Genomic DNA, 143,040 nt, shown 5'->3' with positions numbered 1-143,040 from the left:
CAGGTCCCTGTTGCTCATGCCCCGGGCAGAAGTTGCTTTTCTGAGTGATTTGTCATAGGGTGGCACAATGCAGTGTCTCACCCTGAAGGGAAATTGGCATACTCATCCTTCTTTGTAGGAAAGTGAATTAATGCATCTCTTTGGGAGGGTAATTTAGTGCTGTCTACCGGCTCTTAAAATGCACTTAGCATTCCAATTACGAGCGATGTCTTTTCTGAAAATGATCCCGGGTTTACGTCAAGACAGACATGCACAGTGGCAGTAGCCTGCACACCACCAACTGAGCAGCGTTCCGTCACAGGATGCGGAGAGTCTCATGGGACCCCAACCTTTACTAGGAAGCCGTGGGCAGTGGAAGGCTGCTGAGAGAGGGGAGTCACTGTCTCCCGTGTGGGATAGACAGACAGTGGCACAGCCATGCTCACACCCAAGGCCCTGGTTACAAAACCAAGCCAGGCCTTTCTCCAAAATGTCAAGGCATGAACATGGAGGAGGATTTGTTGAGAGGAAAAAGAGGGTGGGAAAGAGTGGGAGGGAGAAAAAAGAGAATGGGAGTGAGCGTGAACAGAATGAAATTAATGAAGGATTTCTTAAAAAGAGGAGTGCACCAGGGCGGACTTTTCAGTGTGACGGGAAACAGAGAAAAGCTGGGAGCAGCCTTCGTGTCCATCCGTAAGGGAGCTCTAACACGATCAAATGCTGGAATACCGCGCAGCCATTCACAGTGTAAGGAAGTGACTTAGAGTCGTGTCTGGGATATATTATAAAATGAAAACAAATCCAGGAGGTGGTGGTGCACAGCTTTGATCCCAGCACTGGGGAGGCAGAAGCAGGCAGATCTCTGTGAGTTCAAGGTCAGCCTGGTCTGTAGAGCGAGATCCAGGAAATAAAATGAAAAAAGTCAAGCCATAGATAAATGTTCTATATGATTACATTTTAGTTCAAAAATGCATATCTATTCACTCATGGTCGTGTCTGCAAACATCTTTAAAAGTAGAGAAAAAATCTTCTCAATAATTAATAGCATTTCCTTAGGGGGAATAGGGCTTTCAAATTGAAGGGTAAGATTTTTCCCTTCTTTATTATAAATTTTCTTTACAATTATGATAGTGTGGGTTATTTCATGACTTTTAAGATTTTAATTTTAGGGCTGGAGAGATGGCTCAGTGGTTAGGAGCTCTTGTTGCTCTTATAGAGGACCTGGGTTTGTTTTCCAGTTCTTAATGGTGGCTCACAGCATCTGTAACTGCCATTCCATGTGATCCATCACCTTCTTCTGACCTCTGACCTCTGCAGGCACTGCATGCATGTGACACACATACATACATGTGGGCAAAACATTCATACACATAAAATAAAAATTATTTTTCAAAAATTCTATTTTAAAAGAAAGTGTGTGTGTGTGTGTGTGTGTGTGTTTTCTCCAAGACCACGGGAGCAGGCCAGGAGGCAAGAACCTCTGGTTACATACAGGGAAGTTATTGTAGGGACGTTCTCTGCACACAGCCAATCTGTCACATGGGGGGGGGGGGAGTTCCAGGCTGGCATGCAGCGGAAATAAGAAGGAAGTTCCCATGCCCACCCAGCTGGAGACTCACCTTCCAGACACTGGTACTGGACCCACAGGTAGCTGCTCCTGGTTGGGCACAGATCTCCAAAGTAGGTCCCATCTGCTGCTACCTGGCATGCCTGCAGCCCCTGGCACTGGCCTGGGAGACATCCACGTTGCACAGAGATGGGAAGGGTGTTGGAGACAAGAGGACACAAACTCAGCAAAGCATCACAGATGTGTTACTCAGTTACCCACCACATGACCACCCAATGCCCGTGGCCACCTCCAGGCCCTGGGCTAGAGCTAAGAGGACAGGAAAGCCACCTGTGTTTTCTCTAAGCTGTGACATATTTAAATGTCTGTGTGGTTGTTTAGCCAGCAAGACACACTACCCACCCGCCCCCAGTCTCCAGAAACTATCCTGGGCAGGGATTCCTCCTTTCTTCACTATTTGAACCATGGGGTTCAAAGCAGCCAAGGGGGTGTGATTCTCTGCTCTACAGCTTGTAGAAACAGAAGTAGAGAGTGATGGTCCCATAAGCCAAGGACACCAAGGAATACCAGAAAACAGCTACAGCTACAGGAGGCTGGGAAGGCTTCTCTCTCACGGCTTTCAGAGGGGCATGGTATCTTGATCTTGGGTTCTGACCTCCATAATTGTTAGAGAATAAATGTCTGTTACTTGACACCCCCCATTTGAGGTCTCAGTTTTGACATGTCTGCGACACTGCTCTCCCTCTTCTTTCCCCACGTGGGGCCCTTCCTCTCTTATGCTCTCCTTCAGCCTTATGTACCTCAGGACACAGAGTGGTCCGAGGCCGAAATGTCACAGCATCCTGAACTCCCACCAGTGAGCAACACCACCAGGCTGGCTTCTGTGTCTTGACTCTCTCCAGTTCTCAAATACCACTGTGCTGCCTGCATGCCCCACCTAGGTTTTAGATAATCAGCGTCACTGTGTCTTCTAGCACACACTGACACTCACAGCGGCTTGGGGTGGCTTTAAAACCAGCTTCCAGGTTCCCCCTGCCCAACAGCCTCCATCCATTCCTAGCTGGGGGGGGGGGCGGGGGGGGCAGAGGTCCTGGCTCTTTGGATGGATCTCCTGTCTCCCTGTGTGCTGGAAACATACCACACATTCTGAAGTTCCCTGTACCACCAAATTCCTTCTTCCTGTAGGACTCCCCACACTCCCTTCCCACTTCCCCAGCCGCCCACCTGTGCTTTTCCGGGTAGCCTCTTACCTCTCACCTGCTCTGGGGAGTCAGCCAGTCAATAGGCCCTTGTTCTCGCCCACATGTCTCCTCACCCGACTCTGTTGCACATTACAACCAATCTCATTTCCCAGACTCCCTAGTCCAAGCACATGTGGAGGACACATGTTCCTCTCCAGCTGCTCAAACAGTGCCTCAAAACAACACAGGCTCTTGTGTCTCCGTTCTAAAGGTCAGAAAGCTGGGTGGGCTGGACTGGGCTGCTTTCCCTTCTTGGGGCTCTGGGAAAGACTACAGCCAATACCATTCCTGAGGCAGAGTGCAGTCCTCAGATGCTCACAGTTTCTTTCATCCTTGAATGAGGCCTTTCCAAGCCACCACAGCGCATGTGCCCTGCTCCTACCTGGAACCTCACTGGCTTCTCCCTCCAATCCCCTCCCTACCCTCCCCCGCTCCCCGGCTCCCCCCCCACCTCCCCGCCCCGCTCTCTTCTGTTTCCATCCAGAGATAAAGGGGCTTGTGTGTTTACACTGTTCTCAACTGGACAGTCCTGGAGGACCTCTCCATCCTCAAGTCAGGTGACTGGTGACCTTAAGCACATCTGCAAAGTCCCTGTGTCTCATGGGTGGCTTTCTGAACCCTGGCACATCACACCCACTGTTCTGGGGATTAGGGAGATGTAAGAAGCAGTCTGGTTTCTCAGAACTTCCAGGACTTTGGAAAACAGCTCCCTGGATTAAAACCCTCTGTTGAATGACCTAACATGATTGATTGATTGATTGATTGATTGATGATTGATTGATTTCCTCCTCTCCCTTTCCTTCTTTCTCTTCCCTTTTCTCCCCCTCCACTCCCTTCCCCTCCTCTCCCTCCCTCCTCTCATCCTTCCTTCCTTTCTTTCTATGCTTTTCTTTTTTTGAGACAGGGTCTTACTAGGAAGACCTTAACTGGACCAGAACTCTCTGTGTAGAAGCAGGCTGGCCTTGAACTCAGAGAGATCCACCTGCCTCTCTACCTTCCAAGAGCTGAGGTTAAAGGGGTGCACTACCACATCTGACTGATTAATGTTATTTGAAGGGGGATGGGTGGAGTTTCACTTTGCTGTTTAGGTTGACCTTAATCTTTGACCTCAAACAATCCTCTTGTCTCCACTTCCTGAGTTGCTGGGACAGTTGGTAGAGGCCACAGCATCCGACTCAAAACTTAAGTCTTGGTTCTTTGAATTGTGACTTGTGAGGTGGAGGAGGGGGACTGTGGAAGATGTTTCTGATCATTAAACCTAAGGTCTCCCACACGCTAGGCTGGCAGTCTGCACTGAGCATGCCCCTAGCTCTCGGCATAATTCCCAATGAGGCCTAGTTGGTGATGTCCCTCTGTCTGGTTACATACTCCTATGAGCACCCATAGCCCCAGACGGTAGTCTGTAAAGGCCTGGGGACTAGTTTAAATGTTCTGTGCACTGCTGGGTCTTCCACACACGGCTGGCCCGTGGTGGATATGAAGCACATTTTACATGAGTCAATGCATAGTGCCTTTTGCTCCCTTGCAGGGCAGCATTTATCTGCCTCCCTGCTGGACTCTGAGCTCTTTGAAAGCAGGCAGTTTGATTCATCCTATCTCTACAGAGCCCAGGGTAGTGCACAGCACTATTGGTCCTCAATAAATGTTTATTGGCCACTGGATGATTGAGTGATCGGGCACTTAAATACAATCAGATGTTGGGGCCCTGCTAGGTTCTCTCACCCTCCCCAGTGGGGTCCAAGTCTCCCTTCCAATGTGCTCTCTGGGGTGTGGTGGCCATGTTTCCACAACTTACAGCTGAACCTTTGGGGAAGCAGCCTGACTAGCTCGTGTACTGTGGGGAGGAAGCCTCCCTCAGCCTGTCCAGCTGGGCCCCTTCCATCTTGGAGGACACAGCCCAGGAGCGCTGGAACTCAGAAGAGAGTTGTTGAGAACTACAACTGATTTCAGTATTTTTTCTCACGTGGACAACACGGTGGATATGTAGGGGAAAGAGGGGTGGAGCCAAGGGGAATTCCGAGGGAGAAGAGACACGATCTCCCCAGAAGGAGGAGGCTCTGGGAGAACTCTGCACCCCACAATCATTTGTCTTTGGTTAGACAAATGGTCTTTGTTAGAGACAAAGGTCTCTAACAGGTCTTTGGTTAGAGACAAAGCCTCAGAGGAGAAATGCTAGCAGGCAAACCTGGAGAGGGTGAGCCCGTGGCTCCAGGGCTCCCAGGCTGGCCACGCGTTCATGTGTCCTCATTAGCTGAGGAGTTAAGACCACCTGCCTTCCCAGGTCTCTGGTGTCTGGACAGTGGTCACTGACAACAGATTCCCTGACCTCCTGGATAAAGGAAGGGTCTGCAGACCTCACAAGGAAACCTGGGGAAGCCCTAGGAAGCCCCGAAACTGAGTCCCTTGATGGAGCAAGTACGGATCAGAGGAGATTTCATCTGATTTGGGACAGGGAAGGGGGAAGCCCTAGAGAAACTGTCACATACACAGGAGATGGCATCAGAAATGTCTGCTCTAAGGACTGGGGAGATGACCCAGTCAGCAAAGTGCCCACTGTGCCAACACAAAGAGCCTAGTTCAGCCCCCAGAACTCACATAAAAAAGCAGCGTGTAGTGGTACAAATTTATAATCCTGACACTAGGGACGTGGAGACAGGCAGGTCCCTGGGGGTCACTGGCTAGCCAGCCTGGTCTAACCTAGTGTAAGTAAGCTCCAGTCCAGTGAGATACCCTGTCTCAAGAGAAACAAGGTAGATGAACCCAGAGAAATGACACCTAAGGTCATCCTCTGACCTACACACACGGGGTAGGGGTGGGGCAAGGAGAAGAGGAAGAGTTGTATAAAAGACAAACTAAATAAACTAGAACAACACAAACCAAGAGAGAGCACACATCTCGAAAAACAAAACAATGTTAAGCATAATGCTGCAAAAAGCTAACAGTTAAAAAAAAAAACATGCTGCAGAATGACACATAGAAGACAACGTTGTTTACATAACCAAGATGCCACAGGCTTAGGGATGCGCAGGAAGGAGGCAGGACTGAAGACCAGGCGTATGATTAGTAAACACCGAATTCCCAACAGCAACAGGCCCGGGAGGCCGTGTGAGAGCCCTATGCTGAATTCTTTATGACTAAATCTTCAGCTAATCCTACAATGTCACATGGTTTTAAGATCTGACAAAGGTGGGCAGTGGCTCCCTGGGAGCCTCTCACAGCATTCTTTACTCTTTGCTTGTTTACTTGCTTGAGACAGGGTCTCATGTAGCCCAGGCTGGCACCAAACTTGCTAGGTAGCTAAGGGATGACCTTGAATTCCCAATCCTCTTTCCTTGATATCCCAACTGCAAGGATTACAGGCATAAACCACACAATGTAGCTCTCTTTACTCTTGCCTGCGGGTTTGAAATGTTTCATAATTTCAAAAATTGGGTTAACTAAGTTGATATTCTCTACACCCAGGAAGGGTAGGGGATCAGAAGCCTTCCTGCCCCAGGAACTGGGTTTGATGACCATGGTGGGCCTGCCTCAATGTCCTGTTCAAGAGCTTGGCGCTGTGGACAGAGACTGGCTGGCTTCCCCAATATAGAGGAGGCCCAGGCCATAGCTGAAGAATATCAGAATCTTTCAGGACCCTATGATGTGTCTAGAAGACCAGCAACCTCTGCTTCAGGGAGAGCTGTGGAGCACTGGGGTCCTACCTGCCACCTCATCCTTGACGCGGACCCAGCCACATTCCCCTTCCAGATCTGAGGGAGGCCAGATGCCCTGGGTACAAAAATAGGGGGTCTGGCGCCCGTAGAAAGCCTCCTGGACCTGGATGACCTCTCCCGAGCCACAGTGCATGGTGGCGTTGTGGCCCTCACAGGCCAGGCTGCGGCCGACCCCTGCAACAAAGGGAAAGTGACAACTTAGGAATACACAGCTGGGTAAGTGCTGAGCCAGGACTGTGAGATACAAGGACAGGGTGGGAGTGGGGCCAGCTGGAGAGGAGGGGAGATTTGGAGAGATAGAGAGAATGGTCCAGGCAGAGACGGGGGGGGGGGGGGGGGGGCAGGGGGCAGAGAGACCCAGAGATGGAAAGGGAGAAAGTCCCAAACAAACAAGGTGGTGACAGAGGAGGTCTAACAGACAAGTCACCTGAAAAGGAGGACGAGAGATTCAGAGAGGCAACACTGAAGAGAGGGGAAAGACAGACACACAGAGAGACACAAGGGAGAGAATGAGTTAGGAGGACGAAGGGCCACACGAAACTTAGAGAGATGGGGGTCGATAGAGAGAGAAGGGTAGAGAGCTGGGGATGAAGGGGGAAGAGGAAGGCAGGCGGGAAGGGAGGAAAGCAGACCGGCAGGGAGAAAGGGAGGGACAGGGAGAGGGCCCCGCAGGACCAGCTCACCAAACTCGCAGATGAAGGCAAAGGCCCGGGTGCAGTCCCCCAAGGCAGCCCACTGAGACGCAGGGCCACTCGTGATGTAGCCACAGGTCCCCGGGGCGGGTGTGACCTGCCCTCCGTGCCAGTTGCTATAGTTCACATTTGTAGTGTCCAGCCAGGTCCCAGAGCCTGGATCGGAAACAAATGCAGCAGGGCTTGGAAGGCGTCCCCCCTCATCCTTACGTGAAGGGCTTGCCCTAACTCAACGCCTAGTATGCCATTGGTGCTCAATCAATGCTTCTCTTTCATACACCAGAGAATGGGTGTGTCCTCATTATTAGTTTCAAACACTCAGACATAACTAGACACCCATAATGAAAGCCTGTAAAAGTTGCTGCTACCTAGGCGTGGCAAAATGCAGAGCCCAGAGCGTGCCATGATGTTCACAGGTAGATGACTCCTGAGCAGGGTGTCTGCAGATGTGTCTGGGCATGGGTTGAGTTCACACAGAGTGGTTTGCATTGCTTCAGAAGCTTCTAGAGCCTTGAGAAGATGGCTAGAACTATTCGGGTGTGAGACTCGGCAACCTTCCGGGGAAGGTTTCCCCTCAGAATGAACAGAGGCACATCTGTATCTCCCTTAGGCTCCCTGGGCTTCTGCCATGCCCCAGAGAGCATGGACCCCAGAACAAGAGGAGTACAAGCATGTTTTTAGACCGTCTCTCTGCTAGTGACTGTACATGAATTATTTTACCCGATCCATCCAACAGCTAAAGAGGAGGGTCTCCTTACCATGAAAATTAGGACATGTTCATTTGCCCCAGGGAGTTCTGGGTCAGAAGCAGCGGTAAGAATTTTTAGCATAAGCTTCGCATCAGACAAGGCTATGCGACACCTACCTCCCACAGTCTCATTGGGGGCCGAGGTTCCTGTGAGTCCAATCCACCAGTCTCGGTCCTGGGTAATATGCTTCTGCAGGAGCTGCTGGGTGTCTTCATCTCGAATGAAGACCAGATGGCCTCCGTGCCCTTCACACCAGCTCTGGGCACCGTGGAAGGTGTGCCCCAGTGGCACGAACTCGTAGCAGGTGTCTCTGAAGAACACTTGGCTCCTTAAGCAGAGGCGGCTTCCTTCTAACTTGGCCCCAGCAGCCCCAGTGCTTAGGGCAAGCCCCAGGAGCATCACACCTGCCATGCTCATCCTAGGACCACGGCCGGGGCTGCAGAATGGAGCGCGTTCCTCACGCCTTCATATTCTGCCATCCCCACAAGCATCATCCATCTTCCCGTCCCTCTCTGCACCAAATAATAACTCTCTTTTGTTTATGAGACAAAAGACTCAGGGATGAATGTGTCTGGCTTCACACAACTCTGTTCAATGCCTGTTTGGAAAACCAATTCATATTTGAATTTTTTTCCAGAGAAAGATAAAGTTGCTATGATGCATATTTGATAGATTATTTTTACCATTCTTTTTTTTTTTTGCCATTACCTGAGTGCCCAGAAAAGGCACCAGCATGTGGGGGGGGGGGTATGTGATAAAACTGGCATGAAATTTAGTTATGGGATGACACACATACAGAGTGGTACCCATGTGCAATCCCATTGTGAGGAATGACATCTGTGCCCAGATGATAAGTGTCTTCCCCTGATGTGGCTAGAAGCTGATGGGACAAACAGGTCTCCTTCTGACTCACCATGTTATCACTTACACCTCCTGAAGGATAAAACATCCCTACAAAATTTATTTCATATCATCATATAACCTTTTGTTCAAAACTCAGACCTACCCATCCTCACCCATCACCTAAACCATCTGGTGAGCGTCCAGGATCTGTAGCTAAAATTTGAATGTCTTATCTTTGAACACAAGGCTCTGTTTAGTCTGGCCTCTGACAATATTTCAGTCCTTCCTGTCTACCTACTAAGCCTCTACGAATTAATTCAAGACTGCTTCCCAAGGCTGGGGAGATGCCTTGGGGGGTAAGAGCAGAAACACACAAGCCTGAGTTTGATCCCCAGAACCACCGTAATAATCCAGAGGTGGCACTGTGCATATTTAATCCCAGCGCTCCTACAGCAAGATGGGAGGTAGGGACAGGTCAAGAGCAGTGTGTGTTCATAACTGCCAAGCTCTCTCTGCTGCCCCAGCTTTCCTTAAAAAAGACATTTGTTACACCTCCGCTCCCTCCCTGCCTCCTCTGTCTCTCTCTCTCTGTCCCCTCTGTCTCTCTCTCCCTCTGTCTCTGTCTCTCTGTCTCCCTCTGTCTCTGTCTCTCTGTCTCTCTGTCTCTGTCTCTCTGCCTCTCTGTCTCTGTCTCTCTCTGTCTCTCTGTCTCTCTGTCTCTGTCTCTGTCTCTCTCTGTGGTTTCCACCTTTACATGGTTTCAAGGGATCAAACTCAAGCCATCAGGCTTGAGCAGAGAACAGCTTAAACAAGTAGCTCTCTCCTACCACGTGGGCCTTTACTCACTGAACCATTTCTCCAACCTCCCACCCTCTCACAGAACTTGGAGCTCACTGGCTAGACTGGCTGGGCAGTGACCACCCACCCCCGCCCCCAGAAATCCTCCTGTCTCCACCTTCCCAGTGCTGGGTTTAACAGACACACATCTCTACCCTTAGCCCTAACATGGTTTGGGGGAATAGACCTCAGGTCCTCATGCTTCTGTGGCAAGTACTTTACCAACTGAGGTGTCTCCCCAGCCGCAATGTAACTATTGCCTTTCATCTCCATTCTCCCTGCCCCACCCCCTGGCAACTACAAACCTACATTTCTGCCGCAAGATTTGCCCGTTCTCAACATTTCATACAAATAGAATCTTCCAGTTCGTCACGTGCTGTCTGGCTTCTCTCACTGAGTGTCACGCTCTCTGGGCTCACCCATGTCGTAGTGTGTACACATGGGCACCTCCACCATTTTGACACTGTCACATGACTCTGCAGTCTACAACGTTCACACTCAGGTGGGGATGTAGAAGGTGTGCTTGCCTAGAAAGTAGAAGGCCCTGAGTTCCATCTCCAATACTGTAAAAACAGAAGCAAAAAAAAAAAAAATTCACACTAAGGAACTTTCTAAGTGTGTCACAAAAATATTGCAAAAAGAAAAATCATACAATACTTTAAGCAACATTATATTGCTTTAGATTTATGGTTTTTTTTTTTTGGGTTTTTTTTTTTTTTTTTTTTTTTTTTTGGTTTTTCGAGACAGGGTTTCTCTGTGTAGCTTTGCGCCTTTCCTGGAACTCACTTGGTAGCCCAGGCTGGCCTCGAACTCACAGAGATCCGCCTGGCTCTGCCTCCCGAGTGCTGGGATTAAAGGTGTGCGCCACCACCACCCGGCTTAGATTTATGTATTTTTAATTTTATATTTATTTATTATTTACTTTGTGTGCATGTATGTGCACATTCATGTGCCACAGCTTGAGTGTGGTGGTCAGGGGATAACTTTGGGGAGCTGGTTCTCTCCTTCAATGATGTGAGTCCTGGGGGCGGTGTTGAATTCAGGTTGTCAGGCATGGTGGCAATCCTTATACTGAACCATCTTCCTGGCCCTAAATTTAGTAGTAGTGGTGGTGGTAGTGGTGGTGGTGGTGGTGGTGGTGGTGGTGGTAGTGGTAGTGGTGGGGGGTGCCCAGGCCACCACACATGTGGGGGGTCGAAGGACAACTTTGTGTGTTGGACAACCTTTCCATGTGTTCCAGGGATCAAACTCAGGTCATCAGGCTTGAGCAGCAAGCTCCTTTATCTACTGAACCATCTTGCTGGTCCCAAAGCTTATGGTTCTATGCTGGGCCACATTCATAGCCATCCTCGGTAGCACACAGCCCAGGCCGCTGCTTGGATACACCTCATCCTGCTCTCCTTTTTAAGTCTCTGCAAGCCTGACAGGGATAGACCTCACTGGCTGCATCTTAAGGTAGAGGAGCTTCAGGCTCCACTTCTCTGTGCATTTCCTGGAGACAGCGTCTCTTTAACATCACCTATCCTGTGACCAGCTCTTTGGAGGGTTCAGTGGATGTCCACTTGGCCCCAGCTGTCAGTTTCTGGGGCTGGTCCTTGCCCTCCACCCCCATTCCTACAAACCTCACAGAGTCCTAGGAGCGGCGCTGCCCGATAGAGGAGGGACAGAGACGGGAACCAGGCAGCATGTGGTGTTACTGTGTGACTCAGAGGCTGGAATTCAGACTGGGCAGAACTGGCCTGTTATCTGCAGAGGCCAAACTTCTGGTGACTTCCATCAGCAAACTATGTGAAAGGCTGCACGCAATGATAGTGTATCTCCTGGGGAAAGGCTTAGTTTATACTTCTAATGAGATGTGCTTGGGGACTTCAGAGGGCACGTGAAAATCTGCAGGCTAAATTCCATCTTCAAATTCTTTGAATTCTGATAGTGTAGGCTATCAGCCTCGGGGTTCATCTTGGCGGGTTTATCAGCTTTCAATGTCTCTTAGCCTCTGTGTCCGTGAGGCCCACATGTCTGGTAAAACCAGCACACAACTGGCCTCATGTGAGCGTATTTCTAGTGACCCCGTCAGCCATCTGAGCCTGTAGGTGGACTCAGCTACATGAAAAAAGAAAGATAGCACGTTTGCTTTAAATGGAGCGTTTGGGTCCATAAGGAGAACTCTAAAGAGGCATTGGGGAGATGACTTCATGGGTGGAATGCTTTGTCAACAAATGTGAGGGCTGAGCTTGGTCCCTAGCACCTAGGTAAAAAAGATAGGCATGGTGCTATGTGACTATAATCCCAGCCCTGGAGAAATAGAAACAGACACCTGGGACTCACTGGCCAGCCAGACTAGACTATTTTTGTGAGCTCCAAGTCAGTGAGAAAACTCTAACCTGGTCTAAAAAGGAAAAAAAAAAAAAAAAAAGGTGGGCAACATCAAAGTTGTCCTCTGGCTTCCATATACATGTACATGAGCATACACAAACACACAAAAAGAACCATTATAATATGTGCACTCCATGGCCCAGTATTTCATTCCCCTGAAGCCAACACAGGTGAGGATTTATTGCAAGCAGTCTATGCAGGAGGAGACCCAGAAACCACCGGCAGACCCTCCACAGACAACTGTTTATTGTTTGTAGAATCTCTCAGATTCTTCATCACCCTAAGATGTTGCCTCACAGGAAGGAGGGGGGAGGGGTCCATGGACATGTTCTCTGGAGGACAGGTGCTACCCAGACACTAGTGTGTGTGTCCTACATCGTGCTCTGCATTTCCATCCAGCATAGTCTGCAAGTCTTCTCTGTGTTGTTAAAGATCATGGTCACGGTTGTTGCCATGGTGATGCCCAAGCCTCTCTTCTCTTGCTTGTATGTATGGGGTTCTTGTTCAGCTGTTTGTTGTTTGGCTTTGCGGTCCAGAAAACACTACCACAAACATCTTGAATGAACCCTTTCACCTGGGAAGATGAATCTCTCAGGCACTGTACAGGGCTCTGTCGGATCGCATCCTTATGGAGGGCTTCTGCAGAAAAGCACTGGATTCTTGACCTCCCTCCTCATGTGTGACAGAATGGAAGGACCAGAAGTGAGCATCTCTCAGGAGAGCACATGATCAGTCAGAGTTAGCAGACAGTTACCATGTGTGATGGTTAATAGTGTCAGTTTGACAAGTTCTAGAATCTCCCAGGAGACAAAACTCTGGGTGTGTCTGGGAGAGATTATCTAGATTAGGTTGATTGACAGGGGGAAGACCCACCTTAAATGTGGGCAGCACTATCCCACGGGCTGGGGTCCCGGACCAAATACAGAGGAGAAAGTGAGCTGGGCGCCGCATGCACCTCTCCCTGCTTCCTGACTGTAGATGCCAAGTCACCAGCAGCCTCATGCCCCTGCAGGCATGACTTCCCCACCAGGGTGGTCTGCACCTTCAAACTGTGAGCTGAAAGGAACACTTCCTTTCCTTAGATATTTTTTGTCAGGTACTTCATCACTGCCATGGGGAAGGGAACTGATAACTTGACTCCCTCCAGACTCACGTGAGGCACACTCATGCGCACCTCCGGAGCCTAACAATGTATCCTTGCTATCTTCTTCTTCTTCTTCTTCCTCCTTCTCCTCTTCTCCTTCTTTTGTTTTGTTTTGTTTTTCGAGACAGGGTTTCTCTGTGTAGTTTTGGTGCCTGTCCTGGATCTTGCTCTATAGACCAGGCTGGCCTCGAACTCACAGAGATCTGCCTGGCTGTGCCTCCCGAGTGCTGGGATTAAAGGCGTGGGCCACCACTGCCCGGCCCTTGCCATCTTCTTGCCATTCATTGTTATTTACAGTGTCTTACAGACAGCAACCTCTAAAGGCCATTTATAATGCCACAGTGCCCGCTCCGTCATCATTTTTGTTACTACTGATAATCACTTGCCCTGATTCACTTCCTCAGCCCACTGCTGGGCTCTCCTGGGCTCTCCTCTAAAGAAATCTTTTGTCTTTGGGGACAACTTCTGGCAGGGAGCGGAGTGACGTATTCACACAGGCATACTGCCAGACCTGGGACACTGGGACCACCTAGCTAGAACGCCCCTGTGATTCTCGCCGTGAACTCAATGCTCCATTTAAACCAATTAACTCCACACTGCAGCTGTGCCACCAACCCCACTTAAAGACTCCCTTGGCAGATTGGTCCTAGGAAGCATGCTTCCCAGCTGGGCAGTGTTTGGGGTGTCCTCCTGTTTTCTTTGATTCAATATTTGGGAACCATCTCTGAAGAGCAACTGGTACCAACCTCAGTCATTGGGATAGTGAGTGGAATTCTCTTGATTATTTTTAACATTAAAAAAAAGTATCTTTATTTTGTATGTATGAGTGTTTTGCTTACATTTGTGTCTGTGTGTCACACAAGAGCCTGGTGCCTGCAAATGCCAAAAGAGAGCATCAGATTCCCTCAAACTGGAGTTACAGGTAGTAATGAGCTACCATGTGAGTTCTGGGAACAGAATGTGCTCTTAACTGCTGAGTCATCTCTCCAGTCTACATTGTGTGTGTGTGTGTGTGTGTGTGTGTGTGTGTGTGTGTGTGTGTGTGTGTTATAGCACATATGTTGATGTCAGAACACAGCTTACAGGAGTTGTTTATCTCTCCTAGAGATCAAGCTCAGGCCATTGGGTTTGGTGGTTGAGTCATCTCATTGGCCCTCTTGTGTTTTTTTTTAACACCCCTGTGTAGATGAGCCCTCTAGGCTTGCTAGCGTGTGTTTGCTGGCAGATTTCACAGGATAACCTGGACTTTGAAAGACCAATCATACAGAAGGAGACAGTGGTTGGGTGTGGTGAGGACTTCTTGTAATTCAAGTGCCAAGGACACCAGAGACAGGCGGATCTCTGGCTCTCACTGGCCAGCAAGCCTAGCAAAATTGGCAAGTTTCAAACCAGAGAAATGCCATCTTCCAAAAAAAAGAAAGTGGTCAGCACCTAAGGAACGACACCCAAGATTTCCTCTGGCCTTTACCTGTACACACATGTGTGCAGACACACACACACACACACACACACACACACACAAAAAAAAAAAAAAAAACAGAAAGAGAGAGAGAGAGAGAGAGAGAGAGAGAGAGAGAGAGAGAGAGAGAATGTGACAGAGGTAAAGGTTGGCAACAGGGGACGAGCTGATAGGAGAGGTCAGAAACAATCTCTCGGGACCAAAGTCATGCTCCTCGTCAGTAGCCCAGCATCCACATAAACTACAGCCACCCCAGTCACCCTCCACAGAGTGATCTATCACACACTGCCCCACCCCAGCCTTTGGACATGCTGTTTCCTCCACCAAGGCTGTCTCTTCAATGCTTATGTGCCCACGCTTTCTCCAGGACGGCTCCAACACTGCCCTCTTCCCCCAGGCCTGCTCAGGTCTCACAAGAGCTGACTGACTCCTTCTTCCTTCCCTCATGGCACCATGATCTTCTTCCATCTTGGCAGGATTCAAAGGTATCAGCAAGCTTTCAAAGAGGGCAGGAGAGAGAACTCAGTAGAAGCTAAAGGCTTCTGGCTGTGGGGGTAAGTCTACCATCGCCTTCACCCATTTTGATGTTGGCTCTGCTTCCTCACTGTGGTGGGTTGAACTGCGTCCCCCAGAAAGATCTGCTGTATTGTCGCTCCATGGCACTTTCGAGTGTGGCATCATTTGGAACCAGCTTTGGGATGGAATCAGCTGAGATGAGGCTGCATGGGGGTAGAACGGGCCCCAGTATATTTTCACCTATTGGTGAAACTTGGTCATAGAGACGTGGAGGAAAGAATGCCACATGGCCATGATTGGCATTGATTGAGGCAGAGATTGGAGCACTGCATTTATACACCAAGGAGCACCAAGATCGCAGGTACGTGGTAGAAGCTGGGAGACACAGAAGGAACAATCAACAGAACCCCCCAAAAGATCATAGCCCTGACCCCTGATCTCCAACTGTGGCCTCCAGAGTGGAAGATCAGTTCCTGTGTTTAAGCTGACCAGTCTGTGGTGTTCTGTACAGGACACCCAAGGACCCACGTAGAGTGGCCACAGCACTATGAGCTACATGTGTCTGTTCACTGAGTATCTGTTGAACACCTACTGTGTGCCACACAAACACCATTCTCCTTCCATAAGGGCAACTGCCGCCTCTGTGGGGACTTTGCCTTTCACCTTTAAACCTGAAAACCAAGATATGGACATTATCTGCCCAGCTTATCGCCCTGGCTAATTAGCAGCACCACCTAGAACTTAACTTAATTGGAAAACTGCAAAGTAATTTAGATATGATAACACTATCTCTAACAAGGAGACAGTCACTGGAGATGGGCAAGGACTTCTAGCAAGAGATACAGAGTTGCAAAATAAGACTGTTGGTTTGTTTTTTTTATAACACAGTTTGTATTTTTTGCTGATTTCAACTTTTACTTCGTGTGTGTGCACACCGTGTGTGTGTGTGTGTGTGTGTGTGTGTGTGTGTGTGTGTGTGTGTGTCTGGTGTTATCGTTGCTGTAGCTGTTGTACAGGACTATCCTCTGATCCCAACTGCCACAATCTTCAGGATGGGCCTGCTCCCAAAAAGGTGATCACAGCTGGGCTCGTCGACTCTCGATGTCCCTTCTTGGAAGCAGAGGACAAGGAGGGTTGTGAGACCCTCAGCTGAGTATCCAGCCACCCCTCCCAACAAGCTGTATGTAATCATGCCCTAACTGCTCAAGGCCTCGAGGTCTCTGAGAGAGGCAAAAGGATGCAGGTGGGCATTAGGGGAGGGAGCACCATCATCCTGGGGACAGACCTTCCAGGGTGGCCACTTTAAGGTCACCCACCCTCCTGTCTGTAACTGTCACCCCTCACCCAATGTTCAACCTGATAATCTCATTGGTTCCCCAGAGTGAACGTGGGTGGATCGGCTCCTGGGTTTGCCATTGTGGGCATCTCCCCCATGGAAGGAATTTTAGCAATATGTATGTGCTTATGTATGAGTGAGTACACGCATGTACAGGCCAGAAGTCAATCTTGGGTGATGTTCCACTTGATTTTTGAGACAGGGTCTCTTTAGCCTGGAGTTTACCAACTAGGCTAGTCTGGGTTGCCAGTGAGTCTCAGGGATCTCCCTGTCTCTGCCCCTCCAGCTGTCCTGGAACTCACTCTGTAGACCAGGCTGGCCTTGAACTCACACAGATCTGCCTGCCTCTGCCTCCCTAGTGCTGAGATTAAGTGTGTGCACCACCACTGGCCGGCTTCATACCCAGTTTTTTAATGTGAGTTCTTAGCATTGAATTAGATCCTAATGATTACATGACCAGCCCTTTGCTGTGAGCCATCTCCCCAGCCTGCCATGTTTACTTGTTAACCTCATGAATCTATCACACACACACACACACACACACACACACACACACACACACACACGTGAGTGCGCACGTACATACACCCCACCCCTCCCACTGCTCCCATGTTCAAACTCTCTACCCCAACACAGAGTATGAACCCCATCCACATGCACAAGTCAGCAAGCCTCATAAAGCACTGGCTATGAGGGGATGAGATGTGATGTATGCAGAGTGCAGACACCAGGTCACTGAATGTGAATCTCCTTCCATTAGCCCCAGGGCTCAAGTTTCCCTTCCAAAGGGAGTTGGTGGAAGCTGCTGGCTACCCCTGTGAATACCTGACCCTTCCAGGGCAAACTGGGACTTTGTACACGCCAAGCCATCCCTCTTGCAGAGGCAGATCCCAGTGAGACATCTCTGTCTGTCCCCAAGGCTGTGGAGGAAGCCCAAGCGATCCCCAACTGCTGGGATTTTCTGTCCTCCGAGCATAACTGCCATTACCATCTTAGAGCAGCTGTGTCTACCTGCAAGCAGCCCTCAGCAAGGTCAGGCCTGTGGTCATTCCTTCACAGAGGGAGAGGTTGGGGTGTCATTAGACACCCCCCCTTGAGGTTGCAGGCACTTCCTCCCTCCTGCACCCTCTTACCAAGTACCTGTAATTCTTTTCTAGCTGCATGTGATCTCAGGTGGTGCAGTAGTATTCAGAAGGTAGAAGATTAGCTGTAGTACGGAGCCTGTCCAAGCATCTTGGGGGAAGCTGTCATCCATGCTTTACAGAGAGCTCTTTGGTGATGTATGTAGTTGGGGCTCATGCACACTTCTAAAATCATGGACTCACCAAGCTAGAATCACATGGTCCTTTCTGGGTTGAATGGACATTTGTTCATGACTCTCAGGAAATGTTTTTATATTATTTTATATTATGTTTGTGTGTGTGTGTGTGTGTGTGTGTGTGCGCATGCGTGCCAAAGGTCACATGCAGAGTCAGAAGACAACTTCAGGGAGTCAGTTCTCTCCTATCGTGTGGGTCCCAGAGATTGACCTCAGACTTGGTGGCAAGTGCCTTTACAACACTGAGTCATTGCCGGCCCACATATCTCATGCATAAGTTAAGACATTGCACCAAGCAACCTACGGGAGGTCCTGGCATGAGACGCTCTGTGCAATGCGTCTTCCTCTCTGTTCTTCTTATTTCCCTTTTAGCAACTCCAGCCTTTACACCTTTGACCTGTTGACAATTCTCCTCTCCCTTCTCCTCCCTTCCTTTCCTGTCAGCCATTCTCTCCTGCTACAGCCCCACAGGAAGCAACACACCTCTCATGGTCAGAGTCCCCTGTGTGGGGGCTGTGCTAGGGGACACCTGAGATAGCCCAGCTCTTCCTCTATTAAGACCTCCCTCCTCATCTCCTCCAGTGGACTGCACCTAATCAATCACCCTGCAGGTCTCAGCTCCGTCGCTGGTCCTTGCGGAGGCCCGCTGTGTTGGTCCCTGTCCTCACCATGCACTTACAGGCTTGCGGATTTCCCACTCCTTTCCTTTGCCTGCAGTGTGGAAGCACTCTCGCTGGACAGGAGTGGCCCGTACTCATGGAACTAATGAATAAGTGACTGAATGTGTGGGCCAATGCGCACTCTGTCATTCTCGGCCTTAGACATTGTATCCCCTACACTACGGGTTAGTCATAATTGCCTCTGCCCCCTTAATCACATGTAAATGTTATCTTAATAGCTCTTCGGTTAGCTCAGCACTACCAACAGAACTTTCTGGAAATATTCTGTTACCGTCCAATGGGTGGCTCCAGATCCCTTGAAACATGGTTGGTATGAATCAGGAAGTGACTTTTTAATTTAATTCCATTATGAGTCCTTCTTCCTCTTTGAGAGAGTTTCATGTAGTCCAGACTGAACCAAAATTCTCTATGGAACTAAGGCTGACCAAGAACATTTACCTCCTGCCTCCCCTTCCCCAGTGGTGGGATTACAGACATACACCATCACACTCAGTTTATGTGGTGCTGGAACTCAAACCCAGGGGTTCACACACACGCACACACATGCTGGGCAAGCACTGGGCCTGGGAACATCCCCATCCCTAACTGCAATTCATCTATATTCAAATTGAACGGCCACACTTGGCGACTGGCTGTCACCTGAGTGCCTGCACTGGACATTGTCCTCCCAACTTAGATCCCATCGCCTATGACACAAATTCCTACAAACCCTGTCCGGTCCAGTCCTAGCCACTTCCTCTCTCATCCCAGAGGGAGCAGAGACTCAAGTTCAGACAGTTAAGCTACCATGGTTCAATGCCAGCTGCTGAGAGTACCCACCTCATGGGTCTGTCAGGCCAGGGCAAGCCACTACCCCTACGGCTCCCCTGAAGAACTGACTCATAGAGAGTGCTCAGTGGGTGATGGCCACTGCTGTAAAGTGGGGACAAAAAAAAGAGCATGGCCGTGTTTGCATTTGCACAACGTGCTGCTAACATGGGAACTGGCTTCCATGCTTTGCAGGGTAAACTGAGGTCTCAAGAAACCAAAGTTTTTTTTTTTATTTATTTACTTGTGTACTTACTTTTTTATTCGTTTGTTGTGTGGGAGGGTATACACGCACAGTGCCCATATGGAGGCTGGGGAACAATATGTGGGAGTCAGTTCTCTTTTTCCACCATGTGGGTCCTGGAGATTGAACCCAGGTCATCACGCTTGGTGGCAAGGGCCTTTACGCACGGAGCAGTCTTGCCCTCCCAGGGCCACAATTATTAAAGCTCAGGCTGGGAGCTTCAAACCCATGTCTTCTATCTCTTAACAAAAAGCTTTTTCTTCTCACCCAATAGTGTCATTTTTCCCCCTGAGCCCCTGGTGTATCCCAGATACCTGTACAAAGATGTAACTTTCACAGTGTGGAATAAATAATTCTGGCATGGATACATGCATGTGTTTGGATATGACAGCAGCACAAACAGATAGGTTATCAAGGGACTTACTAAAAATTTCTCTCTTCGAAGAGAAGAGAGAAAAGATAATGGGCTTTGGGATTCTGATATTATTGCACTCTACTTCAGAGCTAGGGAAAAGGAGGTTCAGAGAGAATAACGTGACCAGGCCCGCTGACAGTCCAGCCCAGTGTCAGTCAAGTGCTCGAGCTCTTCCTGCCGATGGGCTCCTCAGCTCCGGCTGTGCGCAGTAGAGTCATCTGGAGACATTACTAGAACACTGGCCCCTGGCTCCGCTGAGATTCTGAGTCAGAGGGTCTGGAGCCCAGCCCAGTACCAGCACTTTGCAAGCTCTCAATAGGCAATGGCGACATGCAGCCAGGGGAGGAAGCACAGCCTGTTCTAGAACTCTCTGAAATCCTGAACAGTGACTCTCAGCTCAGCCCCCACCCTCCTCCACAGCTGGGTATGTGAAGGCAGGCACCATGGGCCCCTCTCTTTCTCCCTTTCCCCAAACCGTGTGTGTGTGTGTGTGTGTGTGTGTGTGTGTCTGTCTGTCTGTCTGTCTGTCTGCCTGTCTGTATCTGTGTCTGTGTGTGTTTGCAGGTGAGTGGGTGTGCATTCACATGCCATCACGTGTGTAGGCCAGAGGACAGTTTTGGCAATTGCCTTCTCAGGTACTGTCTACTTTATTTATTTATTTTTGAAACACGGTCTCTCCTTAGCCTGGAACTCACCAAGGAGGCTAAACTGGTTGGCCCACAGCTAGGGAGCCGCCTGCCTCCACCTCTGTAGCACCGGGATTATACACAGGCATAATATAATACATACTCAGGTAACGTGAGTTCTGGGGATTGAACTCAAGGTCGGCCTCACCTTTGCAGTCAAATACTTTACTGACCAAGCCACCTCCCCAAGCCCAAATCATCTTTATTTTAGAATTCTATTTAATTACATAAAATTCTATTTAATTACATAAAACATAGAAATTGTACACATGTGCAATGTCCCGTGAGGCTTAGGAGATCTCTCCACGTGTTGTGCAGTGTGGAACCCAGCTTGATCCTAGCCTTCTGAGGGCATCACTCTGAGCAGCAGGAATCAAGACTTCAATTCCCACCCAGTGCTCTGAAAAATTCAATGTAGGTTTTAGGCAATGGCATCATATCAGGGTATGTGAACGTCAGGGACACCCTAGAGCCAAAGACAGTCATGGCTTCTGCCTCTTGACAGCCCAAGTTGAATTGAAGGGTTTCAGCTGGACTGGCTGTCCAGCAAGCCCCAAAGATCCTCCTGTCTCCGTTCCCCAGTGCTGGGATTTATGTGGGTGCTTCAGGGGAACTCAGGTCCTCATGCCTGCACAACAAGCCGTGTCCCCAGCCCCTGAAGTTGTTCGGTGTTTTAATTATTCTTTGGTTCCTGATAAAAGCCTTTTCTTCCCTATCTTTGTTTTTTAAATAAGTATGTGACACATTTTTTGTGCCCTTTCTCCAAAAAGAAAACCAATCAAGTGTCCATTCATATGATTTTTAAGAGAAGTAACTAGGCCCTTGGTTAAACACACACACACACACACACACACACACACACACACACACACTGCACTTGTGTTTGGAGAAGGTGAAGATGTCACCAACCCACACCATGCAACAGTGTGGTCAATGCATTTGATGGTCCCCTAGTTTGAAGAGCCTTGGCTGATCCTAATTATCTCCCTGCTCTACCCATAATCACATCCAGTTCTCAGGATGGGCTAGCTCAGGCAACTGAACTCAGCAGAATGCACAGAACCCTCTCTGTCCACTTAAAGCAGAGTCTTCCTTGGTTAAGCTAAAAGTGAAAGCAGAGAGGAAGAGTTGGAAAAACACTAACAGGATTAAAGATTAGCAGTAACACATGGCTTGGGAACTGACCTTTGACCAAACGTTGTATAAATTACCCAGCAGCTTCCGGCAGCAGGCAGAAACACTGACCTGCAGAGAAGGAGGCAGAGAAGAGAGGGAGTGCGGAGGGACAGATGTAAAGGAACAGAGGGCAGGAAGACAGGAGCACACAGGGCATCATGTCCACTCCAGTAACATCCTCCTCACTGCCATGCCCCAGTTCCATGGAGATGATATTTGGCAGGAATAAGAAAGAACAGCTGGAGCCAGTATCAGCCAGAGTGACAGGTGAGACTTCTGGGTTTAGATGGGCATCTTTTTTTAAACTTCTGGGTTTAGATGGGCATCTTTTTTAGACTTCTGGGTTTAGATGGGCATCTTTTTTTTCTGTATTATAAGCTGCTTTTGGAAGCCTGGAAACCCATTTAGGGGGACAAGATAAGCCAAGATCCCAAAATCATCTCTGTGGTAAACTGGGTGTGTTTGCACAGGGTAACTCAGTTTCTGGGGAGAAAGCCGTTCCTTCTCAATGTCTCCAAAAGGGTACCAGGAGTGCTCTGATAGCCACAGTGCAAGCGGGGAGACCAGAGGACAGCTTACAGGAGTGGGGGTCTTTCCACCATGTGGGTCCCAGAAACTGAAGGCAGGTGTCAGGCTTGGATGCAAGTGTCTTTAACCTGCTATGACATTTTGTTGGCCCTCAGGTGGCATTTTCTAACTGAAGAATTGCCTTAGACGTTGATGGAAACCTTCCCAGCTTTTTTGTGTATGTTCTGTGATTATCATGGTAATATTCAATGTATCTACATTAAATTGTATACAACATTTAGGTGAATATTTAAATACAAAAGACAAATTTAAAGTATCATTATCTGAGTGTATTTCCATCAAGTTTTTAAGCTTTTATTATCTTAAATCATGTGTATATGTCTGTATCTGTGTTTGGGTATGTAAATATGAGTACAGGTATCTGGGAAAACCAGAGGTGTTAGATCCCCTGGAGCTGGAGTTACAGGTGGTTATGAGCTACAGTGGGCACTTGGAATCAAACTCGGGTCCTCTGGAACTGGAAGAGCAGTGTGTGTTCCTAACCACTGCACCATCTTTCCAAAGATCCTCTCAAATTTTCATAAGTCAGATGTCTTAGTCGGGACTACTAATGCTGTGATGAAACACCATGACCAAACCAAGGTGGAGAGGAAAGGGTGTATTTGGCTTACACTTCCACATCACAGTTCGTCTCGGAGGAAGCAGACCAGGAGCTCAAACAGGGCAGGAACCTGGAGGCAGGAGCTGATGCAGAGGCCGTGGAGGTGGCCATGGAGAGGCCGTGTGGCTTCCTGGCTTGCTCCCCATGGCTTGCTCTTCATGGACAGTGAAAGGAGAGAGATGACCCCTGAAAGTTGTCCTCTGAACTCCACACACACTGAGGACAAAAGTCAGCCTTGGATGTCATTCTCAAGATGCCATCCGCTTCGGTTTTTTTTTTTTTTTTTTTTTTTTTTGAAACAAGATCTCTCCCTGGCTGGAGCTTGCCCGTTTGGCTAGACTGGCTGAGGAGTCTCAGGGATCTACCGTCTCCACCTCCCCAGCCCTGGGGTCACAAGGACGTGCCATCATGCCTGGGTTTTTTATATGGATTCTGGGAGCCAAGCTCAGCACCTCCTGCCTGCGTGGTGAGCACTTTTGGAGCCACCCCCTAGCTTCTAGAGTGTTCTTCCATGCCTTAATGAGGCAAATGTGCTTCCTCAAGACTGTAGGGCAGCATTGGGCTCCAGCGCTGCCCCTAGCGAAGTGTGTTTGGAGCATCTGTTCTTTCATCTCCTTAATGGACCGTGAGCAACTTCAGGCTGGGGATGGCATCTATTCTTCTTGGTCATCCTCAATGTTAGCAAACTACCAGCCCTGCTGCACCATTTCTAGAGAGGACCGTGGAGTAAATGGACAGACAGTGAGTAGTAGTAAACTCTAGGCACTCAGTTTCTTCCCAAAGGCCCCCCTCCCCTCTCCCTCCCCCCCTTTTTTTTTTTAGTTTTTCAGTTTGGTCGTGGAATCTGGCAACTAAACAGTTTATCTTTTAACAGGCACGATTCCAGCATGGCTGCAGGGGACCCTGCTTCGAAATGGGCCTGGGATGCACACAGTGGGGGACAGCAAATACAACCATTGGTTTGATGGCCTGGCCCTTCTCCACAGCTTCTCCATCAGAGATGGTGAGACCCCGGCATGAGTTTGCTGTTGCCATGGTAACAAATACAAGGCAGACTCCAGGGCCTGAAACAACAGGAGTTTATTCTCTTTCCATGTGGGGGAGGAGGTGTCAGAAGTCTGAAATTGATCACACTGGGGGTAATGTCTAAGTATTGGCAGGGTTTCTTTCCTTCTGGAAGCTCTGGGGAGAACCCATTGCCTTGCTTCGCAAGATTTCAGATGCTACCTGTGCCCTTGGCTTGTGGCCCCATCCCTGTCTCATAGCATCTTGCATGTTTTTTCAACCTCTCTGTCTCTTCTCTTTCTTCTCCTCCCCCTCCCCTCTCCTTCCCACCCTCTCCTCCTCTTTTCTCCTCCACCTGTTGCTCTCTCTCACTCTCTCCATTCATCAGTACAACCTCGTTGACCATCCCCCCCTCCCCGTCTCCCTCTTTCAAGGACTCTATAATGCCATTATACCCAGCCAGCTAACCCTAATGCTTTAACAGAGTAAGACCCACCAAATCCCTTCCATCCCACTGGTACTGCAGGGGCTCGGATGCAGGCTGATCTTGGGGAGAGCATCACCCAGCCTACTGCCAACACCTCTGGGAAGATGCCCAAGGATCTCTGTCATTTTGTCTTATGATCGAATCTGCCATGGGATGAACAATGACAGGGAAGGTGACAGGCTGGGAATTCAGACATGCCTCTGATCCAAACAGGAGGAGGGCAGACTGAGAAAAAGTCAGCTGAGCACAGTGCTTGCCCTAACCGTCATGGCCATGTGTCCTGGGTCCCCTCCTATCAGGGCCTCCCACATCTACCACCCAACCCTCCAAGTGTCTTCAGATTGCCACCCAGGCCTCTCATCTCCTCTGAAGCCTTCAGTCACCACCCAGCCCCGCCATTGTGTAACAGTAGAGGTAGAAACACAGGATGTCAGCGTCCCCTCCCCCCCCCCAGTTCAGATAATGGCATGTGCGGAGAAATTGGGGTCAGGGGGTAAAAAAGGAAATGCAGGTTGTTGTCCATTTTGTTTTGTGCATTTTATGGCGGGACTTTCATTCTTTAGATTTTTGTTCCTTTTATTTTAGTTCTCAGGTAGGCATGTATCAGATGTTGAACCTATCCCCATATCCCTCTATACGCTCTTTTTCTCCCCCTCTCTCTTATCCCATTTGTTCCCCTAGACAGTTTCACTTCTACATCATATATATATATATATATATATATATATATATATATATATGTAATTTTATGTGACTATATCTAGGAGCCACAAACAAGAGAAAACAGACAATATTTATCTTCCTGAGTCTGACGCAATTCTCTTAATACAATAATCCCACCTCCATCTGTCTTCCTGAAAATGACCCAACTTCATTCTCTACAGTTGAAAGAAAGTTGAATTGTATACACATACCGTATTTTCTTTACCCATTCCTCTGTTGTCAGACACCTAGGCAGGCTCCATAATAGCTATTGTGAATGGAGGTGCAGTAAACATGGTGTGCAGGTGTCCCCTGGATGTGTCGCCTTAGAGTCCTTTGGGTAAATACCAGGAGTGGTAATAACTTCATGTGATAGATCTAGTTTTAGTTTAGTGTTGTGGGTTTTTTTTTTTAAGATTTATCTTTAATTATGTGTATGCTACTGCATCTGTGTGTGGGTATGTGCATGTGAATGCAGTACCCTAGGAGTCCAGGAGAGGTCGGTGGATCACCTCCAGCTGGAGTTAGAGGTGGTTGGGAGCCACCCAATGTGGGTGCCGGGAAGTGAACTCAGGTCCTCTGTAAGAACAGAAAGCACTCTTAACTATGGATCCACCTCTCCAGCCCTTATTTTTAGTTTTTGAGAAACCACCAACCAACTTCTAAAGTGGTTGGACTAGTTTTCATTCCCACAGGCATGGATCCTGGCCGGGACTTGATTCCACGACCACCATGCTCACTGGGGCGAGATGCAGTCTCAGTGTAGCTTTGAATTTTATTCCTCTGATGGTTAGTGAGGTTGGACATCTTTTCATATGATTACTGGCATTTCATGTTGGTATTTCATGCTTTGCAAACCGTCTGATCATTTTATTAGCCCACTTATTTCTCTAAGGAAGTGTGGGGCACAATGGGCATGCGGTGCACACCTTTAATCTCAGCACTTGGGAGACAGAAGCAGGAGAATCTCTGTGAGTTCGAGGCTGGCTTGGTCTTATGGAGCAAGTTCCAGGACAGCCAGGCCTACATAGTGACACCTTGTCTCAAAAAAAAAAAAAAAAGAAAAAAAAAAGAAAGAAAGAAAGAAAGAAAGAAAGAAAGAAAGAAAGAAAGAAAGAGAAAGAAAGAGGAGCTGGAGAGATGACTCAGTAGTTAAGAGCACTTGTTACTCTGCCTAGAGACTGAGTTCAGTTCCCAGCACCCACGTGATGGTTCCGGTCATCCATAATGCCTGTTCCAAAGGACCTGATGCCCTCTCATCATGGAAGCTGCATGAGTGTGTGTCACATACATACATGCCTGCAAACACTCCCACACATAAATAAATGTTTTAAAAAGTGAACAGGCAAACAAAAGATCTGTGGTCTTCACCAGAGACCAACAGAAGTTAATGCTTTAAAAAACGACAAAGGCCAAGCATGGTGATGCACACCATTAATCCCAATGCTTGGAGAGGCAAGGGCAGGCAGATCACTTTAAGTTCGAGGCCAGCCTGGTCTACAGAGTGAGACCCTGTCTCAAAAAAAATTAATTAAATTAAATTAAAAATAAAAATAAAATCCATCAAAGACTGGGTAAAAGAGAAGGAGCAGAGAAGAGGAAAGTTGGAGAAGGGGAGAGAATAGGTTCCTTTGTCTAAATCTAATAGGACTTCAAAATAGAAAGTTTTGTTTAAAATAGTGACGGTGAGTGATGTCAGGTCTCTGTCAGCAGAGAGACTGTTTTTAGGAGATAAAGTCATCCCACTAGGATTTGAGTAATCGTTTGCACATGCATGTGTGAGAGTGTGTGTGGTATGTGCATGGGGGTTTGTATTGTGTGCATGTGTGTGTGGTGTGTGTCAGGGTGTATGGGTACACACAAGTGTGTATAGTGTGTGTGTGCATATGTGTATGTGTGGTGCATGTTGGGGGGTGTAGGAGTACACATGTATGTGCGATGTGTGTTGGGGTGTGTGTGTAGACACACAGTATTGTGGTGTGTGTCAGGATATGTGGTATACCCAGTGTGTGTGGTGTATATTGGAGTGTATGAGTGCACACAAGTGTGTATGGTGTGTGTGTCAAAGTACGTGGGTGTGTACACATGTGTGTGAGCACATGTTGCGGAATGTGCGTGTGCGTGTGTGTGTGTGTGTGTGTGTGTGTGTGTGTTTGTGTGTTGAAGTAGGTGGGTGTACACAAGTGTGTGTGGTGTGTGTCAGAGTGGGTGGGTACACATGTGTGTTTGGCTTATGATGTATATGTAGATACACACCCTCATGCCTACCTTAATCACAAAACTATCAGACTTGACTCAGTTCTTAAAGACACTAGGCAGGAGATTGCTGTTTACTGTGTCCCTTCAGACGAGGTGCCGCTGACTGGGGGCTCGGGAGAGCAGGGTAGGCAGTGGCTGATGACTTTAATCTCACACTCCAGTCCAGCGTTAGCCTTGAGCATTTCCAGAGCTACTTTCTCTCCGGGCCTCCAGTACTCTGGGATCCCACAGCTCCCTGTTTATAGGAAATGGGTGGCCTGGCCCGAGAGTTTACATTTCAAGTGAAAAGAATTCACCTTTCAAGCCAAGCGCTGGGGCCCAAAGGCCCTTAGCCAGGGCGTGTGGAGGGTGGGCATCCAGATAGAGTGACCAAAGAAGGACAGGCTGGCTCTAAAGTGGGTCTTTGTGCCGTGCGGCGCTCAGCTGAAGACCAACACCAGGCTCACCCACCAGGCAAGCTTCCAGCTTTAAATATCAAGAGTTTTCCTTGACCATCCAGAATTTCAGCAGCCAACACACGTGTGTAAGTCACTTTTATCATATCAATGAATACCTGACGGAAGAACTTACAGCGGAAGGAAGGATTCCTGTTGGACTCACAGTTCATCGAGGAAAGACTGATGGCAGGAGAGAGAGGCACACCGCCATGCTGCTTCCACGGGCTCAGGACCCCACCCAGCCCACAGGGTGGTCCTACCCACATTCAGAATGGCTCTCTCTCCTCCATCAAGCCTCTCCAGAGACAGCCTCTAAGATCTGTCCAGAGGCGTGTCTCTGAAGTGATTCTGAAATTGATGGTGAAGGTGAACCATCAGCACATGTATGCTGTGTTCCCTGCAGCCAGATGCCTCACAGCATCTCATGGACTGCGGACTCTAGGAGCTGGGAGAGCGCTACCTGAAATCGGCTACAATCTCAGGATGGCTAGTGTTGGTAACATGGCCATCATTTCCCCTTAGGTGGAGAACGGATGTGGTTTTCATTGAAATGTATACACAGTCCCTTGGAGAAAGATAAAAATACACCCCAGAAGGAAAAGCCATTGGTGCTGTTAGAAGTCATTGGAGGGATTATCAGGGAGAGGGCTTGTCGGTGTGTGGGTGTTAGGCCTCGTATCCCCTTTCTTAACTGAGACGTCACCTGTATGAGATGGTCCATTCATGAAATGTCACCCAGCTGCGCGTTTTGAGTGTATTTTTAGTAGAGTCAAACTGGCTGTATGGCTGTGTTAAGACCCTGCCTAAGAGGGGCCGTTTCTATGTGCATTACCAGCCTAGGAATCCATTGACTACTCACTAGTTGTACAACTTAAGACATTGAACCTCTCTACATGTCAGTTTTATTGGGTGAGAATGGACCTGTGGTCACATTTGTACTTTATGTGCTAAGAAATTTTACATTCAAAGTGTTATAACTTCTCTGATGTTGCTGTTGCTTGGCAACTAACAGAAATGTTAGTTTCTGTTTATTCAGGACATTTCTTTTTATATTGATTTATTTGTGTGTATGTGTGTGTCAACACAAGTGCATGCATGCGCCAAGGACACGGGGGTGGGGGGCGGTCAGTTCTCTCCTTCCACCATGTGGGTTCTGGGGATCCACTGGAGCCTGGGACACCTACAGGGATCACACCTCTAAAGAAAACTGACTCTGCTTTCAGCCAACAGCTGCCAGTAGCTCTTCAGCTGGGAGTGGGGGCGGGGGGGGGGGGGGGGAGGGGAGGGGGGGTTGTGAGGTCATCTCTGTGCATGTTGACTGGCTTGACACCATGCAGGCTAGCATAGCTGTGGAGTCTGTGAGTGCCCAGTTCTACTGAGTCCAGAAGTCCCTGTTTCAGCTCTGTCCTCCCTAGCCTCTGGCTCCTAAACTCTTTCTGCTGACTCTTCCTTAATGTTCCCCAAGTCTTGAGGGGAAAGGGTGTAGTATAGCTGTCCCACTTATAGCTGAACAAGGAGATACTGCTTCTAGGCAGGGAGCTAGTGGTTCTGGGTCCTGATGATAGGCCTGGGGAAGTTCCGACCCTCCGTGGATACACAGAATTGAGTGTTATGTCACTCCCCTACCCCCACGCAACAGATACAAAGTATTTCTCCGGGAGGCTGAGATTGCTGACACTGGCTTCTGAAGGTAGGTCCCCCAGCCGTGAATGAGGCCTCAGGGGTCAGCACAGCCTTCCCAACCACTGCTCCAAATCTGTGTCTTCCGCAGACAAACACCAGCGTGGTGGAAGTCATTGCCAATGGCTAGGCCGGACTGGCCAAGGTGCCTGGGTGTTCCTGAGCTTCACTCAGTTCCCTCGTGTGGAAATGGGGTGTAGACAGGCACACTTACCATCTTCTTATGAGTCTCCAGTGAGGCTCTACGTGGTGTGAGCTGGAGATACAGCTGTTGGTAGAGTGCTCCCCTAGCATACACAGAGTCCTGGGTTTGATTCCTGGCACCACATAAACCTGGCGTGGCAGCATGTGCTTGTCATCCTAGCACTTGAGAGAGAGAGGCAGGAGGATCAGGAGTTCAAGGTCATCCTTGGCAATAGTAAGCTCAAGGTCTGCCTGGGCTACATAAGACATCCCCACACCACACACACACACACACACACACACACACTACAACACCTCCACATTTTTTAATGCATGTAAATGAACTTATGTTCCAAACTCTCTCTTTACTGTAGTACACACTTGCGTGGAAGAGGCCTGTCTGGGTGACAAACCTCCCTCCAGCCCCCAGGAGAGCTCTTAGAATGGCTGACACCAATTTCAAAGCCCCGGAAGGTGCCAGGTTGACCAGCGTCTGCTTCTTCCGTTTCAGGGGAGGTCTTCTACAGGAGCAAATACTTGCAGAGCGACACCTACTGCACCAACATCGAGGCCAACAGAATCGTGGTGTCCGAGTTCGGAACGATGGCCTACCCAGACCCCTGCAAAAACATCTTCTCCAAGTAATGTCCCCTTCTGAGTCTCAGCAAATGTCGTGCTTTGTTGATGTCTTTGGTGGTCAAAACAGCCCATATTTTCTCCTCTAGTAGTTTTCCTCAGGGTAGATGAACTCCGTGTGGCTGGCCTGTGACTGTGGACGCTGTGTGATTCGTGATCACTGGAGGCCAAGGGCAGCTGACAAATTGTCAGATGTTCTCCTGCCCGGCCTGTGGGAGAGTGCTGGGACCTTATCAATCAAAATTACAAATGTGTGTTCCCTTTGGTCTAGAGATACACTTGCTTGTGTCTGCAATGACAAACGGGCAAAGTTATTCCTGGCTGCGTCATTTGTTATGATACAAGCTGCAAACAACCCAAATGTCATTGCCAGAAGTCTAGTTGATCACACGACAGTAAAAAGGCATACGAAAATGCCCCAGTGAAGTGAGGCTGCTGGCTATGCTGTACAAAAACATTCTACGAGGCATTAAGTTAAAAGGTGGTTTGTTTGTTTGTTTGTTTGTTTGTTTGTTTGTTTAGGTCAGGGCAGGGCTGAGGAGATGGCTAGTGGATGAGAGCACTTGTTGAGAAAAAGCATGAAGTCTTGACTTCAAATCCCCAGAACTGCTAAGTACAGTCACAAGCATGCCTGTAACCCTAGCACAGTGTGAGAAGGAGACAGATAGATTGCAGGGGTTTGCAGAGTGCCAGCCGAACTCCAGCTCTAAAGGGAGACCTTGCCTCAAGAGAGTATGGGAGAAACTGAGACTCAGGACACCTGATGTCTCCCTCTGGCCCACTGTGCACACATATGGGTGCATGTACCTGCACACACAAATGTGCATGAACTGCACACATACTGCAAACACATTTTTTTTTAAGCAAGGTTCATCAATGTGTTCTCTGTTCAGGAAGAAAAAAGAAAGATGTCTAGGTGTATTTTTGCTTCCATAGGGCATAAAGCGATCAGCTGTGGGAAGCTGACAAATGAGGGGATGGGGAGATTTTTCTGGGACACACCTGAAGCCATTTGGGTTATGAAGCAGATGCGTGTGTTACACACTCAAAGATTAAATCTTTGGCTAGAGTCAGACACACTTCAGACAGAGAGCTGTGGAAAGATTCGGGGTGGATTGGCCAAAGATAGGAAGGCTGCTTCTGCTTTTCCAGGGCTGACATCATCCGTCCCTAGAACAGGGCGAGTCGCCCTTGCAGATGGGCTGAGCTGGGGAGGCGTCAACAGAGAAAAGGGAGTGGGCTGGAAGGACTTTAAATCCACACCTGGAGCGGAATCCCTGCAGTTACCTCCTCGGTCGGTAGACGGAGCACCACTCGACACTTGCGTCCAATGTTGCCAGTTGTGCCGATAAACCGCCTTGGATTCTCTTTCCTCCTGTTTGCAGTTTGGCAAAATGAACCATGAGTCTTAACTAACATGAGTTTGTTTTCTTTTTTGCCAAAACTAATTCCAGGACTGAGGATGTAGCTCAGTTAGTAGAGTGTTTACACAAAGCCCTGGGTTCAATCCCAGCACAAGCTTAAACCAGATGTGATGGACCAATGCTCCATGTCTGGACAGAGTCTCTCTCTGAAGACAGAGCTAGCTAAGCAGGCGAGTCCCCAGGAATCCTCTTGTCTCCACTTCACACAGCTCTTGGGTTACAGGCATGTGTGTGACCACGCCTAGCCAAGCGGTGGCAGCAGGATGGTCAGAAGTTCAAGGACATCCTTGGGCACATAGTGAGTTTGAGGCTAGCCTGGGACAAATGAACCCTTGTTTCAAAAGAAAAACAATTAAAAAAAAAAAAAACAAGTAACTTCTTGGCAAATTTGAGATACTCAGTGAGGACTCAGGTTCTGCCAAAGCAGAGATTCACTGTTTTGCTAGGTCTGGGGTGGGTATTATGGCTACCTGTTTGATATCTGTATGGCTGCTTAAAGTGGTTGGGAGCCTATCAGCTCCTGCTGGCTCTAGGTGAAGAGCACCCTGCACTTTTGACACTCAGGAGGAATGTCACGTGGCCACATTGCCCCAGCACCTCACTTGCTGGCTGAGTCCAGGTTGTGGAATGTGTGGGGAACCTGATACCTGAGTCCTCCAGATTCCTCGGGTGACCCCTTGAGACCCACAGTCTTTTCTCCATCGCTGAAGCAGAACGTGTTAAACGGTGAAAAGGTGAGTCGCAGAGAGCAGGACTACCCAGGCACAGCCACTAACACAACCCCCTTTCCTCACAGAGCTTTCTCCTACTTGTCCCACACCATCCCCGATTTCACGGACAACTGCCTGATCAATATCATGAAGTGTGGAGATGACTTCTACGCCACCACAGAGACCAACTACATCAGGAAAATCAACCCCCAGACTCTCGAGACCCTGGAGAAGGTATCACAGGCTTACAGTCAGCATCCATTTCTGACCCAGAAAGGAGCCCACTCCTCACTTCCAGGGGGAACATGCATGATGGGGGTCCCAAAGATGATCCTCCACCTACTGACACTCTAGCCATCTTATTGAATAAACTCTATGATGTCCACGCAGTGAAATCTCCTCAGGATGCCTTTCTCATGTGTCCCCATGGGGCTGGAGAGATGGCTCAGTGGTTAAAAGCATGTACTGCTCTTATAGATAATCTGAGTTCAGTTCTCAGCACCCAGGTAGGGTGGATCACAACCATTTGTAGCTCCAACTTGAGGGGAATTGGATGCCCCCTTCTGGCCTGCATGGGTACTGCACTCATATGTATGCATATACACACATGCACACACCACACACAGAATTTAAAAATAAATCTTTAGAACATATCCCCATCCCTAAAGTGGTGCAGACAAACTGGCTTAAAATAACAGAGACTTGCTGTCTTGCATTTATGGAGGCCACAATTCTAAATCAAGGTGTCAGTAGGGCCAGGCTCTGACAGTTTGTAGAGGAGTATCCTTCCTGTGTTTCCCAGCTGGACTTATCACCAATCCTCAATGTTCCTCAGCTCATAGACTCATCACTTTAGTCCCCATCTCCTGGGTCCCGTGGTATTATTCCCTTTGTGTCTGTGTGCTCCAATTCCCACGTTCTATGAGCACACAAGTCATGAGGTCACATGCTCTCTTATGGTATGACATCATCTTGTGATTACACATTCAAATACGCTACTGCTAAGTGAGGTCCCATTCACAGCACTGGGGTTAGGACTTCCTCCTGTAAGTTTGGAAGGCAACTCAGAACCATAGTTCTTAGGACCCAGAGGTTCTACCCACAGTGACCTGCAGAGGGAGGTATTACTCAGAGAGCAAGGGCACCAGAGACAGAACCGCTTCCTGGGAAGCACTGGGCCAATGTTCTCGTGAAAATCAATAGACCCTGTTTCAGTTTGCTCCAGCTGATTCTCAAAGCCACAATGTTGTCATAAGGCATTTGAACGATCTGCTAAATTGAACACTTTTCTTAGCTGGGAAATTACGTCCAGTTCCGTGTAAACTAGGTGGCAAGGGCCCAACTGAGGCATGCTGGGAAATACCCAAAGGGCCAGAGTCCTGCCTACCGCTTGGCTGGCTGTGTTATCCTGGAGAAGAAGGGCAAACAGCTAGTCCCTGGCCATCCTGTTGTTCTTCGTCTGTGGTCTGTTCTGAGCAGGGTTCATAGTTCAACTTGTTAGTAGAATTCATGATTTTTAGTAAATGGTTTTATAGCCTCTGTTTCCAGAGTAGCACCATGAGAGGCCTGGAGAGCTAGCTGCCTCTCTTCCTCTGTGGGCTCCAGCAGGGGTGAATTTAAATGACTTAATGAGATCAGCACAGAGCAGTGGCTGAAACGGGAAGATGACAATCTACCTGCCCTGATCATTGTTTGGAGCCTTCTGTCATGAGGATTATGACCTGTCACTGTGCTGAGGATCCTGACAAGACCAGAATATGGGATGGGAACTACAGGCACTCACAGACACACACAGACACACACACACACACACACACACACACACACACACACACACACACACACGCAAGCCTGCTCACTAGCTTCCCTCAACTGATCAGTTGCAGAAGCACCTCCTAATGCAAGGTCACATCAGGTCATGAGAGCAGACATCTCTTTTTTTGTTGTTTTGTTGTTGTTTTTTTTTTTTCAGATAGGGTTTCATCATGTAGCCTTGGTCATCCTAGAACTATCACTTCAGACCAGACTGGCCTAGAACTCACAGAGATCTGCCTGCCTTGACTGCTGGAATTAAAGGTGTGCGCCACCACCACCACCATCACCTGGCTAAGACATCTCTTTCAAGGCAAATTATGCCTTTATTTCCAATCAGGAGATATGCAGGAGATCCACCTTTCTAGACCTAGGCTCAGTTGGTTGCTCATGGGATTCCATCTTCTCTTCTTCTGAAAATGGAGTAAGTGGCTATTGTATTTTACAGGTCGATTACCGGAAGTATGTGGCTGTAAACCTGGCAACCTCACACCCTCATTATGATGCAGCTGGAAATGTTCTTAACATGGGCACATCCATTGTGGACAAAGGACGGACAAAATATGTAATATTCAAGATCCCTGCCGCAGCACCAGGTAGGTGGCCCTGAGAGTCTAACAAATCAAAGACAGTTGAGTGACCCTTGCTGATGAGCTCCGATTTCTGTCTGTGACACACTGCTCAGTGCAGAACTTTCCTTCACAGATTATTCAGATGACCTTAAATTCAGTTTTGTCATTCAGGCAAATCCAAAAGTTCTTTTGGGAAGAGCTCAGTTTCCTCCTTTAACATGAAAGAGACATTTCTGAGGTTATTTCAGATAAAGGAAATCCTGTCACTATTTTTAACCTCTTGGTTTTTAGGCTCCAATTCATGAGTTCACTATTTAATTTTCCACATACCCATCCATTCACCTATTTATCCATCCATCTACCCATTCATCTACTCACCTACCCACTCAATCACCCATCCATCCATCCATCTATCCAACTATTCGTTTATCCATCCATCTATTTATTCATCCACCCACTCATCTATCCATTCATCTACTCACCTGTCACTCAACCATCCATTTACCCATCTATGCACCTACCAACTAAACCATCCATCCATCTTTCCATTTATCCACTTCTGTGTACTCAATCATTCTATCTATCCATCCATCAATTTAGCATATTCTAACTTTTTCTCTAGGTATGAACTAGTCATTTTTCAAAGTCTCTTGACAAACTTTTATATGCCAAGATCATGCCACCCCCTCCAACCTGCAGCCAGGCTCCCAGGGCTGTTGGAGTGCTTAGCCCTGCTGGGATCCACTCCAGATCCACACCCTGTTCCCGGGGCCTTCTGGACCTCCTCCTCCTCTGAGGGCCGGGTCCTGGAGCAAAGCCCAAGCCAGTGATTGCATGTTCCTGAGGGGGAAGAGGGTGAGGCTCCCAACCTACGTTTGTCTAGGACCCTCCTGGTTGCCGCACCCAGCCAATGAGGCCTTAAAGGGTGTTTGACCTGACCTTCTGGCCTAGGCAAGGAGTTTCTATCTGTGACCCTGAAAGTCACTGCCTGCTCCCTACCCCTGCAGTTTGTAGAAAACTATCAGGCTGTGCCAGAGCTGGAAACACAGCACCGGCCCCCACCCATGGTCAAAGGGTGGCCTGAATATTACTAAATGAAACTGAAGTTGCTTGGGCTGGTGAAGGATGTGTGATCCAGTCCAGCATTCTAGAGTGTCAGCTGGGGTCTTCTGGGCATTTTTATTTGCTACCTCATATGACAGGGGACCATGAGGCTCAGCAGATTAGGTGACAGTGACATGGTGTTGGTCACATAGCTTCCAGGAGCCCAGCCATCATGCAAGAGGCAGTCTCGACTTCCTGCTGGTGCAGGGGCATTCCTGCTCTCCACCCCAGAGCAGGGCCTTTCGTCTGTGTTCTTCCTTGTTGGAGAAAACTAGCCCACAACCTCGCAGCATCACCTCCCACCAGTCAGCTGTTTACAGTGTGCACAGGTGGCCGCAGAGAGGTGGGGACATTGACAGGGATCTCGTTAGAAATCAGCCCCAGGACTGGGTGGGGAAGCCTTGTGCCCAAGGCTGATTCATGCTCACAAAGAACTCAAAAAAACAGAACACACACACGGCAATGGCCTTCAGTGCCATGAGAACTGACATTGTGAACTGTGAACTTGTGAACTGCAGTTAGAACAGGGGGTGGGCATGGACCTTCCCACCCCTGCCCCATGCCTCATTTTTTTTGTTGTTGTTGTTTTGTTTTTTGCTTTTCTGGGTGTATTTCTCCCTAGTAACATAGAAAGTCAAGGCTATGATTTGGATCATAGACCATTCACCTCATTTGCCCATGTGTGAAACGGGCATGGTACAGTTTTGCTTAATTGGCATAGTACATGTAAAAGTCCCTCATCGTTGGATGGAGGCACGGCCCTGTCAGTAGAACGCTAGCCTTGCAAGTGTGAGGATTTGAGTTTGGTCCCCAGAGCCTGGGTAGAAAGCCAGATGTAGTGACACACACCTGTCATCTTAGCACTTAGAGGCAGAGATGGGTGAATTCCTAGGGCTCCCTGGTCTAATGTGTGGGCTCCAGGTCCTAGTGAGAATCCCTGTCGGGAAAAGCAAGGAGGACATGCCTCAGAAGGAATGACAGACAGCTCAGGTCGTCCTCTGGGCCTGTGCATGCGCACATACCTGCCTCACCTCTAATGGGTAGTTAGTTAGTCCTCTGCTGTGTGTTTTGTTATGGGTAGTGTTAGAACAATGGATAGAAATCCCGTGGAACACGTTGTGTGTGCTGGTTCCCCACAAAACACAGGGGCTTAAGCCTGGGAAGTTCACATGCCCCTGGGAGACTTGGTAGACATGCAGCCTGGGGCCTTGCCCCAGGAACACGTTAAACTCTGCATTTAATCACCATCCCAAGATTCACAGGTACGTTCAAACAGGAGAAACACGGCTCCGCAGCAGGGCTCAGCAGCTTCTATTTCTGCCAAATGACCATAAGGAACTAAATAAAGTCCTGAGAACCACCTCCCTGGTGTCAGTCACAGAGGCTCAGCTGGGCTACTGTCCCTGGAAGCAGAAACAGTCAGCCGTCACAGAAGGCAGTGGGTGTGGCCGTGTTCCACGGGAAGACTGTATTTGTAAAAGCTGCGGGAGGCTTAGTGTAGTTCCCCAGGCTGGAGTAGGGACTGTTGGATCCCCAAGGTCTCCCTGGGTGAGGTAGTGGTTTTTCAGGCTGGAGACCCAGAGTTCACTCTGGCAAGTGGGCTCTAGGGTGAGTCCAGTCCTGGTACCTGGTCTTGTGGGCTCTTCATCAAAGGTTCTCCTGAGGACACGGTTGGAGTGTAGGTGATTGTGCTGTCCTGCTACGTTCTCGGGTTTGCTCTTCTCCAGGCACCAAGAAGAAAGGGAAGAGCCCCTTGAAGCACATGGAAGTATTCTGCTCCATCCCCGCTCGCTCGCTCCTCTCCCCAGCTACTATCACAGCTTTGGCGTCACAGAGAACTATGTGATATTTCTGGAGCAGCCTTTTAAGTTGGACATCCTCAAGATGGCCACCGCATATGTGCGGGGGGTGAGCTGGGCTTCCTGCATGTCATTCTACGGGGAGGACAAGGTGAGACCTTCCTGTCTATCTACCCCACGCCAGGATCACTGAGGAGGCCACCCTGAGGGATGCTTGCAGAACATGAGCTGCCATTTAGTGTCTCCGCGGGCAGCTGCCACCGTCTGGAGCGTTCCAGGGCTGGGATGGGTTCATTAAAGTGGTCCTGAGTTAGAACATCCCTACTTCTAAATGCAGACTGTCCTGGGAACAGGATGTGATCTTGGGCAAACAAACTTCCCCCCACCCCAAACCATCTCCACATGCACAGCCGCTATAGGACCAAGACCTCATCCATAGCTAGGGCCCACACAGCCTCTGTCATCCATTCAGCACCTCACCTCTGCTCTTGTCATGCAATGTTGGTGTAGTGAGTCAGGGTATCAGTGAGCTTAGATATCAGGATAACCCTGGGTTCCACAGATGTGGAAACATCTCCTTCAGTGAGAGACACATGAGTGTTCCATGCATGTGTACATACATGAGTGTGTGCACGCATGAATGGATAAGTGTGTATATATATATATGTATATGTACTTATGTATGTATTTATTTGCTGTTGCTACTCTTGACAAATGTCCAGTAATTCTCAGTGTTATCTGTTCAAATAACACACTAGTATAGAAAGCCGAATATAAAATCCCTTTCCTGGGCTAGAAATGTAGTTCAGCTGGTAGAGTGCTTGCCTGGCATACATGAAGCCCTGGGTTCAATTCCCAGTACTGTATGAATTGGGCATGGTGGTGCATGCCTGTAATCCCAGCGCTCAGAGGAAGTGGAGACAAGAGGATTGGGAGTTTAGGGTCATCCTCAGCTACACAGCATGTTCAAGGCTAGCTTGGGCTACATGAGGCCTTGTTTCGAAATTATATATTTTTTAAAATCCCCTTCCCACCAGACTCCCCACCACCGTCCCTCCTCCTCCTCTCCCTTCCTGCTCCCCATCTGGAGAAAGTCGCCCTTCTTCCTTGACTGTCCACACTGGAGCTTTCCGGACACTCACACCCATATTTACAGGTGCAAATATGGCGGCTAGCCACCCCCTCTAAGGCCCATCCTCTGCCTCCTCAGGAGGAGAATGAGGTAGATGAGGTCCACCGCTGCTTAAACCGTCTAGCAGCTTCTCATATTTCTCAGAATAGCATTCAAGGGCTCCATTCACCAGACCTCAGTCCCCTTCTACACCCTGCTAAGGGCCTCTGCGTCTTCTGTTTCTCCTGGAATAAGATGGCTTCCTCCCTCACTGGTCTAGCTCCCGAAGCCTTCTTTCCTGAGCTTACAGGCAGGAAATCCCACACTGGCTTCCTCTAGTTCCCACCAAAACTGCATTTTTCTTGAGCATGCCCTTCATGTGTTACAGATTTTATGTTTCTTGTGGGTTCCACCTCACTCATCTACACAGTTGTTGAGAGGACTGGCTTTTTGTCTCTCTGGTTCCCAAAGAAGTGCCAGGTACTCAGAAGGGTTTCTGTATTTGTAGCATGAATGAACAGGACAGAGAAGCCAGCTCAAGTTGAATACACCCTACGGCATCTCCAGAGACACCAGGGCTCTCCTACTGCCAGGAGCTTGGAGACCTGTAAGCCTGAAATCTGTGGCTCTGGGGAGGCCCTGGGCTAGAGGGTCCCAGGCTCTACAAGTGAGTTGAGAGTAAACACTTTTATTAAAAAAAAAAACAAAAACAAAAAACCAAGTGTCTGGCCTGGGGTTAGGGTCACAGGGAAGACAATGCCAAACCAGTCACCCCCATGCTCACCTGTCCACCCTGACACTCCCCACCCCATGATGTCAGAGCTCTCCTCTGGCCTCTGGGAGAGGGAAGAAAACAACTAGCCCAAAGAAGCCACCCCCTCCTTCAGGAAGGAAGTTAAGCCAGAGCTGCCAAAAGAGGAGAGAGAGAGAGAGAGAGAGAGAGACAGAGAGAGAGACAGAGACAGAGACAGAGACAGAGAGACAGAGACAGAGAGAGACAGAGAGAGACAGAGAGAGACAGAGAGACAGAGAGAGACAGAGGGGGGTTGTATCAGACAGCTGACCTGTAGAGCTAGCTAATTACCCCCCCCCCCCGGGTGATTCCGGCCTGGGGTACACAGCCAGGCCACCTGGGGCAGATGCAGCCCCCTAGCCAGACATGGGTCCACTCCACTGCAGCCCTGAGGACAGGTGGAGTGGGTGTGACCAGCAGCCCTGGGAAGTGGACTGTGCACTGCCCCATGCCGTGCAGGAGAGGGGACTGAAGAGAGGAGTTTGAGGACTCTAACCTCCGATGGAGCCAGCACATAGCAGGTCCGCCCTGCACCCCTACAGGTTCCACCAGCAGGATTATTCCCAGGGAGTGTGTCTGTCATTAGAACCACAGCAGGGCACTCTTGGGACCCTCCTCGAAGGCTGCCCAGGGACCTTGGTGGTAGAGCTGCCCTCCTGTGGCCTGGATGTCACAGAAATGCCACAGGGCAGTTTCATTCACTGAAGGCTCTTACCTGCCGGTCAGTTCAGCAGGATTTTTTTGTTTTCTTTTAATTTTTACTTATTTGTGTATGTGTTTGCCTGTGTGTTCCTCTGTGTGTGTGTGTGTGTGTGTGTGTGTGTGTGTGTGTGTGTGTGTGTGTGATACTTTAGGATGCCACCTACCTTGTTTTTTGAAACAGTGTCTCACTGGCCTGTGGCTTGCTAATTAAGCCAGAAAACACCATGGATCCTCCTGTCTCTGCTCCCGCCCCAAGCACTGGGATTATAGGTGTGCACCACCACTCCTGGCTTCTACACGTGTGTGCTGGGGCTCACACTCACATCCTCAGGCTTGTACAGCTAGCTCTTTACCAACTGAACCATCTCCCCTGCCCCTTGTCTTAACTTTTATTAACCAATAGTCATCATATAAAGTGATGGATTTATACTGATATTTTCACTCAACAGTATCATGTACTTGGACTGTGTTCATCCCTTGTTCACTTTCTACTTTCATTCACATACACAAAATATATATATGTGGAAAATAAAACTTCATCTATGTATGGACAGCTTGGCTGATTTCATAATTTGGCCATTGTGAATAGCACTTCCTGGCATTTTGAGGTGGGTACAGAGCTCAGAATGGAGAAAGGGATATCCACATGGCCACAAGCGAGGGCAGGCCTGGGTGTTGTGGCGTCACCGTATAGCAGAGAGTGAGCTGACCACTGGGTGGGTGTCTTCTTTCAGACTTACATTCATATCATTGACCAGAGGACCAGAAAGCCTGTGCCAACCAAGTTCTACACGGACCCCATGGTGGTCTTCCATCATGTCAACGCCTATGAGGAGGACGGCTGTGTCCTGTTTGACGTCATCGCCTACGAGGACAGCAGCCTCTATCAGCTCTTCTACCTGGCCAACCTGAACCAGAACTTTGCGGAGAATTGCAAGATGACCTCAGTGCCCACCCTCAGGAGGTTTGCTGTGCCCCTCCATGTGGACAAGGTAGTGTGTTCTCTGTTTTCTGGACAGCCCTGAATCTGGGCCAAAATTTTCCTTGGCACTGAATTTCCAAATGAACTGAGCTTTGGTTTTGTTGTTGTTGTTTTGGTGTTATTTTTTCTTTGCTTTGCCTTGAAGTACAAAGGATAGAACCCAGGGCCTCACACATAACAGACAAATTCTTCTTGGGCAATACATTCCTGCCCCAGCCTTGAACTATTCTTTGAAAAAAAATTTTTTTCATTGTTTTTCTAAAAGCAGGTATGTTCTGTAGAAACTTTAGAAAATATAAGTAAGAAAAAAGGAAAGTCCTTTTCAACCTGGCTGGGAGTGGTAACATAGGCCAGCGCTGGGGAGGTTGAGGTCAGCCTTGACTACATAGCCAGACCTTGTCTCAAACAAACGAATAATCCTCATTAAACCCATCATGCAAGATGGTCACTGTGGATGCATTTGTGTTGACTCCAGTCTCTTTGGATACATATTACATATGTGTATAGATACATACACACATGTATATGTATATTTTAACTGCATCTTTTTAACAGTTTTATTGAGAGATAATCCACACACTACAGACTTCATCCATTTATTCAATTCATTGCCCTTTGTTATAGTCAGAGTGGAGCATTCATCCCCATCCTCAGTTTTGAACATTTCCCACCCTTACAGAAATCCCATACCCTTGACCCCTTGGCCACCATCTCCCAGAAACTTTCCCCTGACCCCAGACAACCATGGATCTCCTCCCAGCCTTCAAGGCATTGCCTGTCCAAACACATTATGCTGGCAGACTGTGACAGCACCCGGCCAGGCACCACTGGCTTCTCTCACTCAGCAGTGTTTTCTGCTTTGCCCATATGGCGGTGTGTATCCGCACTTCGTTTTCTCTCGTGGCCAAGTGTGTGTGTGCTATCTTGCCTTCTGCCTTTTATATTAATTATATACTGGGGCACCTCTATGCTCTCATCTTAAATATTCAGCTAATGGTCCAGGGCAGGGATCCATCATTGCCAGCTTGCATGATTTCCCTGCTGATGAACTATTGTTCTTAACACGGTGCCTGACCCCCAGGACAGGAGTCCTCCTCAATCAGGGTGATGCTGTCACGGCTCTGAGCAGAAGGAAGCTTCTGGCCCCAGAACTCACTGACTTCATGATATAATTAATTTAAATGGAACCAAATTGAACTCAATTAAAATGTGGCGGCTCCCGTTTACTAAAGGAGAGCTGTGTGCCAGGTGCTTGGCTGTGCGTTTTATCTCTTTGTTTATTTGACATCACTTAATGACCAAAACAATTTATGGGAAAGGTTGAAAGCCTCGATTTACAGTTGAAAAAACTGAGAATCAAAGAGATAAAGGAATATGTCCCAGGCCACAGTGCAAGGTTGGAACCTGGACCAGTAGTCACTAAAGGTGTCTCTGTAACTGCGAAGAGACAGGAATTCAGTTGTTCGGCCCGCAGGCCTTACACCTGGAGAACAGTTCTCCACAACCCAGGGAGCCTTTTCCCACCCTCACCTCTGGGTTTCTGTAGTACAGGGATTCAGCCCAACTTCTGTTCATGGGGCAGAAGAGTGATGGTTTGTCCTCAGGTTTGTGTGTCTCCAAATTCTGGTTCTTTCCTCTCTAACACTTTGCTCTGTGTGTCTCTGCCGTAGCTGGTGCCACATCTCACATAACTCTGCTTTCACATCCATTTTTGTTGTTGTTTTAATCAACTCCCTGGTAATTAAGCCATGTGAAAGGGAACATGTCACTCCCCAGGGAAAGCAGCACTGTTTGCTGTAAAGTGGAGAGGAGCATGCAAATGAGATCTGAGAGTCCGGAGGAGGTCTGTAGTTCCAGCTAGGGCTGCCTCCTCCCAAGGCCTGACTTGGGAAAATAAATTTAGGGTTGGGAGTTGTCCTAGCTAAGGTTTCTATTGCTTCGATGAAAAATCAAGTTGAAGATGAAAGTTTTTTTGTTTTTGTTTTTTGGGGTTTTTTTTACTACACTTCCACATCATAGTCCATCATTGAAGGAAGTCAGGACAGGAACTCAAACAGGGCAGGAACCTGGAGGCAGAAGCTGATGCAGAGGCTGTGGAGGGGTGCTGCTTACTGGTTTGCTCCTCATGGCTTGCTCAGCCTACTTTCTTACAGAACCCAGGACCACTTTATAGAGCCCAGGGATGGCACCACCCACCATGGGCTGGGCCCTCCCCCACTAATCACTGATTAAGAAAATGCCTTACAGCCAGGTCTTATGGAGGCATTTTCTCAGTTGAGGTTCCCTCCTTTCAGATCGCTCTAATTTGTGTCAAGCTGACACAAACCTAGCCAGGACAGGGGTGTTAGTCAGGGGTAGAAAGAATGCTTATACAGTGAGGCTCTGAGTTTGATCCCAGCTATGACATTGGACAAGAAAGAAAGGAGCCGCCGGGCGGTGGTGGCGCACGCCTTTAATCCCAGCACTCGGGAGGCAGAGCCAGGTGGATCTCTATGAGTTCGAGGCCAGCCTGGGCTACCAAGTGAGTTCCAGGAAAAGGCACAAAGCTACACAGAGAAACCCTGCCTCGAAAAACCAAAAAAAAAAAAAAAAGGAGCCAAACAGCCGGGCATGGAGGCACATGCCTATAACCCCAGCACTCGGGAGACTAAGGCAGGAGGGTTGCAAGGTCAAGCCTAGGTTAGTAGACTAACTGGTGAGACCTTCTTAAAAGATTTTTTTGTTGTTGTTTTAATTGGGAAAAAAAGGAAGGAAGTAGGCAAGTAGGACTCATGGTGCTGGTCTGTAATCCCAGCTACTCAGGGGGCTGAGGCGGGAAAATCTGAAGTTTTAAGGCCAAACTTGGGCAGCTCAGTGAGACCCTGCCTCAAAATAAAAATAAATCTAAAAATCAGGACAGAAGTTTAGTATAGTTCAACGACAGTATGCTTGCCCAGCACACATGAGGCCCTAGGTTCAATTGTTTCACAGTTCTACTAAAATGTAGCAGAGGCACTTAAAAGTATCAGAAGGCATTAACTTCCCACCCTCATGATAAGGGCTATTTGAGTGGCCAATGGCACTTCATAAAATTACCCCAGCCCTGGCCTCTGCACCCTTCATACTGGGAAAGCCACAACACAACATTGAGGACTGTCTTCTGGTCCAGGAAGAACAGGGTGTCACAGAGCACACAGGGCATGAGTCACAAGGCTGAACTCAGCCCAGGGCTGATGCCAGAAGAGGGACATATTCTCTCCCTGCCCCCACCTAAGGTTTTACACCCTTTGATCACAGGGGGAAAATGGCTACTTCCTCAGAAGCAAGCTTGGATGGTTTGTGTGTGTGTGTCTTTAAAAGCCACCTTGTAGCCACCGGGTGCTTTGAAATCAGCAAAGAAGAGCAAACTCTCGGATGGGTGGCTCTGGCCACGCTGCTTAATTGCTGTTTATTGTCCCTTAAAGATGGCTTCTTGGCTTTCAAGTCACTCAGCTGCCTGGATACACAAATGGGAAAGTTGGGTAGGTAGACACAGCCATACACACACCCTGCTCCCAGGGCCTGGCTCCATCCTAACCTTAGGTTAGGAAAGTTGTCCCTTCTCAAATGCACTCTACTCAGGGGCCTTTGCCCATCAATGCCACCTCTGCCTGCCCCACTGGCCCATCCTGGAGTGCTCTCTACTCTCCCTAGTGGCAGTTCAGAGTCATCTGCAGCTCTTTCCCAGCCCACACTCAGGACAGTGTCAGCCGGACCTCCCTGGTACTGTACCGAGGGACTGGAGAATCCTGAGGGATTGTAATACATGCTGAAGAGGCTCTCTGGGCCTTGAGAGCTCTTCATCCTTTGGGCCTCTGTGCCGTTACCCCCTCAGAGGCGTGTGTATGCTGTGGCACCCCTAGGGTGACACTCAACTCCAACGTGACAAGCTTGTTTGGTTGCCCTCTTGCTGCTGAGGTACAGGCTCCTAGAGGGCAGGGACTTCTTTTTGCAGTGGGTCATCCTTGCATTTAAAAACTCTTAAACATGGGGGATGAATGAATGCATAGATGAATGAATGAATGAATGAATGAATGAATGAAAAACATGAAGCAAAGTCTCTAAGAGGGCACAGTTCTCCTGTTAGCATTCATAACGTTTCCCAGTGAGCCGTGCTTTTACACACAGAGCAGAAAATGTGAGATTATTCTCAGAGATCTAGGACCTCCTGGTCACCCCTGATGCTCAGACCAGCTGAGGTCAACGGAAGGCAGTGTGGAACGCCCCCCCCCCCCAAACCCCTGCTGTTTATATAGGGCTGCGGGCTCTTGAGGTGGGGCTCTGCAGAGGAGGAGGAGTGGCAGGGAGGAACCTAGGCATGTCCAGACAGTGGGGCAGCTGCCCTGCCTTCACCCTGAAGGGCGCCGCAGCATGTCAGAAATAGGTTTGTGAGCATTTGCTGTCATGGGTCAGAGAGGCTGCCACAGGAGGAGGCATGCTAAAGCTACATGATGTGGCTTCGGATCCTGGAGCAGCAGATTTGGGTTTTCTCTCCAAATGGAGGCATGAATCTATGAGGCTAAGACAAAGTCGTATTCATGGAGGGTGTGCTGAGTGTGGGCCTTGTGGTCAATAGCTTTCCTGCTCTGAGACTTTGGCGACAGGAAGCTTGCCTGAGATTGGCACTTGAGAGGCTTCAATCTGTCCCTTCTGTCTCCAGCATGGCCCCTTCTCCATAAGATAAGAAGGGCCAAAGGGTCATACCTAACAAGAAAGGCATCTCTCCATCACACCCACCCATGCTTTGGCTAACTGGGGTACCAACCTGATTGAGAGACTGCCTCTTTCCCCCTAAGAGCAGACTGTTGACGGTGTGCCCATGAGGTGTCTAGTGGGACTGGCTGGGACTGAGGCTTCTGGGTGGGGCATCTGTGTAGCTCCAGGCAGAGCCTGGAGTGGGAAGCTCTCACCAGACCATTTCATCTGGCTGGGAACTAAGGGGTCTTAGACTTCTCAAGCCATACTCCTCCTTCCAGGGCAGCCTGAGATAGAACCTGCTATACTGCTGGAATATTCTCTCTGTCCATCACAGTAGCTGCCAACCACCAGTGCGGTAGTGGAGTGCTGGAGATGTGGCAAGCATTAGGGTCCATGGAATTTTCAACCTCACTCCACCTTATTGTAAAGTCTCAGTAGCCACACGGGGCTCTTCTCTGAGTCATTTCTGTCTCTCGGTCTCAGCTTCCTTTGCTGTAGACTGAGGGATACGAACTGGGCCAATCTTTAAAGTCCCCTGCAATCCAACTATGGAAATGCAACAAACTTTCTCTTCTTTTCAGAAAAAATAAGAGCTGCTATCATTAAAATAGGCTGTTTTTAGTCCTAGTGCGTTAGACAGAGCAGTTCTCCATTACAAAGGTCCACGTGTCTGGGTAGGAGAGCAATTTAGTCTCACATAATCAGCTTGCGGCATTTGGGCTTAGGGCCTGTGGGCCTCAACTTGGGCTATTGCTCCAGGCCCTGCAAATTTTGAGGACTGCTAACCGCTTTGCCAACTCATAATGCAACCCTCTGAGTTATTCTTTATCCCGGAGTCTACAGTTGAGAGGGAAAGTAGCTTGCCCAACATCAAAGACTCATCGTTGGGATTGTGTCAGGATTTGAATTCATGTCTGTCGTTAACTACAGTGCCTCTGGCCTAAGACCAGATGCTTACATAACCATAACTTTCTGGGATCAGGTAGAAAGCATTGTGCTCCCCCCAGCACCCCATTTACAGACAGGGAAACCAACCCAGTGGGGTGAAGGGTCTTTTCAAATTCACATAGCAAGTTAGGAATTCTGATTCCACACGGAAGCTGGTGCTTCCATGGCAGCAGGTGGGCAGACTTCTGAGCTCACTATGGAAATGCAACAAACTTTCTCTTCTTTTCAGAAAAAATAAGAGCTGCTATCATTAAAATAGGCTGATCCCCCCACCCCGGAAGTTCCCTCTGGCATCAGGATTACAAGCAAGCTAAATTCTGGGGTTTTCGCTAAATTCTGGCCGATTTCTCCTCAACGCTGAGCAAGGTTGACTGCTGAAAGCAGCCGAGTCATGTTAGGTTACTGCTGTGTGTGGAAAATTAGAAGTTTATCCCTTAACCAGTCTGACCAGTTTCAGGCTGGAGCTAGAACAGTCTCTGGAGACCAACTCCCTGTGAGTCAAGGTTGGACATGCCTTGGGCGGGGAGCGGCTGGTGTGGGGTGCCGCTGTCACGTGTCTAGCAAGTCACAGGCACAGTGTAAGCCACTACAGAGCACCCAGCGTGGGGCTACTGGGTTTCATGAGATTCTTCAACCAAACTGCGGAGCATGCACGTTCTTTGCCCCTTGACCACTGAAAACATGTGCGCGCCGGGGAAGGGGGGGGCAGAGGCATGGGGGACTTATTAACTCATGTATATTGACTTCCTGGGTGCCATGCATTGAAGAAAATCTGCTCTCCAACATCACGGAGAAAATGACCACAAAAGCAAAGCTTCATGAATGAAACAGAGCCTGAGACCGCTGCCTCCAGGACACGGCAGGTTCAGGTTGAGTGGTTAGGGAAGAAGATGTTTGAGCTGAGACCTACAGGGTGGGAAAGGGCCCCTCGCTCTGCCCTCTGCCCCAAATGCTCTTGCTTCTGGGAGAATCTCGATGTGATTTCCATCTCTTAGCCTCTGCTTCCTCTTCTAACAATCAAGGGACTGAACTAGATGAATAACCTCTAAGGACCCCTTCAATCCAATTCAGCTACCATGATGCGGCTCACTTTCTCTCTTTGCCAGCAAAAGAGCTGCTATCGTTAAAATAGGTTGTTGCGGTGGGGGGCGGGGGGACGACGACTGGGAGATGACTCAGTCCGTGAAGTGCTTCCTATGCAAGCATGAGGACCTGGGCTCCATCCCCAGTGTCCACAGGAAAAGCATGGCACTGAGTACCTGTGATCCCAGCTCTGGAGACATAGAGACAAGCAGATCTCTGAAGCTGTCTGGTCAGCCAGTAAAGCTAATCGGTGGATCCCAGGTTCAGTAAGACCTGTATCAAAGAGAGAGAGAGGGAGAGAGAAAGAGAGAGATGGAGTCTTCTTTTCCTCCTTGGATGCTTAAGGACCACCCCACCCCACCGCCCCATCGTGAATAGCACAGTAATGATCTAACGGTCTTCACCAGGAAGTTCATGACTAACCTTTTGCTTCAGAGGAAACACATGGTCTTTGATGTTCCTGGGAAGACAACAGTACCAAAGACAGAACTGCAGGGAAAGATAGCCACAATGTACGAGACAACATCAGCTATCATCTTCGTATTTGAATTCAGAACCCACTTTGGTGGTGTCAAGACGACCGGCTTCGACGTGATCGATGATTCTTTGGGTTATGCAAAGAAGAATGAGCCTAAACACAGACTTGCAAGACCTGGCCTTTTCTAGAAGATGACCTCCAGGAGGCAATGAAGGAAAGTGGGAAGAGAATGAGGAAGATTGGGGGGGGGGGCGGTGGGGGGGGACGGCTGCAAAGGCCATCGCTGGTGCTGCCGAAAAGCAAAAGGAGTAGAGATTCTGCTGTGATTCCTAAAAACTTAAAACTTGCTTTTGAAGAAAAATAATAAAATGGCAATGTGATTGAGTAAGATACCAAAGGCCTCCATACACAAGCACACAGTAGACACATACACAAGCCCAAAAAGAGAAACAGGTAGTTTTTAATGCTAAAAATGACAATGAAAAATTGGACAGAGAAATCAGACATAATAATAATAATATACTAGTATTCCTTTATCTGGTTTCTCTTTCTACCCATATAGTAACTTAGAATCAAGTGTGCTCCAAAAATGCTCAATGAAAGCCCCTTCTAGCCAGGCGGTGGTGGTACACGCCTTTAAACCCAGCACTCAGGAGGCAGAGACAGGAGGATCTCTGTGAGTTTGAGGCTAGCCTGGTCTACAGAGTGAGATCCAGGACAGGCACCAAAACTACACAGAGAAACCCTGTCTCAAAAAAAAAAAAAAAAAAAAAAAAAAAAAAAAAAAAAAGGAAGGAAGAAAGGAAAGAAAGGCCCTCTCTAAAGAAACAATTCTTAGATTGCATGCTGTTCTGATTAACAGTCCAAGATCTCAGACTTGCTCAGAATGTAACACATCATTTTGTACAATGTATCCATTCTGTATACACTACCCACCTATTAGTCATTCTGTAATTGTCTCAGTTATCAGGTCAATGCTGTTGGTTGCAACACTTACACAAAGTGTTCAGTGTTATCTGAGTTTCAGGGCATCATTGAGGGCTTGGAATGAATTCTCTGAGAGTGAGTACTATATCATAGACCTCCTGTGTCACTGCAAAGATGTCGTCATCAACAAAAGTGTTTATCTGGGTCCTATTGCAAACCATTTGGCAGATGATGTCACTTAATCTTTGCAATCAGTTGAATTCGTGCATACTATTATCTTCATGATACACAGAAGGAAACTGGAGCACAGAGAAGCTAACTACTTGCCCAAAGTCTCATGCTCAGTATGTGAAAAATAGGGAAGTCTCCTCCACCACCTGCTCTGTTGTTCATATCTGTGAGATTTCTCACACTCTCGTCCTAGTGTACTCCATTAGCACATTCGGTTGGGCTCAGACCCTGTGTGCAGTTTGTTCCAAAGCTTTCACTCACTGTTACGTCCTGAGCATATCTATTACTAGATGCCACACAAACACCCATCAGATGATAGAAGCAGCTTTTTACAGGTGAATCGCCCAGCATTTGAAAAGGGAAAACATGCTCTTTGGAGCATATTAATGTTCCCTTAAAGAGATAAAGAGCCTAGGTAGGTCCTGACTGTACTGCCCACCAGCTGTGTGGCCTTGGGAGAGTCTGTTCCTGTTGCCAATCCTCATTATTCTTAAAGTAATGGTTGCATTTTTAAATGCATTTATTTAATGTGTACAGGAGGTGATTTGTCTGCATTTTTTGTCTGTGCACTTCTGTGTACAGTGCCTCCTTGGGGGCCAGGAGAGGGCATTGAACTGGAGTTAACAGATGTTTGTGAGCCACCTTGTGGTGATAGGACTCGAACTCTCTGGAAAAGCTGGGCCCCAATCCTTATTACTACTACTACTACTACTACTACTACTACGACTACTACTACTGGGGTTTTTTTGAGACAGAGTTTCTCTGTGTAGCTCTGGCTGTCCTGGAACTCCCTCTGTAGACCAGGCTGGCCTCAAACTCACAGAGATCTCCCTGCCTCTGCCTCCTGAGTGCTGGGATTAAAGGCGTGCACCACCACCACCCAGAGAGCCTCATTATTTTTAATTGAGAATAACAGCAATGAAACAGGTGCTCCCTGAGGTTACTGAGAGGCCAGCAAGGTGCTCTGTCTTGAAGCTCTGTTCAAGCGCAGATGGTAAAGCAAGAGTTTGTGGAAATAACCTTTTCTTTTTGTTGTTATTTTTAACTTATTCTTTTCAGAATGCAGAAGTGGGCTCAAATTTAATCAAAGTGGCATCTACAAGAGCAACAGCCCTGAAGGAGAAAGACAGCCATGTTTACTGCCAGCCTGAGGTCCTCTATGAAGGTAGAATACATCCTTTCTCACAGAGATGCCCAAAGCCCCTTTCTGTGATACCCTTCTATGCAGGGACAGGGAAGAGCAGGGAAGGCTCTTGAGACCCCAGGAAAAGAATTTGGGGATTTTTCTTAGATAGCTTCCAACGCTTCTGGTCCTTGGATGGATGCCATGCACAGTTGATGTATGCAAAATGGGGCTGTGATGTATTAAACAGGCATGGTAGGTTCCTGTTTCTCTGCATTGTCACAATTCCCACAAAGTGGGAATCTCCCACTGGGCCTGGGAGATGCTGGGCTACACACAGAGTGTCAGCCACAGGGCAGGAGCCACACCCATAGGCCCATGTTCATCAGCCCTGGTGACATTCGGGGCAGGTATTCTTTGCGGTAGGGCAGTGCTGGTACTGGAGGATGTGCAGAAACATCCCTGGGTGCCAAATAGCCCTCACCCTAAACGGGAGCCAGCCAAAAGCTCTCTGGGAAGTGCCACTGTCCCACAGGGCTGAGTTCCTGTGCTCAGTGTATCACAAGACGTGGCACAAAGCCTGGTGTAGAGAAATAGTCATTTCATACTTGCAAGTGCACAATGAAGCTGGGTGTGGCAGTACATGCCTGTAATCCCAGTATCAGGAGGGGGAGGCAGGAGGATTGTTGTGAGTACCTGGCTAGCCTGAGCCACATACTCTGTCTCAAAAAACAAAAAACAAATTAGATGCCTGTAACCCCAGCTCTTGGGAGATGGGGGTGGGGGAGTGATTAAGGTCTTCTTTGACGGGCAGAAAAGCAATAGAAATATTGAAAGCTGCAAGATGGAGTGTCAGCTGGCAGGCAGTGCTGATCCCAGCAGTGCTTCTGAACTTTCTCTTTGTGACATAAGGGACACAGCCCTAGAGCCAGCCTTTGACACTTAACCTTATCATATGGACATTTCCCATGTCATGAAAATCCTTTGTCCTTTTTATACATAATATAATAGGATTTACTGATTTTGTTTTATTTATTTATTCTAGTCAAGGTCTCACTCTGCAGGCCGGGCTGGCTTTGAACTTGCCGTGATCCTGTTGCCTCAGTATCCCCTGGTGCTTGCCCAGGGACTGCACCAACTTAGGAACCAGATTTATTTTAGATTGTGCAATGACACTCCTCCCGCTCCTGAAGTCTCTTTTCATACCCATGTTTGCTTACACACATACACACACACACACACACACACACACACACACACACACACACAGTATATTTAGAGAGCTTTTTAAAAATTGCAGCAGCCTGTGATTTAAATCTGTAATTCTCTGATTTCTATCGTGGATAATTACAGGTACTTATGCATTTAGAGCCCCCTGGTCTATGGCACCTCACTCCTGAACCTTCTGGCAGGGCCAGCATCATTATCAGAGGTCCCTCCCTACCTGTGACCACCTTTGATGTAATCTGGGTCTGAATCAAGGTCAGGGGTGGTACTTGGGAACTGTTCCTATGGAACAAGGCCCAGTTTGGCATGAAGAGGGAAGTTCCCTGCCCCAGTGATGGAGTTTCATCAGTGTCCTGTCTTTTCAAGGCCTAGAGCTCCCTCGGATAAATTATGCTCACAACGGGAAGCCATATCGCTACGTCTTTGCTGCTGAAGTTCAGTGGAGTCCAATCCCAACCAAGGTACTGTCCCCTGCATCCTGCAAGTCCCTGTGCAAGAAGACTGGCTTTCTCTGGACCCAACTTAATGTCTGGGCTTAAGACTGGGAAAAGGGATTCAGGAGGGAAGTCAGCTGGGATGAATCTAAAGTATGAGTTCTGTGTTCCCAATGGAAACAGAAGGAACGTTACCAAACTCTTTTTATGCGGGTACAGTTAACCTGACACCCAAACCACACAAAGACGCAACAAAGAAAGAGAATTACAGACCAGTCTCCCTCATGAACATTGATGTAAAAATACTCAACAAAATATTGGCAAACCGAATCCAAGAACACTTCAAAAAAAATTATCCACCATGACCAAGTGGGCTTCATCCCAGGGATGCAAGGATAGTTCAACATACGAAAATCTGTCAATGTAATAACACCATATGAGTTCTGTGTTCCATCTGCACTGTGAGCCCCAGTTATGTGGCACGCTGTGGTGGGCTGCGAGGGCAAAGGAGTCAGCAGGGAGTGCGGCCTCCAGCAGCCAGCTTGCCTTCTCCAGCAGAAGGGTGTTACTGGGACTTCTAGGATTCATTTTGTTTTTTAAGTAACTATCTGTCAGTATTTACTATTTGTCAGTGCTGTCCAAAGTGCTGGCCAGACACACACTGCTTTTCTTTCATATCAATATTTTTATTTGCATTTAAAAAAAATGCAGAGCAGATGAGAGAGCTCAGTGGGTAAGGGGATGTGTTGTCAAGCTTGACAGCCTGAGTGTGATCCCAGGAACCCACATGATAAAAGGGAGAGCACTAACTCCTGTCCTCTGCCACATGCGTGATGTGGCATGATGCAATGATGCATGCCCCCTCCCCCCCACACACACACTAACTGTAAAAAAGCATACAGTAAAAATAAAACAATAAATTAAAAATAATTTTAAAAGTTTAAATATCTATGGTACAAAAATACTGACGGGCAAAAATGGAGGTTTATGCACACACACACAACGCACTCTCCGCCACTCCCACTAATGCTATACGCTACAGGAACAGGCCTATGAGAGCTTATGGAAATTTTCCCTTTCATTTGTTGTTTTGCTTTGCTTTTGTTTGGTTTCTTTTTTTTTTTTTTTTTTTTTTTTTAGTTTTTGTTTTGGATGCTGGGACTCAAACCAGAACCTCAGGTTCTGGGCAGGGGCTTCATCACAACTCCAGCCATAGTCCAGGCCTTTCACTTTCAAAGCAACAAAAGAACTGTATCATATTTCAATTAGTGGCACTAAACATCTTAATTATATAGTGTAAAACATTGTGATATAGTGCCAAATACCAGAAAAATTCAGGATTGTGGGATCTCAGCCCTATGTGGGCCAGGAGACTTGCGTTTGACTTTGGAGGGGTAGGGCGATGTTGGGCTCTTCCCTTTCTATGGCTGTGCTGCCTGGGACAGGCGTCATTGGCGGTGATGTCACAAGTATAGGTTTAAGGGCTCAGTCTCCCCTCGCTGGCCTTCATGCCCTCCTGCTCCCAGGGAGTCAGCGTGCTTGCAGACACAGGATCCCAATGTTCTCTTCTCTGCATATACAGATACTGAAATATGACATTCTCACAAAGTCCTCCTTAAAGTGGGGTGAGGAGTGCTGCTGGCCGGCGGAACCCCTGTTCGTACCCACGCCAGGTGCCAAGGATGAGGACGATGGTAAGAGTGGGGGAAGGGAGCCTGTATGGCCACACTTATGATCACCCATCAAACAGAGGCACCATCCAGGAGCATCCCACAGGTGGTTGGCCTGATGAGGAGTCTAGGTGTGTCAGTGGTAAAACCACATTAAAAACTGCCCAAGACCACATTTGCTTCTGATGTCAAGTGTGAGCTCGAGTGTAGTAGGTCAGGCCCATAGGGTCGAGGCCTCTTACTACCACATTCTGTAATTCACTAGGACCCCCAAGAGCTCATGGACAGCCATTATTCTTTTTTTTTTTTTTTTTTTTTGGTTTTTCGAGACAGGGTTTCTCTGCGTAGCTTTGCGCCTTTCCTGGGACTCACTTGGTAGTCCAGGCTGGCCTCGAACTCACAGAGATCCGCCTGGCTCTGCCTCCCGAGTGCTGGGATTAAAGGCGTGCACGACCACTGCCCGGCGGACAGCCATTATTCTTAAGGCTATGCCTTATCACAGTTAACGATTACAGACTAAAATTAACAAAAGTCTGGAGTGGACACACAGGATGGGGTTCAGGAGAGGCTAGGACAGAGCCCCTGACCATCCTTTCCCAGTGGATTTGCCCATAGTGTCAACCTCTGGCAACCAAGTGTTTCCAGCCATGGAAGCATACCTGAGCCTCTGTATCCAGAGGTTTTATCATGGCTCACGCACGTGGCATGACTGATACCCTGTGTAGATGACCTCAGTGTTCAGCTTCTCAGAAGCCAAGCAGGGACCATGTGGTCCTAGGATCCATCACATGGTGTATATGCCTGGAATTTCATCATTTGAGTGATGGAGAGAAGACAACCAGGGGTCTAAGTTTATTCTCATCTACACAGAGAATTCAAACTACTGAGACCCTGCCTCAAAAAACAACAGCAAGAAGATAGGTAGGTAGATAAGTAGATAGGTAGGTAGGTGATTGGATGGGTGGATGGGTGGATGGATGGATGGATGGATGGATGGATGGAAGGAAGGATGGATGGATGGATGGATGGATGGATGGATGGATGACAGTGTTAGAATACAATACCTAGCATAGCCCACAGCCTCTGAAAACATTCTCATAGGTAAGACTGTGACAAAGGCCAGATCTTCTTTGGGCGAGGTTTAAATTTTCTACAACACAAAACCTGTATCTTTCTACTGAGTGACATCCTCTCTCTTAGAACGTGCAGCTTAAGTTTTAAAATTCATTGCAAGAGCTGGCCCCAAATCTCAAGTGACCCCTCTTACAAGCATGTGAAGTTTTCATAGCACCTGGGAAATGTTAGTTTCCACATAGCCAAATCATCTTTATCCCCCTTTGCCTCAAAGATGCCCTGCCCACAGCCTTGGGGATGCTAGGGAGGGTAATAAGCTATGGGTGAGGACACCACCCGGGCCAAGCCAGTGATGGAGCTGCCCACACCTGCAGGGGAGGGCAGGCCATCCCACTGAGGCTGCCAGCTTCTTCCTTCAGGTGGGAGGGAGTGGCTTTCCACCTGGCCTTGGCTTCCTATTGACTGTGGCCTGGCACACAGGCAGGGGGATCCCATGTCACCGCCATCTCCGAGGCAAGGGACTGTTAGCACCCACTCCTACTGAGACCAATCCCCTACTTGGCTGGGCAACTGCTTCTCACGCCTTCTCTCCATGGGTGTGGGGTGGCACTGTCCTCATTTCATCAAGGGGAGGCTCAGAGTGAGGCAAATTGACCAAAGTCACACGCCCCATATGCAGAGGCTGGATTTGAATCCAGGCCAATCTGACGTCACCCACGTAAGGCTACTCCAAGGTCCTTCGGGGAGGACTCTCGGCACTTACTAAAAGCTTCCTTAACCCCACTGTACCTTGTGAGTGCAGAAGATGGAGAACATTCCAGTTCACAGGCAAAAGTTGGGGTTGCCAATATAACCAAGAGACGAGTTGGATTCATTCCAGTGCCGCCACGAGCAAAGCATGGCAACACGTGGTCCGTAATCCCAGCGTCCGCAGAGGTGGAGGCAGGGAGATAAGAGTTTAAGGCCAGCCTGGGCTACTTTGTAAGACCTGTTTCAAAACAAAACAACAACAGCACAAGTATGCAAATGCTTTTGCAACTCAAGAAGTCCCCGCTCAGTTGAGTGGCCCAACTTCGTCCACGTGACCTCCCAGAACTGGCTGGGTCTCTCCATACTCAGATTCAAACAATAGAAAAAGAGCCATTCTTCAATACATGTGAAAATGAGGAACGTGTTTCCAGAACCCACCCTGCAGATCCCCTCAGCACCCCATGAGGTTGGAGGCTGGGAGGAATGATCTTCACGGCAGGGATGAGATAAGGTTCAGCGAGGCAAAGTGGCTATCCTGGAGTAGTGTTCTCGTTCCAGTCCTGGACTTCTCCTCCACCAACAGAACATCCTGTATTCTCTCCCCTCCTGTTAGGGTCGAGAATGAGTTGAGAGAGGACAGAGAGACACCTCTGAGAAGCGGACCCCTCCAGGTGGAGGGCACACAAAGCTATACTTTGAACACTGTTAGGTATCTGTTAGGAGCCGGGATGGAGCTCGTTGGTTGAGTAGCTGCCTAACCTGCAGGAAGGCCCTGCCTTACGTCCTGGGCGCTGCAAGTGAGAATAAACTGGGTTTTGTTTGTCTCCCTGTAGGAGTCATCTTATCGGCCATTGTCTCTACCGACCCCCAAAAGTCGCCTTTTTTACTTATTCTGGATGCCAAGAATTTTACGGAATTGGCTCGTGCCTCTGTTGATGCCGACATGCACCTAGACCTGCATGGCTTATTTATCCCGGACACAGACCGGAGTACAGTGAAGCAGACCCCTGCCGAGACTCAGGAGGATGAAAATTCAGATGCCCCTGTCACCCCACAGGCCTAACGGCACAGGATTGGGCCACAAGAAGAGAGACTTCACTGGTGGGACCTGGGGACAGTAAGTGTGATTGTTGACACTGTCGACTTGACAGCGTCTTAGGATCTCTTAGGAAACAAACTTCTAGGCCTGTCTGTGGAAGAGTTTCCATACTGGGTTAATGGGGCAAGGAAGATCCTTGAATGTGGGCAGCACCATCTCATAAACTGAGGTCTGGACTGAATGAAAAGGAAAAGGCCAGCTGGACACCAGCATCCATCTGCTTCCTGGCTGCGGATGCAGCTCAACCAGCGGCCTCCTGACATCACGTTTCCTCTCCGTGATCGACTGGACCTGCACCCGAGAGCCAAACTAACCCTCTCTTCCTCACGCAGCGTCTGTCAGGTACCTCATCCCGGCAATGGGACAGTGCGTAAGCTTGCACCTCTCTCTGGGTGGAGGTGGCCAGGCGCTTCATCTTGCTGTTATTTTTTGTGCACATACCGAAATAATTCACAAAGACAGCTCTGGTTCCATTGCATTAGAATCCTTGTGAAAAAATGAAGTATTTAGCTGTCGGTTCTGGTAGAGTTGAGAAAGCCTTTTATTTTCTTCTGAAGGCCTTGAGGGACTGGGAAGGGGGCTCAGCTGGTGAGAACACTGGCTGCACATGAGAACCTAAGTTCAGGCCCCCTGCCCCCTCCCATGGTTACCCGCATAAACGCTGGACATGGCAGCATGTGCCTATAACCCAGGCTCTGGGGAGGCAGGGGCAGGAAGCTCTCCGGGGCTTGATGGCCAGACAGTCTAACTGAATTGGCACACTCAGCAAATAGTGAGGGACCCTGTCTCAGAAAATAAAGTGGAGCAGGATGGAGGGAAATACCTAGTGTCCACTTCACTCTACACATATATGTGTGTACACACACACACACACACACACACACACACACACACACACACACGTGCATACACATATACATGCAAAAGACCTTGAATGTGAATCAAGAATTATATTAACCGTGTTATCATTGTTCTTAGAACAAGCAGTTGTGAACGTGAGGAAAGGTGGGGGATCATCACTGCTCCTTCCTCCATCTGCCTCTCTTCCCCCGACCCCCCTTCTAATGGACTAGGTTGTGGGTGTGGCCTCTGGCTTTCTCAGCCACGCCCTGTTCATAAGTCATGTGACCAGGAGGGCACGATGCTTTGCAGTCATCCCACACAGGATATAAAAGAAAAAAAAAAACAACTTGAAAGTCTGTTCAGAGCTCATTTGATTTTTATGTGGCTGCCTCTGTGAGTTCTCCTGAGCCCATAAAATAGGGCTGTAGGACTTCACCTTTCCTGGCCTGCAAGAGGCCGCATTGTATGATCAGTGACTGACAGATTTGAGTGGGACCTCTCTCTGCAGGAGGGGGACACTGATCTGGTGTTGACCAGATGAACCATGGCCAAAGGGCCAGAATTCGGGGTGGAGGACCAAGGCCAGGCTGGCCTGAAAACCAGAGTACATCAGCATCTGAAGGGAAAGGAGATACCCTGAACTGTGTGTGCTTCAAGGCGGACCGGACATGGGGGGCAGAGGAAGGCGGTCCCCATGCAAGACAGTGACTGCGATGGAGGAGGTTGGAAACAAGCCAGCCGAACGACCTCCCACATGATTACTGGGAGCTCCCTGGATATCTGAGCCTCGCCTTTCCAGTCTAGTGGGTACCCAAAGCAGGTGGCAGAGTGAAGCCCTTCCCCACCATGTCCTGCGGGCATCTCAGTCCTTCGACCCCTGGCAGGTTGGGAAGGTCAGCTACAGGGGGCGAAAGGAGACGTGATCAGAGCCTGGGTTTGGGTGGCAGAAGGGCTGTGACAAATGGGACAGCCACTCACCCACTCACGCTTCTGCTTTGGATGTCTGAGGGAAGAGTGGAATGTAATGTGTCCCCACCTCCACGCTCCCAATTGCCAAACAGCACCCAGACCTCATCTCAAGAAAGGGCCCAGTTCTGCAGGGAGGAAACAACGTCGGTGGTTTGTTGACCTTATTTAAGATGACAGCTGGGACACCACACTGGTGAATGGAGGCTGGCACACCAGAGCTTGCTGTCTCAGTTTCGAAAAAACACTGAAGACTGCCGACAGGGTATGTGATTTGTCTGGGTCCAGTGTTCTACAATCCTATTACATTTCGGACAGGCCCAGGCCAGGGCACTTAGCTCAGAACTCCATGCACGCTCCTTTCTCCAAAGGACCACAAAAAACAGTCCCCATTCTCCTCCCAGCCTTGCTGGTTATGAAGCGTGTGGGTGGGCAAGATGAACAAACAGGAAGTTCTGGGAGAGAACCTCTGGGTTCATTTATTGCTCTCATCGAGAGCTGCTTCCTGGAGAGTTCCAAGCCCAGAGTGTCAGGTGCGGCGAAGGCTCACAGGTGTTGGCTGCGTGCACAGCTGGTTTCTCTAATGTGAGTCCAGTGCTGGGACAAGCTGGATGGGTTGCTGGGCAAATCAGCTCATGAGAAACCTTCATGCCTTTGAGCCACGTTCGCACTGTTGATTCATACTTGTTTCCTCGGGACCAAGTTACGGGTGCAGGGCTCACAGCTTGGGACAGGCTGCTGATCCAGGTTAAGTCAAAACACATTTGATCCCTTCTTGTACTGTTTGAACATCTCTTGGGTGGTTTTTAAATGCCCAGAAGTCTTTCCTGTGGCAAATCAGGACACACATGAAAAAGCCTTCACCATCTACACCACCTGACAGCAGGGAGACACCTCGGGGACCCCAATGCTTCATCTTCCACTATCACACAGGGCCATCTTGAGAAGCATCCCTCAAGGCTGAGTTCCAGCCAAGAAGCAGAGTATTTTCTTGGTCACAGGATCTCAGAGGTATACAGCATTGTATCCAGGCAGGATGAAGATGAGCAAGACTTCCCTGGTGATTGACAGAAGCATCTGGGATGGGTGGGACTTCTGGAGCCCCCTGAAAAGACCTATGGGGGACCCGCAGAGGGCTGCTCCTGCAGGTGGAAGTTGCAGTTTGGGATTAGGATACAGGTAGATGTGGATGGCTGAACAAATTGAGGGTAGCCAAGTTCCCAAGAAGGAGCCCTGGAAAAGGAGGGAAGCAGACAAGGGCGTGTGTGTTTTCTGATTGTAAGATCCTGTTTGTTCTTTGTAGAACAGCTGGCTAGATTAAAATAAGATGAGAGAGATACCCAGAGTCCCATGACCCAAAGAAAACCAGTGAAAGCATTCTGCTGGGTTTCCTGCAGCTTTAACAGTTTGGGTGCAGAGTCCACAGGTTAGAGATCTACTTACAAGCAACATACTAGCTTGAAAACCTTCTGCTGCTTGCACTGAACAGGTCTCTACCTTCTTTTCATGGGTGCGTATTTACTCCCTCTTTGGGCCATGGCAGCGTGGGTACCCACCTACCATCCTTACACTTTAAATTATTTCCAATCCCCCCCCCCCCGGAACTAGGGCCCCGGTGGGTCAGTTTGCATGAAATTTTAGAGTCCATCCCTTGCTTGGAGAACAGATGATTGTTACTGTTCCCATTTAAAAAAAAAATTGTCTGCACAAGATTAAGCTGGTCACCTTTACCATGAGTCCCCACCGCCAGCTGGAGAGCTGTTGACATTTCATGGCTGCTGGACTTTAGGGAGTTTACAATTGTCTTTTGGCTTTGGGGTATAATCTCCCCAGAAGCTATCCAGTCATTGGCTGTTAGAGCAAGTTTATGCTCAGCCATCTTGGGATCCTTCACCAACACTCAGTGGAGTTGCTAGACTATTTCCAAAATGGCTGGAGCCTGTGGTACTCCCACAATCAAGGCATGAGAATTTCAATGTGCCCACATCCTCCCTGCCCGGTGTTTTTGTTTTAGCTGCCTTCACAGGCGTCAAGTGGCATCTTGGTGTGGTCGTGCCTGTGAAGTCTCCTTTGGAGAAATGCCTACTAAATAAACGCTTTGCCCTCATTTTCTGTGGTATTTGTCTTTTATTGTTGAGTCTAAGAAATTCTTGGGGGGGGTGAGATGGAGAGATGGTTCTGTGGTTAAAGAGCTTCCTGCCCTTGCAGTTCCCAGTATCCACATGGGGTGGGTCACAATTTTATATAGCCAGTTCTAAGAGATCTGACACCATCGTCTGGACTCTGCAGGCACCTACGCTCATGAACACACACACACAGACACACATACACACAGACACACAGACACACACACACACACACACACACACTCATACACACTTTAAAACAGTAAGACACACTTTAAAACAGTAAGAATAAATCTTTTTTAAAAGGGCCCTCGCCGGGCGGTGGTGGCACACGCCTTTAATCCCAGCACTCGGGAGGCAGAGCCAGGTGGATCTCTGTGAGTTCGAGGCCAGCCTGGGCTACCAAGTGAGTTCCAGGAAAGGCGCAAAGCTACACAGAGAAACCCTGTCTTGAAAAACCAAAAAATAATAATAATAATAATAATAATAATAATAATAATAATAATAAAAATAAAAGGGCCCTCATCAAAGGTGTGATTCTCCAGTATTTTCCCCTACTCTATAAGTGGGCTTTTCACTTTTTTTGGCAGTGTCCTCTGAAATACAAAAAACAAAAACAAAAAATTTTTAATTTGGATGATGTGCCATTTATTTATATAGTATATAAATGTCTATATAAATATAACATTCTTTTTAAATCCCATGATATTGGCGGTGAATCTGAGAAGCCACTGTTTAACCCGTGGCCATGAAAACTTGTTCCTGGTTTTATATTTGTAGCTAATTTGTGTGTTCCGTATGAGGTAGAGGGTCTGCTTCCCTCATTAACAAATGGTTACATTTGTCACCTTTGGATGTGAAAAATCTTCCAGAGTGTCTTGGTTACTTTTCTATCGCTGTGATGAAACACCATGATCAAGGAAACCTATGGAAGGAAGGGTTTGTTTTGGGCTTGCAGTTGCAGGGGGATAAGAGTTTGTCAGCAGCACAGGGAAGCTGGGCAGCAAGAGCAGGCGTAGCAGCGGGGACAGCCCAGAGCGGACATCTTGAATGGCAAGTACAAGGCAGAGAGAGCAACTGAATATGACTGGAGGTTTTGAAATCTCAAAGCCCACCTCCAGTGACGTACTTCCTCCAGCAAGGCCACACCTCCCCTACCTCCTCATACAGTGCCACCCTCTGGGGCCCAAGTGTTCCAATACACAAGCCCATAGGGGACATTCTTACTCAAACATCACACAGGGGGAAGAAATATCTCTCTCTCTCTCTCTCTCTCTCTCTCTCTCTCTCTCTCTCTCTCTCTCTCTCCCCATCATTTCCTAAAAGTTTTTTTTTTTTCCTGGCCCAAGCAAGGCCTCTGTTCAAGACCAGAAAACAAGATGTAAGCCACAGTCATAGTCGGTTCCATAGCTCTTTCTTCTATGGAGATTTTAACAACTCCTTGTCTTCCTCACTAGGGGCTGGAGACAGTAATATCTATGATACCCTCGCTCAGTTCATACATCTGAGTACATTTTCCAGTATTTCCCCTACGAAGTCCATCCACTGTGTTGTAGGATGAGTGGCAGTCTCTGACATCCCACAGTTCCCGCCCTTTGCAGAAGGCAGGAGAGCTCGGGGTGGCTTTGGGAGTGGTAAAGGTCACTTGACATTCTGACTTTGTTCTCATCCTGTCATTTGGATGGGGCAGGCGTGAGGCCCCAGCCTGGCTCGGGGCTCTTAACCTTACCCTAGGAATGGATGTGGGAGAAACAGTGCTGTCCACATTGCTAGTGCATCCTCTCAGCCAGGGGTGGGGACTAAGTTCTTACAGCAACAAGGAGAGTGGATGTAAACAGACAAACCAGCTTGGGTCAGATAAGGTGGTTTACGGGCGGGGGTAAGAGTCTCTTGCTGTGGATGAAACAAATTCCACACACCTGGGCATGGCTTAAAGCAGTGGTTCTCAACCTTCCTAATGCTGCGTCCCATTAATACAGTTCCTCATGTTGTGGTGACCCCCAACTAGAAAATTACTTTCGTTACTACTTCATAGCTGTGATTTTGCTACTGTTATGAATTGTCATGCAAATACCTGTGCTTTCTGACGGTCTTCGGTGACCCCTTGTGAAAGGGTTGTTGGACCCCCAAAGGGGTCATGACCCACAGGTTGAGAACTGCTGGTTTAAAGCAGTGAGCACTGACTCACTTGCCATTCTGGAGGATAAAAAGCAGAGTCTATAGACCCTGGGAGGAACTCTGCACGACTCACCCTCATGCCCTGACCCATGTCTTAACACACTGATTCTGCCCCGCTTCCAGGGACACATCGCTTTCTCCCCTTCCGGGTCAAATCCTCCTCTGCCTCCCCCTTGTGAGTCCATTGGCCTGCTGGGATAATGTGGGATGTGTCGTCATCTCTAGATATTTACTCCAGGCACATCTGTAAAGCCCCTTTGCCGTGGCAGGTCCCAGTCACAGATTCCAGGACCTGGATGTCTTTGGGGGAAGGTGTCGGGTGACCACAAGCACCTAGCTCTGGCCTTCTCTATCTTGATCTGCCTTATTCACTTGAGACAGGGTCTCTTTTTTTTTTTTTTTTTTTTTTTTTTTTTGGTTTTTCCAGACAGGGTTTCTCCGTGTAGCTTTGTGCCTTTCCTGGATCTCACTCTATAGACCAGGCTGGCCTCGAACTCACAGAGATCCGCCTGCTTCTGCCTCCTGAGTGCTGGGATTAAAGGCATGCGCCACCACCGCCCGGCTTAGACTGAACCTGGAGCTCACGTTTTTTCAGTTAAGCTGACAGCCAACAAGCCCCAGAGATCCTCGTATCCCCACTCCCCACCCCAGTCCTGGGGTTACAGGTACATGCTGCCACTCCTGCCTGGCTTTTTATGTGGGTGGTAAAGATCCAAACCCAGGTGCTCAGCAGGCTTGAGCAGTAAGCCTCTTACTCACCACACCAGCTCCCCAGCCCTTCAAGCGGCAGTTTGTAGATCCAAACTTCTAACACAATCCAATCCAAAAGATCTCTAACTTGATACATGCTGAGGGATGATGGAAGGAGAGTGTTAAGTCTTTATTTGCTGCAATTAAACCGTTCTTCTGTAAGAGCAGAAACTGTACGTATACAGTAAAAACACTGCAGTTCGTAGCATGCGATGGTCTTGAATCTGAGCTGGGGTGTTTGAGGTGGAGTTCACAGGTGGCATGTGGGTGATGACATGCCATTCAAAGTGTTCACAGAGTGTGTTCAGGGCCGAGGCTGCAGAGGAAGTCCTGCCCTGCACCACAAGTGAGAAGCCAAAAACACCTTGGGTCTATTATGCATCTGATTTCAAACTAGTTTTTGGTTGCTGAACTTTCAGAAACCATTAATTGTTGCCAGTTGTTTTCAGAGTTCCTCCATTCAATCTCATGACTGTTCATGGGATCACAACCTGCAGTTTAAGAAGCCAAAGTCTAGACCTGGGCCTGGCATATAGAAAGTTCTCAGTACATATGTGTTGATTGAACATACAAATTCAATGCCATTAATCTTCTACCTGCTGTGGCTATTCCTGGCATTCAAGGCCATAAAGATACACCTGTGCTGAGCCAGTCAGTTCTAGGTAGTCTATGGTCTATCTTGTTCTCTTCCTCCACCTTGCCCTGTTAACACACTAGCAACCTGGATCTCTAAAACAGACAACCTTAATTGTCCTCTCCACCAAGAGTTGAGAAAGGTTTTAAGAGAGAAACGGGTGGGTAGGATAGCCATGGAAGTTTCCAGAAGGGGAATGATTGTAGAGTTGTAATGGTGCAGTGTCCCTGACTGGAAATGCTTGAGTGTGCTACATTCCCTGAGTATGCCCCCAATGCCACCTCCACCCCCTCTTCCCGGAGGTTCTGGGTTGTGTTTGTGTTCCGTTAGGCTCAAGATGTTCCTGTGGAGGAATCTTGGGCACTTGAGAAGGCCAGAGGAGGCCTGTAGGATTCTCATGGGCTTCCTGAAGTAGTAGGTGACTTGCCACATTCACAAGTGTCCCCAAGAAGAGCAGAATCCATGGCAGAGTCTCCACTAAAGCACTTCTGCCTAGCCTAGCACTGACTTGTGACACGAGGCTGCAATTAAGCAGCAGTCCACAGTTCAGAGAAGAAAGGCAGTGACTTCAATGGCGCGCCTTCTCCCTGTAGCTGCCCCGGGCTCTTGTGTTGAAGATGCTGAGCCAAGGGCCAGCTCAGAGCTCAAGCTGACCAATCCTCATTATGTAAGACCTGGGACATTGTTGCCTGAGGCTGCAGTCTTCTTCACAGATGAAACTGGGATCATTCTAGTGTCTTTGAGTTTGGCGTGATGTGAAAGGAGTTTTGGTGTACAAATGACACAGAATTGCACAGTAGTAACGATAAAGGGAAGATACGCCTGTTCGTTATGTAGTGACACACTATCTTGTTCTCTACTCCATCTGTTATCCAGTCTTCCACCATTCATTACCTATCTATCCATCATTTATCCATGCATCCGTACAGAATCATTCATTTTCCCACAGTAAGCGAAGAAGAGAGAAGGCAGGAGCAGTGTAGGGGGTCTAGCAAGACATGCATGAAAATGCCACAGTGTTAGCCATAACATCCAATACTTGTGTTAATATCAAAGGACCTCTCCACATTTAAGTACAAATGATGCTTTGGGATGGGTATGCATCTCATTGTAGCTCACTGATACACTTCCTACTACACACCCTATTTAGCCAAATCAGTTCCTCATTATTTATGTTTGTGTCTTATCCCAAGGCACGGAGGTTTAGAAGTTCCTAGAGACCAGATTTGAATCTGATTTCTTCTTTATCCCTCCCAAGGCTTCTCCCAGTCCTCAGCATAAAAACACCACCATAGCAGACAATGTCTTGGCAATGATCTGTTGAAATCCTGCCTGCCCAAGTCAGGGGCCAAGGGAGATTCAGATGGTTCCCCATGGTCTCTGCTCTTCAGCCACTTAGAATGGAGCCAGAGAGGCCAAGCTTGCCATGTCTGCCATAGAGGAACTCCCTAGACTCCTTCCTGGCACATCATTTTAAAAGCTTAAGACTGTCACAAAGAAAGCAGTTCATTAGGCACCCAACCAAAAAAAAAGTTTCATTAAATGGGACAAATTTTGTGAAAAGTGACAACCCGTTCCTCTGGAAGGACGGCATTGTCTTGATTAAAGAGCACACCTGAGAGCCACGGAGTGCAAATTATTGATGTTGAAACCACCCTTTCCCAAGAGGGAATCGTTGAAAACAGCTACCAGCCCAGATGCTATCTGCAGTGCTGATTGACTGGACCTGGAGGGACGTGTTCAGAACCGTGGTGGCCCAGTTAAATGCGTGCTCCTTTCTGCCTCCGTGTATAGGTTCTGAGTCTCTTCGGGCTGATTCCATTCATTGGCTGTTTGCCAAGCTCTTTGTGTAGATGCTGGGAATGCACAGATGGGCAGTAACCCTCGATGGAGCACGGGAGGACACAGACTTTTCCAAAGCAATAGGATTCAAAGTCCTGGCTACTCTGTGGGTTAGCTGAGGGCCAGTGGTCACCTCTCTGAGCCACAGTCTTCTAGACCATGACACTGAGTGCCTGATATGTAACTTTAGATGGCTGGTTAGCGTGATGGATAGCGAGCTCCCGGCACAGGGAGGCACCAAAAGCTCCACGAATGGGCACGAGAGGAAGTGGTAATTATAGAGAAACCGAGTTAATGGGCCCTTATTTAAGAAACTCCCAGGGTAGTGAAAAGAGAGATGTTCAAGGTGCTCTCACTAATATCATAGGTGTGGTTGTGGGTTTTTTTGCTTTGGTTTGGTTTTTGTTTCTTTTTCATTCTCATGTGTATGTGGTGTGCATGTTGGCACATGTGTGGGTGCATGTGTGTGGGTGCAGGTGCACATGTGTTTGAGTACATGTGGAGACCAGAGGTTAGCGTCAGGACTTGTCCACCATCACTCATCTATCTTATTCACTGAGGTGGGGGTCTTTAAGCAAACTCAAACCCAGAGTTTGCTGACATGGCTAGTCTTGCTAGTCAGCTTGCTCTGGGCTCAGTTGTCTCTTCCTATCCAGGCTTGAATTACAGGCGGGAGACTCTACCCACTTTTCAAGTAAGTTCTTGGGATCCAAGCTCCGTCACCCAAGCTTGCTTGACCAGCACTTTTAATCAGTGAACTGTTTCTCCATCTATGACTCTGTGTTTACAGTTTTTTGTTTTGGTGTGTGTGTGTGTGTGTGTGTGTGTGTGTGTGTGTGTGTGTTACCTGAGAATGCCAGAAGAGGGCATCAGATCCTCTGGAGCTGGAGTTACAGATGGTTATAAGCTGTCTAACATGGATACTGGGAAGTAAACTAGGGCAGCATGTGTTCCTAACCACCAAGCCACCTCTCCAGCTCTGTGGCTGTGCTTTTTCCAGTCACTGTTCACTGACCGCTTACCAGGTGCTGGACATGGTGGCACATGGTGGCATCTGGATAACTGCAGCTATCATGCGTGGTGGTGTACACAGCTGGGCAGCAGAGTCTGAGACTGTCAGCCAAATCAACCATTCCTCATTGAAGTCATCTGGGTCAGGCATTTTGTCACAGTAACAAGAAAACTAGGTACACTGGGTCTAACTGGGGCCAAGGTGTGTCTGTCAAAGCGGCAGAACACAGCTCAGGAGTGGGCAGGTTTCCCAGTGGAACACGGATGTGTTCCAGACAGGAACTACACGACCAGCGATGAGTCGGGTGGGATTCAAGGGAGACAGTTATTTCCAGCTAGGAGCAGAGGCTCAAGCCCTTGCAGCAGCACGTGCAGAGTGTGGAGCTGTAAAGTGACAGGAGCAAGAGTTAAGCAGGCAGCTAGACTCTAGGGGAGTCCAAGGTTCAGCGAGACAAAAAGGAACTAAATGGAAGGGCTTTGTGAGGTGATGCTGGGGACTGTCCAGCCCTGGGCACAGGTCCTCAAATCAGCTATATGGGGCCAGTGAGGAGATTTCACTGGCTCCATTCTGAGGCTCAGGGGGCTCAGTGCAGTGGGCTGGGCACGAAAGATGGTAGAAATGTTGAAAATAAGAAAGGGCTGGTGACATGGCTCAGGGGCTAAAGAGGCCTGCTGCCAAGCCTGATGGCCTAGGTCAGTCTCTAGCAGAAGAGAACTGACTCCTGAAGTTGTCCTGGACTTGCTCCTGGAGGGAATGGGGACTGACAGATGAGTTAGAAGCAGATGGTGGGAACAGCACCTGACTGATGTGCTCCCAGAGGCACACATACACACACACACAAACACACACACACACACACACACACACACACACACAAATCTGAATAAGCAGGCCACATCATCTTTGCCTACTAAATTACTGCTCTCCTTACATTCCTTCCCTGAGTAGCCAATTAGTCCCTTAGCTTTAGTGCTGACCCTAATTGCATATGGTCTCCCACAAGGGATGGACACATGGTAAGCACTTAGAATTTTGAATGAACGAGCTGTTCAAGGTGTGAATGGACATCATATTTAGGTGTATTTGTCTCTGCAGGACTGAGCTATCATTAAGACAATCCATGCAGCCAAGCCGATCACAGACCTAAGAGTGAAAGCAAGACCCTCTAAATGAAAGCATAGGAAGGCACCCTAAGAACAAGGTTTTCTCAAACAGAGTATGGATGAAGCACCAGCCCTGGAGGTCTGATGTCTTTCTGAAAAGAGTTGAATTGGTTTAAATATTTAAAAGTAAATCAGAAGCAGGGGAGTGAACAGGAGAGATGGCTCAGTGGTCAAGAACACTGGCTACTCTTGCAGAGGACTCAAGTTTGGTTCCCAGCATCCATACTGGATGGCTCTCAACCACTTGAAACTCCAAGTCTCCACGGGCATCTGTGCTCACGTGCACATAGCCACACAGAGACACACAAGATTACAAATAATCAAAGTGGGGTGTGGTGATGCACACCTTTAATCTCCACACTCAGGAAGCAGAGGCAGGTGGATCTTTATGAATTCAAGGCTGGCCTGTAAAACATGAGACTCCATCAATAAATAAATAAAGTAAAGGCATGGAGCCGGATATAAAGGAGACCGAGTGGGGTATTCAAAGATCTGGTCTGGAAGGCGAAATATGTGATGGAGTTAGGAAATATATGAAGTTCACCAAACTCCCAGAATTAGAGCCAAAGAAAAACAAAAGGGTAGATGGATGTCGACTCGGCCCTGGAGACAGTGCTGGCTCTGTGGGAGGAGAAACTAGGTTTTACTTAAAAGTCAACTAGAGCTTAATAATCCCCAAGCTGAGTGAGAGCGCACCACCACCAAAGGGAAACAATGATAATACGAGGAACGACAAAGCATGTATTAAGCACCTACTGTGTGTCGGACCCTGTTGTCAGCCCTCACCAGCACCGACTCATTTTACCCTCCCTAATTGCCAGATGAGGGAGTGCTTTGGTTATCCCAGGTTTATGGAAACAGTGAAGTGTTACAGACGGCTCTGGGAATAATAGACTTACCATCTTAATCAGAGCAGCTGTGACTACCCAGGAGCCACCAAGATCCAGCCTACTGACATTCCCTCCACAGAAGCTAGGGGAGGGTCTGTCTCCAGAGTCTCACCTGCAACTCAGCCAGTCCCTTCTGTGGCCCTCTCCCAGCTGTTTGCAATTCTGCCCCAGATGCCTGTGGTTTCCTGAAAAGCTATAGAGAGAATGAAAAGTTCATTAAGTGGCGAGGGGGGGGGGTGCCGGGAGGCGGGGAGGGGGCACGGTGTTGGAGAGGAACCAGGTCATTTATGCAGCTTAGGAAAATCACATCTACATTCAGATGAGACTTTTGGATTTGTGGCTGTCTTGGGGTCACACATGGTCCCGTAACCCCAATAAATTTATCCCATTTTGATGGAATAGTTACTTTGGTCAGTCATCGGTGCCCTTTCCGAGGGGGGAGGGCATTTGCTTGAGTCTCCTTAGGAGCAGTTAAGACAATACTATGTGAATTTCCCCAGCCTCCAAGGCTGAGACCCAGAGGAAATAGGAAGTCCAGTGGGTAAGCAGGATTCAAATGAGTTCAGATTGTTGGACATATCCAAAGTTCAGATGAATTATTGATACCATGTAAATATTGCCAAATAAACCAGCTTACCATACACCCAACAACAAGGTAGCTAGAATTCTTGCTAAAGAACAAAATTTGAATACCTCTTATATATTGTTGACATACTTATAAGCCAAAGCAAGTGTGCTGGGTAAAAACTGCAACGTGGTACATGCCTTAACAGGGGGAAAAAAACAAGGTTCTAGCACAGGACCTAGTTTGAAAGAAGTTACTAGGTAACCTATGCCTGGAGCTGCTGCAAACTAAGGTTTCAAGTGTCATTTTGGGTCCTTTAAATCACTCTCAGTAACTCACATCCTTGGATTGCAGAGTTTGGCTAGGGAGCAGGAGAGAAAAAAGGATGTCTACCAATAAGTAAGCTTTTTAAAGGTATGCGTTTTAATTCTACCTTCATTTTCGGGTCTAGTGACACAAAGATAAACCTGTGAAGCCTCATGAAGGCCTTTATAATAGACAACCAGAACACAGTGCACACATACACGTATATCACTTAGGCAGGGGTTGAATATACGAAGAAAGATGAAGTGAGATGAGGGAGGCGTCATCTTTGAGCTCTAATAGAATGAAGGAGCAAAATGAAAATGGCAGTGGACTGCCTGACTGAGAAATAGGATGATACCAAGGCCCTGAAGTGGGGAATGAGTTAGGGTTGTTCCAGGAAGAGCAAGATGGCCAGGGAGGCTAGTGTGCACCGAGAAAGGACGTTAGAGGTTGCGGTCATAGGATAGAGGCTATAGATCACCCAGGGCTCTGTACTGCACGAGAAGGGCTTTGGATGTTTTTCTTCCTAAGTCTGACAGAAAGCCATCAGAGGCTATAGAAACCGGAAGTGGCTTTATTTGATTTCCCTGTTGGGGAGGAAGGCTCCCCAAGGGCAGAGGGAAAGCAGGAGAACTAGATGGCGTGGATGGAATGGTCGGTGAGGCTGAAATGGCTGGAGGCAGAACAGTCTGCCTTGGACCTTGTGGAGTTTACTGGAGAATGGGATGAAGGGCCCCAGACACAGTTAGAGATACAGGTCAGTGGATAAAGATATAGATCAAGTATATGACTGGCCTTGTCTGCATAAGATCCTGGGTTCCATCCCCAGCACCACCCCCTTTAAAAAGACCCCCATTTTCTGCCACTGTGTAAACAAATACTATCAATGTACTATCACATACTTGGGAGGAATTAGAATTAGGTTTGAGAGGTCAAATCAGGTTTTTTTTTAATTTTTAAAAGTTTTATTTATTTTTATTTTATAAGTGTTTCTTGTCTGTGTGTATGTCTGTGCACCCAGGGCATGCAGTGCCCAAGGAGGCTAGAAAAGAGTGTCAGATCCCCTAGAGCTGGAGTTATACAGATGGTTGTGACCTACAATGTAGGTTCTAGAAACAGAACCCAGGTCCTCTGGGAGAGCAGCCAGTGCTCTTACCTGCTGGGCCATCTCTTCAGCTCTCATGAGTTTATTTTGTGACCCGCATAAGTTGCAGGTGGCCATTAGCTATCCCAGGGTGTCGGGCAGTTATTATTAAGTAAGCCAGTTTGGACGTCAGTGGGGAACTGTGGGAAACAGCACCCGAAGTTACCTGGTAGGGACTGGAAAATATCCATCATCCCTATTAACATTTATTCACTTAGCAAATCTGTAAGGAGCACCTAGTGTGTGTGTCAGGCACTGTGATGGATCCTGGGTGGGGTACAAGGACAGCCTCTACCTTCATGGAGTTTCGTTACAATTTAATTAGCTCCCTGGTTTCCGAGACACTTCTCTGGGCACTGTGAAATATATAGAATCAACTCTCAAGCATCATAAATACTGACCTGTTCTCTGACTCAGCAATTTGGGAAGCACTTAGGCTTTTCAGAAAGAGCTATCTATGGATTTGGACAAATGACAGATTTACCCAATAAAATGTCTGAGGACTACCTTAAAATGAATCAGAAGAGACCGTCTCAACCAAATGAGTATTTATAAAGAGCCAGCTTTTGAGAATGGAAAAGCTTACAGGGCTGGAAGGCAGAAATCTGACCTCAGTCTTATCTGGCCTCAGTCAAACTCACAAATGACCTTGGTGGAGCCTTCAACTCATCTGAACTTCAACTTTCTTTTCAATAAAGTAAGCCCATCCCACCCCATGTTTTCAAACTCCTGAGTGTTTCTTTTAATTACAGTATTTATTGTCTTGAGCTAACAGTTACTTTAAAATAAAAGCCCAAATCCCCAAGGGGATGCTTCCTTGAGAGCTCAGTTTTCAACAGAAGAAAGCTTTTAATATTTTTTTTGAAAATGGAAATTGTTCTTTTCTCAACTGTAAATATGATACATGGTCAGTGAAGAAATCAAGTGGAGGGCAGTGTAGAGAATAAAGAACGACCGAGAAGAGCATCTCTGCCCTCAAGATCACTGTACCTGCTCTGAGGACCAGGCAGCCAATGCTTTAAAGTAGGTCTGCTCACCAACTATTATTATTGTCTTGCAAACACTCTCTTTGGTCTTTAGACAACACACAGACACACACACACACACACACACACACACACACACACACACACACACACACACCCTGGAAGCCCTTCCTCTGCAGGCTGTGAACTCAGTGTAGTCACCAGAGACTGAAACTGGCTGGGCAGTATGGGATCTCTCAGATGTCCTGTTTCACAATAACTGCTATCTGATACTTATGGAATGCTGAAAAACAATAACATCGTATGCACAACTTCAATGATCGTAACTAACATCAAGGACAGATCAGTTTGAGCAGTATCAAGAACGACTGCAAAGCATTCCAAGGCACAACCCGGAGTGTTGGGGGGGCAGTTGCTCCTCCAACCCCCAGGACTCCTCCCACCCCATCACACCAGGCTGAATGCTTTTGGGACACTGGAACTCAACAGGACACATTTTACTGTCAGCCTAGCATCAGTGGATCATGAACTCTCTGGGCCTGGTTTTCTGATGATCTCTGAGAAAGGATTAAAGCCAGATCTTGGCTGCAGACCCATGAGACTATTCCCCCTAAATGGAATGAGTTGCTACCACTTACTCCCATATGACAATCAGCTGGAGTTGAAGGGATGTGACCTTCATCTTGGCACCCTACATCACTCTACTCTCTCACCTGATTTGCTAACTAAATCATGAAGTGGGAGCATCTACGAGGCATCAGCCACTATGTAAGTCCCAGAGAACACAAGTGCAGCCAACAGAGACCCTTCCTTAGAAATGCTCACAACCCAGCAGAGGAAAGTGCAGCAGTGAAGTATACCAGGAGTCCAGAATGAAGTGGTGCAGCAATTGCCCAACATGCACAGAGCCCCGAGATGGATCCCAGCACCACAATAAATTAATAAAGCACAGTGTGATAAGTACAGCACTTGCCTGCCTTGTCCTGGGAAGCTAGTAGGAGGCTTATCACAGGTCATGTTTGAGCTGAGTTTCAAAGGGTGACTCAGAGTTCAACAAGCAGACTGAGTGGTGGGGAAGACTGGGAACAGTGGAGGTGGTGTGTGTCCTGCTGTGCAGGCGCACCTTTCCGGCCAGTCACCACCTGCCTCCGACTAACAGTGACTGTTAGGAGCCTCTGCCCAACTCACGCCTTCCTCCTGATGGAAACACTGGTAGTTCATCTCTACCAGGAAGAGTCTGCCTAAGCTCCACTCACTCCCAGCCGCTTCTATGCGACAACTCTCCCATCCTCAGCTAACTGACCGTCTCCTTCTGTTATCAGAGCTGTTTATTTCAGAACCTCTGACATGTGAAGAGCAGACCACCATTACAAGCAACTGATACACTCTCATCAAATACCTGTAAGTGTAAAGCTCTCCTAGTCACATACGTCACTTGGAGGAGGGGAAGGAGGAAGTGTGCAAGCATCTCAAGAGGCCAGAGGCTGACATGAGGTGTCTTTCCTCAATCGCTTTTCTACGTTATTTTTGAGACAGGGCTCCTTAGGATTCCGATTCTGGCTAACCTGGCTGGCCAGCAAGCCCAGGGATGTCCTCGCCCATCACCCAGTGCCTGTCCCAACCCCAGCGAGGATCACAAACTGGTTGTACTGGATGCTGTAGAGCTCAGGTCCTCATGTGCAGAGCAAGCACTCTATAGACTGAACCATCCTCTACACAAAGATTCCAATTCTGACAACAGCCCAATTGAGAGAAAATGAACAAGAACAATCCAAGAAATATTTATTTAATGCTTGGTATTCGGTTAAAAAAAATAAAGCACTAGCCACCATCCATCCAACCCTGAGTAAGTAGCACTGTGTACTAAGTACTCTGTTACGAAGTACTTGGCATCTGGAAATCTTACCAAGCTGCAATATACACAGAAGTTAGCTAGTCACGTGGATAAAAAAAGATCATTACAGTGTCTTCAAAGGAATGTTGACTGTGCCCAGGAGCACTGGGCTGGTATTCTAGAGAAGACAGCCTTGCACTACTTTATTATAGTATTTTCTCAATAGACACAACAGAGGATAGTATTATACACATGTCCACAGCCCACTACCAGCTTTACTAGTGAGTAACTCACAGTCCCTTGTGATTTACCTCTATTTCCCTCTACTTTACCCAGCCCTTGGTTTTGGCGGGTTCTAGATATTTTTATCACTGCTCCCATAGATACTGAGCTGTGTTTGAAAAGGGAACTGGAAATGTGTGGGTCTTCCACTGAGCTGTGTTTGAAGAGGAAATGGGAAATGTGGGGTCTTCCACTAGTAACTTCCTTACCTTACCCGGCCCTCTCCCCTGAGAGTAGTTTGTACTCTGGTTCCTGCCAGTGACTCCAAAGCCTTAGCTGCTTCCAGGGTGAAGACCCCAAACTTTCCTGGGGCCTTTGGACTAAGGGTGGCTGAGTGGTACAATGAAAGCTCCATCCTGCCTTACCTGGAATGTTGCCCAAATGTTCTGATCCTTGGTCCTCATAAAACTTGTGGCCCACATTTTTAACCTCAGCACTTGGAAGGCAGAGGCAGGAGGATCTCTGTGAGTTCAAGGCCGGCCTGGTCTACAAAGTGAGTTCCAGGACAGCCAGGACTACACAGAGAAACCCTGTCGTGAAATATAAAAACAAAAATAATGGAAAAAAATTTTTCTGGAGGTTTGAGCACCTAATGTTTGCACAAAATGGCAGCTACTTCCAACACTCCCAAGCATTTCCACCAACTTCCAGTGAAACTTCAGACAGTATGAGGCTTGCTTGCTTTGTAAGGTGAGCTCACCCAGAGTTGCTTACTGTCACAGCCTTGGTTTGCCTGTATGGGAAGCCTGGCCCCACCATTTGAACACCTGGCCTTTATACCCCCCAGACTTTCAGATTTTTATCTTTCCTGAAAGTTAGAAACTGACATCCATGCAGTTAACTGGATTCCTCTCTCCTTCACAATTGTAATCTTCGCGCACAGAGCCCTTGATCCAGGCCACCATCTAATCTTAGCATCGATTGGCCTCAAGCATCCGGACTTTATTCTCCACCCAGCCTCTTAGTGACGTCCGTAACACCCTTATCCCTAGAGCCCCACTTAAAACCCGTCCATTGTTTCTGGTCCCTAACCGCAGACCCTGCAGGAGGAAAACAACTTCCTTGCCACAGCCTTGCAAAACTGAAGCGCTTCTCTCTCTTCACCCGCGACAACTTCGGCGAAGGCTTCCTGCAGACTCCGCGCTCTGCCCGGGAATAATGGACGTGAACCTAGCAGGGCCTAGCTCCTGCGAAAGGAGTAAGTCCTCGACTTCAATCTACATCTCAACTCCGTCCACAATGATAGTACTCGGATGACCGAGGCTCGAATTCGAATTCGCTTCCGCGGATCCGCTGAGCTCTCCTTCCCGAACCCAGTCTGAGCTCTAGCCACGGTTGGGTGCGCCCGCGGCTCAGAGCCCAGCCCCGGAGGAAGGAGGCTTCTGATTGGCTGCTGCGAGGTAGGGCGGGACGTGGGGGGGTGTCGCGGAGAGATGATGCAACGTCGCGGGGCCTTAAAGGCGCCGACCGCACGCGCCGCCGATGGCGCAGGCGCGTTGCTGGGCCTCCAGCTCTGACTCCAGAGCTACACTGAGTCGGAGCAGGCGGACGCGCGGAGTGGACGGCGGGGACGCGCGCGGGAATCGGGCGGGCGGGCCGGGTGGCTGCGGAGGAGCGGGAGGCGCGATGGCCGAGGGCAGCGCTGTGTCCGACCCTCAGCACGCTGCGCGCCTGCTGCGGGCGCTCAGCTCGTTCCGGGAGGAGGCGCGCTTCTGCGACGCTCACCTGGTCCTCGACGGCGAGGAGATCCCGGTGCAGAAGAACATCCTGGCGGCGGCCAGCCCGTACATCAGGTGAGCGGGCACCGCCGCCCATCGCCTCCGCATTCCTCCCTTCCTCTGGCCTGGCCGCTCGCGGCTCCCGTGGCTCCGCCGCCGCGCCCCTCGGGCCCCCATGGGCCTCTCCCGGAGGCCCCCTCCCCATCAAGATCGCCCTGGCCCCGGAGCCCCGGGAGGTCAGCAGAAGCCCCAAACACGGTATATAGGCTGTCCTGGGACCCGCACCCGCGAGCAGGGCGGGGCTGCTCCGGGAAGAGCCGCTCCTTCTCCCCGACAGGCCCCGCCCGGCCAGCCGAGCCCCGCAGAAGTTTACCTCCGAGTCACGGCACAGTGGACCGGGCCTGGTTTTGCGCGGGGAAGCCAAACAAACACCCGCGGTGTAGGCAGAAGGAGCACTCTGTAAGATCTCGGTGGGACATTCCCACCCCCCACCCCCAAGCCCAACTGTCAATTTGCCACTCCATTGTTACAAACAGGTTAAACTGTTGCGAATCTGAAAAGACCAACCGTCATTCTTTGGATACAGTTGGGGTCGAGGACCCAGAGATTGTAGAGGGCACCGTAAAACTTCAGCGACACAAACCTTAGCCCAGTTTACCAGGTTAATGAAAAGGTTCAGACCCAGCTTACAGCATCGGGTCAGAATTTGCAAGGAAGCTGCTGTCGTTTCTTTAGCAACTTTCCTTCAGGCAAACTGGGTTGCTCTTTTAATATCGCGGGGTGGGGGTGGGGGGCTAAAAGCTGGAGAAAGTGCCCAGTAAGCTGGTTAAATATAGACTAATGGTAGACAATGCCACTAGAATTGGCAAGTCAGAAAAAGGAAAATTATGCCGTTCTGAGAGCTCTGTCCCAGCACAACTCAACACATAACGATGTACTTTAATCTTTGTTTTTGGAGACGTTCGAACTCAGAAGCAGTCCAAGTGCCCTTGAAACTTCTGGCTTCTATCCTAGCCTTGCCTTGTAACATTGTGTTGTTTGTGGACTGGGGGGTCAGATGTCTTTGCTAATATGAAATTTAGATCACCAGTATGACAGCTCATAGCTGGCAATTCATAGGTTAGGGCAATCAATCAAATTGGATCTGCAAGCCAGACCTTTCCCGTATCCAGAGTAGTCCCTGTTTGGGAAATGCTTAGGAAAACTACAGTGGATTCTGTACTGTAAACCCTTAAATGGCACCTGCCTCTTAAAGTTGCACATCCTGAAACACTTGCTGTCTCCATCTTTCTTCATGACACTTAACTACTATAATAGAACCTGTATTTTGCTCATCTTGGTGTATCTTTCTCGACCACAATGTAAACTCAGGCCAAGGATTTTTCTTTTGATTCTTGCTGGGCCCTTCACAGAGGGAATAGTGCCTGGTGCCAGGGTAAATTTATGGAATGAATGATCACCTTCCCTTCGTTGGACTTCAGAGATTTGGCTTTATATTTCCATGTTAGCTGGTTGACTAGGGCTCTGGGCTAGGTGTTTGGAGATTTGCTTCATTTTTCAAATCTTTCCTACCTAGCTGTGAGTTGTTGGGGATGACTTAGTCTTGGCTCCAGCTCACTAATATGACAAATAAGGGGCACAGTGTATTTTTGTGTCATTTAATCTCTGAAGCACCTACAAAGAAATGAGTTTTAGATATTCTATGGCTCCACACAAATCTGTCCACTGGTTAGGAAAGATCTGTGGTTCATGTCTGTCTGTCTGTCACTTTCCAAATAAAGGATAGATCTCCTGTGGCCATGTCTGTCTGTAAAAAAAACAGCATCTCAGAGGATGTTAGCAACTTGTATGTCAAGGTTACTGGTACTTAGTGGTTGACTAGGATTTGAATCTAAGTTGATGGTGCATAGTCTCCTGTTCCAAATGACAGCATGGCCTGTATTTGGATGTACTTTGGATAAAATCAAGATGGATGGTTTTTAATATGTTGTCACTTGTTTGTCAAGCATGGTCATAGACTGACCTATTTTGATTTTCATCTTCAATTATTTTTTGCAATTGGTTAACATTTATGTTAATATTATGTAAATGTCATGTCTATATTTATATATTGCATAATTGTGTATATGCAATGTTAACATTTTATCAACAAGTCAAATTTTTAAAAATATAAATAAATAAATTGAATTTTCTTTATTGACAGATTGTGTTAAATTTGACTACTGAAATGCTAGAAGATTCTTGTATTTTTAGATTATCAATTTCAAGTGTATTTCAAAGTATCTAAATTACTACTTAAAACACAGCTTATTTTTAATTTATTTTAGAATATTTGGATAATTTCATACTTATGCAATGTGTCTTGATCTTTCATTTTAATAATTTCTAGAGTTATTTATTTTTATTTTATATGTATGGGTATTTTGCCTGCATGTATGTCTATGCACCATGTGTGTGAAGTGCCTGCAGAGGCCAAGGAAGGCATCGAATCCTCTAGAACTGGAGTTATAGATGGTTGTGAGCTGCTTTATGGGCCCTATGTTCTCAGGAAGAGCAGCCAGTGCTCATAACTACTGAGCCATCTCTCCAGCTCTTGAGTTTCATAACTTTTGACACCAATGCTATTGGACTTTGATAATGTAGCTTTGTCAAAATGGCCCTTTAGAGACTACATTGAAACAAAATGAATATAAGCATTTATATTCCAGCAGGCTGTTTCCCCAGTCCCATCCCTGACTGGCGTTTACTTATAGCTTGTTGGGAAAACTAAACCTCAGTGCAACCGAGAGCCCTAGAAAATGACAAGCCTGCACTCATGGACATAATGCTCCCCCATCTTTTCTTCCTCAGCAACTCTTGACTCCCCCCAGGGAATGGCCCCTTGGGCTTACAGGAAATTTCTTTGGAATACTGTGGAGTTTGCCTTGCTTCCTGTCTGGGGCTCTTCTGAATCCAGCCCAGTGCCGTTGATCTGATGGGAAGCTTGCCCTTCCCTTTTGAGCTGTTCTTGGGGATGATGCAGGTGACAGGGATTTGGAAATGGCTCTTTCTGTGCTTGTGGAGTGGCGTTTAAGTGGCTGTGTCCACGTTCCTGGCCCTGTGTGCACTTTCCAGAATCTACACATTTCTGGGGACCTGTTATGATACTGTTTAGCATTCAGTCCTGGATAGCACAGAGTTTCCCATGATTTTGTTTAAATCCTTTGGTGAGTCAGCTAGTGATGGAAACGGCTTTGTTTGTTTGCTTTCTAGTTGGTCTAGGGAGGGTGGAATGAGAAGTCTGGCCATGTGAACTTTTTTAGGATATGGTTTCTTTATCTGTGAGGTGAAGTTGACTGTGCCACACAAGGCCAAAGTCCATGTAATATGCAACCATGTGGCTCTTTTGCTTTGCTTTACGTGTGTGTGGGGGGGGGGGTCTCTTTCCAGTCTTGTATATGTCGTTATGCGTACATTGATGCTGAAATGCCCCTTCCCTTGCCCTGCAGGACTTGGTGTTCTGTATGAATGCAGCCAGGAGCACTGTATTGTAAGGAGCATTTGTTTCATATTGTTAACTTGGGTACATTCCAGGCCTAATTATTGACAATACTGTTTTGCCATTTAGATGTAAGATTTGACTTATAGGTGGTGTGGAGGAAAATACTGAAGGAAGTTGACATGAGCTCCATAGGAGAGCCAAGTTTCATAGTAGCATAGAAATTGTCCACATCCATTTTAGGGATGTCTGAGAGTTTAATGTCACTAGGATCCAAGTGCTATCCCTAGTGTTGTTCACTATATACAGACAGAGCAGCTTGTTAGTTCCCAAAGCCCTGTTTTTAATTCACTTACACTAATAACTAAGTAACCTTTAGTCTGTCTTTGTTTCCTTGATGCTGAAGCTGAGCCACCCAGGCAGCCACACCCACTAAGGTCCTTGCTGTGAACCACAGACATTGCAGAGCAATGCTCTCTGCACAGTCTTTTGATTTCTTTGATATTTTCATCTTTTCCCTGCACTTTGAGTTTGTAGCAGCTCCTGAATGATCGCCAGGGTTCTGAGGAACCAGGCTTGCCTGCTGCATTTCTTAGGATTCTTCCAGTAGGCTGGGTTCTGAGGCTCTGTCTGAGTCTGCACCACTCTGGAAGGCTCATGGTACCCCACCCATCTCTTGTCAGGATCTTGTAGTGGTGGGAAATCAATTGAGCCTTTGTCTTTTAATGGATCTAGGTCTTGTTAGTTTTTATCTGCCTACTCTAAGGCTTTCCTAGCAACTGCTTGGAAGAGTAAGTCTGTCCTGAAGCTCTTAGAGTGAAGTGTTCCACAGTGCACAGCAGGGAAAGGTACTTGTCACCCAGCCTGGTAACTTGAGTTTGGTCCCTGGGACCCACACGTGGAAGAAGGAGAGAACCAACTCCTAAAAGCTGGCCTCTGATCTCAGCACAGATGCTCTGATACATGAACAACAGCATGCACACACATAGATAAGTGAACAGATGTGATTTAAAAATTGTTAGTGCTCTTTCTTCATCTTAGTTGGTTAAACCCCATTTATATGTGAGTTTTTCAAAGGAAATAGTATAGCTGTGAGCCCCTTCGGATCCCCTTCAAATCTCCAGAGCATCCTGGTCTCCATGGCAGTAAGCACTTGTGAACTGGTGCTGTCTGTAGGGTTCATCCCTTGTTTGTGTTCAACGGTGATTGTCACAGTTGTAGTTACGAAGGCCCTGATTAGAGAGGAAGGTTTCAAATGCAGAAATAAATCAATACGATTCTCATTAGACTGGCTGGGACGTAGAGGGAAGTGTTGTTGTCCAGTGTGGGGTACTGTTTAGTCTAGTGACACAGCTCAGCTGGAGTTGGTACTGTCTGTCTGATTGATCTGTCCTCTGTTACCCCGACTCTTTTGACCTTTATTTATATTTTGGATTTTCCCATCAGTCTCCTTATCATTCTTACAGTAATTCTCATTTTATAGATGAGATTCAAGTCAAGTACTTTTCCGCATAGGAACTCTGAGGCCTTAGGAGTCAGAACCACATCACCTATTATGTGAAGTGTTAATCACTTCTTCTCATGCTATCAAAGAGGGACCTACAACCTCTTTATAATCCATAAAGAAAATATAATTAAGACAAATGAGGAGGCATTTGGTTCCAGTAGCAGGCAGCAAGTCTCAGAGAGCTGCCTCATCCTTCCAGAGGAGAAAGGCTATCATTTTGTGTACTGAAGCTATAATATAAATGAATAATTTGCAAGTTAGGATTCTGGGTTAAGGGCGGAGATGTGGGGGCGTAGGGTGTGACAAATGGCAGGCTCTGGTTACAGCTGTGAACGTAAGTGCTTCCCATGGCTTCTTTGCCTCCTGAGCCACAGAAGCCAGCAGAACAAGGGGATGATGGAAGGCTCAGGTGGAGGTGGCAAGCCTGTCTTCACAGAGGAGAAGGCTGCGCATCCTCCAGCAGTGTCCTTGACCTCCTGCTTGCAGAACAGAGTTGGGCTGTCTTCCAAAGCCCTTACTGCAAAAACGACTAATGGGCTGATGTTTGCCGCTCCCGTCTCCCATGGGAGTCAGTGACAGAAGTCCCAGGTTGTCGCAAAGTGACTGTGGGAAACATAGACTGAAAAATCTGAACTTCTGAAGCCTGACCCCTGACCTCATGTCTGTGGGTCAGAGTTAAATGTAGACACAATAAAAATAATATAAAATTACATGAATTTTGTTGTTAGTCTTAGGTTCCGTCCACAAAATAAAAACAATATAAAATTACGTGAACTTTGTTGCTAGTCTTGGGTCCTATCCCCAAGATATGTCATGTGTATGAAAATTCAAAAATCTGGAAGTTTTTCTTTTCTCAACTGTTTGACTGAGGGAAATTCAAGCTGTATTCCTCACTTCTTACTCTCCATTTTCCACCACAGGAAAAAAAATCATTTGTTTTCTCTGATTAGAATTGTTAGGAAAAGAATACATAGTTTGTGAAGTGAGATTTTGGCCCAGTAAATGTGGTGTTGTGTAAACAGATAGAGCTTTCATGAAAAAGAAAGAAAAAGAAGGAAGGAAGTGAAGGAGCAAGCCCCAAAGGGTGGGAGGAGGTACAGTGGGTCAGAGTGTCTGCCGTGCCCGCCTGAGGACCTAGCCTCCCATTCCCAGCACCCACATAAAACGTGGGTATGGCAGCACGTTTGTGACCCAGTGCTGGAGCTAGGGGAGGAAGGTGGATGATGCTCTAGACTGGCTGACAGCCATTCTACCTGAAATGGTGAACTCGGGCTCAGTGTAAGGTACTCTCTTAAAAAGCAAGATGATGACTAAGAGAAGATACCTAGAGCCAGATAAGGCACCTGGAGTGGAACTCTGCCCTTCACAGACCTCTACACACCACAGCAGCACACACAACATGAACACACACTGAATAAAACAGCTTTGCTGGGCAGTATGCATCCTAAGTGGAAGATGGATAGACTGACTTTAAAATATCTGCTGAATTAAGAAGCACTGAGGGGTGCCATCTTTTATTTTCCCTTTTGGAGTCTGCATGATGATGAAGGCAGACACTCCACGGTGCCATTTTGTTCCTAGTTGTGCCTGGTTCTCTACCAAGAAGCACTTCTCTGTCTTTAGGAACAACTTGAAAGAGAATTCAGCACTAACAAACTGATACATTTTGAAACCTGGTTTTTCTAGTCACATTTGCATTCATCATGACCAGCTGCCTGTATCTCTGAAGAATTGAATATAGTCTACTATATATCTACTGTACTGTGGGGCTCAAGGTCCTCCCAGACTTTGTCATTTGAATTGTTTATGTTGGCCAGTCTCTGCACTGGACTCTAACCTTCAGGACATGAGGTTCGGTGTGCCTCTTCTGACCTGTGGAGAGTGACAGGTGAGGCCAGAAGTTTAATGGTGGGGTTTCAAACAGCAGTGAGAATCCTGAGAGAGTGCCTGATACTTGCGTCTGTCTGCCGTGTCCTTCGGAGGCAGCAGGAACCCCTGGCTCCCCACCTAGGCTTCTGTCTCTTAGTAAAAGGAACATTGCTGTACTCTAGTTTTTCCTACAGGGAGCCGATACAGGACTGCTTTGTTGTCGTTTTTAAAGATTTATTTGTGTGTGTGTGTGTGTGTGTGTGTGTGTGTGTGTGTGTGTGTGTGTGTGCAGCAGCAGCATTAGAGCCCCTGGAGCTGGGTTACAGGTGGTTGTGAGCCACCCACCTTGGTATTGCTAACAACTCAGAACTGCCTCTGGAAGAGCAACTGGCATTCCTGACTGCGGAGCCATCTTTACAGTCCCTGCTTATTTGTCTTGAGGTGGGATCTCAGATCTGTAGCCCAGAGTGGCCCAGATTTAGGCTTCTTAGGCCCCCATCTCCCAGGTGTCAGGATCACAGGTATGTAACTACACCCTCCTGGTGTGGAGTCCTTGACCTAGAGCAGCAGCTTCCAGACCTAGTCTTTGGTGGCTGGCTCATCATTGTGCTCCCCTGTCTGCCTTCTCAACAGCTACTGTCTTGGTTGGGCAGAGAGATACCAACTCTGTCCCCTACATAAAACTTACAACCCATGTTATTGGCATGGACATGTCAACCACTGTCTCCTCCTGCAGTGGGGCCTAGGGGCAAGAAGTCAGCTGCTTCCTTCTGTCTCCTTGTGGGTGACAAGAGGGGCTGAGGACAGTGTTCACCACCATCACAGTCAGGACATTCTTCAGAAAGGTCATCATTGCCTTTGCACATGTGCTGATAGGGCTGTTCCTGCCAATCTTAGATCACAGTGAGGGAGTGAGCATTGTCTAAAGTTGCTGAAATGTCCTGTGTACTGTTTATCTGGTACAGTACATGGGAAAGGGCCTTGTGGTATCCAAGTCAGTTGTTCAGGGGCTGAAGCCTGAGCTAGTCATCTATCAGCAGATAGATCTAGAAGGTAATCCCAAGTTGCAGAAGCTGCAGTGTTCTGGTCCTTGCCCTCCTTGGGCGTACAGGGTCACCCTGCCTGCCATTCGAGTGGGTATTCACTGCCCTCCACAAAACAGGGTCAAAGCTAACGGGGTACCTGGAAACCTAAGCTGGTTCTTTTTTTCTACCTCCAAGGAGCTGTGAAGAAAATAACCATGTATCTAAAGACTTTAAAATAATTTGGGGCATTCTTTTTTTTTTTTTTTCATACTGTGGTTCCAGTGTCTAGGAAAAGGCCAGGAGGTCAGGAATGGGGAAGGAAACAATTTTCTGTGGCCGAGGCAGGTCTTCTGAAGTCACACTCTAAACACTGACCCGGGGTCCGCCGTATAACAGAAGCGTCTATGGAGATGCCTGCCTGGGGTGCTGTGTTTATATGCAGCACTGCCCTGAGCCAGGCAGGCAGCGGTCCAGCATCCGTGGAGTCTATATTGAGAAGCCACAATGCCGGAGTCCGGTAATGCAGAGAGGAAGGGAGTGGGTGCTGTGGAGACTGCTGCAAGGAGCACGTTCTGTTGGGAGAGCTTGTGGAGAGATCTGCGGGAGGACTCATCTAAGCGGAGGACTCATCTAAGCGGAGGACTCATCTAAGCAGAGGACTCATCTAAGCAGAAGCGCAGGGGCAGGTGCTGGGGATCGAACCAGCGATCGGGGCAGGGTGGCTTCAGAGCAGAGCGGAGGCCACACGTGGCTTGGTCCTGGATGCACACTGCGTCACACTGCTAGATCAAGGTATACCTTCCCTGTGTTGGCAGGTAGCCGACTAGAGGGAGGGACAAAAGAACACACTCATGGCATCACTCAGTTCGTGCCTGAGCTGAAGTCTTGTTGAGGGGTTGTGAGCGGCATTGGCAGGTTCTTGGAAGGAGAATCTATAGTCTTGTTTTGCACATTTCTTTAAAGGTCACTCTAGACCATGGTAGAGGAGTCTGGGTGGAAGCAGGAGCCAACTGTGAGGCCACTGTGCTCACTCAGAAGGTAGAAGGAGCCCCAGAGTAGGGCTGGGCTCTGGAGTTGAAGGGGCTGGATTGGTGATATTTGCATTGGGGCTTAGTGGAGAGGGAAAAGGCACCAGGATGGTCCCCTGCCTTGCTGATGACTTCGTTTCCACCTGTGAAAAGTGCTCACATCACTGATGCTGGGGTCGAGTTTACAGGGCTCTCGTATAGGGTGGGATCTGCCTGATAAGAAACAAAGACTGTTAAACCACAGAGGGGCTTCTAGCTGCAGGAGGTTTGACAACTGCTCCATGGGACCACTGGTAAAGGAAGCCATGTGTGAGCAAGGTGTGGAGAGTGGGAGATGGGTCTGTGGGGGTGATCAGGCAGGATAGGTGTATGGCCATGCAGGATAGAGGTGGTAGACACGTGGCTGGGCCCAGGTAATGTGAGGGGTACATATGGAGGTGAAGAGTTCTAGAAGGCCAGGTTTCTTTGACTTAGGTCCTTATTCAGTCCTGTTGTTACAGAGCATCTCCTGGAATGTGGTGGAGAATTGTCTGTTGTGAGGCCTGGCAAGGGGGAGAGCGGAGTTCTCACTCCAGGGCAAGGGGGAGGCCCCAAGTTTGGCTGATGTCAGGGACTGAGGAGAAGTCAGTGCAGGGGTGGGGGAGCTAAACCTAAAACAAAATGAAGAGAGCAGGAGTTGAGGCTGGTAGATAATAGTGCATCGGAGCCTCGCTGTCATGCGTGCGTGGCTCCTGTCCAGATGTGATTGTCTCTGCCTTTCTGGACCTCCTGCTACTTTCAAGCAGGTACGTTCACGTCCATCCTTCAAGACCTGCTTCAGATGGCTCATGGGGCGAAATGCTGCTGTACAAACACGAGGACCTGAGTTCAGATCCCAGCACCCACCTAAAAGCAGGAGAAGAGAGCAGACAGTGGACTGGCTGCTTTGAAGGCCCATCGTGTTGTGTCTCCAGACTAGAGGTGCATGATGAGTTAGAGAGGAGTAACCTGCTAATGCTGATGCTGGGCTTCAGGATGCTGTGTGTACCACCCTATAAGATGAAACATTTGGGGCTGGAGAGATGGCTCAGCAGTTAAGAGCACTGACCATTCTTCCAGAAGACCTGGGTTCAATTCTCAGCACCCACATGGCAGCTCACAACTGTCTGTAAGTCCAAGATCTGACACCCTCACACAGACATACATGCAGGCAAAACACCAGTGCACATACAATAAAAATAGATAAATTTTAAAAAAAGATGAAACAGTTGGCCAAAACATTTCACTCCATGGCGGAGTATATATTAGTGTGGAGGAAAAAGGATGGAGTAGCCGTAGTACCGCAAAGAGTAACCAGTGAGGGAGTCCTGGTGTTGTGCTGTTGCTCAGATGCGAGAGGCCTGGGAGAAGAGACCAAACTCTATTCAGAAACAGTGGCTGCCGTTGCTCTGGCAGGCCTGGGGACTTGTGGAGAAGCATTCATTCCCTTGACAACACTTTGGAAAGTCATGTGCAGCTTCAAGTTGTTTGGAGACAGTTAGAGCAGCGGGTTATAAATGAAGGAGCTGCCAGAAGCATGGAAGTGGCCTGGAGCTGGAGCACAGTGCTGCTAAATGGAAGCTGATCCTGGAGCCACCTCCAAGTGTGAGGCGGGAGCTGCTGTTTATCCTGCTCAGACTAGCTCCTTTAAAAAGGCAAAACAGACAGCCCCTTAGAGCTCACGTAGTGCTCTGGTTTGGACTTCTTTGAAAGGATGAATTCTTGGAACTCCTGCTGTCCCTTTGTGTTTATTCAGGAGGCTTGCTGTGTTTGAAAAGCCATAAGTCCTCCTCCCGCCCCCTCTCCCTCCTCCTCCTCCTCCTCCTCCTCCTCCTCCTCCTCCTCCTCTTCCCCCTCCCCCTCCTCACTGTTACATTTGGAAAGAAAATGGAAAGGGATGTGGAGTGTCTGCAGTATTTAGTACCATTTGTTTACTGTAGCAAAGAAGAGCCTGATGAGCTTTTTTTAATGAGGGAGGGAACAGCCCGCATCTCTCCCGACCCCCACTCCGTTTCTGTCTCTGCTATATAAAGCCAAGTAAGTCTGCATGGATAAGCCAGGAGGAGCCTGAGCATCCTGGCACCTGTCTTCAGCCTTTTGGCCTCTAGAACTACAGAAAAGGTCATATACACATTAGCCAAAGCAAAGGGGTGTGCCTTTGACATGACCTTTTGCATGAGGTCTCAAGGTCATTGAAGGAGTCACTTTTCAATGACATCTAAAGAAATAATTCCCAAGTAGAAAATCTGGAAGTGTTGACATGTCTCGGCATGAATCTATCTCTTTTGTGTGTTTTCAGAAGGTCAGGGTGTGACCAGGGCAAGGAATCTGGCTTGTTTCATTCTCGAAGAATTTGCTTCAAAAGTTGCTGGATCATTATTCTGCCTTTGAGTTCATGTTGAAATTTTAACATGCATTTTCCAGCTTTGCCTTGGAAAATGTAAATGTTACTGACTGGCTTTGGAAATTACAAAAACCGCTTAAATTGAGAAAACATATTTTCCGTGCAGAAATGGAAGCTGTCACGAGAGAGAGCCCAGCTCAACTCATTGCTGAGTGAGTGGTGAGCTAGTGAGATCCTCCAATCCCGGCTGTGTGCCTACTCTGTGTTCACACTTTCCCTGGAACTCACTCCACATCAGATCTTTCCATCTCAATAAAAATGCCCACAGCCATGTCAGGGGTGGTTTGTTGGTTTGAGACAGGGTCTCACACCATAGCCAGGCTGGCCTCCAACCACAGCGGTACTCCTGCTTTATTTGCCTGGTAGGCGTGAGCCACCACAACCGACTCACACCGCTTCCCAATGCTGTCTATTATTATAGCATACAGCTTCCCGAATACATTTGTTTCCCATTCTCTGGGTTGATGGCTCTATTTTTCCCCCTCCTGAATAGTGACCTTATAAAGCAGTTAGAAAACATGTGGACTCTCTTAGCTTTGTATCCTGTTGTATAGGTGAACTATCCTCGAGGACCTTTGTTCTGGGTAGACGATTGAGCTGGGCTGGTTTGTTCTGCTGTAAGAAGTATAGCCACTGTCCAGAGAGACTACACCATCTTGTAAAAACACCAGTCACGTGGGTCTCACTTTTAAAAGACCTGTCACCATTACTTAACACTTTTGGAAGTGAGTTTACAAAATCATGATTTTTGCCTCTGCTAGACTGAATTTTAAAATCATGGCAGTTGTGTCCAAAGCAGTGACTGGAAGGCTTTCTCTGTAAGAGTCAGAAATGTTGAAGGCTTGGGGGTGTCCTGTGGTCTCTGTTGCATATTCTTGCTCTTTGTCCTAACATATTTTTAAGACATAAAAACTACTTCACTCAAAGGTCTTATAGAGACAGGCAGCAGGATGGAATTCACTGCCCTTTCTGCTACAGGGTTAGAGCCTTAAATATTTGGACAGAAATGTAAGCACAGTTCTCTGTTTATCTGTATATGTACATGTCCCCAGGTGCAGTATTCCTGCACATGTATCAGCATGAGTATGGAGGCCAGAGGTAATGTCAGGTGTCTTCCTCAATCACTCTCTGCCTGCCTGCCTGCCTGCCTATCTTCCTTCCTTCCTTCCTTCCTCCCCTCCCTTATTTATTTGCAGGTGTGCCATGCAAAGGCCAGAGGTTGGCTTTGGCTGTTTTCCTCTATTTCTTTCCACCTTATTTTTGTCCGGGTCTCTGACTGAGCCTGGGGCTCCCCAGTTCAGCTAGACTGGCTTCCAGGGAGCTCTAGGAATCTTCCTGTCTCCACGTTCCTAGAGCTGGCGTATCAGGTACTTGTCTCCCCAAACTCAGCTTTTTACATGGGTTCTAAGAATCCAAACTCCAGTCCTTATGCTTGTGTGGAAAGCACTTTACTTTGCTGTCGCCTGGCCTGAGGCTGTCTGTTGATTCTGGTTTGTGCGATGCTTACCATCGTCTGCTGTCGGGACCGGACAACCCCCTCCTTCACTTACATGGAACCTCTGTTTCTTCAAGCCTCCTGGTCTGTCTTCTGTCTGTTTCCTTTTCTTATCATTTTCATTTTCCTTCTCTGCAGGAAAGCTTGCCTCAGTCTTCGCATGCCTGACCTCAGATGCCTCAGTGAAAAGCAAAGTGACTGTGTCTCCTCTGATGGGCGCCTGGCTTGAAGAACCAGCTCTCTTGCTGTGTGTCCCCCCACCTCCCATTTTGTCTTCATTCTGCAGTTAGATTTGCTTCTTATGGCTCCACTAAACCCGTTCTTTGAATGTAATCTCCAGATCCACTGAAAATTGTAGACAGATTTATCTTTGGGCCGGCAACTCACAAAAAACAAACAAACAAACAAAAAAAAAAAAAAACGACATGGAGACATAATTTCATTAATTATGAAAGCTTGGCTTATAATTGTCCCACTAGCTCTCATGACTTAAATTAGCCCATTTGTATTAATCTCCGTGTTGTCTCGTGGCTTTTTACCTCTTCCATCTTGCACCTCCTGTTTCCTCTCTGTGTCCTCTGACTTCTCTCCCGGGCCTAGATTTATCTCTTCTCTTCTCTCTCTGTCTGCCCAGAAGTCCCACCTAACCTCTTCCTGCCTGGCTATTGGCCATCCAGCTCTTTATTAAACCAATCAGAAGGCGCCTTGGCAAAGACACATCTTCACAGTGTACAAACAGATTATCCCACAACAGAAAACTAACACATTTCTCTCAGTTGGCCTGTTTATCGCTGTTTATCCATCATTGTCTTGACAGCTGATCTCTCTATGCTCCGGACACCTTTTGTCTTGTTTCCCCCGTGGTCAGCTTTCTGGCCCTCCCACTTCCTGTCTCTATTCTGTAGTCAGGCCTAACATTCTGACCTTCCACCTTCTACCCCCACAACAGCGCTGTCTGTGCCAAAACACCTGCTGCCTTCCCCCTATCCCCAGCCTGAGGGTCGTTTACCCAGTGCATGGCCCCCTTCCACCCTGGTGGTCATGCTTCCTTCCAAGTGAGTTTCCCTGTCCCTTTTGTTTATGGGGTAGGGGTGGGCCACACCAGTGTGTGCACACAGAAGCTGGAAGAGTGTGTTAGACATTGCTATCTGTTGCTGTCCACATGTTTTTTGAGACAAGCTCTCACACCGAAGCTCACCATTTTGATTGGATTAGCCAGCCAGGTCCTTGGATCCACCTGACTCTGCCCTTAAACACTGGGCTTATAGGCACATGAACCTGTGTCCAGCTTTTGTGTGGATGCTAGGGATTTGAACTCAGGTCCTCCTACTTTAAAAACAAGTACTTTTACCCACTGAGCCATCTCCGCAGACCCTTATTTCCAACTTCAAAACAATTTACAATGTTTATTATTATTGGGTGTGTATGTGATGAGGGGGTACACAAGCCACAGCAAGAGTGTTGGGGTCAGGGACAACTCTGTGGGGCTGGTTCTCTCCTTCTACCTGGATATGAGTTTCAGGGATGGAGTCGGGTCACTAGGGTTTGCACACAAACCCACAGCCACCTCACTGTCCCCTCCTTTGCCTTTGATGTACTACCAGACTTCCCAGGAGAGAGTTGAGAGCTCTTGGCAGAAAGGCCTCCTCCCCTGTTTTCCTCAGCATCTAATCAATGCCAAGGCATCCCTTCTACCCCCTGTCTCTGGAGTCTGTCTCCTCCACGCCATAACTGCCCACTCAGGCTCCAGCTTCCATTGGCTCTAGGCTGTGTCCGTTCCCACTGGCCTGTCTTCCTCCCCACCCAGTCTCCATCTGTCTTCCACCCTGTTGCCGCCAGAGGGAGGTTTCCAGAGTGGAATCACATAACATTTAAAACTCTAATGTCTTCGGAGACCTAGTTGGCTTGGTGCCAGGGCAGGAAAAATACTCTATAAGCCTGAAGTGCTTTGTGCCAGAAAGTAGGAAGGGACCAAAAAGAGCCAGCCTCAAAAATACTCCAGTGGCTGCCGGGCGGTGGTGGCGCACGCCTTTAATCCCAGCACTCGGGAGGCAGAGCCAGGCGGATCTCTGTGAGTTCGAGGCCAGCCTGGACTACCAAGTGAGTTCCAGGAAAGGCGCAAAGCTACACAGAGAAACCCTGTCTCAAAAAACCAAAAAAAAAAAAAACAAAAAACTCCAGTGGCTGAGCTACAGCAGTTTGAGCAACAAAGAACTACGCTAGATTATACTCAGAATAAAGTAAACAGCCATCCATGTGTGGGTGAATGAATGAATGAATGAATGAATACGTTGACAAATGGGAGAGAGGAGATACCATGCATCTCTTACAAAGGAATTTCAGTTAACTTCTGGAAATGACTGGACTAGAACACCTTGAAGCTAAGCACTAAAGGAGGCTGAAGCAAGAGAATCATGAGTTCAGAGCCAGGCTAGGCAACCTAAAAGAGCCCAGGTATGTATGTTGATATTTTTCCCAAATCATCTCCGGTATGTTCATTACCTGTGAAAGGAAAACTAGCGTTTGCCATGGAGAACCCTATTAGAACCATTTAGCCAACTGGCCAGTAGGAGACAGGTTCTCCCCAGTAGATAAGGGAACCTCCATAGCATTCCTGCCCCAAACCTACAACCACAGTGTGACCATGCAAATTAGCCAGCCCTGACTTGAAGAGTGCTGTACAAGGTAACTGGCCAGCTCTGCAGAGTTGGAGTCAAGAAAGACAAGAAAAGGGAGCTAGAGAGATGGCTCAGCTACCAACGCTTACTGCAGAAGACCCAAGTTCAGTTCCCAGCACCTACTTCAGGCAGCACACAGTGGCCTGTAACTCTGGTTCCAGATGATCTAACACTCCCTTCTGGCCTCTGTGGGTGTCTGCCCACACACACATACATACATAAGAACACAATTAAAAGACAAAAGATGGGGAGTGTCCCTGGTGGATTTGTCTGTCTGTGGCAGTCCTCAGCTTTTCCTTTTTGACTTGGATGCTGGCTGGGAACAAGTCAGTTGTCTCCTAGGGTGCCCCTCAACTTGGGCAGAGGTTAACCTCTGATAACATACCATGATAAGAGTATGCCCTAACTTGGGCAGTTTTTAGTTGGGTCGCAGGTGGAGACATCGTTTGGCTGATACAGCTTTCTCTTTGTCCAGGAAGCAGAGCTGGGGAAGGGTACGTAACCACTGTCCCTTGCTAGTTTCCTCATCCACCCAGTTTATAACGTCTTGATTCCTCCAGTGTTGGTTAGTTTCTCTTCTTAGACAGCTGGATAGAAAGAGTACCATTTAGTAAGGGGAACATCCAGTGGAAGGACAGACTTTGAGCAGGCTGAAAAAAGAAAGTTGTGGACTGTACTGTTTGACGGGAGTGAGTTCAAACCCCAGCTCCAGGAGTTGAGACCACATTTGATTTTGTTGACACTGTTTAGAAGTGCTGTTGCCATAGCTGCTAGAGGGAAGGAAGTACCAGCTGACTCTCTGAAGTTTGTCAACACCTCACATTCTCCCTGAGACAAGGAAGAGTTAGTTGCACAAGACTGAGGCAAACTGTTTGTACTGTTGGGGTCACAGGCTGTGTCTTTTTCTTTGGGTGTGCCTGTTTCTGCTTGGAGGTCATTGTCTCTTGTGAATCTTCATTCCCATGATTCCTGTGGTACCAAGTGTGCTGCCTGCTACCTCTCTGTCCCCAAACTCCTGTGTACACTGTAGATGGTCCCATAGCTGTCCTGTTTGTGTATATACACATACGTGTCGTTTATGTGTGTATGTGTACATATGTGCACATGCTTCTGGAGGCCAGAGGTCAATGTCATGTGCAGTCCACCCGACCTTTTCAGATAGGATTTCTCCATCTATATCTACTCCCACAAGGCTCAGGGACCATTGCGGAAGAGGGGGCAGAAAGAGTATAAGCCAGAGGATTTTGAGAAGTGCTGTGGAGTGCTGTGTCGTGAAGTCACAGCAGCTATGGTGACCTGCACAAGACCAAGCCTGTCAATAATGCCAGAGGCTTTACCCAAGTTGAAGAGCTGCTGGCAGTTGTTTGCTTGGGGAAGGGGAGTCATGTCTATCAGGGGTGTGGTCCCTGGTTGGTTGCCTGTGCTCATGCATGTAGCACTCATTGGACTCAGTGGGTTACTGTTTTTTTAGAAAGGCCATGAAGGTGGGAGGAGCATGTATTGTGGGGTCTAGAGAGATGTGAGGGTGGATTCCATCAAGATACATTGTACAGGACTGGAGAGATGTCTCTGCTGTAGATAGCATGAACTACTACTCTTCCTGAGTACCCAGGTTCGGTTTCCAGCACTCATCTGGCCACTCACAACCATCTCCAGTTCTAGGAGATCCTGCATCCTCTTCTGGTCTCCATGGGCAGCAGGCAGGCAAAACACCAATACACGTAACATAAGTAAATTTTTTAAAACTACATTGTATATGTATATGGCATTGTCAAAGAATAAGCTAAAAGTGTTAGTTTTGGGTTTTTTGTTTGTTTGTTTTTGTTTTGTTTGGTGTTTTTGTTTGTTTGTTTGTTTTTAAAGACAAAGTCTCTCAGCCCCACCCGTTAGTAGGTTGGCCATCTATCAAACTTCAGAAATCTGCCTGTTTCCACCAGGCTCCCAGACGCATGACCACACATGGCCTCTTAGAGGTGCTGAGGATCCAGACTCAGGTTCTCATGCTTCACGGTCTACACTTTACCAACAGCCCTTTCCCTAACTCCCTGTTAACTTGTAATACATGCTGAAATCCCAGTCTCTTCAGAAAACATGGCCTCCTAATGTAAATTCCATTTTCTTTCAAGTCACGTGACTCTCAAAGACAAACACTTATCTTTCTTTCTTTTTTAATATTTACTTATTATGTATACAGTGTTCTGCCTGCACGTATGCCTGCAGGCCAGAAGAGGGCACCAGATCTCATTACAGATGGTTGTGAGCCACCATGTGGTTGCTGGGAATTGAACTCAGGACCTCTGGAAAAGCAGTCAGTGCTCTTAACCTCTGAGCCTTCTCTCATATCTTTCTTGTGTGGCATCAGAGCACGGCCAGTGCTGTTTCCTTCTTTGAAGTTGAGGCCAGGCTCCCTGAGGAGAGTGAAAAGCACCCTTGTGCCTGTGCCACAGCCTGGGGAGAGTGTCAGAGGAGGTGGGACCTCAGCTGTGGCAGGAGCTGCTTCTGAACCTCTACAGGATCCAGTGGTACTCTTCATCCTCTTCAGGACAGTACCTGAGCTGAGGCCTGGGCTCTAGAAGCCTTTTAGAGTCTATGTTGCATTTGAAGTTCAGGTTTCCCAGCAGGCCACTAGTGATGGTGAGCATGGGACATTGAAGCATGGAAAGATTAGGTCCAACTCGATAACTCACAAATACAAACTTCCTTCTCACCTAGCCTTACAGTGCAGCTCCCATATGAGGGCACCAGCCCAGCTAATAGTGAGTGTTTGGACATTAGACTCCACAGTGTGTCTGGCCTTCTGGGCACGTGATGGTGAGTGCTTTCAGCTGCTCTGCTGGCCACTCGTGTCCTGTCCAAACAGCTGTGCTCATCTCATTTCCATCACTGGTTCTGCGGGGTTCAAATCCATTAGTTCCCACTCTGGTTGTGTGCTTAATGTCAAGTTCCTATGTGTCAAGTACTGTGAATAGTGGTGTGGGGTAGGGTAGTGTGTTAGGTAATTTCCCTGTTGCTGGCAAAGTGGCTGAAGGAAAGAGAGATTTACATGGGCTCACGGTTTGACGGTATAGTCAGTCATGGCGGAGGAGGCATGATAGGGTGGTAGGAGCTTGAGGCAGCTGCTCACATGTCATCCACAGTCACAAAACAGAGGTGAATGCTGGTGCTCAGCTCACTTTCTCATTTTATTCAGTCCAGGACCCCAGACCGTGGAATAGTGCCACCCAGAATTAGGGTCTTCTGACCTCAATTAACCTAATCTAGATGATCTTTCACAGGCATTCCCGGGGGATAACCTAATCTAAATAATTTTAGATCCTGTGGAGTTGGCTGTATTGACATCACAGGCCAGATGCAAACAGTCTGTTTTTGTGGCAGGTGATATGAAGCAGATGCAGTTCATTAGGAGATGATCAGTTCTGTGAAGAAAATCAAAGCATTGTGGGGGAAGAACCAGATCATGCACGTGTCGGGGAGAAGCCCAAGAAGCATTCCAGGCAGCAGGAACAGGCCAGATGAGCCAGGGGATGACTTACACTTACTATGTAATCGGAGGCTGACCTAGTTGGTCTAGGATGAGACCCAGATATCTGATTGTCTATGGCGGCTCTCTAGAAGGTTCCGGGAGGTCAGCCCAGGGAACTACTCATAAAGTCATTCAAAGTATGAGTCAATCTAGGATCTGTATGAGGGAAATTTTTGAAAGTAAATAAGCACCATACTTGTTGGGTAAAAAGGAGAAATGAATGGAAGAGAATCAGAGTGAAGGGACAGCACAGACTGTTGGGACGTTACCCTTTAAAACGCATCTGGCAGCTGCAGAGACAGTACAGTGGTTAAGAGCACTTGCTGCTCTTACTTGGAATCTGAATTCAGTTCCCAACACCCATGTCTAGTGACTTACAGCCACCTGTAACTCCAGTTCCAGGGGACCCAATACCCTCTTTGGTACCCCACAGGCACCTATATATACATGCACTTCCCCACACACAGATGCACACACATAAATAAGTGTTTTATAAAAATGACATTCAGAGTCCAGTGGCCTGGTGCAGTTTCTTCCCCTCCTCTCTTTAATGCTGCATGGGCGGCTCCCCAGACTTCCTGTTGCTCGTTTTTAGTCCCCTGTTGTGGCTTGGCTACAGAAAGCATGCTAAAATCCCCTGGTTCGCCTAGATGTAGTGGGCCTGTGCCTGAAGCTTGCTTAGGTCTCTAGCTCCCAGTGCACAGCCTCCTCTTGCTTAGGCCTCCCTCTGAGAGCTCTGTCACTCCTGGGACCTCAGCATGAATGCTTTGCTCCTGCATCTATGAAGGAACTGTGAGGCTAGCTGCTGTGTTCCTACTGGAGACAGTGATATCAAAGGTCTGTCAGAGGGTACCATCTGTTGATTGATAAGTTAGCAGCAAATGATACTGGCTCAAGGGTTAGCTAGGAAAGATCTTTGAAAAAAAAAAAAACAAATTACAGCCTTTAGGGACTGGAGAGATGACTCAGCGGTTAAGAGTGTGTAGTGCTATTCCAGAGGACCTGAGTTGATTCTCAGCTCCCAAGTCAGACAGCTCACAATCTTAACTCCAGTTCCAGGGAATCTAGTGCCCTCCTCTGGCATCTTTGGGCACTGCACTCATGTGCACAAAGCTATGCTCAGACACTTTAAAAAATTCTTTTTAACTAGACCATATGTCTTAAGGCAATTGTAAGCTCAGAACAGAATTGAGAGGAAGATCCAGAGAATGCTGGATCTTCCTTGAGCCCGCGTATGCACAGTCCCCTTGCCCAGTACCCTCACATCCCCACTAGAATGATGTATTTGTTCTATCTTATGAACCTGCGTTGACACTGCATAGTAACCTAGACCATGGCTCACATTGGGCTCCCTCTGGTGGGTGTGTATTTTGTGAGTTTGCACAAATGTGTCAATACACATGTTTGCCAGAACAGTGTCACACACAGGACTTTCATTGCCCTAAACCATTTGGGAGCTTACAGAAACAGAAAAAGGAGTGTGTGAGGAGTGTCACCTGTTAAATAAATTCCCCAAAGAACAAATGGCTAGTCTTGGGTAAAAAGTGCTGGCACAGGCTGTCTCCGAGCTCCTCAGAGGCCTGCTTAATAGCCGCAGAGTTCTAGGGGACACAGATCATCACAACCATGTGAATCATGCCCTGAATCACCCCAGATAGCAGTGCCCTGACTCCTTGGACAGTACATTCCCTTGTGTTCTGCCTGAAGAGGTGAGTGTCTGCATCAGCGGAGAAGAGAAGCCCTTCAGAGCTCCTGTTTGTCGCTGTCCATTGAACCCCCTCCCATAGCTCTTCTATGTGGGTCTTGCCTTCATGTATGTCTGTGCACCACATGTGTGCAGAGGTCGGAAGAGGGCTTCAGAGCAAATTATTAGAAAGTCCTGTCTGTATGCCTGATTCTCCTCAGCTCTGTTGGACCTGGAATCATCATCTAGTGGTCTGTTTTGTGGCCATACATCAACTATTAACAGCAGCTCACAGTTCAGAATGTTTTACAAATAATTGTTGAGTATTGTGTTGGTTACACTTCAATTGCTGTGATAAAATACCCAAGAAAATCAACTTAGTAGGAAGGTCTGCCTGAGCCCATATTTTCAGGCCTTGGTTGCTTGGACCATTTGCTTTAAGTCTGCTGAAGCTGCATGTCAAGAAGAAATGCTTGTAAGAGCAAAGCCAAAGAAAGACTCCCTCTCCAAACCCATCAATCTGAGTTCACAAATGGTTCAGCTACCCATGAGGTCAGAGCCCTCATGATCCAGTCACCTCCCAAAGGCACGGGAGACTAGGTACAGTGGGGACTGCCCCTTCAACACATGAGTTTTAGGGGAACAGTCAAGAGCATCATTTTCTCTTCCCAAACCTGCTGAGTTTCCTGGTAGGGTTACAGTGATAGGAAGAAGTCTTGCTCGGGCCTGGGACTCAGCAGAGGCGCTGGGATGTGGCTCAGTTGACAGGGTGTCTGCCTAGCGTGCACCAAGCCCTGGGAGGCCGCACCACCTAAGTCAGGTAGGTGGAGTGATGCACACTTAGGATTCCAGCACTCAGCAAGTGGAAGCAGGAGGATCAGAAGTGGATTGTTGTCTTTGTGTTTGAGGCCAGCTAGAAATACATGAGACCCTGCCACGGGGAGGTGGGGCACGCACACATGTGCACAGGCACACATACACATATGCACACACCAGAACTTGAACTTGATTGTGTCTGTCACAGTGAAGGGAACATTTCTGTGTATCCTGGTGAGGGTCAGTGCTGCCTGTCCTAGGAGCAGGTTCTATGAATGTGTGGCTGTGGAGCAGCTGCCCTGGGAACTGGTCTCTCAGGAGCGAGCAATCGGGTCTGCTCAGCTGGTGCTGCAGATAGAGGATAGGAGGACAGGTGAATTTAAACCATAGTTAATGTTTGTTTTGTTTCTTAACCTCCAGATGTGTAGAGTATGCCATTCAGTTTTCATGGGTTCTGGAAATGATCACATTTTTAAAAAGCCTGAAGTGGCATAGCTCATATTCAAGCTGGTCATTTTTCTCTCCTTTTAGCCATCTGTGCCCCACCACCTGTTGGGAGAACAGTTTAAAATGGATCCCCTCTTGTTGGGAAAACATGTGACAGTAGAGTTATTTTAAAATAGGTTCTAAAAGGAGGGACAGTGGTTTGTGGTGGGCTAGTGGCCCAGTTCTCCTGCCTGCTGTGTCTGCTGCACACAGCACAGCCAAGCCTTGTTTGGACATTACGTTAAGGTGAGAAAAATCCCCCCCAGCTAAGCAGGTTTTTAATACCCCTGTGCTCATCCATCTAGGAGAGAGAAACAACACAGTAATTTGAAAAAGAAAGTTTGGGGGGTTGGTTTGTTTTTGTTGTTGTTTTGGTTTGGTTTGGTTTTGGTTTTGGTTTTAAGGTTTATTTACTTTTATTTTATACATGAGTACCTATTTATATATGAGTACCTTGCCTTCATGTATGTATGTGCACAGTGTGTGTGCCTTGTACCCAAGGAAACCAGAAGAGGATATCGGATCCCCTGAAATAGGAGTTAATAGATCAGATTGTTCTGAGCCGCCATGTGGTGCTTGGGAACCGACCACGTCCTTTGCAAAAGTATTAAATGATGTGTTTTTGTTTTATTTTGTTTTGTTGTTGTTTGTTTGGGGGGTTGTGTTTTTACTTTTTTTTTTTTTCATTTTATTTATTTGGGGAGAGGTAGAATGGGTGAACGGATGTGCCCCAGCACGTGTAGAGATTAGAAGACAATATGCAGAAGTCATTTCTGTCTGTCCACCAGATCATCAGGCTCCTTTATCTGCTGAGCTGTGTCCCTAGCCCTGAACAAAGAAAGTTTAATGTAAGAATCATTCACTGTAACAGGAGATCAGGGTAGCCATGAGTTGGCTAGTCAAGAAGGAAACTTTAAAATATAGAAGTAACAGATCCAAGCAGCAGCCACAGCCTCTGGCCAACCTTGTGTAAGCATGCCTAAGGCTCACTGCATGACATTCATGGAACTCGCTGGAAATTGGTTTTCTAAGGTGCCTGAGAAAGCTGCTCTGGGGAGGGGACTAAAGGTGGCCCCTGGATAGCCTGGCAAAGCAGGATCTGGAGGCCAGAAAAAACCTGCGCCGTAGGGGTTCCCAGGTGACACCCCAGAACCAGGAAGCACAGGTCTCTTGTCCTACAGTCTTGTTTCTACTCTTGTTGATTTGTTTCCACCTTCTCCTGAAAAGCTCACCATTACCCCAGTTGAGGGAAAAACCACTTTAAGAGACCCAGACCCACTTTCGCAGAGCGGGCAAAGAGGGTGAATTGGGAGCTGGGTGGCAGTGCCACCAGCACAGTGACTCTGACAGATGTCGGTAGTCATGACATCCCAGGTGAAAGGTTGCTAGGAGACATGCTTGCACATGGTGCGTTTAGGAGGCTTAGGTATTGGTCATACCATCTCTTGCCTGAAGATTGCCTGAAGCTTCGTTTTTAGTACCAGGCATACAGTAGACCCTACAGTGTCACAAGGGGAGGCCCAGGGAATCCTTAGCTCAGTAGAAACTCTGGAGTCAGTAAGTAGTCAGGGATTTCCATGCCAGAGAGAAGAAAGTGTCCGAATACCTGCTTTCTATGTACTTGGGAGACATACCTTCCATCTTCCTGAAGATCGCCTGTCCTGGTACCTGGCTGTGACCCAGGGGTTGCTCGTCACCGTCACCCTTTGCTTCCTTCACTTTCCTGGGCTGAGGGGCAGGCAGTACACCAGCACAGTGCAGATCGTGTCTCTGTCAGGCAGTGTCTTCTTTCTGGGCTGACTGCTTTGGTTGGTTGGGACATATTTCCCAACCGCATTCTCAGGGAGGTTGGTAAGTTGTTTGGTGACTGTGTGTACCTGGAAATGCCTCTGTTCTATCCTGCAGTTTTGTCTTTTTTCGAGACAGGGTTTCTCTGTGTAGCCCTAGCTGTCCTGGAACTCACCTTGTAGACCAGGCTGGCTTCCAGCTCAGAGATCTGCCTGCCTCTGCCTCTCAAGTGCTGGGATTTGAAGTTTGTGCCACCACATCTGGCTTTTCCTCACATTTAGACAGTTTGGTTGGTTGTCAAAATCTTGCTTGGAAATTCTTTTCCTTCAGAATCTTGAAGCTTTCTCTGGTATTATATCTTACTATTTGTAAAGTAGGAAGCCATTCTGACCCCCATTCCTTCCCTTGTGGCCTGTTTTCCTTCTAGAGCTCGTAAGAATCCGTCCCCATTCCCAGCATTCTTGGATTGAGTCTTTCTTTCTCCACTCATGAGTACTTACTAGGTATTTTTTCTTTGACTCACAGGCAGTCCTATTCTTAAATGTTCAACCTTCTGGATTAATCTTCCAATTTTCTTAATGTATATATCCTTTTTTAAATTTGTTTTCTCTTTTTTTGAGATTTTATTTATTTTTCTTTTATGTTTGCCTGAATGTATGTCTGTGTGTCACATGCGTATAGTACCCACAGAGACCAGAAGAGGGTTCCACTCTCCTGGGACTGGGGTTACAAATGGTATGAGATGCCATGTGGATGCTGGGAATCAAACCTAGGTCCTCTGAAAGAGCAGCCAGTGCTCTTAACCACTGAGCCCTCTCTCCAGCACCTTTTTTTTATTTTATTTTAATTAAAGACAGTGTCTCATTGTGTATCACTGGCTTTCTGCTCTTTCAGAAGACCTCAGTTCAGTTTCTGGCACCCATATCAATTGTCTCAGAACTGCCCATAACTCCAGCCCCGGATGATCTGATGCCTCTGGTCTCCATGAGCACCTGCACATGTGGACACACACACACATAATTAAAAATAGACCTTTAAAAATACTAAGTAACATGTATATACTAGGACCAGTGTTTTTTTAGCTAAAGCTGTGTGTGTTGATCTGAAGCTAAATTCCTTACGTGGAGGTATACTTGTTGCTCAGTACATGTTGTGTTCTAGTGTTTAGTGAATAAATATTTAGAGCTGTTTCTGTTGGTTCATAGAAATTTTACATTTTTTTCCCTTTCTTAGGACAAAGTTAAACTATAATCCTCCAAAAGATGACGGATCCACTTATAAGATTGAACTTGAAGGGATATCGGTAATGGTTATGAGAGAGATCCTGGATTACATCTTCAGTGGGCAGGTATGGTGAGACCCAGGGTCCAGACACAGCAGAGGCTTCCCGGCTTTCAGAGTGGTACTGTCACGTCATCTGCCATCAAGGGCATCTGTTGGCATCTTCCCGGCGATGGCCCCACATACGTGTTCTTCCAGACTCTGTTCCTAAAAGAACAACACAATTAGACCATAGACCAAATCCCAGTTTATGCTTGTCTGAGTTCCACCCTCTAGGCTGAGTCAAAGGACATGGTGCACCCTTCACTGCTGACTCTTGGTACCACGTCTTGAATCTCACCTCACATGGCTTCCACCCTGTCAGAACCTTCTCTGTCTGCATGGGAACAGGAGCTTCTCTGGGGACTGGGACTTGTTCTGTAGAAACAGTTTCCTGTGGGTCATTGCCGTGAAAGGCACCTTACATTGAAACCCACCCTTATAGTACTCGCTGGTGGTCCTGCGTTTCTCCCTACCCCTGCCCTGTCTTCCTGCGTTCCCTCTCTTTGTGCCACATTGTTTCTGGAGATGTGATAATACCCAGGCATGAAGTGGTAAGCGACTAGACTGCTTTCTTTTCCTCTTTCTGTAATTTAAGTTCTAGCACAGGACTCTTAGGACGCTTAGCAGAGCTACAGAGAAGGTAGAGAGAGCTTGCTACTTTTCCACTCTCCAGCACCTGCAGCCGGTGGCTCACAACCACCTGGAACTCCAGCTCCAGATCTTCTGGCCTCCGTGTGCAAACACAGACACACACACAGACACAGACACACACACGTAAATAAAAACAAATCTTTAAAAAAAAAAAAAAAAAAAGTGTGCCTTTAATCCCAGCACTCAGGAGGCAGAGGCAGGCAGATCTCTGTGAGTTCAAGGCCAGCCTAGTCTACAGAGGGAGTTCCAGGACAGCCAGGGCTACACAGAGAAACACTATCTTAACAAAACAAACAAAAACAAGAAAAGTAGGTTCTTTTGAGTCTCTGGTATATTGGCCAGAGAACAGAGTAGTGTGTTACACATTTAGGTGTGTAAAAGTGTGTTCTGCCACATTTTCTCCAAGATCTTACACCTTGTCCTCTCCGTTGGACCCTTCTTCATCACTTCTGTTTCCCCACCTCTCCTTTTCTGAAAGGTCTGTTTTTCCCAGTAGTTTTCTAAGTGTTTGGAGTGTATTGCTTGACTTTTCTAAATACATTTGTTCTATCCACACACTCAGGGATTCTAGTCTTGTTGAAGTGTGTGGTGGGATTTTGTAGTATTAGGAAAACATGGTGTAGGGGAGACTCTTTTCTTTAAACACAAGGCAGTGGGTATGCATGTGTGTGATGGTTAAAATGAACGAAGCTAGAGTCATTTTGGCATGGCCCTAAGATCCTAGAAGCACTCCACAACAGCAAGGAGCCAGGTAGCTGACCAGCCAGGTCTGACTTGCAGGGTGATGTCAGTGCAGTTATGAGCGCAGGAGTGACAGCCACTGAGGGCATGCTCTCTGCAGGCTTCAGCTGCAGCCCAGGGGCTGTCTGCAGACTGAGTGCTAGAATTTGTCCCCGTTTAAACCTTAGAATCCGGGTGGCAACTCAAGCTCTGATAAACTTCCAAATTAGCTGTTTGGTTTATGAGAGGTGATTTAGTGTTTCATCATGGGTTTGTATCTGCAGTTGTTTCCTGTCTTCTGACTAAATTTGACATTCTCGGGATGAGGATGTGACTGAGTAGTAGAGCTCTTGCCTGGAATGTAGGAGGCCCTGGGTTCCATCGCGAGCAGTGCAAAAAAACATAGAAGAGGAGGAGGGCTGGACAGATGGCTCAGTGGGCAAAGGCTCTGCTGCCGAACCTGATAGCCTAGTTCATTCTGAAGAACCTCTGTGGTGGTCCTCTAACCTCCACAGGTATCCTAACATGTACGCACCCACCCACGCAGAGATATAAAGTACACACGCACCGTCTTAGGGTTATTACTGCTGTGATGAAACACCATGACCAAAGCAACTTGGAGAGGAAAGGGTTTATTTGATTTATGCTTCTACATCACAGTTCATCAATGAAGGAAATCAGGACAGGAACTCACACCGGGCAGGATCCTGGAGGCAGGAGATGATGCAGAGGCCGTGGAGGGGCGCTGCTTTCTGGCTTGCTTTCCCATGGCTTGCTCAGCCTCCTTTCTTACAGAACCCAGGACCACCAGCCCAGGGATGGCACCACCCACAATGGGCTGAGTCCTCCCCCATCAATCATGAATTAAGAAAATGTCCTACAGGCTTGCCTGTAGCCTGATCTTATGGAAGAATTTTCTCAGTTGAGGCTCCCTCCTCTCTGATGACTCTAGTTTGTGTCAAGTTGACATAAAACAAGCCAGCACACCTACAGACAAACAAAAAACCCAAACAACAAAGATATAAAAAGAAGAAAAAGTTAGTAATGTCCCCAGCATGGGAAATTTCGCTCACTTAGTATATTATTTCCCACAGTTCTGTGCTCAGTTTCTAGGGCAATTGGTAATAACAGTTTTTTAAATCTATGTAGAATGTGGTAAAATCTTTCATGCTGGACCCTGAACTCTCATTTCTGAAGCAGTGAAGCCTCGGGGAGCTCGGTTGTGGTGTGGCATTGCCTTACGGTTGCACGGAGAAGCGTGAGGCAGGGAGAGAGAAGCATCAGTCAGGGCACTGGAGAACACTGGGCAGAAGTAGACTCGAGTAAGGGAAACCTGTACACTAGGGATTTGTTCCAGAAGGTAGTTTGAGGCATTGAGTACAGGCTGCTGAGGAGATACAAAGCCACTGCTTTGGTGGCTTGCCCCCACTCGGCAGACAGGAACCTTGATGTATCTGGAGATAACTCCGATTTCCACTAACAGCAGTGCCTTTCCTAATTGCTCAGTCAGGTTTTTGTGTGAGTTGTAGGTGTGAGCACACGGTAGGTTCCTCAACGGGAGGAGTAGGTCATGCTGGCTGGCACGGGAGGGGAAGGCCTGGACAGGAGGGCAGGTTAAAAGTCAGACACATCTGCTATGAGGGAAGGCCCCTTGATGCCTCAGACTCTGGAAAGGTGTGCAGTATGGTCAACACTGCCAGTCATCTTTGACCTACAACACTGGGAATTTGAGGGCAACAGAAATGACTCAGTAGTTAAGAGTGCTTCCTACTCTTGCAGAGGACCTGAGTTCAGTGCCTGGCACCTCTGTTGGTATCTCACAGCTACCTGTAACTCCAGCTCCAGTGGGATCCAATGCCTCTGACCTTCGGGTACCCACACTCGTGTGCACATACACATAATTAATAATAAGTCTTTAAAGATTAAAAAGAAAAAAATTTAAAAAAATAAAGATTAAAAAGAAAAAATTGGAAATTTCCTGTGGACCAGAACTAGGTTAGCGGTTTGGGTTTTATATCTGCATTCAGATATAGAATGTTTATGGTACTCTTACAGATCAGGTTAAATGAAGATACGATCCAGGATGTTGTCCAGGCAGCCGACCTGCTGCTGCTGACGGACCTGAAAACCTTGTGCTGTGAGTTCTTGGAGGGCTGCATTGCCGCAGAGAACTGCATCGGCATCCGCGACTTTGCGCTGCATTACTGCCTGCACCACGTGCACTACCTGGCCACGGAGTACCTGGAGACCCACTTCCGAGACGTCAGCAACACAGAGGAGTTCCTGGAGCTGAGTCCACAGAAGCTCAAAGAAGTGATCTCCCTTGAGAAGCTGAACGTTGGCAATGAAAGATACGTGTTCGAGGCAGTGATTCGGTGGATAGCGCACGACACAGAGATGAGAAAGGTACCTGCCACTCAGGACATGGCCGCGGGTTCCCTTTTCATTATGCGTTTGTTTACTTTGTGTGATGGGAGGGGGCGTGAAGGCAGAGGCCAACCATCCGATGATGTCGCTGAGCAACACTAGCCAGCTCTTGAGTCTCTCCTTAACTTGGAGCTCACCAATTCGGATGGACTGGCTAGCCAGCAAGCCCCAGAGATCCTTCTGCCTCTGCCTGCCCAGCCCTGGGATCCAGCCGTGGTGCACATCACCGTGCCCAGTGTTTTTCCATGGATTCTGGAGCTGAGGCTCAGGTCATCACACTTGGAGAGCGAGCACTTCCCTAACTGAACCAGCCCTTCATTTATTTTTAACACAAATCATAGTAGTTTTGTCTTCATCTTGAAAGACTCACCAAGCTATGAACTAAAGGATATCTAGAAAACATCTTCCGTCCAGTGCTAAAGCTGTCAGTCTCTCAGACTGTTAGCAGTCATCTGGCTGGGATCCTCTGCTCTTCCCAGATGCTGGCAATCCCAGGTCCTCAGGTGCCCAAGGCCTGGGTACTGGACAGACCCAAAGGCTCACACTCCCAGCCCTGAGAGCCAGGAGTCTGTTTGTCCAGGCTAGTCAGTTAGACTTGTGGCTCAGATGCTCAGGTTGGAGGCTGATTGCTTTGGGCTTTAGTTACCAGTGGTTCTGGCCTTTGACAGCCTTTAGAATCCTAGCTTCTAGCAGCAGTGGGCAGCAGGGTTCCTTCCTGCAGCTGTTACAGCTTCTGAGGGCCTCAGGGGTTGACTCTCAGCTCTTACAGAGGTGAGCTAACGGTATGGTTGTCAGGCCTAGGATCTCTGAGAGCCTTGGATTTTAACAGAAATAAATCGTAGCCTTCTACATATATGTGACAGTGTGTACCTTGATCTCTTTGTGGGACTCCTAACAATTGCAGGGGCTGTCCCTAATGCTTTGGCTGGTTCATGGGAACCTAGTCCTCATCCTGGGTCACCTTGCCCAGCCTGAACACAAGGGGAGATGCTTAGTCTGACCACAACTTGATGTGCCGTGCTTGGTTGACGCCCATGGGACGCCTGCCTTTTTCTGAGCAGAAACAGGAGAGGATTCGGGGGGAGGGGCTTCAATTGGGATGTGAAATTAATTAATTAATTAAATTTTTAGAAAAGAAAGAAATTGTAATTAAAGTTAAACAGGGCGAGAGGAGGGAAGAGGGGGGATCTGTGATTGGTATGTAAACTGAATTAAAAATTATTAATAAAGAAAAAAAGTTAAACAGGCAAGTCAGGCATCACATACCTTTAATCCTAGCACTCAGGAGGCAGAAGCAGGTGGATCTCTTTGCATTCAAGGTCAGCCTGGTCTACATAGCAAGCTCCAGGACAACCAGAGCTATGAGATTCTGTCTGAAAAGTAATAAATGAGCAAATAACAACAAAAACCGAATGGAGAAGGTCCGGGAGGTGACGGCTGGGGAGAGTCTTGGAGAACATCAGCCTTTAGGTCCCCGTTGGGATCCAACAAGGAATACAGCTTGTTTTCACTTCTTCTCTCCAATTACTTGTTTCAAAATAAAAAATGTATTGGGTTGGTTTCAGAGAATAGATTTTGGGATGATGCAGGATTACACTGTTCATTGTCCTTGGCAATGACTGACTCAGTTCTTAGTGATTATCTCATTGTTAAATTTTGTAAGCCTGTGAGGGTGTACACTCAGAAACCACACTTATGGTCTTAGCTGCAGTCAGGCCTCCTCGTGTCCTGCTCCATGTTAGGTAGTTGAGGAAGGGAAAGACACACAGGCCACTAGGAGACACTGCTCCTCCTCAGCTTGTGCTGGATCATCTTCTTGCTCAGGGTACTCAGGGTGACCATCCCCTGAGCGCAGAAAAGTATGTTCTAAGTTACTCAAGGGTATCACCTTACCCACTGGATGGTTGAGATCAAGTCTCTGGCCAAAATCACCCAGAGCATGCACAAATGTTGGAGATGGCCCTGAGACCCAAAAATACCCAAAGCTATGAGATAGTTTTGAACCGTGATCATTGCAGGAATTATTACACAATTCTGGGGGATATTTTTCTTACCTTTGGCTTTGCTGATTTTCTTACAATATTAATGCTGATCTGTCCCAAGTTTACCATACTGTACTCACTACTTTGATACTTCCGTGAGTGTGGCTTAGTCACAGTCCATCCAGACAGTGAGATAAAGCAATGTGGCCACTTTCACTCAGATAACCCACTGCCATGGGACCCTTCAGTGTGTGGAAAGCTTTTGGAACTTTGCGATACGAATGAATTTTATTTTGTTTATTTTTTGTAATTAAACCTTAATTCCCAGAGACTGTGGACAACAAGAAAAATTAAAAAGGAGAGCAAAGCAGAATGGCACACACCTGTAATCCCAGGGCTTGGAGTCTTGAGGCAGGAGGATGGTGGGCTTGAGGCCAACCTAGATTACATAGCAAGACCCTGTCTCAAAAGAAAGAAGGGGGCTGGAGAGATGACTGATCGGTGAAGAATGCTTGCTGCTCTTACAGAGGACCAGAGTTGGGTTCTCAGCATGCACATCAGTCAGATGGCTCACAACCATCTGTAACTCCAGCTCCAGTAGCTCTGATGCCCCCTTCTATGCTCTGTACACATAATTAAAAATAAAAATTTTATTGTTTTATTTAAAAAGGGAGAGCTGGAGAAATGGCTCAGCAGTTATGAACATTTGCTGCTTTTCCAGAGGACCCAACTTGAGTTCCTAGTACCCACACTGGGCAGCTCACATCAGCCAGTAATTCCAGCTCCAGAGAGTTGGATGCCCTCTTCTGGACCACAGGAACCTGCGCGCGTGCACACACACACATAAAATATTTGGGACTGGGGGCTGGAGAGATAGCTCAGTGGTTAAGAGCATCGTCTGCTCTTCCAGAGGTCCTGAGTTCAATTCCCAGCAACCACATGGTGGCTCACAACCACTTGTAATGAGATCTGGTGCCTTCTTCTGGCCTGCAGGGACTCATGCAGGCAGAATACTGTATACATGGCCTGCAGGGACTCATGCAGGCAGAATACTGTATACATAATAAATAAATAAATAAATAAATAAATAAATAAATAAATAAATCTATCTTTAAAAAAAAATATTTGGGACTGAAGAGTTGGCCCAGCGGTTAAGAGCACTTGTTGCAAAGGACCCCAGTTTGATTCCCAGCCACACATGGAGGCTCACCACCTCTTCAAGCACCAGCGTGTATGTGGTGCACAGACATACATGCAGGCAAAACACTTGTACACATAAAATAATAAAAATAAAATTAAATCCTTTTTTTTTTTTTTTTTAAGAAGAAAAGCAGAAGAGGAAGCTGGTGTACATATTCAGGCAGTGATGATGTTAGCAGCCACCATCTACTGAGAGTCAGGAAGTGTGTTTCAGAAGACCTGTGTCATCCCTCTCCTGTCCCTTCTCCTCCCTTCGGCAGGTCCACATGAAGGATGTCATGTCAGCACTGTGGGTTTCGGGGCTGGACTCCAGCTACCTGCGGGAGCAGATGCTGAATGAGCCCTTGGTACGAGAGATCGTCAAAGAGTGCAGCAACATCCCTCTGAGCCAGCCGCAGCAGGGGGAGGCCATGCTCGCCAGCTTCAAGCCCAGAGGCTACTCAGAGTGCATAGTGACCATTGGAGGGGAGGAGAGAGTGTGAGTGTGGAGGGGCCTTGGGAGAGGGGTATGTTTTAAAGTGTTTAACCATCTGTAGACTACTGACATCAACAGTGGATGTCATGAGCAGAACTGTAAAACATCAATTATGTATTATTTCCTTAGTTCACGGAAACCCACGGCCGCCATGCGATGTATGTGCCCTCTCTACGACCCTAATCGGCAGCTGTGGATCGAACTGGCTCCTCTGAGCATGCCAAGAATTAACCATGGCGTTCTTTCAGCAGGTATGGTATGCGCTGACCAAGTCATATGTCATCTCAGAGTTATGCAGATACATAGATGCGATTTTGCCTGGTGTGGTACCACACACCTTTAATCCCAGAACTTGGGAAGCAGAGGCAGGAGGATCTCTGTGAGTTTGACCAGCCTGGTCTGCATAATAAATTTAGGTCAGTTAGGGATATGTAGTTGCATACTGTCCCAAAAAAAAAAAAAAAAAGATGGGGGTGTGGCTCAGATGGCAGAGTGCCCTGGGTCTGGGCTCCATCACCACCTGGTGTGGTGGCTTATGAGTTCCAGGACCAGACTCAGGTTGTCAGCCTTTGCAGCAAGCTCCTTTACCTGCTAAGCCATTTCGCCTGCCCTTTTTCTTCTTCATCTGTTTTTTCTTCCCGTGTTGCCTCTGCTCTTAGAAGTCTCGCACATCAGATCTTTCCCCTCTGCTCTCTGCCTGTTTGTGTCAGCTTCTGGCTTTGTCTCTCTGTGGTGGGGTTAATGACTGCTTTTGGTTATCTTCAGTGACTTTTCAGCTCTGAGAATCTACTAGTGCATCCGTGGCATGTTTTGATTTCTGCTTCTCTGGGAGTCTTTGTTCGGTGTGAGGTCATTTAGTAGTTGTGTGTTTTCGGGGTTGTTCGGTGGGAGGTCATTTAGTAGTTGTGTGTTTTCGGGGTTGTTCGGTGTGAGGTCATTTAGTAGTTGTGTGTTTTCGGGGTTGTTCGGTGGGAGGTCATTTAGTAGTTGTGTGTTTTCGGGGTTGTTCAGTGTGAGGTCATTTAGTAGTTGTGTGTTTTCGGGGTTGTTCGGTGGGAGGTCATGTAGTAGTTGTGTGTTTTCGGGATTGTTCGGTGGGAGGTCATGTAGTAGTTGTATGTTTTCGGGGTGGTGGAAGGTGTTGCTGCGTTACCTTCTCTGGTTGTCCAGTACTTCAGGTCTTTGCAGCAGTGATTGCTTCTGCTCCTGAACTCCATGAGAGCATGTTTCTTGATGTGCCTGAGAGGCTTTGCTGGATGCTCCTATTTGTAGGAATAATGAATGCCTTGCAACATGACAGGTAGTCTGGGGCTTGGATGAAGGTGCTCTTTTTCTTCAGTAGAGGTTTTACATGTGTTTGTGATAGTCACAGGAAAATACTGTTGTTCCAAAAGTGAGTTCAAGCTTGAAATTTCCTAGACAAGCAGGAGGTTTAAATCAGTTAAGCTGGCCATGGAGGGAAAAGGCACTTGCTACCACACCGAGGACCTGAGTTCATTCCCTGGGACTCACAAGTTGTTCTCTGACCTTCATATGTGATCCATGACATGTGCACATACATATACATACAAACACACACACTTGAAATTTTTTTAATTTTAATTTTTTGAGAATGCCATACATATGCCATACATATAAATATAATGGTATTTTCTTGTCTTTCCCTCTGCTCTCTACAACTCTTCCATGTCCCACCATGACCCCATCTCAAATGAATGACCTCTTCTGGAAGTTTATATATATACAAAATCTCCTGAGTCAGTTAGTGTTGTCAGTATGTACATGTGTCTAGGATTGACCATTTAGAACTGGGAAACCTCTCAGGGGCTCATCCCTGGAGAAAACGGATTCTCCCTCAGTAGTCATTGACTGCCTCTAGTGCTTCATCTAGAAGCATGTGGAGCCTTATGAAATTCCCCATCTGTGCTGGCGTCTGGACTGCTGTGGTCTTGTGCAGGCAACCAGATCGTTGACAGCTCACTGGTGCAGCTTCCTGTCCTGTCTAAAAGACACTGCTCTGCAGCAGCTGTCCTAGCCACCCCTCCTCCAGTCTTTCCACCCTCTCTTCCGTGATGTCCCCTGAGCCTTAGATGCAGGGCTTGTGTTGCAGATGTCCCAGTTAGGACAGGGCACCCCTTGGTCATCCACTTCCTGCATTTTGGCCAGATGTGCTCTCTGCACTAGCCTCTGTCTGCCACGGACAACAGCAGCTTTGATGAGGGAGAGCCACACTTACCGAGAGAATGTGTATCGTGTCAAATGTAATTTTAAAAAGAAAGTTGAGTACTCCTTCCAGCTGGCCCTCTTACTTATTCATTCCCTCCCTCATTTTTACAATGTTGGGAATACAACTCCAGACCTTGTCTGTGCTGGCCATGTACTCCATTACTGAGCTTTCCTCCGCCACTACCCCAGTAGCAGGCTCAACAGTGAATCTTGCGTTCTGTTTTGAATGTCAAGTGCCCTGTACCGAGTATCCCTGGGATCCTGAGAATAGATGTGGATTGGAGGCCTGATGCTGCTTGAGACTCAGAGCTAGGGAATAATGTAATGAACTGAGGTGGCCCTGAGCTACCTGTGACCAAAGAGGGGCATCACCTTTCTTCTCCCCTTGTAGGGTGAGAATCACCTCAAAGACTGTGTTGACTGAAGTAGAATGGCCAGAGTGACTGATAAGTTTGGATCTGTCACCAAGGAGCAAGAAGACTATCGGGGTTGGGGAAGGGAGCTCTGAGTGCACCATAGCACCTGCTGACGGTGTCCTATTTGTCCTTGTGCTTTTTTCAGAAGGATTTTTGTTTGTGTTGGGGGGCCAAGATGAAAATAAGCAGACGCTGAGCTCGGGAGAGAAGTATGACCCAGACGCCAACACGTGGACTGCTCTTCCTCCCATGAATGAGGTATGGTGCAGTTGGCCTCCATGGTGTGCTTCTTTTCTCCTTGGCACTTTTATTGGTGTGGGTCTAGTGTAGAGAAAGAAGGGGCGGCCTGGCCTCCGCCTGCCTGGAGCCCTGCGTCCCCTCATCTCCCTCTCCTGCCTTTCCCTCCCCGCCTCCTTCTGGCCTCCTGCCTAGCACCAGCTCCCTTACTGTTGCCCACTGCCTTCCTTTCTTTATGGTGTTCTCCACCTCTGCACACGCTGGTTTCACATGTTCCTACAAAGACTCCACAAGCCAGGGGTTGCTTCTGTTCTGTTTGGGCTGTGGTGAATGATGAGCACCTCATGCTTCTGGAATTCCTGATAGTCTGGCATGCCCTGTCCTCCATGCTGCCCATCCTGGCCACAGATAGTCTACACTACCTGGCTTTTGTTGTCTCTCAGAGTCTCCTGCCTGCCCATAACTGCACAGAAGCAATGCCACTGAGCCAGTTGTCCTGGGAGGTAGGCGCTCTTCTGAGTTCTGTAGGTTAAGCACAGCATCTCTGCTGATGAGCCTGCATCTTTTGTCCCTGGTCCTGAGGAGTGACTGATCTGTCTGTTGTGCTGAGGAAGCCACACATAATGAGGAGGAGTGCCAAGGAAAAACAGTGTAAACAAGGCTCCTCTTTGCTGGAATGCAGGAATAAAACAATGCCTGTGACATTTAGTACACATGGAATATCCACTTTCTCCTACAAAGGTTTGTGATGTCTTTCCAGGCAAGACACAACTTTGGGATCGTGGAGATAGATGGGATGCTATACATTCTCGGAGGGGAGGATGGTGACCGGGAGTTGATTTCCATGGAGTGTTACGATATTTATTCAAAAACCTGGACGAAGCAACCTGACTTGACCATGGTTAGAAAGGTGAGTGCAACATCTGCTGCATCTGGCTTCTTTACAAGCTGACTTCAAAGTCTGTGTCTCTTTCTGGGCTCGGTTGTCACAGTGGGAAGGATCACACTGGGACCTCACATAGTGCTCCCCAGCACACCTCTTCATTTCTTAAGTCTGCCTTTGAAAAATGCTGCGAGGGTCAGGCTGTAGAATGCTGGCTCTGTCGGCAGCTTGCCTTCATGTCAGCAGTCACATCACAGAAGGAGAGAGCCTGTGTGAGTGTCGTCTGCCGGCAAGCAGCAGGGCTATGTTGCAGGGTCTGTAGAAGATGCTTGGTGGCTAGCCTGATCTCTCCCATTGCCCTGGCTGCCTCCCGTGAGCCTCTCTCACTTAGTCTCAGGTTACAGGCAGAGCTGTCCATCAGTCGATCTGGCTATGACTCTGGTTCATGTCATGGATATCCTGTCTTCTCTTACTGTGCACCCGTCCAACTAGACAATTGTGACAGCAATTGAGCAGCTTATTGGTCCAAAAATCTTGTTTCTCGGGAGCTCAAATACTGGTTAAAGGAGATAAATTCTGGAAACTCCCTTCACTCCCCCTGTCTCACCCAGTGTGGTACAGAACCCATGGCTTGTGCATACCAGGCTAGTGCTGGGCCACTGTCTACATCCCCAGTATTTAAAAACTCTTGTGAAAAGTTAGATTATGGGGACATTGAGAGGGCTCAGTGGGTAAAGGTGCTTGCTGCCAAGCTTGAGGACTGGAGTACTAGTGCCAGAATCTACATGGTGGAAGAAGAGAGCCATCGAAAAAAATATTGTATAGGATTATGGGCTGGGGTCCAGTGTGATGGCAGAACACTGGCCTGCCATGTTCAAGGGTCTGGGTTCCATGCCCAGCATGGCCCCATAAGAAGTAGAGAAAGTATAGTTATGGCTTCTTTGCTGAAGATGGATGAAGACACTTTTCTGGGGATTTCCAGTATGTGTCACCAGCTCTTTCCATCTCCGAAGCCCTGTAGGGTCATGCGAGGGGGCGTCATTGTTTTTCCTTGAGGAGTCAGAACTTGTCCTACATATGTGACTGCTCTCTGGGTCACTTGCTCTCCGTTCATCCAGTTCTAATGACGAATGGTACCTCTCCCCACCACTGTTTTTTTTCCTTTCAGATTGGCTGCTATGCAGCTATGAAAAAGAAAATCTATGCCATGGGTGGAGGATCATATGGAAAACTGTTTGAGTCTGTGGAGTGTTACGATCCGCGGACCCAGCAGTGGACTGCCATTTGTCCACTGAAAGAGAGGAGGTGAGGCAGTGTGTGTGTGTGCCCATCAGTGTGCTACTGTTGATGTATCTGAGGCCTCTGAGTATAGCGTCTCCTAAAACAGAAGGCCCATATGCACGTATAACACGGCATCGCAGTCACAACAAGAAGTAAAGACTGGGGAGGTGGCTCAGTGTTCAAGTGTGTGGTGTGCTGCCCAAGTGTGGAGACCTGAGTTCAGATCCCCAGTACCTGAGTAAATGTCAGGCAGGCAGTCCCCACACTGGAAAGGCAGAGGCAGGGGTTCTGGAAAAAGCTGGCTAGCTGGACTAGCCCTATTGGCAAACTCTGGGTTCAATTGAGAGGCCTTGCCTTAATGAATAAGGAATCCAAGGATGACTCCGGACGTCAGCATTGGGCCTCCACATGTGCCTGTACACATAAAGACAAAAGGAATTGGACTGGGCGTGGTGGCACATGCACTTGAGAGACTACTGAGGCAAGAGGATTGCTGTGAGTTCAAGGCCAGTATGGTCTACACAGTGAGTTCCAGCCTATCCTGAGTACGCAATGAGACCCTGTCTCAAAAAGACCAACGAACAGGAGAACAAGGAGTAGAGTTCGGGCTGAGGTCCTGAGTGCTAAGCCAGTACCTGTGTTCGGGGCCCTGCAGGTTTGGAGCAGTGGCCTGCGGGGTTGCCATGGAGCTGTACGTATTTGGAGGAGTCAGAAGTCGAGAGGACATCCAGGGCAGCGAGATGGTCACCTGCAAGTCTGAGTTCTATCACGATGAATTTAAGAGGTAAGTAAGCAGTCTTGAGGCTTCCGCCCTGGTTCTCTCCCTCCATGAGTTGGATAGTCTCAAGGCCCTCACACCTGTCCTGGCCCTCTGTGCTTCCAGAAATGTGTCTCAGCTTCCAGTGACTTCACTGAATTCTGTTTCGGGAGTATGACCAGTACATGTTAGATGTTTTTTCAGTGACTTCAGAAGTTGGTAGGTGCCTTAGTTGCTTTTCTATTGCTGTGATAAGACATGATGACCAAGGGAACTTATAAAAGAGCGCATTTAATTGGGTTTACAGTGTCAGAGGGCTAGAATCCACGACAATGGAACAAAGGCATGGTGGTGGGAACAGCTGCGAGCTCACATCTTGATCTGAAAATTGGAGGCAGAAAGAGAGAACATGGGAATGGCTAGTCTTTTAAAACCAAAAAGCCCGCCCCCAGTGACACCACCTCCAGCAAGGCTATACCTCCTAGTACTTCCCAAACAGTTCCACTAATTGGAGATCAAGTGTTCAAATATATGAGCCTAAGGGGGCCATTCTTATTCAAACCACCACAGTAACTTAAAGAAATATCATGGAACCTGGAACTTAGCACACACTTGACCTTAGTAGCTTATAATTGGTCACTAGCTTTTAGGATAAAGTTTTGTTATTATTATTTTGAAACAGGGTCTCTCTATGTAGGCCAGGCTGTCCTGGAACTCAGTATGTCGACCATGCTGGCATCAGTATTCAGAGACCCACCTATTTCTGCCTCCCAAGTTCTAGAGTTAAAGGCAAGAGCCATTACACCTGTCCGTAGGTGGCCTTTTATGACAGGGCCTTCATCTGCTGCTCTCTGCCCAGAGGCACCACACTGAACCCTTGGCTAGCTCAGTGCCAGGATGCTTCGGCCTGAAATGCTCCTTTTTGTCCTTCTGGTTAACTTGGTCCTTTCCAAAACGACAGCTTACCTGTTGAAAGCCTTCATCTGCCAGACTCAGCACACTCCTCAGTCCTTGATCCCGTATACTCTGCACATCTCCCTGACTTTGTAACTGCAGGCCAAGTCCCATGTGGCCAGCCGTATTATCCTCCAGCATCAAACCTGGCTGGCATCAGATGCTCCATCATATGTCAGTTAAGCTGGTGTCTGAGCTATTGAAACACTGACAGACCAGAAATGTTTCAGCAGATAAAGGCACTTGTCATCAAGCCTGATGACCTGAATTTCAATTGCCTGGATCCCCAAGATAGAAAGAGAAAACTGATCCCCGCAAGTTGTCCTCTGACTTCCACACAGCTTGTCAGTCATCACACACACACACACACACACACACACACACACACACACACACACAGAGTAAATGAATAAATGTAAAAAGAAAATCCTTTTGGGCGGGGGAGGGGCGAGGGTGTCTCTGTGTAAAAGCCTTGGCTGTCCTGGATCTCGCTCTGTAGAGTTCCTCGAACTCACAGAGATCCCCCTGCCTTTGCCTCCCGAGTGCTGGGATTAAAGGTGTGTGCCACCATGCCCAGCTTCAGAAAAACCTTTTTAAAAATGCCTGGCAGGCCACGGCATGCTTCTCTGGTAGGTACTGTTCCCTCCTGTCACACACTTTCCCATTCCTAAGCACGAGGCAGTGTTCTCACTGCAGTGGCCTGTTCAGATCCCCAGGGAAGATCATGCTTGATCTCATGTGCTTCCGTCATGTAACCAAAGGGGGCGCCATAAGACAACGGCTCATTTCCTGTCTTTGAGCTCAGGGTGAATAATGAACAGATACAGGGTGTTAGACATTGTATAAATGTTGCCTGATCCATCACATGCTTTCCATTTAGGATATGTTCAGAGATGCTTTTACTTCCCATTATTAGGGTAGACTGTCAGGGGAATTTACCAGACAGAAAATGAGGCAGTTTAGACGGTATTTGCTGTGTGGGGGAGGGCATAAAGGATGTCAGAGGCATGTTATGTTTCTTCTTTGATGTGCCAATGTGGGGGCTGGTTGCCGCAGTAGGAAACGGTGTATTAATCTCTTGCCCAGATGAGTGTAAAAAGACAGTCTGTCCCGCTGGATTAGCAGGCAGTGGCAGCATGTTTGGCTTTTGATAAAACACTGACACAAACCTTTTCCGTGACGACTGACTCAGTGTGTAGTTAGCGTAAGCTGCAACTTGTCTGAGGTCGTTTGCTTACGTTTTTATTCTTTTTTGTCTGTTGCCTGGGGTGGGACTCCAGTCTGACTGTCCAGCTTCCTGGCTGTCCCGGGACATGCTTGGTGTTCCTGCCAGTCAGCCTGCTGCATGTCTGTTGTTGATGAACTTGACTACCTGTTCTCAGTATGAAACTATGACCCTGTGAGTAAAAGTCGTGCTCCTTTGTTTCTGTTGGTTTATTTCTATTTGGTTTTTTGTTTGCTTGCTTGTTTGTTTGTTTTGTTTTGTTTTTAATCTTCTTTCTTGAGGGTCTCACTCTGTAGCTCTGACTGACCTGGAACTCTGTACAGTCCAAGCTTGCCATGAACTCACAGAGATCTGTCTACCTCTGCCCCTGTATCGTGCCTGGCTTTACATTTATTTTTTATTATTCATTTGTGTCTGTGTGAATGTGTGCTGTGTGTGTGCTCAGGGAGGTCAAGAGGGGTGTGAGATCCCCAGAGCAGTCAGCACTTCTGACCACTGTCCACCACTCCAGCCCTGCTCTTGTATTTAAAAGGGGGGAAGGGAGAAGTGGGTCAGTGAGTAAAATGCTCTCTGCTCAAACATGCAGGTCTTCATTCTACCCCAGCACCCACCTGAGAGCCAGGCGTGACATTGACCTACACACAAGTGCAAGCACACCATCACACATGAATACATACACAAACACACACAAAATAAGGAAAACGCTTTGTCTTAGTTAGGGTTTCTATTGCTATGAAAAGACACTGTAACAACAGCAACTCTTATAAAGGAAAAACATGTAATTGAGATGGCTTCCTTACTACAGTTCAGAGATTCAGTCCATTATCATCATGATGGGACATAGTGCTGGGGCTGGAGCTGAGTCCTAGATCTTGCAGGCAACAGGAAGTGGTCTAAGACACTGGGCGTGGCTTCAACATATGAGCCCTCAAAGCCCACCTCCATAGTGACACACTTCCTCCAACAAGACCACACCTCCTAATAGTGCCACTCCCTTTGGGCACTATTTTCTTTCAAACCACCACACCCTTCATCTTAAGAAAAATTTTTTTTCACCAGGCAGTGGTGACGCACACTTTTAATCATAGCACTCAGTAGGCAGAGGCAGGCAGATTTCTTTGAGTTTGAGGCCAACCCAGCCTACAGAGTGAGTTCCAGGACAGCCACGGCTGTTACACAGTGAAACCCTGTCTCATGGGGATTTTTTGTTGTTGTTGTTTTCAGATAAAATACATACATCTCCATCCTTTGTGTTCCCAGGCTCCCCAGTGTAGTTTATAAACAGAAAGCAGCTGCTAAGACTTCCTGTCAGTGACACACAGGACGTTTGCACATTTGTAAAACACTGAACATGAGCAAAACCAGATGCTGCACAGTCACTGCCTGGGCTCTTCTGTTCCCCTCTGAGGCACAGACACTGCCCTGTCCCATTTTCCATGTGAGGACACCAGAGCACAGGGGGGTGAGCATGCAGCAGACCTGGAACCCAAGCACAGGCATTCTGGCTGCAGAGTCCGCCGATGTACCCACCCCACTGGCCTCACTCTGTTCCCGTAAATGCTGGCAGAAAAACACCACCCAGAAGTGGGGCCGAGTTCCCGGGTGAGCTCTCTCTGCATGCTGTGGCAGCTGCTGCCAGATGAGCAGCAGTCTGTGTTAGATTGCAGACCATTCAGATTGTAAGTAATCTCTTGTCTTTCCTGTCTTTGTTCCCTATTTTTAGGTTAAAACTTTCCTGGAAAAATGCCCTATCTTACTATTTTCTGTGGTTTCTGAATTAAAAAAAAAAAAAGGCCAAACCTTACTCCCAAGTCATGGTAATGACACATGGAGACACGTGGAAAGCAGGGACTTCTCTCTTTCTGGAAGTTCCTGTGTCCTTTGCTTTGTCTCTCTGCTGTCTTCCTAGTTGTCCCCACACTCTGACAAGGTGCCCTCAGGTCTCTCACTCTCATGCCACTGCCACATTTTACCTTTCACACTCGACAAGGGGTCTCCTGGACACCCACCCACCTTCTCTCCTGCTGCACCCTGCTGTGGACTCTCCACGTCTCAGAGCAGTGCTCCACACACGTTCTCCCTCCCCAGGTTTCTGCAGGGTAAGTGCCCTGCTGTGCTTAGTGTCTGCTGAGTGGCCTGAGGCCGAGGCATCTCTGTGGCCTCTTCCTTTCCGAGGGAGTCCTGGCCTTTGGCTTCTGCCTGAGTTTCCTGCCTTGACACGTGACCCTTGTGTTACCTTTGAAGCTGTGTGTGCTGCTGGCTCCACCTTTTCATCTTTGAGTGTACAGTTGAATAGGGATGCTTGACACCTGACAGATGCTGCGGACCTTGGGTTGAGGGCCATTGTGGCGGGAAGGGCTAAGTAAATCCCTGGAACTCTCCTGCCCTCCAAAGACAAGAAACCCATTGTTTCCCAGGGGGATGGTAGAAAAAATGAGGCCTGTGAAGCCTGTCACCCCATTCCGTTCACCGAGAGAAGGTAGAAATGGCTGGGCATGGTAGAACACACTATAACCCTGGTACTCAACAGACCGAAACAGAAGAACCTCTAGTTCAAGCCAGCATCAATACCTACTGAAAACTTAGGACGGAGAGTCGGGGAGGAAAGCGTGTGCAGTGTCCTCAGCTCTCTAGGGTGCCTGGGTTGTCCAGATGTGGTGTGTCTTTTCATCCCAGGCCTTGCTCTGCAGCTGTTGAGCTAGTTGATGTTTTCTCTTCATCCTATTTGCAAGGATCTGCAGAGAAGTTCCTCTGCCTCAGTCTTAGAAGGCAGGGCCAGCAGTTAACCTGTGCAGTGTGGCCTCGGGGCTGAGTCAGCCATGTATGACCGTGTATCGGTCATTCTGATGTTCTGTAGAAACACCACACTGCCTGCCCTTGCTGACCATGTCATCCCATTTGGATCTGATGGTTGGAAAGAAGAGAGTTCTTCAGCTGCCTTAGTAAGACTTGTGAAGGTGTGAGGAGGGACGGGAACCCTGCTCTTGACCTCATCGCTTCCAGTCACGGTCTGCCTGCAGGCAGAAACCACACCAGTGATCTAAACAGAGAAAATGCAGTAATGTCTACAGTCATGGACAAGGGATGACAGCGGGCATTGGGCTGGGATATGGCTAAGTAGGTAGAATTCATACTAACGTGTGAGGCCAAATTCCATATTCCTCGCCCCAGCAAACCACCTGATCACAGGCTGGGGATGTGGCTCAGAAGAGAGCATGATGGAGCACTCAGGCCCATCCTCTGTATAAACTGGGGGTGTTGGCCAGCACTCACGAGGTAGAAGGATCAGAAGTTAAGATCGCCCTTGGCAGCTTAGCACACTGGAGACCAGCCGAGACCCTGTCTCACAGAAAGAGAAAGGAAGAGGGAAGGTGAGACAGAGAAGGGGACGGGGAGGGAAATATGGTGGTGGCTTAGCGTTGTTTTATAATCTTGGACAATTACCTTGTTTCCTTGTTTCTTGGAATTCAAAATAAGGAAGCTACCTGTTTCATAACAGTCAAGGAAGCGTTTGTTGAAATGAGTAATACTCCATGAGAGATGTTTCTATGTTGGTAGTTGACATCAGAGTTCACTCACCTGCTACACTGGCTCTTTAGCTGCTGTGCAGCAGCGTGGGTAGGCCAAGTGTCCGCTGAACTGCATGCACCATCCTGGACAGGGGGCCTCAAGGCTGCTTAGGCACGGGCTATGATTTGACATGCCTGTAAGCTATTAGTGGGAAATGGGTCACGGTTTCCTGAGTGAACATCACTGCATGGCAAAGCCTGGATTTTATCTGTCTCATGAAGGTCAGAGAACAGCCTTTGCAGGAGTTGATTCTACAGTGCAGATTCCCAAGGATCAGACTAAGGCAACAGGCTGAGCAGCAAACACCTCAGCAGCTGAGCCACATCTGTTTGCAGTCATTTTGTATATTTATTTATGTTTAGGAGTGCTTTGCCTGTATTATCTGTATACTGTGTGAGTGCCTGTGGAGGTCAGTAGAGGGCATCAGATCCCCTAGAAATGGAATTTCAGATGCCTGTGAGCCACCATGTTGGTGATGGAAATTGAACTTGGATCCTCTGCAAAAGCAACAAGTGCTTTAAACCACTGAGCCATCTCTCCAGCCCCTGCAGTAACTTAGACTTCCAGAAGAGTTTCAGAAAGTCAAGGCATTCCCATAAGCCATTCATTTAACTTCTAATGCCAGTGCCCCCCTTGGCCAGAATACAGATGTCAAAGCTGGGCAATGCTAGCTGACTTACAGACTGCTGCAATGTCACCCGCTTTCCACCAACATGTCACTTGCCTCAGTTCAGCCTGGGTTCTAGTTGCTGACAGGAGCTGTGTTTCCTTGCTGTCCCTTAGCCTGTGATAGCCCCTGTCTTTTCTGACTTTGATACTTGAAGGTTAATCAGGTTTTTGGTTGGGTTTTTTTTAGATTTTTTTTAAGAGCTTATCTTATTTTTATTTGAATAGACATTTTGCAAAAGAAGGTACATGAATTAGCCAGTAAGCTCATGCCAAAATACCTAGCATAGTTAGACTTTAAGGAAATTCTCGCTGTCACAGTGGCACAGTCTTCAAAGGACTGAGGGCACCAAGACCCAGTGGGCACGAGCAGCTGGGATTCCCAGGCCTCACAAACTAGAAAACAGAGCAGCATTGTATTTGGGGTAAGAGGGACATTTTCTCATCACTTACGTGGCACGTGCCCTTTCTGCAGAATTCAGCAGTTCTATAAGTCCACCAAAACCAGAACCAAACAAGACTCATCTAATGTCCCTGACCATTGTAGTTACAGCAGCCCAAGCCAGAAGGCGTCCAGATAAATGCTAGCAAGTATGATGGGACGTTAGCAATAAGCATACCCCTGGGCTGTAGAGATACTCAGTGGTTAAGACATTTGCTGCTCTTGCAAAGGACTGGGATTCAATTCCCAGCACTCACATCAGGGAGTTCCAGGAGTTTTGACTTTGACCTCTGACCCCAGTGGGCACTGCACTCATATGCACATACCTACACACAGACAGACATAAACACACAATTAAAATTTTAAACTGGGGGGAGCAATAGTATGTGAGCGACGTAAGCCACACATGAATGAGTCCCAGAGCTGTGGTGCTCAGCAGAGGCAGTCCCACTCCGTGGGAGTCACTATGCCTGAGCCTTTGCTGTCCGTGTGGACAGTAACCACAGCCAAGGTTCCTGCAAGTGGAGTGGGGGTCAAGAGTGGCAGTGCCAAGCTGCATTGTACCTGTTTGTCTTCCTGAACACGCCATTTGTATTTTGGTTTCCTGAGTTGTGTCTGTTGGCCTTGCTTTCAGGTGGATCTATCTTAACGATCAGAACCTATGCATCCCTGCCAGTTCATCCTTCGTTTATGGAGCTGTCCCCATAGGAGCCAGTATTTATGTTATCGGAGACCTTGACACAGGTGAGCAAGCTGCCGCGGTTTCTTGGGAACGGCTTCCGGTGGCTCAGGTGCACCAGCTCAGCTCTGCTCCCTCTCTGGGTTTAGGTACCAACTATGACTATGTGCGTGAGTTTAAGAGAAGCACGGGCACCTGGCACCACACGAAGCCACTCCTGCCATCCGACCTTCGACGCACAGGCTGTGCAGCTCTGCGCATAGCCAACTGCAAGCTCTTCCGCCTGCAGCTGCAGCAAGGCTTGTTCCGCATCCGGGTCCATTCCCCTTGAAGAGGAAGAGGAGCCAAAAGCGAGATCCTGCCCCAAGCGCATCACGTGGCTGGACGTCAGCAAGTGCCGAGAAGCAGCTCCATCATGCTGTGTGCTGGGTTTCAGTATGGTTACTCTTCGGTGGTTTTTTAATGCTTAGAAGCTTGGGCTTCTGCTCTTGTATGGAGACCATGTAACTGTTGAAAAACTACCCGGGAGGAATCAGTTCCTCCAGCCTGATGCATTGGTAAACCGTGGAGGCTAGTGAGTGTCAAAAGGAGGAGGGAGTGGGGGGTTGGTGTCATGGGAAATATCAAAGTTAAAGCCCTAAGGTGCATTTTCCCAGAAGGGAACTCTTACTAACTATGTCCTAGTGCGTGTGCTGTGGTAAACAAACAACAGAATCCATATATGCAAACCAGTATACCCAGCAGACAAGGTTGTCCTTGTACTGTGTGGAGGGGTAGAATGTCTGTCCCCACTCAGTAAACTGAGGTTTGTGCCAGTTAGTTCCCATTCATTACTAGTGCTGTCTAAAGACTCTTGAAGAACTATATTCTGATGAATTGAAACTGACATAAAACTCCTCTCTGGCCACAGTCTCTCTTAGTAAAGATTCAGTCACCCGAGGAGCTCAAGTCTGCAGCCCTTATGTGAGCTTAAAGGAATGCTCACTGTAAAAGACCCTGGTGACATGAGAGAGTTCCAGGCGGGTACTGTCAGCTCGGGAGGGAGCTTGTACCATTCTTCCTTTCCACCTGGAAAAGCAAAACCATTTTCTATACTCCAGGCTATTAGCGCAGAGGAGATTGTAGAGTTGGGCAAATGATAGAAATCTGCTGCAACTAAAAATAATGGAACACTTTAAACAAAAAAAAACAAAGCTGTCCAGATAATGTACATAGGGATCAAAAACTTCATATACTCTGTCTGAAAGCACACTGAGTCCTGTTTACTGCTGCTTAGAAGTTACAGACTTGTCTTCGAATGCAAGTGTGTTTAGAATCTTGTCTTTGTAACAGGCTGCTCCCAAAGCCGTTCACTGGTAGGAGTTTTAGATGAATTTCACTCCCAGTAATGTTTGGCTGGTAGAATAAACTACCTCAACTTAATTTCATTCTCTTCCCATTAGTGTCCTCTACTCTTTCTCTCCTTCCCATTCCCATTAGTAAAGAAATTCTTTAGATGGTGGACTTTATCTTGTAAGATAGTCTGTTTTCATTCAGGCTTTGCCACCTTGGTGGGAAATCAGGGACTTGAGTGCACTCCATTACTTGATAGTGTGAGCTGTATGCAATATCAAATTTCTTGTCAGCTTGATGTAGAGTTCCTAATTTCTAATTGTTTTCTACAAGTTTCTTTAGAGTATGGCTAGAAGAGGCAACATTGTATCTTAGTGAGTGCTAAATGTATAAGTACATCCTTTGGTTATAAATTGGAGAACAGAAATTTCTTCTAGAAACTTCCTATGTGAGATATTTATATACAATTAAAATGCATATAAAGCATTAATCCTATTTTTGCACCTGTGGACCTGAAAAGGCATGGCCTCTCTGCAGGGATTTTCCTAAACCTGTCTTGAGTGATTGGCACTATAAAAAGTTGGGGAAGCCAAAGGGTAGATGTAAAAGGGGCTGGGAGTGGCGCCCTCGCTCTGCCTTGGCCAGAAGCAACTTGGCAAGAGAAGGTCTAAGTTTTTATCCCTTGCTGCAGGCCAGACGTGCCACACATTAATGCCATCCAGTCAAAGTCAGGCTTGGATTGTGTTTCGTATAAGCCGTGTTGTTGGTACGTCTCCCCATTGGGGAGCTTTCCATCAGAGAAACTACGGCAGAGGAAGCACTTTCTGCTGTTGCTGCCATGGTGGCTGCAGAGGAGAGAAATTGCCAGAAGGACAAGGTGACTTTGGTGAAATACCTGCATAGGACAGAGCCATGGCCTGCAGAGCAGAGAGAAACTGATATCAGGACAGCTGGCTAACTGCTCTGTTTGGGGTTTGGGTTTTGATTTTTGTTTGTTGGTTGGTTTGTTTGTTTGAACTCCTGGAGTTTTAAAATTCTTCTCAGTCTGCTTCAGGCCTCTCCAAGGAGAGACGGTTTAGAGTCATGGGTCCAATGGTGACGTCACTAGTGCCTATTGACGTGTCGGTTCACTTAAAAACAAACAAACAAAAGCAAACGAGTTGTTCAGTTCAGTTCATTGACACTGTAGCTGCAGAAATTAATGTTTTATAAAATAAATTTGCAACTTAATATGGGATGCAATAACAACAAAAGCTGCTAAGTGCCAAACTATTATTTTTAGGTGAGTGGGTGAGTGAGTGAGTGAGTGAGTGAGTGAGTGTGTGTATGTGAGAGAGAGAGGAGAGAGAGAGAGAGAGAGAGACTATCCTGTTGAAAAGCAGGGCTGTATTTAATTTTATTATGATGTTTCAGAGTCAGTCATACCTCCTGTAACTACTCTCTGTTAGTGTGGAGAAGTAGCTTGTAGCTCCTGGGGTGCAGGCTTGTGTTTTACTACTCCACTGGTGTCTTGGTCAAGTCGGAATGAGTGGTCCTTCCCTTCTCGGTAAGGCACTTTGACCGGTGTATGTTGTATTTGGCAATTGAGGCTAGATCTTAAAATCTGAAACACAAACATCTTGGGAAGTGAAATTTCTTTTCATTGGGAGGTCATTGTCTTAATGGTGGAACCAAGGTACTCTCCTCGGCTAGAGTCTAAAGTGGGTTTGTTTATTCATTTGTTTGTTTTTGTTTGTTTCTCTAACATATCTAAACATAGATTTTTCAAAGATTTAAGTGCTTAATTTAAAATGAAGTGTTGTTTTTTCATCTCAAGAGTGCTTACGTTCTGTGAGAAGAAAAAGCGTGCTAGATGAATGAATGTGTGTGCGTGCTGTGCCACGTGACTTGATAAGTCCGTCTGTATATGTTTACTTTTGAATCATAGTCACAAGCTATATAACTACTGTCTCCTGGTGCTTCAGATAAACCCTTGAGTCTGTCGACCTTCAGTTCCAGGGCCGTGTCAAACACGTGTTGTGTGTAAATGTGGAACTATTGTAGACAGTAGTCACTTTTTACTGGGTTTGCATCTCTCTTCCTTAGCAGGATTAAAAAGTGTATTTATTTACCAGCTAGCAGTTGGTTCTAGCAAGGGCTAGTCTGAGGGGTTGAGCTTGCTGTTTGATTGCTCTGAGGGGTCATGACTCTGCTTGGACATTCACACCATGCTGCAACCAAAAGACTGTGGGGCTGTATCTGAATCTTTGTCCTGGAGCAAGTGTTCTGTTACATCTCCAGTGGCTTGAAAGTGTCATTTTATTCTGTACAAGTGGGGAGAGGCCACCCCTCAGCAGTGTCTCAGAAACACATTCCCTTTGTGGAGGTGGTGAAGGTAGGGCTGTCCTTGCTGTGGTGCCTCAGGTTTTCACAGGATGCCAGTCATTTGTCTAGGGAAACAGCTCTCCTTGAGGGCTGCACTTGGTACCTCCTGCCCAGTGCACTGTGCCAGGGTCCCAGAAGTCCTCCGGAGAGGGCGACAAACACCACAGTGCTGTCTTGTCGCACAGTCCCCCTGCGGTCAGATGCAGACGTTGGATGCTCTGGGAAGGAGTGAGGTGCCTTTCACTGTTTGCACTTAACGGCACCAGAACTGCCTGAGAATTACCCACTGGAAGGTAGAGCAAGGCTTCTTTCTTACAGTGACTTCCCCTTAACCAAAAGAGCGCTAAGGAAGCCAGTGATTGGTGAGGCGTGACAGTGCCTGCCTGGATCACCCAACAAATACTGGGGGCCTCCCAAGAATTGTGCCCGCATTTCTGGGAACCTCACTTGGAGGCAGCGGGACACAGTCCACCCTCCTGCCTTGTAAAGTCAGAGTGAGTTGGTCTGGGTTTGCAAGTAGGCATTGAGTCACAGCACCCTAGCCTTCAACGGGATGTTTTTCCTTAGGCAGAGACTACCGGCCTCCATTCTGTTGAGCTTTACCTGTTGTTCACAGGTGGGCTGGCCTCCTGTGGCGCAGGAAACTAGAACAGAATCAAGAATTCCTGGTGCCTCATGGACTCCTAGCATATGCTTGCATCTCCATGTGCTTCTGTAGGACTGTTGAGGCTCTGTGCCCACTGTACCTCATCATGTTCATCCTGTTACCGTTAGCTTGATTTACGGCATCTTACTTGCCATGTCTGAGGTGGGTAAGTGTGCTCTCCTCTTCCTAGAGCGAACACTCGAGTATGAGCAGCAGCGCAAAGCAGAAGCCAGGCCTCTGGGCTCTTAAAGGTGATAGTCCAGCCAGTCCAACAAGAACTTGGGTTTTCTTGACATGCAGGTGTTTTTTCTTCCTAAGATGTACATCATTTGTAGTATGGTTTCAGCTCCTAGACTGAACCTTTCTAGCTGAAGAAACTGGAAACCCTCTGCTTCTCCCCGCCCGTTGGCTGTTGGCAGTCTCAGGCTTTACTGGGTGTCTTCTGGAAGCAAGGCAGGGTTTGTTCCTAAAGACTAAAGCTAACACTTCATTGAATTTGCCCCCATGCAGTCAGTGGGGAAGGAAACTGCTTTGGGTGCTGAGGGGTCTTTCTGCCTTTTGAATTGTCCCCAAAGGCTCCTGATGGTTCGTTTAGATGTATACATACAGTTCTGGGGCCCGACTGCAGAGGAGCCCGAACTTAGGTGGGTGTCCCACTCTTGCTGCTGGGTCTGGGGGGAGTTGAACTGCAGGCTCCTCTGAAGTTTTGTAACTCGGAGTGGCTCTGCCTTCCGCCTCGTGAGTTCTGTTTCTTCTTTTGAGCATTTTAGCACTGACAGGAGACTTAGGGGCCTTGCTTCGTACCAGGTACAGAGAACCTCCAGGTACACCTTAGACCCTGGTGCTGAATTCTTCAGGCTGCACCAGGGAAGTCTCCATGCTGACTTTATGGCGTCTCCTGTTGAATTGGATGGGAATTCCTTGTAGTCATCCCATTCTTGCTGTTTATAGGGGAAAAGCAAACCTTCCTGTCAGCTACCTCGTGATGTAGCATTGCATTTGGTTCCCTGGCAGATGAAAAGAATTCAGCATTCTGTCCTGTAACAAAGTGAGCAGCCTTGCGAAGTTCAGTCCTCTAAGGCATAGTTTCCATTTTCTTACTTTTTTTAAATAGGCACTTTAAACCTGGAGGAGCGGTAATTCTTCTGGGGCTACTACAAAGAGATTACTTGAAACTGAACTTGAACTTGAAAGAGTCATTTAAAAGGCTATGTTTTCTTGTAGCAGAGAAGTAGTGTATTCACACAGCAATGCTGTGTAAAGTGGAGGAGGGCTTAGTTTCTGCCCTTGTTAGGATCAGAGAAGAGAGCTTGTGTCTGTGATTTGACACGGTGTTTGGAACTTAGATGCTCGAGGCTGCTGTTTCTTGCAAGGTGCTGTCGTTTCCTGGGAATTTTTTCTTTTACTGGTTCCTCACTACATTCTTTTCTTCCATCAGTTCTGGTAGCACCAGATGTCAGAACGAAACAGATGTTTTCCAGGTTCAAGATCAAGGTTGACCCAGCTACCTGGAATCACGTTTTGTTTTGTTTTTAAATCATGACTTGTCTGATTTGTCACAGGGGACTCTCCTGCACATACTTTCTCCACACCACCAGTAACAGGCTCTCAGTGCCCCAGCCTCTGGTCCCTCCTGGTCCCCAAGTCAGAAGGGAGTTGCTTACGGGAGCTCCACAATTAGAGACACTCTTTCAGGAGTTAGTTCTCACAGGAATGGCCATTTCTCAGGTCACTGTTGGACCTAGCCTACTTAAATGGAAGACTTGGGTAGTCAGTAGAGGCCAAAACAATGATCCTCTCAGAGCCCAGCCCTCCCTCTCCTCAGCCCTATGTTTCCCTCAGAGTACTGCACTCCTCTGTGAGTGCTCCCCTCAGAGCCCTGTGCTCCCTTCAGAGCCCTGCATGCTTAGAGTGACTGAGTCCTGGTACATTTTAAAACCTCATGCAAGTGTGGTGCCCTAAGCCTTTAATCCCAGTACTCGGGAGGCAGAGGCAGGCAGATCTCTGTGAGTTCAAGGCCAGCCTGGTCTACATAGCAAGCACCAGGACAGCTAGAACTACATAGAAAATCCCTGTCTCAAAAAAAAAAAAAAAAAAATGTGGTCAGTCTCCCTCTGTTGAGAGCTTGCCTAATAGAGTCCTCTAAATTTCCTTAAAATCCTTTACCAAGGTGGAACTTTTCTTTTTCACCAGAATATCAAATTTGTCATCTAGAGTGACCAAATAAACTGGGTATTTTCTAAGTCTCTGGTTGAGATGACAAACCTAAGCTTCTGCTTCTTTAACTTGGGTGTTAATGTGGAAACTGCTCTCTCTGTGTCTGTGGTGAAGGCCATGCCTCCCGCCCGGAGGGTCTAGGCAAGCGTGCCGCGTGAGGTCTGAGCAGCCTGGGACCGTCTAGCCACTTAGCAAGTAACCAGGCCCTACAAAGGCCTTTAGGCTCTATCCTGGTGGTCATCATATAAAGGAGGTGTGTACACTCCAGAACATTTCAGGCCACTAGGCAGGATTACAGAATTTCATCATCTTGCTACTTACTTAATTTAGTGTATTTACTTTTCTTGAATTTTGTGAGACAAGGTCTTAAGCCTCCTGCCTCTTCCTCCCAAATGCTGGGATTGCTCTTCTATCATCTTTAGACCATCAGCTAGAACAGCCTTGGGGTACCAGGGGCCTTCTGCAGTACCGAGGGATTGCTTCTGTGAGCACCACCAGGGGCCCTCTGCAGGCAGGACGGTCGGTGTGGTGCTCTGTCCTGGCATCCAGAGCTCTTGCCAGCCAGAGGCTCTGGGACTGTGTGTTGAGTGAAAAGGGGGTTAGTCATTCCGAGGGTTTGGGGAAGTAGCCCTGTGTCCCTCCTGTGCTTTGCCCTGCTCCCTGCCCCTCTGCTCCGCTTGTCATCCCTTTGGTCTCTTGACTGTGGCCACTGGCCACCAGCCACCATGGCAGTTCCTTCACCAGGGTGCTCATGGTCCAACTTTCCAGAAAAGTCTTGTTTCCAGAGATTTCCTTAAGCCATACTGTCCGCCAGAACCCTGATTTTTGGTTGACACCCATTTCGTTTTGAACTCTTTGCTGCCCTGCTCTGCCTTAAGCTGGGAAATGACAGTCGTGCCTCCCAGCTTGGGCTGGCTGCCCAGGAGGGTGCTTGGTGAGCTCAGCCGACATTCCCTAGGAGCCGGCCTGGTGCTCGGTTGCCTCTTGTGAAACATTTCTAGGGACCCCATTCTTATGTTCTATTTTGTCTCCCCTCTGGTGAAAGCCTGCTGTAGAGACACTTGGCCATTCACTCCAACCCTACCTAGCAATGGGAACACTGTGGACACAAGGGAGCAGCCTCAGCAGGTAAGAGCAGCCCCCAGCTCCCCTCCCCATCCTCAGTGTGCTGGGCTGTCTTCATGGCCCCCGGTGGCCAGCTAGATGGAAGGAGTCTGAAAACAGGGCCCTTCCCACAGCCCGTACAGTTCCCTTCAGCAGTCTGAGGACTTCTGTCCAGAAGGAGGCACTGTCATGTACACTCTCCTGCCATTTTCAAACCTCCCACACTTGTCCCCGCCTGGTTTTCTAGTCGTTTGAATTGTGTCATAAAGAAGAAAGGAAAAGAAGGCTGGCTAGTAAGGGGGCTCTACAGGTAAAGCCTGAGGACCTGAGTTTAGTTCCCAGGACCCATGTGGTAGAGAGAGAGAAAACCGATTCCCACAAGTTGTCCTCTGGCCTCCATGCACACTCACATGCACATATTAATAAGTAAATGTAATAAGAAAATTAGGAAAAGGAAGGAGAAAGCGGTAACACTGGCTGCTCCCTGGACCACCGAGCATGGGATCAGCTGCCTATCCAGAAGGCGTGCCTTCTCAGCCCCTGATCATGCCTTTGTGCTGGCTCTTTCCGCCTGCCAGCCAGTCCCAGCAGCTTCCTGGGTCAGCACCCAGCATAGCCCCAACCCATCTCCAGCCTCAAGCAACTGGAGACAACAGGAGCCTTCCACACCTGCCCTGAGGCCACCAAAAGCTCTCTCTGAGTCAGGGGCCAGCACCGGGCCACACATACTACCTCAGCATCTAGCCTCTGTCACAGCATTGTGTGGTCCCAGATTGTCCATCAAGATGTACTCAGAGCCAGGGTCGCCTCACAGAGGCTGTCGCCTCACAGAGGCTGTCTGACACCTGAGCTTGGCCCAAAAACCACTATGGGATTCCTTCCTGCATCCCCTGGCATGCTCCCAAGAGCAGGCCAGGCTTCCATCTCCTCCTGTCTTGTTTAGCTCTGACTTAAATGTACCAAACTGTGAGTATTCAGAAATGGGAATAGCTTGTTTGCAATGAGAAAGGGACCACGTTTTCATATTTTCATCACAAGGGTTTTTGCTTCAAAAGAAACTCAAGAAAATATGTGTGTGATGTTGATGACCAGGGTGATGAGGATTATGATGATCATGAATTATAACCTAGAAAACCCACTGAACTTGACTGTTAGGCTTTATAAAAACAATAATGAACAGTGTAGGGCTGGAGAGATGGCTCAGCAGTTAAGAGTGCTTGCTGCTCTTCAGTGGACCTGAATCCGCCAGCACTCACATGGGGGCCCACAGCTACCCGTAACTCCAGCTCCTGGGGGTCTGATACCCTCTCTGACCTCCTTAAGTGCTCACATGCACATAGCACACTCTCACACACATAAAAGCTAATAAATAATAAATAATGTAGGAACTGGTATCCAGGGCAAAAGTATCATCAGCTTTAAAAAGCAACTAAGCCCTCACCCAGTCTATCATGTAACACTTGCTTCTGGATGGAACCTTAGAATTCAGCTTCATCATGTAGAGGTCATCTAAATTCCATGGGCTGAAGAACTTTATGTTGGGAACTGTACCAAGTAGCCTTGGGGGGGGGGGGGGAGATGGTAGTAGAAAAGAAGTCAGACATGGCACACACCTTTAATCCCAGCACTCAGGAGGCAGAGACAGGGACCTCTGAGTTCAGGCTAGCCTGGTCTACAGAGTGAGTTCCAGGACAGCCAAGGCTACACAGAGAAACCCTGTCTCCAAAAAACAACAAACAAAAACTAATGACTAAGTAAATAAATAGAAAAGAAAGCACAAGCTGTATAGCGGAGCTGGCTTAATTTAGTAATCAGGGGCTTTTTCTGCCTATGGGGTCCTTTCATTTTGAACCCACTCAGAACAACCCAGCTTCCATTTGTATTCCCTCTCCCATAAACCTCCATGTCAGCAGTGCATGGCGATACTTGCTTTGACCATGTTGTCCCATCTGGAAATTGTGACAGCCATAAACACAGATGGTGGCGTTGGTGGAAGTGCTCAGCATACGTCACAGTGGGTCCTGTAGCTCATGCCCACAGGCCCAGGGGCCAGCCCATAGAGCAGTGCTTCTCAACCCTCCCAACGCTGTGACCCTTTAACACAGTTCCTCTTGTTGTGGTGACCCCCAATCATAAAATTATGTCCTTGCTACTTTATAACTAATTTTTCTAGCGTTATGAATCGTAATGTAAATATCAGAGGGGTTGAGACCCAGGTTGAGAAGTGCTGCCATAGAGGTTGTCCCACACTCACTCTTCGTCAGTATTCAGGCTGGCTACTGCCCAGGCAGACCTCATTCTGCAGTGATGACGGCCTTTGTTTCCACCTGTGAATAAGATCTACCCACAACACACGATGACTATGGCGATTTGTTGGTATCCTGTCACTCGTGTGTCTCTTCTGCTAGGACAGGAAACTCCATTGAAAAGAGTGTGAATGGAGTTAAATAAGGCCGTCTGTCCCCAGGCTCAAGACTGCCCTTCATGGGACCCTGCTTCATTCAGTAGAGGGGCGTGCAGTGCACCCACTGGCCCTGTCAGTGCTGTGTGTGCTGAGCACTGATGTGCAGGGCTCACTCTGGAAAGAGCTGCTTCCTAGCACACTGCTGGTGTGTTCTCTGATGCTTCTCCTGCCCTAAGGAGAACTCCATAAAGTACCATACCAAAACCTGTCCTGTTCAAACACAAGCCTGTCTCATTACCACATCTGTATTTCTTGGCATGGTACCTATAGAACGGCTTTTCATTTAAATCTTGCAACTTTAACTATCTAGTGAAGTTCCCAGGAAGACTGTGCTCGGGTCAGGCTGAAATGTATGGTAAAGCCGAGCACTCTCCGCACAGTGCTCCCACTGAAAAACAGGCATTGGCAATGGGCATGCATAAATGCAACAACGGAAGTCATTCTCTAAAAAGTGAAAACTATTTGAGGGGCCAGGAAGATGCAACTTACAAAACTGTCCAAATTCAGTAGGAGAGTAGAAAAATTTTGAGTTTTCTTGTCCCTGTCTGCTGCCTTGTGGCCCAAATGTATCTGTTCCATGGAATTTTCTATTCCTTTGCTGGTGTCTATAGCAAAGTCCTAAGTCATCTTTTCATTTGTAACCTTTCTTACACAGTTACTTTATGGTTTACAAGCAACACTGATGCAGAAGGATATGGTAATTTTCTTAAATTAAGTAGCAGCACTTTGTTTACGGGGTTTGGATATTGTAGGTAACTGTGGGGTTGGGTCGCTCATCCCAGCACTAGGCCTGTGTCCTGGGGAATTATGGCCCCTGTGCTGTTCTCTTGTTCCGAGGATCAGTGAAAGTGTTTTATCTTTTTTACGTAGTTTGTATTGACTGGATTTTATAATGGTAAGAAAACAGAGTGTTGTATTTTGAGCTGAAATTTGTGTATGGTAAAGTAATTCTGTTTTATGTATTGGAAGTTCGTTTACAACTTGAACTATTTTCTAGAAGAGTGCTGAACAAAATGAATTGTCTTCAAGCTGTTTCATTAACCTAATAAAACAATTTGATGGGGAAGACATTTGAATCACTTTGAGATTTATTTGTGTGTGTGTGCGCACATGCATGCAGAGGCCAGAGGTTAGACTTGCCTACCTTTTGTTCTTAAGCACTTTCTGCCATTATATTTTATTTATTAATTAATTAATTTTGAGAGACTAAGTTTCATTGGTCTGAAATTCAACGAACCGGCTAGGCCAGCTGGCCAGTGAGCCCCGAATCTCCGTCTGCCTGTCCTGGGGTGCCGGTCCTCATCCTTGCAAGGCAGCACTTTTCCCTTCTAAGCCTGCTCCACAGCCCCTCGTTTTATTTCTCCCGGTCAGCATTGTAGACACAGCGTGGACCAGTCTTGAAAGAGGGCCGCCTTCTGCCGTGGATCACGTGGGTGGTAGACATTGAGACCATTAGTTACTTGTTGTAGAAGTCTAACCATGAGTGACCACAGAGAGTTACCCTAGAGCAGTCAGGGATACTGAACAACAACAAAACATCCAAGCCTGGAGACCTGAGGTAGGTCCCAAGGGCTGGAATGATGGAAGGAGAGAACCCACTCCTGAAAGTTGTCCTCTGACCTACACATACACACACACACACACACACACACACACACACAATGTATATCACTAAAGAAAAAAATTTTAATTCAAATACATATCTACACTAATGTCACAAGATCAAGAACTTAGAGAATCTCTCTGAAGGCCAAATCAAGTAGCCTGGGTTTGTACACACAGTCTGCAGACTCTCCCTGGTTGTGGAAAGTAGGGTCATGTAGATCTGGACACCTGGCCTAAAGTTCTCTGGTACTGTGGCCCCTTCATCTGGAGGAAGGTTGCTAGTGAACAGTTTGAATAAAGTCTTTAAAAGCAGTACTGGGCCGGGCGGTGGTGGCGCATGCCTTTAATCCCAGCACTTGGGAGGCAGAGGCAGGCGGATCTCTGTGAGTTCGAGGCCAGCCTGGGCTACAGAGCGAGATCCAGGAAAGGCGCAAAGCTACACAGAGAAACCCTGTCTCGAAAAAAGGAAAAAAAAAAAAAAGCAGTACTGGAGCCAGGCAGTGGTGGCTCATACCTTTAATCCTAACACTTGGGAGGCAGAGACAGGCAGATATCTGAGTTTGAGGCCAGCATGGTACACAGAGTGAGTTCCAGGACAGCCAAGGCTACACAGAGAAACCCAGTCTTGAAAAGGAAAAAACAAAACAAAACAGCCAAATAAACCCTTTCCTCCCCAACTTGCATTTTGGTATGGTGTTTCATCACAGCAATAGAAACCCTAAGACACATGTCATCATCTGAACCAGAGCAGTGACTGTCTACCTGGGCACAGAATCTTAAGGAACCTGTTGAGTCATCCAGCCTGATGGCCATGGGCCACGTGGCCTGACAGCACTGCTTTTAAAAGTGAAGGATGAATACTTAACACTCTACCGTGGCTGTAATTAAAACTTCTCATTTAGAGCTAGAAGGATGGGTCAGTGGTTAAGACACTTATACAATCATGAGGACCAAAGTTCAGATCCCAGCACCCACATAACAAGCCAGGCATCCTGTGACCCAGCTCTGAGGAGGGCAAAGACAGGGGAACTGATGGGGCTTACTCAGATCCAGCCTAGCTGAGAAAACTTGAGCCCCAGGTTTTGGGAGAGCCCCTGCCTCAAAGGAGTAGGTAGGGAGCGATGATGACACCAGGTCCTCCCTTCTAGCTTCTGGGTACTCACGCACACAGAGACCTATGCGTATACTTTTCGTTTGTTTTTTGTTTTTGTTTTTCGAGACAGGGTTTCTCTGTGTAGCTTTGCACCTTTCCTGGAACTCACTCTGTAGACCAGGCTGGCCTCGAACTCACAGAGATCCGCTTGGCTCTGCCTCCCGAGTGCTGGGATTAAAGAAAGGTGTTTGCCACCACCACCCGGCTGCATACACTCTTATATACACAAAAATACATCTTTAGAAATTAAAAATAATGGGGCTGGAGAGATGGCTCAGTAGTTAAAAGCACTGGCTGCTCCTGCAGAGGACCAAGGTTCAATTCCCAGCACCCACATGGTGGCACACATGTGGCAAATAGATATACATGCAGATAAAACATTCATACACATGCAAAATAAATTATTTTTAAAAATTAAAAATAAAGCTGGGTGGTAGTGGCGCACGCCTTTAATCCCAGCACTCAGGAAGCAGAGGCAGGCGGATCTCTGTGAGTTCCAGGCCAGCCTGGTCTGCAGAGCTAATTCCAAGATAGTCAGGGCTACACAGAGAAACTCTGTCTTGAAAAACCAAAAAAAAATAATAATAATAAAAATAAAAATGAAGCCAGGTGGTGGTGAGTTCAAGGCCAGTCTGATCTACAGAGAAACTCTGTCTCAAACAAAACAAAACAAATAGTTAAAAATAAGACTTCTCCCTCTAAGTAACAGAAGGGTTGAAGATGTGACTGAGCTGGTAGAGTGCTTGCTTGTCACATATGAAGTCCTGGCTTCAGTCCCCAACCCCACAAACACTGGGTGTGAGAGCACACATACAAGTAATCTCAACCCTTGTGAGGGAGAAGCTGGAAGATCAGGAGTTCAAGGTCAGACGCGTAGGGAGTTCATGGCCAGCCTGAGGATACAAGAGATATATTTTCCTTTTTTTTTTTTTTTTTTTTTGATGGTGGGGGGGGTTGTTTTCTGAGACAGGATTTCTCTGTGTAGCCCTGACTGTTCTGGAACTCTCTCTGTAGATCAGGCTGGCCTCAGACTCAGAGATCCAACTGCCTCGGCCTTCTGAGTGCTGGGATTAAAGGCGTGCGCCATCACTGCCCTGGCGCTCGCTCTCTCTCTCTCTCTCTCTCTCTCTCTCTCTCTCTCTCTCTCTCTTTTTTAAATAAACGGAACAAGGTGATGAGGCTGCTGAAAAACAGGAACCTTGTATGTGACTGGTGTAAAATGGCACAGCCACAGCAGGGAAATGTGACATTCTTGCTCAGTTTAACTGTTACCGCGTGAGAGCTGGGGAGGTGGTTCAGTGGTTAAGACACTGACTGCTTTTGAAAAGGACCAGAGTTCAGTTCTCAGCACCTGAGTGGGAAAGCTCCCAACTGCCTGTAACTCCAGTTCCAGGAGATCTGCTGCGGCCTTCTGCCTTTCACAGACACATGCACACACTTGCACATGCACACACACACACACTCACATACAGGCACTTGTATACATGCACACACACATGCAGACACATGAACATATACAAAATTTTTCAAAATCTTTATCACGCTGATCCCCAGCAGTTCCATGCCTATGCGTATAAACCTAAGAGAAATAAAAGCAGGTAAAAGAAGGAAAAAGGAACCATCATGGTAGCCACACTGTGATCCCTGCACTAGAGGGCCTGAGGCAGAAGGATCAGGAGTTTGAAGCCAGGCCTGGGCTACATAGGAAAATTCTTGTGAAAGGAAGAAAAGAAAGAGGAAAAAAAGAAGCTGGGTGGAGGTGGCCACCTAATCTCAGCACTTGAGAGGCTGGATCACTGAGAGTTCAAAGCTAGCCTGGGCTACTTAGTGTGTGTGTAAACTGACAGAGAACATGGCTGCATCAAAGTATGGTTGAGGGGGAAGTTTTTAGTGTAGATATGAGAGTGGATACAGCCAGCCGCATCCGGGAGAGCCCAGAGCAGGGAAAATGGGTTGAACATGGCCAGCAGCGTGGAGCAGGCCCTGAGAGGAGGAGAGGGTGGGGTGAGAGGAAGGTAGGAGAATGAGGCAAAGGAGACCAAGTGAGAGGAGCCAAGAGAAGACAGAAGAGAGCGCAGAGCTGAGGTGGCGCGTTATATGGGAAGGAGAAGCTGGGGGACAGAAGGTCATGAGCTGGAGAGGTTTAGGGCAGGGGGTGGGGTGAGAAGAACTGAGAAGAGCCACAGGTAGTTGTGATACTGAGGGAGCCTGGAGGCCAGAAGCCCATTGGTATGCTGATAGGCACCAGAGATAGCTTGTCCAGAGTTTCTTTTGGACCTGACAGTGAAAGCCTGTAGAAAAAAGGGAAGGAGGAAGGAATGTAAATGTGTAGACAGCATGGCGAATTGTGCTGTGTTCATACAGACAATGTTGACCCATCAGAGGTACTGAAGGGCTATGGCAGAGCCAGATGTAGTGATATACACATTTAATCCCAGCACCAGGGAGGCAGAGGCAGGCGGATCTCTGTGAGTTCGAGGCCAGCCTGGTCTCCAAAGCGAGTTCCAGGAAAGGCGCAAAGCTACACAGAGAAACTCTGTCTCGAAAAAAACCAAAAAAAAAAAAAAAAAAAAAAGAGTGGGTATATGTATGTTCCGCAGGGTGCACTTATCAGCTGTGGCCAGGAAGGAGGTGGTAGGACTGTGCAGTGGTCTGAGAGCATGGCCATGGCTCCTGTTTGCCCAGTGCTGGGGGGAGGGGCGGCCTGACCAATGGCAGCTGTCCCCTGCTACACCTGCTACTTCAAGCCTTGCAATGAGCTGTTTCAACATTTGCCAAAATCCTTTTTTTGTTTTATTTTGTTTTGGTTTTTGCTATGTAGCTCAAGCTGGCCTGGTAATTGCTATATAGCTCAGGCTGGCCTGGTAATTGCTATGTAGCTCAGGCTGGCCTAGTAATTGCTATGTAGCCCAGAGTGCTTTTAAACTTACTTATGACTTGGGAGAGGTAGAGGCAGGAGGATCCAGAGTTCAAGGTCATCTTTAACTATGTAGGAAGTTCAAGACCAGCCTTAGCTATGTAAGGCCCTGTTTAAAAAAAAAAAAAAAAAAAAAAAAGAGTCTAACACTGTTGAAACTAAGCAAAATCTGGAAGTCCAATTTCTGACCCTGCCGTCTCCCATTATGTGGTTTATGGGAATTAATTTTCCTGATTCTGGGCTGGTCCTTTTTCCATCTCATTCCATGGGCTATGGCAGTGATGTCATGCTAGTTTCCTGTCCTGGACCTAAAATGGCCTGACATCTTTTCCTTGGCCCTCCTGAAACCCTACAGGCTACCTTGTGAGGAAGCCTGCAGGCTAGACCATGATCTCCTATAGGTTAGACCATTTGGGTCACAAGTCAGCACACAGAGAGTCCAGCTGACAGCCACACCAACCAAGGTAAACAAGGCCATCAGCAACCCTCCAGCCCCAGTGAAGCCACCAAGCTGCCCCTGAGGCCAGGAAGGACCTGAAACATGAGCAGTAACAGCGGAAGCACTCAGCTGAGCAGAGCCCCCAAGTGAGATTGGGAGGAAACAAGTGAGGTGCTGGTCGTGCGGCCTAGTGACCAACACGTAACCCTTATTATCTCTGTTTAGCCGTTTATGTTATCTCTTCCCCACCCACCCACCCACTCCCACTTGTTCCCTGGAATATCAGCTCCCGCAGCTGTGGACTGCAGCCAGCCGCCAGGACGTCAAATGACACCCACTGGGTCCTCGATAAATGTTTGTTGAAAGAATGACTAAAGAATGCCCAAGCTGCCAGGTGTGGTGGCGCACGCCTTTGATCCCAGCCCTTGGGAGGCAGAGGCATGTAGACCTCTGTGAGTTCGAGGCCAGCCTGGTCTACATAAGTTCCAGGATAGTTAGGGCTACACAGTGAGACCCTGTCTCAAACAAACAAACAAAGTCAACCAGCACCAGCTGGTTGCAGCACCAGCCCTCTGTCATGGGATGCCAAGCTAGAGGTTTTGAGGGAGCCCGGGCCTCCGTGAGGGGACACTGGCTTCCTAGAGTTGGCCTTCTCTGGTGTCACGTCACTTAAGGAGGTAATTTAGATAAGTGTCATCCTGTCCCTAGCCACATCCCTTTTCAGCATGCAAACAGCAGAAGGGAATGTCATATTGGGGATTCTGGAGCATGTCCGGGTCAGAGGACATACCCAGAGACTGCTGAGAGGCCCATTAGATCACCTCCGTGCACTTCCTGTGTGTACTTCCTCCCACCCCTCTTGCATACAGGGATCCAAGAAATGTGGGTCCTTGTGCAGGTTTGGGCAAAAAATGTTTGCAGGTAAGGAGACAGAGCTTGTCGGACATGGTTCCCATGCTGGGTCCTCAGCTCCAGAGCCTGGAGAGGTAGTATAAGGGATGCTCAACTCTGGACCTACAAACAGAATCCAAACGGGTCTCTTCTAAAGGAGGAGGGACTATTCACCAGGCATCCCTCTGTGTTCCAGTCATGAGTGTTTTAGCAAAGAAGTCTGACTCAGGACAGAGCTAGGCCAGTCAATGCCACCCACGCAGCTGTCCAGCTGGGCGACGCTAGACCGACCCCTCCAGGGCAATCCCCATCACAGCCACTGACACGGTGCTGACATGGTCGCTGTTCACACTCAAAGCAGCCATTTATTCCTTGTTAGAATCCAAACCAGCAAGGTCTCTGTGAACTAGGCAGGGAAGGGCCAAAGCAGCCACTTAGCATCCTTTCTGGGAAAGAGACTTAAGGGGCTGAGGGCAGGCGTGGACCCAAGCTTCCAGCTGGAGCACAGAAGCCTCCCACCCCCTGCTTCCGCGTCCTTCAGCCCTCTAGGTTCTGTAGCCCTGTCTGGGAAACCAGGAGTTGAGGTGTGACTAGGAAGAATCTGGGTGGGTTCTGAGCAGAACTTCCCCAGCCCCAGGCAAAGAGAGGGAGGGCCGTGATGATGTCACTAGAATTAGGGACTCTCCAGGGACAAAGCACACTTTATACCAGCCTGCTGACCTTGTTCTGGGTGGGTGATGCCTACCTTCTCACTGCTGAGTCAAGAGCTCACACTTCCTGGCACCTGCTAGGTGCCACCCACTGTTCCTTTCCCCCTAGGAGACCCAAGACGTCAGTCCAGTCAGGACTTCTTACCCTGGAATATCAGAATCACCTGGGAAGTACCTGCCTATGCTTGGGCTCCACCGGAGACCAATTAAAGCAGACCTCCAGACTGCCTCCCACGTGTCGGCATCTTCTAAAGCAAGAGTCCTAGGATGGGCGTCCTGCACTCACTACTGAGCACCCTCAGATTTTTGGGGTTTTTTTTGTTTTGTTTTTTTTTTTTTTTTATGTATCCATGCCAGGCAGGCTCTGCAAACTTCATACACACGAGTATTAGTCACTTGGCACGTCACGTGATCCTTCCAGAGTTAGCACTCTTATCATTATCTCAGTTTTATAGCTGAGAAGAAGACCAAGGCACAAGGCCACAAAGTCAATTGCCCAGTGCTGAGAAACAGCAGCTGGGGTCGGAATCCTTGCGTCTAAGTAGGCTTGTGCAAGCATGGGAAAAGAAAAAGATCTGGAAACCCAGAGTGGACCGCAAAACAACGATTATTTTAATGGAAAGGGCATGGGTTTGTCAGCGTTGTCGCAAGGATGGGACTCAGGTCACCAGGCTTATGTGGCAAGCGCTCTCCCACTGAGGAGCCATCTTCCCAGCCCAGAAGGACTTGTTTTCGAAGGATGCTGCTGGAGGGTCTGTGTCTTCCCAGCCAAGAACTAGTCCTCTCTGTTGGTGCTTTACCACTCTGTTGGTGCTTTACCACTGAACCACACCCCAAGCCTCTACTGGGTCTTCCTTTTTTTAGTGATTTATTTACTTTTATTTTATGTATGTATGTCTGCATACCATGTGTAAGTCTGGTACCCACAGAGGCCAGAAGAGGGCACTGTATCCCTTAGAATGCAGTTACAGACAGCTGTAAGTCATGGTGTGGGTACTGGAAACTGAACCTGAATCCTCTGCAAGAGCAGCCAGTGCACTTAACCACTGAGGCACCTCTCCAGGCCCTTGACTTTTGTGTTTTTCTGTACCAGGATGCTGAAACAATCTCAATATCATTCCTCAGGCACCATCCCCTTTGTTGTTGTTGTTGTTGTTGAAATGGGGTTTTTCTCTGGCCTGGAACTTGCCAAGTAGCCTGGGCTCACTGACCACTGAACTCTCTGTCTCCACCTCCCCAGCACTAGGATTCCTTGCTGTGGAATAATCCCTCTGTACGCTGTGAATATGTATTACTCTCGTTGGTTAATAGAAATAAAGCTGACAGGCCTGTAGTAATGCAGAATAAGGCTAGGCAGGAAAGCCAACTGAAAATGCTGTGGGGAAGAAGGATGGAGTCAGAGACATGAGCCAGCCGCCCAGGAAGCAAGACATGCTAGAGGACAGGTAAAGCCAGGAGCCACATGGCAACACATAGATGAATAGAAATGGGTTCATTTAAATGTAAGAAAGTAATAAGCCTGAGCTATAGGCCGAGCATTGTGATTTATATAAGCCTCTGTATGTCTATTTGGGACCAGGTGGTCAGGACAGGAAAACTCCACCTACAATTCCTAGTACGTGCCACCATGCCTGATTGGGCTTTTGTGACATCGGTCCTGAGGATTGGACTCAGGTCCTCCCGTTTGCAAGACAAACCCTTCAGCAATGGAGCCATCTTTGGAGCCCCATTGGCCCTTTCTGAGCACACGGGCAGACTCTCGGTCCTCTTCCACCCCCATGCATCACCTGGTTCGTTCTAGGGAGCGAGGGGGACCTCCCCCACCCCCCTTCCACAGTGCTGGAGGCCTCTCAGGAACTTGGAGTGCTGGTGTATTAGACCCTCTGACTTGCCTCACATAATGCACCGCCAGCCTGGGTGGCCCTGGCAGGGACTGTGCTCTCTGCTCAGACCCATAAGCAACAGAGCTCACACAGAACCTTCCCCCTGTCTCCAGAGGGTCCCTCAGCACTAGTCTGGGCCTGTGTAGTAGCTCAGTGAAAGGTCCACCCAGGCAAGTAAGACTGAGCACCAGCCTCCAAGGGTAGCCGAGGGGTGACCAGGCCTAAAGCCTCAAGGACTTGGGGGCACTGCTGTCCTTCTAATCACCTGACATCTGCAGTAGCAATTGTAGGCTTAGGACACAAGACTTAATCTCTGGCTGGGTGGGGGCAGGCCTCAAGTTTCCTTGGGCTTGATAATAATCCAGTTCCTATTGCACACTGCGACCCTCGGTGAGTCACAGCTGTTGGGAATTATTCTGTCTATGCAAACAAGATCAAGTGAAGAATCCTTGAGAGTTTTTACCTTGCATTTTGTTTGAAGCTGGGTCTCCTATAGCCCAGGTTGCTTTCAAACTTGCTAAGTAGTGAGGTTGACCTTGAATTTAGGATCCTTCTGCCTCCACCTCCTCCTCAACGTCCGGCCTCCAGGAGTACCAGGCCACTACAGCTTATAAGATGCTTCACAAGGAACTTCGTGCACGACGAGGTGAGCATTCTACCAACTAAGCCACATTCCCAACCCAGTCATACTTTTTTTTTTTCCAAAAATACTTTCAATACTATGGAGATTTTGTAAGCTAGTGTGAATCCTGAGTCAAAGAGGAGCCAGAGAAGTGCCTGGGGGGAGGGTGGGTGCAGGTTTTGTAGCTTCCAATACATAGAGACCCAGAAACTGTGAGATGAAAATGTGTCCTCTTTCACATCTGTGGGGACAGCCATCTTCTCTCTATGACCAATTCTTCCTCACACTTCTTTCCATCAGGCTACAAACCCCCAGTATCGGCTTAATTCTGGGATGGGTCCTCTGGCATCAAGTGCAGTGGTAGAAATGCCCAGCAGGGGGCGTTCAAACCCACGAAGACTTGAGCTCTAGGTTCCCAA

At 47.9% G+C, this 143,040-nt stretch overlaps 3 protein-coding genes across 4 annotated transcripts in view; 2 read left to right on the top strand and 1 right to left on the bottom strand.

Annotated features, from left to right (window-relative positions):
- The window catches only part of LOC131911091 (polycystin-1-like protein 2), an 87,543-nt gene extending 79,191 nt beyond the window's left edge, over positions 1-8,352 (bottom strand). The window contains exons 1-4 of the mRNA XM_059263053.1: positions 8,058-8,352; positions 7,184-7,348; positions 6,489-6,674; positions 1,599-1,709 (exon numbers count right to left, since the gene is read on the bottom strand). Of these exons, the coding sequence (XP_059119036.1) occupies positions 1,599-1,709; positions 6,489-6,674; positions 7,184-7,348; positions 8,058-8,352 (757 nt within the window). The remainder of the gene's footprint in view (positions 1-1,598; positions 1,710-6,488; positions 6,675-7,183; positions 7,349-8,057) is intronic.
- A 13,581-nt stretch (positions 8,353-21,933) lies between these two features.
- Positions 21,934-57,590, top strand: Bco1 (beta-carotene oxygenase 1). Its single transcript, XM_059263052.1, is given in 14 exon segments — positions 21,934-22,042; positions 23,824-23,967; positions 30,229-30,358; positions 32,574-32,721; positions 34,748-34,895; positions 37,703-37,774; positions 37,777-37,925; positions 41,115-41,372; positions 50,805-50,910; positions 52,462-52,556; positions 54,112-54,223; positions 56,857-57,068; positions 57,071-57,089; positions 57,092-57,590. Coding segments are annotated over 14 exon segments (1,755 nt in total). The 3' UTR covers positions 57,145-57,590.
- An 18,670-nt stretch (positions 57,591-76,260) lies between these two features.
- Positions 76,261-124,859, top strand: Gan (gigaxonin). Of its 2 annotated transcripts, none has more exons than XM_059263941.1 (11): positions 76,261-76,427; positions 101,346-101,508; positions 104,910-105,260; positions 108,724-108,941; positions 109,068-109,189; positions 111,726-111,838; positions 112,578-112,727; positions 113,869-114,005; positions 114,637-114,765; positions 122,230-122,339; positions 122,424-124,859. In XM_059263941.1, exons 1-11 carry the CDS (start codon positions 76,270-76,272, stop codon positions 122,603-122,605), a joined length of 1,833 nt encoding a protein of 610 aa, XP_059119924.1. In that variant the 5' UTR covers positions 76,261-76,269; the 3' UTR covers positions 122,606-124,859. The 2 variants fall into 2 exon arrangements, with proteins under 2 accessions (XP_059119924.1, XP_059119923.1); XM_059263940.1 differs by lacking the exon at positions 76,261-76,427 and adding an exon at positions 99,823-100,223 and having other exon boundaries at positions 101,394-101,508.
- Positions 124,860-143,040: the final 18,181 nt, after the last annotated feature.

Source organism: Peromyscus eremicus, chromosome 5 (genome assembly GCF_949786415.1).
Source record: "Peromyscus eremicus chromosome 5, PerEre_H2_v1, whole genome shotgun sequence".
Lineage (NCBI taxonomy): Eukaryota > Metazoa > Chordata > Mammalia > Rodentia > Cricetidae > Peromyscus > Peromyscus eremicus.
The sequence above is the reverse complement of the archived record's forward strand: the minus strand, read 5'-3'. Positions and strand labels throughout refer to the sequence as shown.

Excerpts from the sequence above, each read along its gene's own strand:
- Gan (XM_059263941.1), top strand. The coding sequence starts at position 76,270 with ATGGCCGAGGGCAGCGCTGTGTCCGACCCTCAGCACGCTGCGCGCCTG. Across the intron at positions 112,728-113,868 it reads ACTTGACCATGGTTAGAAAG|ATTGGCTGCTATGCAGCTAT; the intron begins GTGAGTGCAACA and ends TTTTCCTTTCAG. Across the intron at positions 114,006-114,636 it reads TGTCCACTGAAAGAGAGGAG|GTTTGGAGCAGTGGCCTGCG; the intron begins GTGAGGCAGTGT and ends GGGGCCCTGCAG.